At 44.6% G+C, this 144,179-nt stretch overlaps 3 protein-coding genes across 8 annotated transcripts in view; 1 reads left to right on the forward strand and 2 right to left on the reverse strand.

Moving 5' to 3' along the window:
- Nucleotides 1-10,869: 10,869 nt before the first annotated feature.
- SLC35D2 (solute carrier family 35 member D2) lies at nucleotides 10,870-73,063 on the reverse strand. Of its 5 annotated transcripts, XM_037998699.2 has the most exons (14): nucleotides 72,824-72,929; nucleotides 71,290-71,410; nucleotides 59,107-59,140; nucleotides 56,089-56,147; nucleotides 54,879-54,965; nucleotides 50,533-50,600; nucleotides 42,905-42,976; nucleotides 41,646-41,714; nucleotides 35,577-35,679; nucleotides 34,221-34,313; nucleotides 27,134-27,201; nucleotides 14,399-14,477; nucleotides 12,139-12,221; nucleotides 10,870-11,496 (listed from the first exon to the last, which is right to left on the reverse strand). In XM_037998699.2, the coding sequence occupies exons 5-14, from the start codon at nucleotides 54,963-54,965 to the stop codon at nucleotides 11,397-11,399; spliced, it is 822 nt and encodes a 273-aa protein (XP_037854627.2). In that variant the 5' UTR covers nucleotides 56,089-56,147; nucleotides 59,107-59,140; nucleotides 71,290-71,410; nucleotides 72,824-72,929; the 3' UTR covers nucleotides 10,870-11,396. The 5 variants fall into 5 exon arrangements, with proteins under 5 accessions (XP_037854627.2, XP_037854626.2, XP_037854629.2 ...); XM_037998698.2 differs by lacking the exon at nucleotides 56,089-56,147; XM_037998701.2 differs by lacking the exon at nucleotides 71,290-71,410 and having other exon boundaries at nucleotides 72,824-72,869.
- A 2,215-nt stretch (nucleotides 73,064-75,278) lies between these two features.
- On the reverse strand, nucleotides 75,279-105,190 carry ZNF367 (zinc finger protein 367). The gene is made up of 5 exons (XM_007969894.3): nucleotides 104,300-105,190; nucleotides 87,476-87,626; nucleotides 84,143-84,262; nucleotides 81,712-81,850; nucleotides 75,279-77,812 (listed from the first exon to the last, which is right to left on the reverse strand). The coding sequence occupies exons 1-5, from the start codon at nucleotides 104,714-104,716 to the stop codon at nucleotides 77,590-77,592; spliced, it is 1,050 nt and encodes a 349-aa protein (XP_007968085.1). The 5' UTR covers nucleotides 104,717-105,190; the 3' UTR covers nucleotides 75,279-77,589.
- Nucleotides 105,191-134,515: 29,325 nt separating this feature from the next.
- HABP4 (hyaluronan binding protein 4) overlaps nucleotides 134,516-144,179 on the forward strand; it is a 40,058-nt gene continuing 30,394 nt past the window's right edge. Inside the window, exons 1-2 of one of the 2 annotated variants that reach the window (XM_007969871.3) lie at nucleotides 134,516-134,994; nucleotides 141,002-141,164. In XM_007969871.3, the coding sequence (XP_007968062.1) occupies nucleotides 134,643-134,994; nucleotides 141,002-141,164 (515 nt within the window). In that variant the 5' untranslated portion in view covers nucleotides 134,516-134,642. The remainder of the gene's footprint in view (nucleotides 134,995-141,001; nucleotides 141,165-144,179) is intronic. The other variant, XM_007969870.3, reaches the window with a different exon arrangement.

A 144,179-nucleotide genomic window follows, 5' to 3' on the forward strand; every position in this document is an offset into this window, starting at 1 on the left:
GTTTACTCAAGAAAGATAACCAGAAGAAAAGAAAGAGGTTTTGGAGCTGCCAGAGCTGTGTTATCCAAATCACTAACCACTGGCCATATGTGGTTAAATTTTAATTTGATTTCATTTAATTTAAAATTCAGCTCTTCAGTTGCACTAGCCATTCCAGGTGGTCAGTGACCACATGTGTTGAACACACAGATTTAAACACATTCCTCATTGCAGAAAGTTTTACTGAACAGTGCCAATCAGAGCATTGTGAGCCATTTTGCTTCTAAATGCATACAGTTACCAGAGCTTATAAACCTCATTACTAAAACTAAAATATATAAGAGGAATATTTATGTTTAGAACATGGTTTCTAGGACTTTACTGATATCACTGAGTTAATGAACAGGGTTTTCTCAGATCCTGGGGTGGAGGGAGGAGTTGAATATGACTGTGTTTCTTATGTAACTCTTTGTCTGCTCTTCTATATGAGGGCATGACAGATACAGCAGTATTCCTAAGTGTAGTAGTCTGTTCTCATGCTGCTGATAAAGACATACCCGAGACTGGGTAACTTATAAAGGAAAGAGGCTTAATGGCTGGGGAGGCCTCGCAATCATGGCGGGAGGTGAAGGAGGAGCAAAGTCACGTCTTACATGGTGGCAGGCAAGAGAGCATGTATGGGGGAACTCCGCTTTATAAAACCATCACATCTTGTGAGACGTACTCACTATCATGAGAACAGCACGAGAAAGACCCACCCCCATGATCCAATTACTTCCCACCAGGTCCCGCCCATGACACATGGGAATTATGGGAGCTACAATTCAAGATGAGATTTAGGTGGGGACACAGCCACACCATGTCACTAAATGTGCATAATGAAGTCAGTTAGGCTTCATGTCATTCCTATAAAACACTCTATTCTTTTTCATGGGCTTTCTTTTCAGTACTTTGAATGTTATTCCACTGCCTTCTGGACTCCACTGCTTCTGATGAGAAGTCAGCTGTTAGGCAGGGCACTGTGGCTCATGCCTGTAATGCCAGCACTTTGGGAGGCCGAGGCGGGTGGATCACGAGGTCAGGAGATCAAGACCATCCTGGCTAACACGGTGAAACCTCGTCTCTACTAAAAATACAAAAAAATTAGCCAGGTGTGGTGGCGGGGGCCTGTAGTCCCAGCTACTCAGGAGGCTGAGGCAGGAGAATGGTGTGAACCCAGGAGGCGGAGCTTGCAGTGAGCCAAGATCTCGCCACTGCACTCCAGCCTGGGCGACAGAGCAAGACTCTGTCTCAAAAAAAAAAAAGTCAGCTGTTAATCTTATTGGGGTTCCTTTGTAAGGGATGAGTAGTTTTTCTCTTGCTATTCCCAAGATTTTCTCTGTGTATTTGATTTTCAGTATTTTCACATCAATGTCTGGATGTGGATCTCTTTGCATTTGTCTGTGGAGTTTGTTGAGTTTCTTGGATGTGTGGATTCATGTTTTTCATCAGATTTAGGAAGTTTTTACCCATTATTCAATTTTTTAAATTCTTTTCTCATTTTCTTCTCCTTCTGCCCCTCCAATTATGCAAATGTTGATGTGCTTTCTTTTCATTTTTCTTCATTCTATTTTCTCTGATCTTTAAATTGAATAATCTCTATTGATCTCTCTTCAAATTCACAGATTCTTTCTTCTGTAGGTCCAAATTTACTGTTAAGCCCCCAAAATGCTTGATTTTGGTTTTGTACTTTTCAACTCCAGAATATCTATTTCGTTCTTTTTTTATTACTTTCACTTTTTTATTTCCGTGTTTGATGAAACATTGTCTTCATACCTTCCTTCACGTATTTAATCATTTGTACTTTGGTTCTTTGAACTTATTTATAATGAAGTTTTGTCTGTTAAATACACCTGGTCCCTCTTATAAGCTGTTTCTGTTGCCTGCTTTTATGGGTCACACTTTCATGTTTCTCTGAATGTCTTCTACTTTTTTGTTGAACCTGGACATTTTAGGTAATATGTTGCAGGAACTCTGGATACTGTTTCCCCTCCCTTCTCCCTGGAGCTTGGTTTGGTTGTTTCATTTATTTTGTGACTTGGCTACACACTAGAATACTTTAGTAAAGTCCGTTTTCCCCTTTGGTGTCACTACTTAGAGGGTGAGGCTTGAGTTGCACACTGTCTCCCTGCAGTGACACTGGGTTTAAGGGGGTTCTCTTTGCCTCTTTCCCTGATTTCTATCTTCAGCTGTCTGCTTGATTTGGTATTACCAGGGTCCATCAGGCCCCAATTACTAGTTGATTGCTTTATTGTTTTTGATAGTGCCCTGGGGCATAAATTGCCCAGCAGTCTGATCCAATTAAATTCTGGCAGGGGTAGTTATTGAGGCCAGACTTTGAGGTTTGTTGACTCCATGAGAGCTCTTCTTTGCTGTCTCTTTCCCTGGTTCCCCCTGGAGAACCAATTGGACTATGATTTAGCTTGTTGTTCTTAATTAAGAGAGGCATCATTATCAAGAGTCTCTTAGGCACACAATTTCCCCACATTCTGCTTCAAGTAAAGTCAGTTTCTTTAAGGAGTGCCCTGGAGCTCTTTTTTCTTACAGACTTTGTGTTAATTTGGGCAACTGCAATGTTTAAGGGCACACAGCCCCCACGGGACCACCCTCACTTCTGATACTAGCTGCAAATTTGAGGAGTTCTCAAAACCAACCTCAGTTTTGATCATTTGGTAGGACTCATAGACCTCACAGAAAGCTGTTATACTTGTGGTTACAGTTTATTATGAGGTAAGAATACAGATTAAAATGGGCCAAGAAAAGCACTGGATTGGACAGTGCATGGGGAAGTGCCAAATGTAGAGCCTCCATTGTCTTCTCTCATAGAATCAACACACATCATTACCTTTCCAGCAACAGTGTGTGACAGCACGCATAGAGCATTGCCAATCTGGGAGCCTCAATCAAGCCTCAGTGTTCAGAGTTTTTACTGGGGCTTCATTACATCAACATCACTGATTGCCCACATGGCTGATCTCTGTCTCCAGACTCTGCAGGTATCACCCAAAGCCTTCACCCTAAACCACACTCTTGGTCTTTCTAGTGTGGACAGTCCCCATCTGAAATCACATTGTTAGACTATCTCATGTGACCCAAAGTCCCCAGGCAAACAAAGACACTCCTATTTGGCATGCTATTCCAAGAAGCTTAGGGCAAAAACCAGACATCTTTTTGGGCAAGATTAAATTCTTTACTGCACAGGCTGCGTCTTCCCTGGACAACTTCTCTGAGCCACTCCTCTGGGTGCTGGGCAGGGTGGTGGCCTCTGGTCTTGTCAGCTCATCTCTCCCCAGCATGGAACAGCCTTCCAAGTCAGCTAGGGCAAGAGTAATTGGGACCCCAGTATTTGTGACCTGCTGTACTTAAGGTAGAGCCTGCATCTTATGGATAGGGGCTTGGTAGAGAGGGCCCTAGCCCCTCAGCTGCACTCACCAGGAATTGAGCATCTCTGACTGGGCATGGTGGTTCACACCTGTAATCACAGCACTTTGGGAGGCCAAGGCGGGAGGATCACTTGAGGCCAGCCTAGGCAACATAGAAAGATCCCATCTCTACTAAAAAGACAAAAATTAGCCAGGCATAGTGATGTGTCCCTGTGGTCTCAGCTACTCAGGGGGCTGAGGAGTACAGATCACTTGAGCCTGGGAGGCAGTGGTTGCAGTGAGCTATCATGCCACTGCACTCCTACCTGGGCAACAGAGCCAGACCCTGTCTTTAAAAAAAGATTTTTGGCCAGGCGCGGTGGCTCAAGCCTGTAATCCCAGCACTTTGGGAGGCCGAGATGGGCGGATCACAAGGTCAGGAGATCGAGATCCTGGCTAACACGGTGAAACCCCATCTCTACTAAAAAAAATACAAAAAACTAGCCAGGCGAGGTGGCAGGCGCCTGTAGTCCCAGCTACTTGGGAGGCTGAGGCAGGAGAATCGCGTAAACCCGGGAGGCGGAGCTTGCAGTGAGCTGAGATCTGGCCACCGCACTCCAGCCTGGGTGACAGAGCGAGACTCCATCTCAAAAAAAAAAATTTTTTTTAAATAAAGATACAGGCATGTATATGTTCATTACACCACTTTTTGCAACAGCAAAGACATGGAATCAACCCAAATGCCCATCTATGATAGACTGGATAAAGAAAACATGGTACATACACACCACGGAATACTATGCAGCCATCAAAAGGAATGAGATCATGTCCATTGCAGGGACATGGATGGAGCTAGAAGCCGTTATCCTCAGCAAACTAACGCAGGAACAGAATACCAAACACTGCATGTTTTCACTTATAAGTGGGAGCTGAACAATGAGAATACATGGATACAGGGAGAGGAGCACCACAGTCTGGGGCCTGTTAGGGGGGTGGGGGAGGCAGAGCATCAGGATAAATAGCAAATACATGTGGGGTTTAATACCTAGGTGATAGGTTGATCTGTGCAGCAAACCACCACGGCACACATTTACCTGTGTAACAAACCTGCATGTCCTGCACGTGTGTCCTAGAACTTACAATTGCATTAAATTAAATTAAATTTTTAAGACATAGCATCTTCAACTTAGATGGGATGAGAAATTCTGGTGGTCTGCTCCTCCCAGTTGGATCCAGTAACCCTTGATTAGGAACCGAAAAAAGAATGATCCCTTTTTGGCTATGCCCACCTGAGGCAGAGCTTCCACCAAGCCATGCTGGGAGAAGGAAAACAGAGGGGTGGGGTCCAGTCTCAAATGCCACAGCCTCTTATTGTTCTTACCAAGTGTTAGTCCGTTTACCTGAATCAATGTTTCCTCATTTGCCCGTATAATGCCTGGAGACTTTAATGACTTGTCTGTTTATAGTTTTTGCCAGCTTTGCTTGTTTCACAGAAGAATGAGTCCACAGGACCCCTCACGCTGCCATCTGACCTTTGCATAGACTTTTTATTTAAGACAACGTCTTACTCTGTCACCCAGGCTGCAGTGCAGTGGTGCAGTCATGGCTCACTGCAATCATGGCTCGCTGCAACCTCAACCTCCCAAGGTCAAGCTGTCCTCCCATCTCAGCCTCCTAAATAGCTGGGACTACAGGCATGCGCCACCATGCCTGGCTAATGTTTGTACTTTATGGTAGAGATGGAGGTCTCACTGTGTTGCCCAGGCTGGTCTCAAACCCCCAGGCTCAAGCAATCCGCCTACCTTGGCCTCCCGAAATGCTAGGATTGTAGATATGAGCCATTGTGCCGGCCTTCACAGACTTTTTTTTTTTTTTTTTTGAGATAGTGTCTCACTCTGTTGCCCAGGCTGGAGTGCAGTGGCATGATCTCAGCTCACTGCAAGCTCCGCCTCCCGAGTTCACACCATTCTTCTGCCTCAGCCTCCCGAGTAGCTGGGACTACAGGTGCCCACCACCACGCCCGGCTAATTTTTTGTATTTTTAGTAGAGACGGGGTTTCACCGTGTTAGCCAGGATGGTCCTCATCTCCTGATCTTGTGATTCACTCACCTCAGCCTCCCAAAGTGCTGGGATTACAGGTGTGAGCCACTGCGCCCGGCTAGATCCTTATTTTTCTTTTATGCCATGGACCACAATGGCAGTATAGTCATGGCCTCCTTCTTTGAATAATATTTTTAAATGCACAAAATTAAATACATAGAATTATAAAGGAAACCAATTACCAAAAACCAGATATACACTATTTTTTTAATGTGATGTACTAAAAATATGCCTCTTTATGAACAATTGAATAACAAGAACTAATGGAGAGTCTAACAACTAGTAAATGACAAGTAGGGTATAAATGGGTTTTCTGTGAAACCCATAATGTAATATGAAAATATCTTTAATTCTATTGGTAACAAAGTCACAGGTACAGCTAATACTACTGTGGTTTCTCCTACATTCGAATGGAAAGAAATGCTAAATGTTGGTTAGAGGTTAGGGAGAATCCGGATGTATTCTTTCCCCAGCTGTGTGCACCAGCTCACTAAATCTTGTCCATGAACTCCAGGTTAAAATCCCCTACTACTTAAAGGATGGTCCAGGCCGGGCGCGGTGGCTCACACCTGTAATCTCAGCACTGTGGGAGGCTGAGGCGGGTGAATCATTTGAGGTCAGGAGTTCAAGACCAGCCTGGCCAACATGGTGAAACCCCATCTCTGCTAAAAATACAAAACTTAGCCAGGCATGGTGGCACATGCCTGTAATCCCAGCTACTCAGGAGGCTGAGGCAGGAGAATCCCTTGAACCCGGGAGGCAGAGGTTGCAGTGAGCCGAGATCGCACCACTGCACACCAGCCTGGGCGACAGAGCAAGACTCTATCTCAAAAAAAAAAAAAAAGGATGATCTGGACCAACAGCCTGGGGTGGTTAATGCTTCTCAAATCCTCTGGGATAAATGCAGGCTCTGATTCAGTGAATGTACCCTGAGAGTCTGCATTGCTAAGAGGCCCCAAGTTAGCAATGCTTTTTCTGGTGCAGGCACCCCAAATGGCAGACAGAAGCCTCAGGGCTTATCCTGGTGACGACTTTAACCTGGAGTGGAGGTCAGAGCTGGAATGCACACGGCACACGGATGGTGTTTCCTGATCCTTGACGTCTCTAGCAATGGCTTGGAGTTCTCCAGCTTCATCCTCAAGGGGCATGCGTTCCTTTTCCATAAGTATGTGATGACAGAGACGAACATGGGTGGAGATTCTGAGCAGCTAGGTGCCCTGCTTCCTGAAAGCTCCCACGGAGCAGCAGCAGCTGCTGGTCAGGTAAGCCGCAGACCCGTGGCAAGTCCCAATACACAAAATGCATGCACAACTACACACAACCATTCACAGAAAATAGAGACGACTCACAAGTGCAAGTCACCAAGCCCTAAAAGTGCAAAGAAAAAAGCAACTAAATTTTTTTTTTTTTTTTTTTTTTGAGATGGAGTGTTGCTCTGTCACCCAGGCTGAAGTACAGTGGCACAGTCTCAGCTCATTGCAACCTCTGCCTGCCAGGTTGAAGCCATTCTCCTGCCTCAGCCTCCAGAGTAGCTGGGATTACAGGCGCCCGCCACCACGCCCAGCAAATTTTTGTATTTTTAGTAGAGATGCGGTTTCACCATATTGGCCAGGTTGGTCTTGAACTCATGACCTCAGGTGTCTGCCTGCCTTGGCTTCCCAAAGTGCTGGGATTACAGGCATGAGCCACCGTGCCTGGCCTAAAGACTTTGAAATTAATAACAAATGTACCTTCCCTATTTTCCTGAGTGCACAAAAACATGTATTTAACTCTTCTCTAAACTAGGTCCTATTAATCAACCTCAGCTGTAAAAAAACTCCAATGCTTGAGATATACTTAATATAGAAAGTATTAAAACAGCAAGAAATAGTCCAAGTTAACAAATGGTGTAACTGCTATTTGTAGTACCATGGCAAAAAGTGTGCAAAATATCAAGGTAATTAAACTAACTTTTGTGTCCCATCCACTAGTGGTTTTTACAATGTTTTTCCCAGGAAAAATTAAATCTGGAGACCTGGGTCACTGGGCCTACATTTTTTCTTCAGCCTTGATGGGGTTTGCAGAGCCTTTCCATACCACTTCTCCACCTGCAGCACCCCCAACAGCCTGATTGGAGCTTCCTTCAACCTCCCTCCTTCCTTAAACCCAAGTTCTTTAGTTGTATAGCAAACATTTCAACTTTCAACCCAGTTACTAGGGCTGGTGGGCTGCTCTTAGGGTGCCCTCTGCTGGCCACACATGGAAGCAGGTGTAAAAGTCTTAAAACACATCTTTCTTTAGGAATTGTAAGAATAAAAATTAAAGATTAAAAAAAAAAATTGGAAGAAAGAAAGAATTAGTTTGTGTTTGTTTTGCTTAGCATCTTTGGTCTCTGGGATTCAAAAAGTATGTTGATGCAACAGGAGGTAGTTAAGAAAAGTTTGGATGGCTAGGTGCAGTGGCTCCAGCCTGTAATCCCAGCACTTTGGGAGGCCGAAGCAGGTAGATCACCTGAGGCCAGGAGTTCGAGACCAATCTGGCCAACTGGTGAAACCCAGTCGCTACTAAAAATCCAAAAAGAAAAAAAAAAGCCAGGCATGGTGGCATACACCTATGATCCCAGCTACTTGGGAGGCTGAGACATGAGAATCACTTGAACCTGGGAGTTCAAGATTGCAGTGAGCCGAGATCATGCCACTGCACTCCAGCCTGGGAGACAGAGCAAGACCTTGTCTCAAAAAAAAAGAAGTTTGGGAGCTCCTAGGTTACACTCCAGAAGTCTTTTAATTATTTTATCTTACCAATTTATCTGTGCTTGTAGACACAGAATTTTGCCATGTTGCCATGCCCAGCCCTCCAGAAGCCTCTTAAAAGCACATTGAAGGCTGCCCACAGTGGTTCACACCTGTAATCCCCACACTTTAGGAGGCCAAGGTGGGAGGATCACTTGAGCTTGGGAGTTCAAGACCAGCCTGGGCAACAGGGCACGACTCTGTCTCTACAAAAACTATTTAAAATTTGGCAGGCTAATTTTTTAGTAGTGGTCCCAGCTCCTCGGGAGGCTAAGGTGGGAGGATCGCTTGAGCCTGGAAGGTGGAGATTGCAGTGAGCTGAGATCATGCAACTGCACTACAGCCTGGGGGACAAAGTGAGACCCTGTCTCAAAAATAATAATAATAAAATAAATTTTAAAGCATATTGAAACAGTAAAGAACTCCTACAACTCAACAACAATAAAACAAACAACTTGATTAAGAAATGGGCAATGGATTTGAATAGACATTTATTTAAGAAGATAAACAAATGGCCAACGAGTACATGAAAAAATGCTCAACACCACTAATCGATTAATTAAGGAAATAAGAATCAAAACCAAAACACAGCCACAGTAGCCTATAGTCCCAGCTACTCCTAGAGGCTGAGGTAGGAGGATAACTTGTGCCCAAGAGCTGCAGACCACCCTAGGCAACATAGTGAGACCCCATCTCTAAAAACAAAATAAAATAAAAATAAATTTTTTAAAACATCCATTATGATGGCTACTAGTAAAAAATGAAACAGGAAATAACAAATGTTATTGAGGTTGTGGAGAAATTGGAACCCTTGATGGCAGGAATGTAAAATGGTGCAGCCACTATAGAAAACAGCATAGCAATTCCTCAAAAAATTAAAAATAGAATGACCACAGAATCCAGCTATTCCACTTCTAGGCATGTATCTAAAAAAACTGAAAGCAGAGTCTTGAAGACGTATTTGTACACCCATATTAATAGCAGCATTATGCATAATAGCCAAATGGTTGAAGCAAGCCAAGTGTCCATCAGCAGATGACTGGATACACAGATGCAGCAAACCCACAACACACATTCCCACGTAACGAAGGACACACTGCTACAACACGGACGAACGTTGGCGATACGATGCTAAGTGAATAAACCTGTCACAAAAACACCACTACTATGTGATTCTACTTATATAAGGGATCTCGAATAGTCAAACTCACAAAGAGAGCAGAATGGGGGTTGCCAGGGGACTGGGGGATGGGGAAATGGGGAGTTCTTGTTTCATGGGTACAGAGTTTCAGTTTTGCAAGACGAAAAAGCTCTGGAGGTAGGTTGTACAATCAGTATGCTTACTCCTGCTGGACCGTATACACTTAAAAATGGTTAGGATGGTCAATTCTGTCGTGTACTTTACCACAATTAAAAAAATTTTTTTTTTGAGACAAGGTCTCACCCTGTCACTCAGGCTGGAGTGCAGTGGCGTGATCACAGCTCACTGTAGCCTCAACCTCCCAGGCTCAAGCAATCCTCCCACCTCAGCCTCCCCCGTAGCTGGGATCAGAGGTGCGCGCCACCACGCCTGACTAATTTTTTTTTGAAGAGATGGTGTTTCACCATGTTGCCTGGGCTGGTCTCAAACTCCCGGGCCCAAGCGATTTTCCCACCTCAGCTTCCCAAAGTGCTGGGATTACAGGCGTGAGCCACCGCACCCAGCCACATAAAAATCCACACGATTCCTTCCTGTGCTGGCCTGCTCCAGGTCTGGCTCAGCTTCTCGAAACTCAGAAAGTTGCCGCTCGCAAGGATTTAGAGATCTAGTTGAATTTTACAGATCAAAATACTAGAGGCCACGACAGGCAAAGTGACTTGGGAAAGGTCTCCCGAGTTTAGTAGTAGAGACAAGATTAGTTAGTCTGGCTCCTGACTCCCAGACTGGGGCTCTACCCTGCACTCCCAATTCCAGCGGGGACACCCATTTCCACACAGGGCGGGAAAAGGCACCCTATCCATTCGGCTTCCTTCCTGTACACCAGGGGTTGGAGGTAGGTGAGCATGTGAGGAAATGCACCTTTGGTAAAAGCTCCTGACCAAACCTGGAGGGAGATGAGAAGAAACAAACAGGTCAGTGCTTAAATGCTAACAGGACTACCCGGGCGCAGTGGCTCACGCCTGTGATCCCAGCACTTTAGGAGGCCAAGGTGGGCAGATCACTTGAGGTCAGGAGTTCAAGACTAGCCTGGCCAACATGACGGCCAAACCTCGTCTCTACTAAAAGTACAAAAATCAGCAGGACGTGGTGGCAGATGCCTGTAATCCCAGCTACTCGGGAGGCTGAAGCAAGAGAATCACCTGAACCCAGGTGGCAGAGGCTGCAGCGAGTTGAGATTGTACCACTGCACTCCAGCCTGGGGGATAGACTGAGATTCTGTCTCAAAAAAAAAAAAAAAAAAAAAAAAACAGGATAAAGCCTGAGTATTTTTTTTCCCTATTGAGTTACTTTGTAGCTTTCCCCAACCTCCAGTCATAAAGGAGTTTGGAATTGTCCCTTCAAGGTGACACATTCTGCTACATTGTGAATGACGGACACTGTTTTCTGCCTTCAATAATACCACATGATGAGGCATACATAGAAATGATTTTTTATTTACTTTGATGATTAGGAAAAGATACCAACATAGCTTTCATCAAAGCTAACAAATTACTGGCAGTTAACTAATTTTATTAGAATAAAGACATGTCTGTTTAAACTGAAACCACCGGCCCTTTGCTTTGGCTGGGACCTTGCGAATCACGGCCAAGGTGCTGATCACAAAACAGTCACCATCACATCAACCTCCTGCCAGCACAAGGCACAGAGATGCCACGAAGGCCCCGCAGGTCCCTAGAAGAGCAGCTGGGGCTCCACCTACCGAGTCCCAGTGGCTTATTTTGAAAAGATTTGCTTTCCACCGGTAAGGCGTGGCCCAAGTACATTTCTCGGGACTGCCATTGGCTCATCGTGCATGCATATGAGGTAGTTCTCTTTGCATTTTGCAGATGCTCTTGCTTGCCCAGGGGGTGGATGTCACGAATCTGAAACCTCTGGCTTCACATTCCCACTGGGAATGCCCCCCGGCCCCCAGTCACAAGTCAGTCTCCAATCCTGCCGCAGACTCTAGCTCTTCAAATCCAAACGGATGTTTTCTTCATCCACAGGTTTCGGTTTTAACTGGCTGCTCAGTGTTAAAAAGGAGTATCTCAAGCCCCCCGCCATGCTGAAAGGAGAAAAAAAAAGTGAAAATAAATGACGGGGAATTTCCCAGGGGCTCCAACAGCCGTTGCTGGCGTTTTTATCAATACAGCCTGCTTCACGCGGAGGGAATTATTCCAGTATCTGTGTTTCTCCTCAAGTTTGTGGATTGCTTGATGAGAATGTCCCCTCTTATTTACGAGCCTTTGTCATCAAATCTAATGCAGAACCTCAGAGAGAAAATAAGCACTTGGTTTTTACTGAATAAACTACATACCCTTAGCCTTAAATAGTATCCCACTGCTGAGACCCCAAATGCCTTTCAAAGCTGGGTTAGTCCACACCCCCTGCTTGCCAAGCCTAGTGGTCACAAAGGTTAACACCCTCCACTTCACAGGAGGGCAGAGAACGCAGGGGCCTTCTGTGAGGAAGACAGGTGAGCTAAATTCCGATCCCAGCCCCACAAACTGTCATCACACATGTCCCCATGGATCTGCATGAGGATGAACCCAGGGATGAAGTAAAATTATCGTAGAAATTAGAATGTCAAAACGCCTCCCGGCTTAACATGAAAGACTTCTCTAGGCTCTTTTGCTTCTTACATATTAATCGAACTGTTTACGGTTCTTGTTTTCCCAAAGCGAGTCCATTAAAAATTCCCACTCACCAAATATTTAATCCTACAAAGTTTAACAAAGAGAAAATGTAGTCTCCACCGATTAACATCCCAATGTAGGCAACGGATACATTCTGCAGAAAAAGAGAGAGGATTCGTCATTTTAAAAGTAAAATGTTTAGGGGAAAATATAAATAGTAAAACCTGAAACTAGACATTTTAGTTACTTTGCAAAGAGACTTGTACATAGGGATATTCACAGGGGGCTGAAAAAAATAAAAAACCATTACAGGCCAGGAATGATGGCTCATGCCTGTAATCCCAATACTCCGGGAGGCCAAAGTCAAAGGATCACTTGAGCCCAGGAGTTTAAGACCAGTGGGGGCAACACAGTGAGATCCCATCTCTACAAAAAATTTTTTGAAAGTAGCCGGACATGGTGGCACATGCCTGTAATCCCACAGGGACTGAAGTGGGAGGACTGCCTGAGCCCAGGAGGTCAAGGCTGCAGTGAGCTACATGCCACTGTACTCCAGCCTGGGCAACAGAGCAAGACCCAGCCTCAGAAAAATAAATAAGCCATTACATATGGGGCTTACTAAATGAATGCAGTAAATTATGGTCTGATAACAACAGAAAATTGTGTTATTCTCTCCCCGTTCCAGTTGGCATGCAGGCGAAAGAGGAAGAGTGGGGCTATCATCAGCTTGCCAGATCCTAACTCTTTACTATCATTGGGTAGTGAGGTTTTCCGGGGTTTTTTTTTTTTTTCTTTTTTCTTTTTTTTTTTTTTCAGACAGAGTCTTGCTCTGTTGCCCAGGCTGGAGTGCAGTGGCACAATCTCGGCTCACTGCAACCTTTGCCTCCCAGGTTCAAGAGATTCTCCAGTCCAGCCTCCCAAGTAGCTGGGACTACAGCGCGCCCACCACCACACCTGGCTCATTTTTGTATTTTTAGTAGAGATGGGGTTTTGCCATATTGGCCAGGCTGGTCTTAATTCCTGACCTCAGGTGATCTGCCTGCCTCGGCCTCTTGAAGTCCTGGGATTACAGGCATGAGCCACTGTGCCTGGCCTGTTTTTCTTTTCTTTTTTTTTTTTTTTTTCCAACCCTGGGCACTGCAGATTGTGCACTGGACACTACACTGCAATCTGTGGGCACACCAGGGCCAAGTAGTGAGTTAATTGTCTTGATGGTAAACTTGAGCAGAGTGGAGACAGTCAATTCCAGGCCATGCTCTGCCCCGTGCATTCTAGGAGACTCTGGGCAGCCAAGGGACAGGTGAATTCTTGAAGCAGGCGGTGTTTTTAAACACTCTAGGACGTCATGTGAATAGAAAAATGAAGCAATTATGGAATAGAATCCAGAACACCTCTCCTGCTGTTCATTCACGTGCGTGTGTGTGTATTCAGATGCATCCACACACACAAACACCCACACACCAGCCCACAAGCTCACCGACCTCACCACACAGCAGCCCACAAGCTCACCGACCTCACCACACAGCAGCCCACAAGCTCACCGACCTCACCACACAGCAGCCCACAAGCTCACCGACCTCACCACACAGCGCGCACCTCCACAAGCTCACCGACCTCACCACACAGCACGCACCTCCACAAGGGCTCCACTTCTCAGTGGGCAGGTTCTCCCAGAAAACCAAATTATGGATCACAAGGTGTCTTACTCATCATTGATACCTGGGTTTTGTTTTGTTTTGTTTTAGCTTTTTACTTCATTTTCCCAGACCCACCCCTCCAAGCCACCCCCAACTTAAAAGTTGTAATTTGTCTCTCCTTCATAAATTAGCAATCTGTCCCTCTATTCTATGCAGTAGATTAGAAGAGTAAGATGGGGCCGGGCTCAGTGGCTCATGCCTGTAATCCCAGCACTTTGGGAGGCTGAGGTGGGTGGATCATGAGGTCAGGAGTTCAAGACCAGCCTGGCCAACAAGGTGAAACCCAGTCTCCACCAAAAATATAAAAAATTAGCCAGCTGTGGTAGTGGGCGCCTGTAATCCCAGCTACTCGGGAGGCTGAGGCAGGAGAACTGCTTGAACCAGGGAGGTGGGTGCAGTGAGCCAAGATTGCACCACTGCACTCCAGCCTGGATGACAGAACGAGACTCTGTCTCAAAAAAGAAAAAGAAGAAGTAAGATGGGATCACACAGGCCCAGCTGAAAAGGTCACAGCCCTCATTCTTACACCACCACCACCACAACCAACAAAATCAAATCCGGCCTTCAGCGGAAAATCTGGATTCACAGTCCAATCTTTGACTCAGTTGTTCCTTCCAAGGCTCCATCCACTCACCTTGATGGCTCCAACCACTGCTGTCGTCAAGGCTGAATTGTAATAGCTGCACAGAACCGTGGAGTACATCAGCAGAAACCTGCAACAAGGAAGCAGACACTGGAGTGTGCATCTCACTACGCTGGGGAATAATAAATAGGTTAAGGCCAGCGGTGACCCCCACACAAGCACTTTAAGCAAAGAAAAAAGAAACACATATCATAAAGGTTTTGTAACCCACACCTTAAGATATCTTGCTATTGGTCTTATGACAGGAAAATGGTCCAGCTGTGAATTAGCTAAACCTTCTACTTAAGGTATCCTTCTCATTTTCTCTGTACATTTCCCCTGAATGTTTCCACAACCTGGGGGTAAGGAGAACAAGGTTTAACGACCTGAAATCTCTCATTTATCAGCATGTTAAATGAAGTTAAGACTCTGAGTTTTTGTTTTGTTTTGTTTTGTTTTTTGAGACGGAGTCTTGCTCTGTCGCCCAGGCTGGAGTGCAGTGGCCGGATCTCAGCTCACTACAAGCTCCACCTCCCAGGTTCACGCCATTCTCTGCCTCAGCCTCCCGAGTAGCTGGGACTACAGGCGCCCGCCACCAGGCCCGGCTAATTTTTTTGTATTTTTAATAGAGACGGGGTTTCACTGTGTTAGCCAGGATGGTCTCGATCTCCTGACCTCAGGTGATCCACCCGCCTTGGCCTCCCAAAGTGCTGGGATTACAGGTGTGAGCCACCATGCCTGGCCGACTTTGAGTTTTTAATCCTCTGTGCATCAGAATCACCTGTTGCACCTTTTTTTGTTTGTTTGTTTTGGTAGGGACGCAGTCTCACTCTGTCGACCAGGCTGGAGTGCAGTGGTACAATCTCGGCTCATTGCAACCTCCACCCCTAGGTTCCAGCAATTCTCCTGCCTCAGCCTTCCGAGGAGCTGGGCCTACAGGCTCATGCTGCCATGCCCAGCTAATTTTTTTTGTATTTTAGTAGAGATGGGGTTTCACCGTGTTGCCCAGGCTGGTCTTGAACTCCTGAGCTCAGGCAATCCGCCCGCCTTGGCCTCCCAAAATGCTAGGATTACAGGCGTGAGCCACTATGCCCGTCTGCCTGCTGCATTTCCAACACACAATGAACGATGCCTGGCAGAGGTTCTGCTTCACATGGTTTGAGGTGGGGCCCTGACCACGCATGAGATGAAAGATCCTCAGGTGATTCTGACCTGCAGCCAGAGAGGAGGACCCCTGGTGTCGGAAGAGAAAATCAGCTGAGTGATTGCTGCCTTCAGACAGAGGAGATTGAAACAGATGCCACGTGTGGATAAGGCTACTGTACCTGTTACCAAAGTTAACTCAGGCACTTAACATGACCGTAGGTATTGATACTTACTTGCCAATAAAATGATACAGCCTTGTGAACAAGCACCCGACAAGAAAACACATACACAGGTAAAGAATGCCAAATCCAGTCAGGTAAAGAAGTGAGCTAATTCCAGTCAAGCCATGATGGAAATTAGCTGCAACCTCACCTAAGCTGCAACTCAGATCAGATGATGAAATGTTGAAAGGGAATACAAACCGGCTGAGAAAGAAACATGGAAGGTCCAGGGAGAGCATAACATGTGTGAGATGTGAAAAGCTAAATTCCAGGTCAGGTTGGACACGGTGACTCATGCCCATAATCCCAGCACTTTAGGAGGCAGAGGTGCGTGAATCGCCTGAGGTCAGGAGTTCCAGACCAGCCTGGCCAACATGGTGAAACCCTCTCTCTACTAAAAATACGAAAATTAACCGGGCATGGCGGCACATGCCTATAGTCCCAGCTACTCGGGAGGATGAGGCAGCAGAATTGCTTGAACCTGGGAGGCGGAGCTGAGATCATACCACTGCACTCCAGCCTGGGTGACAGGGCGAGACTCCGTCTCAATTAATTAATTAATCAGTCCCAGGTTGAAGGCAGGAACTTGGATTCCCCATTGACAGAAGCGAACTCAACTCTAGCAAAGGGCTCAGTGCACCTGTGCTTGGGTAAGCACAGAATTTATTGAATTCTAGAATCCTGCTAGAATTTAACATTCGGTCTTGGTCCTAGGCTAAATCTCTGGTGGAGATCACGGTCACAGACCTTCAACATAACAACCTCTGTTGGCCTGAGTGTGTTTATTACTAAAGGTGGCAGAGGGAAAAAATCAGAATATCAAGCTTTACAAGTTGAAGAATAAACTTAATTTCAAACTTAAATTTTGTAATCTTTGGAATACTGTGTGCATTATAATTAAAACAATTTGAAAAGTTAAAGAAACTCTTGGTTCTAATTTGAAATATATAATTGATGTTAGACTTGCAATTTTAATTTGAAAGAAGAGTGTTGAAGTCTCATCAGAATTTGAATTTTTTTTTTTTTTTTTTTTTTTTTGAGACGGAGTCTCACTCTGTGTCCAGCCTGGAGTGCAGTGGCGCAATCTCGGCTCACTGCAACCTCTGCCTCCCAGGTTCAAGCAATTCTCCTGCCTCAGCCTCTCAAGTAGCTGGGACTACAGGCAAGCGCCACCACACCCAGCTAATTTTTGTACTTTTAGTAGAGACGGGGTTTCACCATGTTGGCCAGGATGGTCTCGATCTCTTGACCTCGTGATCTGCCCACCTCAGCCCCCCAAAGTGCTGGGATTACAGGTATGAGCCACCGCGTCTGGCCTGAATGTTTTTTAAGAAGCTGATTTACCCCATTTCTAAATTTGGTTTATTAGATTTCAAACAGTTGCTTAAGTACAGAAAGCAATCTACTAGCTTTGTTAATTGGCCTCAGGGGTTGGAATTGCTGAAGAAAAAGTAGGCAGCTCCCATTTGTAAAAGCAGTTGAAAATGCTTAAATTATTTTAATTCACTAAGCTGTAAATGGAACTGATTTACAGTACATTGTTTAGGGGATTTTAATCAGTTAAACTTGAGTTAATAAACTATTTATCAAATAACGAAAGTAAATGTTCTTTTATAGAAAAATTGTTAGCCTTATAAATAAGGCAATAATATTTGTAAGTTGAACTTTAAGGCTTAAGAAAAAAAATCCAAATTTCGGACGGGCATGGTGGCTCATGCCTGTAATCCCAGCACTTTGGGAGGCCAAGGCAGGCAGAGAGTGAGATGATCCTGGCCAACATGGCCAACACAGTGAAACCCTGTCTCTACTAAAAATACAAAAAATTGGGTGTGGTGGCAGGCACCTGTAGTCTCAGTTACTTAGGGGGCTGAGGCAGGAGAATCGCTTGAGCCCAAGAGGCAGAGGTTACAGTGAGCCAGGATCGCACCACTGTACTTTAGCCTGGGGGACAAAGCAAGACTCCGTCTCAAAAAAAAAATCCAAGTTTCTCAAATTGTTATAATTTTAATAAATCTAACATTAATTTAGATTCCCAGGAGTTATAAATAATCCTATTTATGCATAAAATGAAAAAATTTGAAAACTCAAACTGATGCCACTGAGTGCCTGCTCTGCCAGGCCCTGGCCATCGGAGGGGACCATCCCATTCACAGCACCTGCCCCGGAGCCGCTCAGACCCAGCTGAGAGGAGAGAGCTGCGCAGCAGCAGTAGCACAGCACAGGGCCCTGGAGCCGCTCAGACCTAGCTCAGAGGAGAGAGCTGCGCAGCAGCGGGAGCACAGCACAGGGCCCCGGAGCCGCTCAGACCCAGCTCAGAGGAGAGAGCTGCGCAGCAGTGGGAGCACAGCGCAGGGCTCAGCCCAACGCAGGGGCAAGAGAGGAGCTTCCTGCAGGCCGCGTACGCACCAGTGCAGCCTTCAACCAAGGACAGCATGGATGTTCTTTATTTCCACTTTTGCTTTAAAATTCCAACTCCAGGGTTCCAGTCATGCAACATTTTCTCCACCCTACGTTTTTTTTTTTTCTTAAAAAAGGGTTGGGGGGAACCTTATCTCTTGACAAGGTCTGCCTGTATTACCCAGGCTGGACATGAATGCCTGGGTTCAAGGGATCCTCCCACCTGTCTTCCAAGTAGCTGGGCTTACAGATATGTGCCATCACACCCGGCTCCATCTTAGTGAAGCCACCTCAGCCTGCATTCAGAATCAGAAGACATCACGGATCTAAGATCCCAGCACCCGTCTATCATGAGTGTGGGTGACGAGGACATCACTCACCAGCTGGGCTGCGCCAGGGAGGAGAACCCCTCCCTAACATTCTGGAGTGAGCCTCAATGAGCAGCCATCCTCCTTAGCAACAGATAGGCGGCTAGACGAAGAGCTGCACTTCTGTTTTCTTTTCTGTTTTTTAAAGACAGGGTCTCACTCTTTTGCCCAGGCTGGAGTGCAGTGGTGTGATCATGGTTCACTGCAGCCTCCACCTCCCAGGCTCAAGCAATCCTCCTACCTCAGCCTCTCAAGTAGCTGGAACTACAGGTACACATCACTAAACCTGGCTAATTTTTAAATTTTTCTAGATACAGAGTCTTGCTGTCTTGCCCAGGCTGGTCTGGAACTCTGTAGCTCAAGCAATCCTCCCTCCCCAGCCTCCCAAAGTGCTGGGACTATAGGCATTACCCCACTCCCAGCTTGCACTTCTTAATATACCCACTAGATGTCCCCAGAGAGGGCAAATATAGAACCACTGGGCTCAAAGTCGTAGTATATTACATTTTTTAAAAGAATCTATTTCTATATGCAAAAAACCACTTGTATAGTTCTTTGGCCAAAACCAAGACTCTGAACTAAAAGAACCTTCGTTAACTCAGTACTCAGTACAAGAGAAACCACACCCCTTTTAATACTGAAAATATCAACCTCCACATGACTAGCTTTGGTTTTACTATCTGTAGATTAATAAAATACAACAATATTTAAAAGTATTGCTGAATTCTTAGTAACCTTTCTTTCCATTCTATATATTTTTCAGACAGGGTCTCACTCTGTCACTCAGGCTGGAGTCCAGTGGCACAAATCACAACTCACTGAGCTCAGGTGATCCCAGTCTCTGCCTTCTGGGCTCAGATGATCCCAGTCTCTGCCTTCTGGGCTCAGGTGATCCCAGTCTCTGCCTTCTGGGCTCAGGTGATCCCAGTCTCTGCCTTCTGGGCTCAGGTGATCCCAGTCTCTGCCTTCTGGGCTCAGGTGATCCCAGTCTCTGCCTTCTGGGCTCAGGTGATCCTCCCACCTCAGCCTCCCAAAGTGCTGGGATTACAGGTGTGAGCCACCACGCCCAGCCCGCTCTGTATTTTGAAGTCATGATATTATCAGTGTACATTTGAAACATAACAGCACATACATCTGATGCACATTTATTCAGACAACACAGGCCGGCTGAGTGTTCTGCTTCTAGGGCCCCCAGGGTGGAGGTGCCCAAGTAGAAACTCCTGGACCAGAACCTCGGCTCAAAGGTTTCTTCTTCCTGTTCTAAAAACAGCACAAAAATAACTGCCTTACCCAACATTGAGGCAGTCACAAACAAAACTCAAATGACCTAGTTTACACCTTGTTACTGATTACTGTTCCCTGCCCCAACAAATATAGAAACTCAACACAAACGTTCAAATATTCACAGGCCACTTTTGCATTCCTTCCACCATCCACAATGGTACCCAAGCACATCATTCTCTTATAATTCCAGATTTCAAAGAATTCCAAGGAACCTCATCCTCATCATCTCTGGGAAGAACTCACTCCTAAGAACTCATAGAGTGCCAGCCTGGGCAAACTCCATCTCTACTAAACATACAAAAATTAGCTGGGCATGGTGGCTGGAACCTATAATCTCAGCTAATCAGGAGGCTGAGGCAGGAGAATCGCTTGAACCCAGGAGGCAGAGGTTGCAGTGAGATGAAATCGCGTCACTGCATTCCAGCCTGGGCAGAGTGAGACTCCACCTCAAAAAAAAAAAAAAAAAAAAAAGACATTATTTATATCTTTTAAGGGACAGAAATTCTACAACATTGAATAATTTGGCAGGAGAGATTTACATATACACACACACACATACACATATACACTTATATATATATAAATACACACTTTTTTATATACATACTTTTTTTAGAGACAGGTTCTCCCTCTGTTGCCCAGGTTGGAGTGCAGTGGTGCCATCATAGCTCACTGCAGCCTCAAACTCCTGGGCTCAAGCAATCCTCCTGCCTCACCCTCCTGAGTAGCTGGAACTGTAAGAACATGCCACCATATTTGCCTAACTTTTTTCTGTAGAAATGAGTTCTCATATGTTGCCCAGGCTGGTCTCAAACTCCTGGCCTCAAGTGATCCTCCCACCTCAGCCTCCCAAACAAAGCGTTGGGGCTACAGGCATGAGCCACTGTGTCCAGTCTAGATTTCTTATATTTCTCCCCTGCATTTTCACATCTCTGATCTTCAGAACACTCCTGCACTGGTACCTGGAGAGTGGCTGTGGTCCGCGGATTGTGTAAGCATACGCTGTCCATTTGCAAGTTTGATAACTGCTCAGCCACTGCAGTTAAGCAATGTTCTGCTTTCGCGGCACCAATGATAACTAGCCTTTAAACTTCTATCTTTCACAGCCCGTTTGTGAGAGAATACTTTCACGGATCTCTTCTGTTGTGTTCTTAGGAATACAGTAGGAAGGAATGATATTTGGCTTCCTCAATAAAGGAATCTGTATTAGTCAGGGTTCCCCAGAGGAATGGAACCAACAGAATACACAGGTATAGATATATGAGAGGGGATTTATCAGGGGAATTGGCTCCCACAATTATGGAGGCTAAAAAGTCCCAAGACAGGCCATCTGCAAGCTGGAGACCCTGAGATGCCAGTAGCATGGCTTAGACCAAGTCCAAAGGCCTCAGAACGAGGGAAGCCTTTGGTGTAACTCTCAGTCCAAGGCCAAAGGCTTCCTGACCACAGACTGCTGGTGGAAGCCCTGGATTCCCAAGGCCAGTGAGCTGGGAGTTCTGATGTCCAAGGCAGCAGAAGAAAGTCTGTCCCAGATTTCAAAGAGGGATGGATTCGCCTTCTGTATTTGATCTCTCCGCGTCATGGCCAATTGGCTGGTGCCTGCCAACCATGAGGGCAAATCCTCCCCACCTGGTCCACTCAGACTTGCACGACAATCTCCTGTGGGTTTCCACACACACGTACACACATAGACACACAACTACAATAAAGCTTCACTGGGCTCCCAGGTACTCCTCAATCCAGTCGAGTTGATACCTGAAATTAACTCCACAATTCCCCCTGCTTGTCAACTTGGCACCCACAGCATCGTCTTAAACCATACTTAAGTTTCCAAATGAAGACAGTAACAAAGTAATTTTGTTATTTAGTTGCATCCACCTGACATGAGGCAACTATCCTGCATACAACCGAAATACACAATCCCTTCCCCAGAATTCAGCCTTCAGGATTTCAACATTTGAGACTCTACTCTTTCAGGATTATAATTTTTGGAAGTTAGATCTTTTGGGGGTTATGGCATTCAGGATAGTGTTGTGAAAGGAAAATTAAATCTCAGAACCCCAAACTCACGAGGCCAAAGGGAGAAGTTAAGTCTGGAAACTGAGTCACACAAAAGCCTTCCATTCTGTTCCTCTATAGATAGCTGCAAAGAGAGAGGGCCACATATCTCCCCACGTGGCCTCCCTCACAAATTGCTCACAAGGAACTTCCTTGCAGGTCCCAAAATCTTCACCCTAAAATAGAGTTCTGCTGAATTTCACCCTGAATTTTTTTTTTTTTTTTTTTTTTTAGACGGAGTCTTGCACTGTCACCCAGGCTAGAGTGTAATGGCACAGACTTGGCTCACTGTAACCTCCACCTCCCGGGTTCAAGAGATTCTCGTGCCTCAGCCTCCCAAGTAGCTTGGATTACAGGGGCACACGACCACGCCTGGCTGATTTTTGTATATTTAGTAGAGACACGGTTTCACCATGTTGGCCAGGCTGGTCTCGAATGCCTGACCTCAAGTGATCTGCCCACCTCGGCCTCCCAAAGTGCTGGGATTGCAGGCTTGAGCCACCATGCCCACATGATGATGTAAATTAATAGCTTATCTTAAACAGGTACTGGGCAAAGACAGAACTAGAAATCATCCCTCTGCCCACTCCAAGACAAATGCGTGATTGCCTCCTTCTTCTCCGTATGCTTGCTTTTATCTTATGTAAAATGCAGATTTGCTGAAAGTCAGACAAATGAGTAATTGTTCTTCGACCTCTCCTTTCACATGTAACATGTGGATTCAGTGAGCACTAATCCAAATCTTGCAAGAAGGTAGGACTCACTCACCTTACAAGAATGTAACCTCTCACCTCCTGACATACCCTCCCTCCCTTTTTTTTCTTTCCCTCTGCCCCTCCTGCCACCCTTTCCCCTTTAAATATTGAAGTCCTCAAAATTCTCCTTGGAAAAAGCACAGGCCACAGATCCTACTGTGACTTGTGTCTCTTTTTCCCCAAGTGCATCCTCAACCTTGGAAAAATGAACCTCTAAATAGATTGAGACCCATCTCAGACACTCTGGTTTATAGCCGGGGTCCCCAAGCCCTGGACCACGGACCGGTACCAGTCCACAGCCTGTTAGGAACCGAGGTGCACAGCAAAAGGTTAGCAAGCATGACCACCTGAGCCCCACCTCCTGTCAGATCAGGAGGCATTCGATTCTCATAGGAGCGCAAACCCTACTGTGAACTGCACATTTGAGGGATGTAGGTTGCGTGCTCCTTATGAGAATCCAATGCCTGATGATCTGAGGTAGAACAGTTTCATCCCAAAACCATCCTTACCCATCCTCCAGCCATGGAAAAATTGTCTTCCAAGAAACCAGTCCCTGGTGCCAAAAAGGTTGGGCACTGCTGGTTTACAGCGTCTTTCAGGACTATGGTTGGCACTGGCCCTTTCACCTTTCTATTGGCTTCTTAACAAAACATTTCAAAGTGTAATAATTTTTAAATTATATTTTCAACTCGGAATAGAGGTTTGGTGGCTGAAAAAAAGCAAGCCTGAAATGCAAACCTGAAAGCGATGAAAGCAAGTAAGAGGCTGAGTGGGCTCGCGTGGAGTCTGGAGTTGCGGTGTGTGTGTTACCCTAAGACATCCCTTAGCACCGGTCAGGAGAGAAGAGACAGCCCGAAACCAGCAGCGGTGCCCAAGGCCAAGGAGGTGCTGGGAAGCTCACTACGGAGATGCAGATGATCAGATCCTAGCGTACTTTGAAAAACTGCAAGAAAGCAGGATTCTGAAAAAGCCGCCACGCCAAAATGGAAGTCTCCTCACAGTGCAATTTCAGACTGAAAACTTCACCATTAAAGGTAAAGTTCATGTTGGCCGGGCGCGGTGGCTCAGCCTGTAACCCCAGCACTTTGGGAGGCCGAGGTGGGCGGATCACGAGGTCAGGAGATCGAGACCATCCTGGCTAACACGGTGAAACCCTGTCTCTACTAAAAATACAAAAAATTAGCCGGGCGCAATGGCGGCGCCTGTAGTTCCAGCTACTCGGTAGGCTGAGGCCGGAGAATGGCGTGAACCCGGGGGGCGGAGCTTGCAGTGAGCCGAGATCGCACCACTCACTCCAGCCTGGGCCACAGAGCGAGACTCCATCTCAAAAAAAAAAAAAAAAAAAAAGAGTATGGAATTGTAGACAGATGGGGTCAAGCCTCTCATGGATAAGCCCTGGAGAGTGACAGCTCACAGCAAGGCTGTCCGCCCTCACCCACTGAGGACAGCTGACCTCAGAGGGTCAAATTCTTGATTTCCTTCATGGAATGGTTAAACAGTAAAGTGCATGTTAAAAACAAAAAACAAACCAAAACAGCCAATATGTCATCAAGTTTACAATGACATGAGAAGACTTCGAATCTCTGCTCTACTGTTCACAGAGGAATACGGGCTTAGCCAGGGAAAGGAGCTAGCCTCAGTTTGTGTACTAAGGGCTGACTTCTTATTTTTCGATGAGAGAGAAAAATAAGAGATGGTTTGACAAAGGATGACTCACAAGCATGGCTTAGATTTTTTTTTTTTCCCAAGGTTAAATGTTCTCAGTCAACAACGGGGAAAACTACAGGTATTTTACTAAACTTACGCTTCCAACAATGGCTAAGTGCTCTAAGGCAGTGGTCCCCAACCTTCTGGCACCAGGGGCTGGTTTTGTGGAAGACAATTTTTCCATGAATGGGGGAGAAGTTTGGCTTGGGGCCAAACTCTAGGGGGACGGGGGGTACTGAGCCCAGACTCTCAAAAGGCCTGAAGGGACCAAAATCTGGGGCAACCCCTGGCTACCAGCAGAAGCAAACACAGCCTGTCCCTGTGGAAAAGTGTCTCAAATTCCCAATTTCAGCTCACGGGGCTGATCCAAACGGGCCAGGTGTGGTGGCTCATGCCTGTAATCCCAGCACTTTGGGAGGCCGAGGCAGGAGGATCACCTGAGGTCAGGAGTTTGAGACCAGCCTGGCCAACATGGTGAAACTCCGTCTCTACTAAAAATACAAAAATTAGCCAGGTGTGATGGTGGGCGCCTGTAATCCCAGCTATTCAGGAGGCTGAGGCAGGAGAATCACTTGAACACAAGAGGTGGAGGTTGCAGTGAGCCAAGATCATGCCACTGGACTCCAGCCTGGGGGACAAAGTGAGACTCTACCTCAAAAAAAAAAAAAAAAAATTAAGCAAAATGCTCACAATCACAGGTCACCAAACACAGAAAAAAGCAAACCACAATGAACATCACCTGAAACAAAAAACTACATACTTAAATTCTCAAGAGCTGCAGATGCTGGGACTGTCAGATACAGAATACAGAATAGCTGTGTATGACACTTAAAGAAGTAAAAGGCACAGTCACAAGATCACCAGTAAGAGTATTCTAAATGAACAGGCACGCTTGGGAAAAAACTGTGGAACTTTTACAAAGAAAATATAAAATTGGGCCGGGCGCGGTGGCTCAAGCCTGTAATCCCAGCACTTTGGGAGGCCGAGACGGGCAAAAAAAAAAGAAAATATAAAATTGTTCAAATCAAAAACTCCACCAACAGGTTAAACATTAAATCAGACACAGCTAAAGAGAGAACTAATGAATGGAAGAGACACATAAATGTTTTTACTACATGTGACTACATCACTGCAATTGAAATCGAGTTTGAGAATGGAAGAGCGTTGATCAAAGAGGTCATGAGTTGTCTTAGTTCACCTACACAGAATGAAAAGTGTGGCCGGTGGAGAGGGAATGCATCTTCCTTCACAGGAAAAGTCATTTGATGAGTAATTCCCTGCTATAGGAATTCAAGGCCCCTTCAGTATGGGAGAAGGTACCAGGGCCTGTATTGGAAAGAACCCTCCATCAGGAAGGATCCTCCCAAGATTTCCAACAGTGTTGCCTCTGAAGAAGAAAACGACAGTGTTGGAGGCAGGGAAGAATGGAAGGGAGCTGGTGTTTCCTATTTATTCTTTTTTTTTTTTTTTTTTTTTTGAGATGGGGTCTCCTCTGTCACCCAGGCTGGAGTGCAGTGGCATGATCGTGGCTCACTGCAACCTCCACCTCCTGGGTTCAAGCGATTCTTCTGCCTCAGACTCCTGAGTAGCTGGGACAACACGTGTGCATCACCACACCCAGCTAATTTTTGTATTTTTAGTAGAGATGGGGTTATGCCATGTTGGCCAGGCTGGTCTGAAACTCCTGACCTCAGGTGATCCACCCACCTCTGCCTCCCTATTTATTCTTTCATACCTTTTTAATGATTTCCTGGTTGCATGTATCACCTATTCATGCAAAGGGATTTTTAAGTCTTTAGAAGATTGAAATAGACACAAACTATATGGCCTCTTAAGAAGAAGATATACCTAAAGAAAATGTCAAGAACAGGGCTGGACGCAGTGGCTCACGCCTGTAATCCCAGCACTTTGGGAGGCCGAGGCGGGCGGATCACGAGGTCAGGAGATTGAGACCATCCTGGCTAACACGGTGAAACCCCTTCTCTACTAAAAATACAAAAAGTTAGCCGAGCATTGTGTTGCACGCCTGTTATTCCGGTTATTCGTGAGGCTGAGGCAGGAGAATTGCTTGAACCTGGGATGCAGAGGTTGCAGTGAGCCGAGATCGCACCATTGCACTCTAGCCTGGGCAACAAAGCGAGACTCCATCTCCAAAAAAAAAAAGAAAGAGAGAAAGAAAATTTCAAGAACAAAATAGCCTAACTGTTGGACCATACAACAGCCTGGACATCTCTCTTTGGAAATTTTCCTGAATATAGCAGGTGTAGCACTATAGGAAAAGGCTGTCATAGTCACATCATTATGTGAGGAAGGCATCTTGAAAAACTAACGACATGGTGACAAAGACGAAAACATATCACTGCCAGGCCTGGAGGCAGGAGCCCGGAGTCCCAGCTGATCAGGAGGCGAAGGCAAGAAGACTGCTTGAGCCCAGGAGTTTGAGTCCAGCCTGGACCACACAGTGAGACTCCATCTCTTAAGAAACAAAAACAAAAAAGTCCTCAGCATTGAGCTTGAAACGTCAGCTGACTTCATTTCAGACAAACTTTCAGAAATCAATAGGCAACATCGTATTTTGGAGGAGAAAGGACATTAGCATGACTTTCAAAAACAAGAGTTGTATGCTTGCTCCTGGTCTTTCAGGCTGGGTTTCCAGGTCTCCTGGGTCCCTGCCACTGCTGCAGGGGTACTCTCCAGAGAAAGTCAGAGAAACACAAAGGAATTCTGACAGAATAGACAGAAGGCATATCTTGATGTGACTTGTCAAGAGATATTGTCGACCAATGTCCCTACTTATCTATGGTTTCTTACCCCAAAAAACAGGAAAGAAGAAACTGTAGGATAAACAGAACATTCTTCCATTGGTTGAATTCAGTAGCCTATTATTAAAAAAGAAAAAAAGTAATGATTAGGTTAATGATACTGCAGTTTAAATTTACTGGTTTTACTAAACTGCGTTTTGATGCAGGAACCATCTTCCCAAACAGAAAATATAATGCTAAAAATCCTGGGTGATACTAGTTGGGTGACATTGGGCAAATCTCTTTTCTTCCCTGAACCTCAGATTCATTTTACAAAATGTAGATTATTTTAAAAAAGGAAAGCCTTCCTCAAAAGGTGGATGTAAGGACTGAATGAAATTGTTTAGGACTATGCTGACGGTCAGCACAAAATCACAACTGCTATTATCGCTGAGGCTATCATTGATTCACTGACTTTACACACCTTTACTAGTTTAATTTGTGGTCCCAAATTCAAGGTTGGGTTTATTTTTTGTAAATAATTTTAGAAGAAAGTTGATTATCTCTCTCTTTTTTTTCTTTCTTTTTTGAGACCAGGTCTTGCTCTGTCACCCAGGTGTGATCATGGCTCACTGCAGCCTCTACTTCCTGGGATTAATCAGTCCTCCCACCTCAGCCTCCTAAGTAGCTGGGACTATAGGCACAGGTCACCATGTCTGGCTATTTTTTTTTTTTTTTTTTTTTAAGTAGAGACAGAGTCTCGCCATGTTGCCCAGGCTGGTCTCAAACTCCTGGGCTCAAGTCATCTGCCTGCCTTGGCCTCCCAAAATACTGGGATTACAGGCGTGAGCCACCAAACCCAGCCAAAAAGTTTATTCTTAATTAATAATGTAGGCAAGAAAAGTTTAAGGTCATAAACTGTTTTCAGGAACTTGCACATGCTTAGGAAGTATTGTGAACAAATAAACTATTATTTGCTACTTACAAAGCAATCAAGTAATTGGGGTGGAGGAAATGGTAGACAAAGAAGTTTAAGTCTTCATTTCTGGCCGGGTGCGGTGGCTCACGCCTGTAATCCCAGCACTTTGGGAGGCCGAGGCGGGTGGATCACCTGAGGTCAGGAGTTTGAGACCAGCCTGGCCAACATGGTGAAACCCTATCTCTACGAAAAATACAAAAATTAGCCAGGCACAGTGGCAGGGGCCTGTAATCCCAGCTACTACAGAGGCTGAGCCAGGAGAATCGCTTGAACCTGGGAGACAGAGGTTGCAGTGAGCCAAGGTCATGCCATTGCACTCCAGCCTGGGGAACAAAAGCAAAACTCCACCTCAAAAAAACAAACAAAAAAGACTCAATTTCTGCTCTCTGGGGATTTCATCCTTAGCTGAGAAAATTAAATTAACCCTCCTGAGGAGACAAGAAGAAGGAGTATTTTCTTCATGGTTGGTTCCCTACTTGTATCCAAAAACAATTTGAACGTGTCTGAAGACTGCCCGTAAGTATGTGCTCTGTAACAGGATCAAATAGAATCAAATATAAGTTCCACTCACTTTCTAGTAAGCAATACTTTGTTAGCCAAGTTTTAGAAACTATGTATTTAAAATGAAATCTTTTAAGTTTATAGTTCAAATTTTTAAACTAGAATTTAAACTAGAATTCTCTTCTCCAATCGGGACCATCTTGTCACATTTCACTGTCATTGTTTCATTAGTAATGCTTTGCCCACTTCACTTATCAAAAAGATACACATTACAAAAATTAGCTGGGCATGGTGGTGTGCAGACTTGTGGTCCCAGCTACTGGGAAGGCTGAGGTGGGATGATCACCTGAGCCTAGGAGATGGAGGCTCACCATCAGTGAGCCGTGATGGTACCACTGCACACTCCAGCCTGGGCAACAGAGTGAGACCCTGTCTCAAAAAAATTTTAAAAAAAAGGTTCACATTAAGTGTTCCTAACTGTTGAAACTGGCTGATGGGCATAGATGTGGAGTTTGCCACATCCCTCTGTCTCCTTCTGTATATGTTTGACAATTTCCTTGCATCCTAACACTTTTTGTTAAATGCATACTTGTGAAAGAAAAATATAATAAATAAAAATCTGTCTTACCAGCAAGCCCCAAGCTAATCAAAGGAGCAGAAAACATCCAAGAGAATTAAAGCCGAAAAGTTTACGCTTAAGGCAGTCAAAGACCAAAACAAAACAAAACCACAAAAATCATGGGAAACACTTACTGTCTGAAATTAAAATAAAATTGGGAATAAGACAAATACGTAAGTTTTAAATTTCAAACCAAGGGTAGAAAAACATCTCTTTTCTCAAAGAGCTAAAAGTATTTATGCAAACAGTAAAAAATCAATCCATCCATTAATAAGAAATAAATAAAAACTATATATGTGTTCCTGAGACAACAAAATCCATTGAGAGCTATTTTGTGACTCTCATAAAAATATTTAGATTCTTCACCAACCTAACTTTTTTTTTTTTTTTTTTTTTTTTGAGACAGAGTCTCCCTCTGTCACCAGGCTAGAGTGCAGCAGCACCATCTCGGCTCACTGCAACCTCCACCTCTCAGGTTCAAGCAATTCTCCTGCCTCAGCCTCCCGAGTAGCTGGGACTACAGGTGCTCACGACCACACCCAGCTAATTTTTGTATTTCTAGTAGAGACGGGTTTTCACCATGTTGGCCAGGATGGTCTCGATCTCTCGACCTCGAGATCCACCTGCCTCAACCTCCCAAAGTACAGGGGTTACTGGCATGAGCCACCATGACCAGACCCAACCTAAATTTTTATAGATTTTAGTTTTATTTCCTTAATAATGATAAGACTGTATTAGTGGCATTTTAAAAATAATGTAGCATGACATTTATTTTTAAAAAGAAATAATTAAAGGTAAATAACAATAAAGCCCTTCTTCCTTTAGACTTATTGTGGGAATATGAGTCTTTTTCACTTTGCACTCAGGGTTTTTCAATCAGGGGAAAAAAAAAGTCCCATTCTTTATCCCTGTTCGTCAACTGTAATATACTAGATGTACTTTGAACCTACTGCAGTGATTCAAATAGTGAAGAAAGTTCACCCGCTGAGTATTTTCCAAGGGCCTAATTTGTTAACAAGAGAAGCTGTCATCTCTGACTTTGTTCATCAGAGATAGAATCGAGGCACTATTAATAGATCTATTGACTGTGTAAGTCCAAAGTCTGGGCTTGAATTCCCAGAGGAGTGAGTCACACATACACGTTTACCACAATCTCTGATCCTCTCCATCGCTCCTAGTCCCAGTTAACCAGGAAAAATAACTCATCGAATTTCTTTCCATTAACAAGAGAAGTTCACATTTTGCTCTAATTCATTAATCAGCTTTCACAGTCAAACCAAACTCAGTAAACAAAAAGCAATTTTATATTACAGGCTAACACACCTAATTACATACATTCATTTCTTTCTCTTATTTGGTTTGCAATCTAAAATGAATTCCGCCATGGTCAAAAGGGACCAATGGGAAGAAATTTGCCCTGATTCAATGTTAGTAGTGGAAACCTCACTGTTGTTTTTTTTTTTTTTTTTCCCTATGGAGTTGATGGCTTTTTCTTACAGATTACAGTGAGTGTCTCATATATTTGGCATCTCTTATCATACAATACTTTTTAAACTAGTTAAACTTGGCTGGGCGCAGTGGCTCACATCTGTAATTCTAGCACTTTGGAAGGTGGGCAGATCACGAGGTCAGGAGTTTGAGACCAGCCTGGCCAACATGGTGAAACCCCGTCTCCACTAAAAATACAAAATTAGCCGGACATGGTGGTGGGCGCCTATAATCCCAGCTACTCGGGAGGCTAAGGCAGGAGAATCGCTTGAACCTGGGTGGCAGAGGTTGCAATGAGCCAAGCGATCTTGCACTCCAGCCTGGGCAACAACAGCAAAACTCTATCTCAAAAAAAAAAAAAAAAAAAGTCAAACTTTTGGGGTTGGGTGCAGTGGCTCACACCTGTAATCCTGGCACTTTGGGAGGCCAAGGCAGGCGGATTACCTGAGGTCAGGAGTTCAAGACTGGCCTGGCCAACATGGTGAAACCCCATCTCTACTAAAAATACAAAAAATTAGCCAGGCACGGTGGTGGGCACCTGTAATCCCAGCTACTTCGGAGGCTGAGGCAGAAGAATTGCTTGAATCTGGCAGACGGAAGTTGCAGTGAGCCACGATCATACCACTGCACTCCAGCTTGGGTGACAGAGCAAGACTCTGTCTCAAAAAAATAAAATAAAATAAATAAACATAAAGTATATGTTAGGTCTCTTGTACTTTATATAAGTGAGGGATATGTTTTTCACACATGAAGGAGAAAGCAAACATTTTTCATATACAAATAAAGTAAATGAGATGACAGTGGAGGATGTGTTTCTAGAGCCCAGAGTGCCTGGACTGGCCACCTGCTATTCTTGGGAAGATACTTAAGCAGGATGCCCTGGATGCTTTTCCTATACGACAGGAATAGTAACAGGACCTTCTCTTCCGTCGTGGAAATGCAGTCAGATAATTCATGAACAATGCTTTGAAAAATGTCTGACATCATAAGCCCTCGACAAATATTAGCTATTATTATTATTACATGAGAAAGTAGAATTCTGCATGATAATCATTACAGGCACGTAGCAGCTTCTGAAAACACCATGCTACAAGTTTATAAGCCAATGACTTTGATATGAGAACACATATTTCTTCTGAAACAATGTTATAAATTATTAACATAATACACCTAATCTATTTTACTCATCAACTACCTAAAATTCAGTTTCTGGTCACTATGCCTTTCATAGCGTTGTTCCCATGGGGAAATATGCTTTTAGTCCCAATGAGGTGTTTTAACAATTTTTAGGAGTTTCTAAATTTCTATTTCTGGAAAAAAAATTATCTAAAATACCAGAATTTCAGAACAGATAAAACTCCAGTGATAAAAAAAAAAAAAAAAAAAAAAAAAACCTCACTTCTATAATAATGAAAGGAGACAAGCCACTAGAATCACTCATGAAGACTTTGTAATTTTTTTTTATTTTTATTTTTGGAGACGGAGGCTTCTCTGTCAGCCAGGCTGGATTACAGTGGCACAGTCTCAGCTCACTGCAACCTCTGCCTCCTGGGTTTAAGTGATTCTCCTGCCTCAGCCTCCCAAGTAGCTGGGATTACAGGCACCTGCCACCATGCCTGGCTAATTTTTGTATTTTTACTGCTAAAAATACTCTCTACAAATTGGGTTTCATCATGTTGGCCAGGCTGGTCTCGAACTCCTGACTTCAGGAGATCTGCCTGCCTCAGACTCCCAAAGTGCTGGGATTATTGCCGTGAGCCACCACGCCTGGCCAAGAGTTCATAATTTTGTTTTGTGTAACGTTGCTGGCACTGACTCAGTTTCAAATTGATTGATGGTAGCTGAAACACAAATACTGTGTTTTCAGATATCCTGCCCTGCTCATTCTTCCTAGAGAGGGGCAGGTGCCCGCTTTATCTTCCAACACGGAATTAACAGGGAGGCCCAGGTTCACAACGTTCTGATTAACCCGAAACAGAGAGCTCTTTATCCAGATTGGTGCCACGTGGTGGTTTTCCATATAAACCCACGGAAATGGCAGTTTGTGCCCGGGGACGAGGCTGCTCAGCCCCTCTGCTGATCCCTCCTTCTGGGAAGAGAACTGGTCAAGTGAGAAAGTCCAGCTAACGAAAGAACAATGAGCTGCCCAGGAGTCCACAGCAACCTGCAGCCTTCAGAGTCACTCAGACCCTAAAAGAGCTGCCAATGGGATTGACTTTCAGCTGGTGGGCAACACGCACCCACGCTGACTGCTCGACATGGAAACACCGCCCTGGCCGTGGGTCAATGGGTGCGGCCCCAGCCCCAGCCCCAGACCAGCAATGAGGGGGTTACCGCCTGGCCAGTCAGGGCTGTGTCTGGAGTCGAGTCTGTGGGTGCAGGTCCCGCCGAGGAGGGTTTTGCCCATCGCATCTCGTTTCTCACACTCACTTGCACATCAGCAAAATTCTCAGAGGCTGTGTGGCCTGCGACTGCCTGAAGAAGTCTGGTGCCGCTGGGGCACCAGATGGAGGTGTCGCTGCCTCATGAAACCCCTCTTACCCACTCTCTGCCCAGCTGCCCCTCACTGGCTGCACCCTGGAGGTGGCCCTGTTCACTACAATAAGCAAAGTTGCTGGGTGGGACAGGGTGAAGCACTCCCCTTAGGAAAGTCAGGGCTCACCAATTATTATGCGGATTCCTCAGCTAGCGAAAGAAAGGGGTTGCAGTTGAAGGAAGATGGTTCATGTCCCTCAGGTTTTAAGCCATTCACTGTTGACTTGAAGCCACCGGATGGGCTATTCCTATTATATAGGAAAAGTATCTAGGGCATCGTCTTGCACCCTTCAGGGTGGCCACTGGAGCTGTCACTATAGTGAATGTTCACATTTCCTAAGAGACTTTGCCTCCACCGCTCCACTGGGCCTCAGATCTTACCACTAATTCACCATTTCATTTGTCTCTCACCAGCAGCAGATCGGGTTTCAGGGAAAATGCTGAAAGAACACCACCTTCCCAAAATTCAAATGTGGATCCTGGGATATTTAGAGGTAAAATGGCGTGACGGCTGGGATAGGTTTTAAAACACTCCAGGGAACAAAAAAGTGGGGGTGGATGAGGACAGATAAAATAATATGGCAAAATGCCAAAGTGTTGAAGCTAGGTGGTGGGTCCGTGACTACTCATTGAATTATTCTATTTTGTGCACGTTTCAAAATGTCCGTAATAGAAAGTAACAAATAAATAAACCTATTTTTTGAAATGATCAAAATCCCCTTCTAGGGTAAGTAGCTCTCCCAGGGTCCCACATTAGCAAAGGGGGATATGGAACTCAAACTCAGATTTGTATTGTTGTGTTCCAAAAAGTTCCAAGTCCACAGTTCTTGGCACTCCTTGATATGTGGCTAAGGCTAAATGCCAATGCAAGGGTAGTGCCAAAAGATTACTAGGGATATCAAACATCTTGTTATCATGTACCCTCCTGGTAGTCCCAGCTACCTTTACGCGTTTTATTTCTGTGCATACCAAATGTTAAATATTAAACATGTTAAAGCCTGCTAAGGAAGACTGTAACGATTGCCATCAGCTCACCTGCTGCAGGTCTCCAGTGGAGACACTAATAATAAGAGTTGGAATAATCATGAAGCAGGCATTGTAGAAGAGCACTCCGTATTTCCCTAGCTCCTGCAAAAACAAAAACATAAAAACCACTCAATTTTAGAAACATGACGCATAGATTTCCTGGAGCCATTTATTCAACTGCATATTCATGCAAAGTTAGAATATGCATTCTGGGCAACTCTACTGGAATATTTTCAGCAAATTTCTGACATAAAATGCTTCATTTTGAGGGTACTGAGATTTTGGAATAAACATTTGTTTTACACCAAAACTACAGAGAAAACACGCATGGCAGTGGAAAGCCTCTAGGGTTCCATTCATCTCCAGCATTCTAATTGTGTGGGGTTTTTTTTAAGCACATTATTCAAAATGGGAAATCTGGAACAAAATAAAGAACATTAAAAACGTGAATATAAACAAAACTCTTTAAAAACATCTGCTGTTTCCGTTAAAGGACAGCAGCATTATACATTTACTTTCATTAAAGTGGCCACACCACTTCACCACTTTCAAAAAAGGATGACATATTGTGATTTTGCAAAGACAACAAACCTGTTTTTGTACAACTGCTACCGTTAAAAAAAAAAAAATGGCCATGCAGGGGGAAAAAAAAAAAAAACAGTGCAGATAAAAAAAAAAAAAAAAAGCTCATAGAAATAAGCCTGTTGGTCAGAGTGAACTCCCTCATCCAGCACAAAGAGCTTGGAACAAAGAAACATATGCCTGACTCATCCTCTGGGGCTTCCTGTAACAGCTGGGGGTGGGGGAGGGATGGGGCCTCCACGTGACAGGCAGCCACACAAAAGCAAAGCTCCTCTGCCCCAGCCCCTCATCATCAGAAGCAGCAGCTATTGCTGGACAGGACCTTACAAATTATCCATTGCAGTCATTTCACTCCACAGATGAGGAAATTGACGTTTGGAGAAGTTAAGGTTCAAAGTCACAACAGCCAGTAAGTAGCAAAACTTGTGTCTCTAACCCACATCTCCAGACTCCAAACTAGTGCTCTCAGAACATCCTGACCCCTGACCTTGCCTTGGTCGTTGATGATGCCAGTAAAAAAGTTAGTTTGCCTTTCAAATTAATCCCTTTTTATATATTCTGAGTGTGCATCTAAACTAGTAGCTTTTCCCATCCTATCTCATTTTCACCCAAAATTTTGCAAATAATAACTTACACAGACAAGATAATTGAAAATAAATTAGTAATCTACACGTCATATTATATAAATTACATGACATGCCACTGTACACATTCATTTTCGTTTTTCATATAATTCTAGGGCCCAGATGACAAAGCCAAAAAGCCATAGGCAAGGTCTGGTACCTTTGGGTCCATTTTCTGTTTGGTATAAACTCCATTTGCTGCTGTGAAGACATCATTCAGGAATACAAAAATATAGCCTTCTAAGTTAAAAGCAAGGTCAGACCTGGGAGGGAGACCATAAAAGGAGAAGGATTATTCGAAAACTCCTAACTTGGCCTCCAAGCCCGCCTGTTTTACCTTTCCCTAATCAAATCCACTTTTCTGTGGCACGCTTTGTGGTAGTGAATGCTTAATTCCTCTGCTTTGCCTCCAGACAAAAACCAAACCAGCCCATCAGGTGGCTTCAACTCAGCAGTGAACGGCTTAAAACCTGAGGGACATGAACCATCCTCCTTCAACTGCAACCCCTTTCTTTCGCTAGCTGAGGAATCCGCATAATAATTGGTGAGCCCTGACTTTCCTAAGGGGAGTGCTTCACCCTGACCCACTCAGCGACTTTGCTTACTGCAGTGAACAGGGCCACCTCCAGGGTGCAGCCAGTGAGGGGCAGCTGGGAAGAGACTGGGTAAGAGGGGTTGCATGAGGCAGTGACACCTCCTTCTGGTGCCCCAGCCACACCCTGTCCATCCTTCTGTGTGACCCCTTATTGGCTCCTTTCTTCCCGTTCTTTTCAAACATCTTCTCTTCCATTTCCATTATAAATAGCACCAGCGTAAAAACATTTGGGGAGCTAAGACAGGAACAAGAGGAAGAGCAACAGCTGAGTCATGATGTGGCCCACCCACCTGCCCTTGATGGCTGCAGACAGTGCTAGACCATGCCATAATTCAGAAATACACACTGCCAGGGAGGAAAACCTTTTCCTGTACCCTCTTAGGTTCAGTGTCTGGGGGCCTGCTAATTTAACTGATAAAAGACAGATTAACAGGAGAAAGAGAATACAAATCTTATTAATACGTTCCCTAAAGTTCACAGAAAATAAATGAAACTCAAAGAAACAGTGAGGCTTGGGGACTTACATTGTGACAAAGGAAAGAGGATTTGGGCTTCAAGGAACAAATAAATTGTGTAACTGTTAGAAAGTAACTAGGAAATCTATAGTGGAAATGATGAAGGAGAAGGGTTATTTGAGGGTTTGTTTATGCAGATGCATCTCAGGGCCGATCCTGCATCCAGTGACAGGAATTGCTCTCCTCTTCCTGGGATGGGAGAAGGGGCCCCCTTCACAATGGGAAACTGATTCCCTGTTTTTTAGGCAGAAAGGAGAAGGCAGCAAACTTCCTGATGTGTTCATTCTCAATTGTCCTCGGCTCAAAATAATCCTGATCCCACAGTAGCATAGTTTGGAGGGGCATATCCTAAATCTTCTTCAACGTCAAAATAAGATTATTTCTAACCAAAGAGAATGAAATAGAGAGCAAAAACTGTACCAAAATCTGAATGCAAATTAGATTAGATTTTTGCTTGAGACCTCCGCACATTATTATTATCTACAAACATATTTGTGAGAAGGGAAGTTAATTTTAGTCATCGTAAGTCAGAATTCTCTCTCAGTCACAATTTAAAAAAAAAAAGTCCAGGTGCAGTGGCTCACACCTGTAATCCCAGCACTTTAGGAGGCCGAGGCGGGTGGATCACGAGGTCAGGAGATCGAGACCATCCTGGCTAACACGGTGAAACCCCGTCTCTACTAAAAATACAAAAAATTAGCCGGGTTTGGTGGCGGGGGCACCTGTAATCCCAGCTACTTGGGAGGCTGAGGCAGGAGAATGGCGTGAACCCAGGAGGCAGAGCTTGCAGTGAGCCAAGATCACGCCACCACACTCCAGCCTGGGCAACACAGCGAGACTCTGTCTCAAAAAAAAAAAAAAAGCAAAAAGGATTTTCAGCCGGGCGCAGTAGCTCATGCCTATAATCCCAGCACTTTAGGAGGCCAAGGTGAGTGGATCACCTGAGGTTGGGAGTTCGAGACCAGCCTGACCAACATGGAGAAACCCCATCTCTACTAAAAGTACAAAATTAGCTGGGCATGGTGTCACATGCCTATAATCCCAGCTACTCGGGAGGCTGAGGCAGGAGAATCGCTTGAACCGGGGAGGCAGAGGTTGCGGTGAGCCAAGATTGTGACTCCAGCCTGAGCAACAACAGCGAAACTCCGTCTCAAAACAAAAGGATTTTCTTCAAAATAAGGGTCTTCCAAATTTCTTACCTATCCACATGTAATTCAGCGTGAAGAAGAGCAGAGTCTGCTGCCCCCTTAGACGGCAGAGCTAAGTGAGTGGAAAGAGGATGGGAGGAGACACAGCCCACCTCCTGGGAGAGCTGCAGGGGATCTCCTACTCGGGGGAGTTCCCAGCAGCGCTGTTCCCACTCCCAGAAGCCTGGGCCACTGTCAGGCGGCTTACCCACCATTTGTTTAGGCCGGTGGTGACAGCACAGACATTTCTGAAGAATTTACTTGTTTAATCAATTAGAGCAGATTCATGTAACTCTTGCAGTTGTTCAAGTGATCCTCCCATCTCGGTCTCCTGAGTCCCTGGGACTACAGGCATGTGCCACCATGCCCGGCTAATTTTTTTATCTCTATTTTTGTAGAGACAGGGTCTCATTATGTTGCCAGGGCTGGTCTCAAACTCCTGGGCTCAGGCAATCCTGTCACCTGGGCCTCCCAAAGCGCTGGGATTGTCAGAGGCGTGTGAACCAGAGCAACTCCATCTTAAACAGGAGCTGGGTAAAATGAGGCTGAAACCTACTGGGCAGCATTTCCAGGCGGTTAAGGCATTCTAAGTCACAGCATTAGATAGGAGGTCAGCACAAAATACAAGTCATAAACACCTTGCTGATAAAACAGGTTGCAGTAAAGGAGCCGGCCAAAACTCACCAAAACCAAAATGGCCACGAGAGTGACCTGTGGTCATCCTCACTGCTACACTCCCACCAGCACCGTGACAGTTTACAAATGCCATGGCAATGTCAGAAAGTTACCCTATATGGTCTAAAAGGGGAAGCATGAATAATCCACCCCTTGTTTAGCAATCATCAAGAAATAATCATAAAATGGGCAACCAGCAGCCCTCGGGGCTGCTCTTTCTATGGAGTGGCCATTCTTTTATTCCTTTACTTTCTTAATAAACTTGCTTTCACTCTGCACTGTGGACTTGCCCTGAATTCTTTCTTGCACAAGATCCAAGAACTCTCTCTTGGGGTCTGGATCAGGACCCCTTTCCTGTAACAGGATTACAGGCATGAGCTACCACACCCAGCCCAGATGTTGTATTTTAACTTTTTCTGGCCATGTGACTTGCTTTTTGAATAAAATGTAAGAGGAGGTGACACATGTCACTTCTGGGTGAAACCTTTAAGAACCAGCACACAATTCCCCACATTCCCTTTTCCTGCTTGTCTGGCAAAGGAAGTGCCCTCTGAGGCAGGGACTCCATCAGCCTGGATGCCTGAGTAAGCACATGGAGCAGAGCCCTCTCACTAGCACTGCCTGGTGTTGGGTGGCGTGTGTGGCATGGATGGGGTGCATCTGGTGAGTGAAGTTACTGCCGTGTAGAGGTGGTTTGTTACAGCGGCATCACCTGCTCACCGGACAGTCTGATCTGCCACTGCTTGCATCTGGATGCGCTAATGTAAGAGGAGAGCAGGATGGGGTCACTGCTGGTCTCTAGCTGAGCACTCACGGCTGATCTGTGGCTAAGCGCTGTGAATGCCAGCAGCCAGGAGGGGATCCATTCTGTGAGTGCCAGAGGAAGAGCCAGCCTGAGCATGGATACTCCAGGCTGGCTCTTGGTTGAAAGTCAGATGCTTTTGGAACCCCGATTTACCCTTTCAGATCATCTGTAGACTGTCCTTACATATGCGAAGCACAGACGGGATTTCTGCTCCCTGGTTCTGGAAACGTGCCTGTATACACATGGTAACTGAAGGGCCATTCCTCACCAAAGACTTACCAACAGTTTTATAAACCATTTTTTGCAAAAGTCTTTAACTGGCTGTAAGTCAGTGGTTTTCAAGATGAGCCCTAAGGAAGCTGGAAGAGAGGGGCTGTGCTGGGGAGACCTCAGAGTGCCGTGGGAGGAGCCCAGGGAATTTTACCCCAAAATATGGTACCCTGGCATGCAGATTATTTTACATGGAAAGCCCTTGAAGGGCAGCAGATGCTGAAGAGGTTTTTCTTGGATACTCCCTTTTCGACCTTAAAAGACTGCCACTCATGAGAACACACTTGCTTTCCATCCCCCTCTCTGACATCTACTGCAGAGAACAAGACTGAGGAATGCAGCCACATCTGGGCAGACTTTAAAAATATAATGTCTGCCTCTCGGGTGCAAATTCCAAAGAGAATCAATCCTTTACAATTTCTGTCTCCCAGGTCCATTCATTCTCTCCAGTCATCATTCTTGACCTCTCCAAAGCATTGTCTCCACTCCCTGCCCTCCCGTGAAGAAGGATATAGAAGCACCTGCACCCCACTGGGTCACTGGGTGGCCACTCTCCCGTGATCTCTACCCCAGGCATGGGAAGGTAAATCTGTGTGTCTTTTTTTCTTCTCAATCTGCTCTTTTGTCAGTTCCTTTTTTTTTTTTTTTTTTTTTTTTTTGAGATGGAGTCTCACTCTGTCACCCAGGCTGGAGTGCAATGGCACAATCTCAGCTCACTACAACCTCCACTTCCCAGATTCAAGCAATTCTCCTACCTCAGCCTCCTGAGTAGCTGGGATTACAGGCGCCCGCCACCACACCGTGCTAATTTTTGTATTTTTAGTAGAGACGGGTTTCGCCATGTTGGCCAGGCTGGTCTTTAACTCCTGACCTCAGGTGATCCACCCACCTCGGCCTCCTAAAGTACTGGGATTGCAGGCGTGAGCCACCACAGTTCCTTTTTTAATGAACCTTCAGAGAGTAGAGGGGGAAGCTGTCCCCTTTAGCCCCAAAGCATCTTCCACAGAACTTCTCCCTTTTTAAACTACTTTACTCCTAAAATTTCATTCCAAAAAAAGCCTGTCATGACTAAACCAGGCTCTGAGCGCTGCTGTCTAATGGTTGCTGGCACTATACCCACGGTGTGAACTGGAGCACTGAGACCACAGAGCCGGCTTTCAAGGAGTGAAACTCAGCCCATGGCTAGGACTAGGGGAGAGAAAGGTTCAGATGAAACATTAAGTAATAAACTTTAGTCTGCACAATGGACTAAATACATTTATAATAATAATAAGCGTGATTTGTTTTTCTTAAGAGACAGGATCTTACTCTGTTGCCCAGGCTGGAGTGCAGTGGTGCAATCATTGCTCACTGTAACCTCAAACTCCTGGGCCCAAGAGATCCTCTTTCTCCAGCTTCCTGAGTAGCTGAGACTCCAGGCACACACCACCATGCCAGGCTAATTTTCTCTCTCTCTCCTTTTTTTTTTTTTTTTGTAGAGATAGGGTCTCACTGTTGCCCAGGCTGATCTCAAACTCATGGGCTCAGGTGATCTTCCCACCAGGCCTCCTATAGTGCTGGGATTATAGGGGTGAGCCACCACACCCAGGGAATGTAACTATTAACATGCACTATCCACCATGCATGCTATAACAGAGAAATCTGAGCACCTGCCTGCCCATGAAGACTTACAGTCCTTGTTATTCCTTTTGCAAAATAATTATTAAAGTAGTAGTCGTGCACCAGTGTTGGCTCATATCCCAAACATACAAATACATTTAGCATTCTACCATCGGAAATAGCAACTGCTAAGGTATCATGGAATAATAAAATAAATCAGCACACAAAGGCTTTGTAAGTCTGTTATTGTTAATCAAATGCCTAAGAACTTCTCAAGTAAAGCTGTTATATTGAAGACAAACATTCAGTAAGAAACGTAAACAGTTCACTGCTTTTTGTGAAGAAAAGCTGTATTAATATCTTGCAATGCTCTCTTCACATATTCTCAGAAATTTTCTGGCCAAGGTGGGACCCGCTTTGACTTTCACAGGAACACACAGGGATTCCACTAACTTCAACAGATTTGTCTCCTGGCTGGTCAGTTCAATGGCAGCCAGATGGAAAATGAAAAACAGAGGACGGGGCTGGGCCTATTGTGAAAGACACAAAGAAGTTATTGAGCAGGAACAGTCCAAAGTCTTACCCAGCTGCTATGAAAGCCCCGAGAATGATGGCAAAGACACTGACGATGATGTTGAGCGAATACTGCTTCCTGTAATAAATACATAAATAAAGGAAAGGGAGCGGACAGGAAAACACTGAAATATGATTCTATTTTTTAAACAAATTGAAAATAGACATCAACAGTTTTACAGCTAAAATCTAGCAAACAATGCTTGATGTAGAGAAAGCACTAAAAGTGTTTCTAAGTCAGACTAAATTTACGTTATTTCTTAAGCAGTTTTCTTAATCTAATTACAAACTGATTTCTCTGTTCTCACTAGAGAGATACTGGGACAAAATACAGAAGCACTCCTGCTGGTGGATCTAGTTTGTACGAACTGATAGTGATTATTCAAAGATTAAGATAATATTCAAAACAAGGGCTTAAAACACTGAACCACCAACCGAAATTCATTTCTAAATAATCCTCCCGGCAAAATCAAGAATCAACTTTTTGGATATCAAACTAAATATCCTCATGAGAAATTTTATACCAACAATATAAAAATTAATTTCTTCTGATATTATAATCACTGCATCAGAATTGACATCCCTCATACACTGCACACCTATCCTGTATACATGGACAGTTTCTCTTCTGTATTCCGAAATTGGTATATATTCCATCTGGCTCAGGAAACAGGTTTACACCTGTTTTGGAGTTTCTTTTTCCTTCTTTCTTATGATTTTCTTTTCTTTCTTTTTTTTTTTTTTTTTTGTTGAGACAGAGTCTCGCTCTGTCGCCCAGGCTGGAGTGCAGTGGCTTGATCTGGGCTCACTGCAAGCTCTACCTCCTGGGTTCACACCATTCTCCTGCCTCAGCCTCCCAAGTAGCTGGGACTACAGGCGCCGCCACGAGCCCGGCTAATTTTTTTGGATTTTTAGTAGAGACGGGGTTTCACCGTGTTAGCCAGGATGGTCTTGATCTCCTGACCTCGTGATCCGCCCGTCTCGGCCTCCCACAGTGCTGGGATTACAGGCGGGAGCCACCGCGCCCGGCCCTTTCTTATGATTTTCTACCACAAACATGCATTATTTGTCTATGGTAAAATTACAACTTTTTAAAAAATCCCTCATTAAGTTCTTAGGGAATCACAGAAGCACGCAACTACTTTTAAATGAATAAACCATTTGTCTTTAAATTATTGCCCAACTAGCAATGGCTACTAGAATTTGCTGGGGAAAAGAAATGCAGTGGGTGGGAGACACACTGGAAGAATGGAGGAAAAACAAAATCACCCGAGTATGATGGTCTCCAGAAGTAAGGTGAGTGGAATGGTGAATTTCCTGAGCACAGTGAACATCGGCAGGCTGCCAGGAAAAGAGTGAAGCATGTCAGACACCAAGGGTTGGTTGATTGGTTTTTTCTTTTACATATTTTACATTTTTAATTAAGCTTACTAATTTTCCAAATTAATTTTCACATTTACCATTAACAAATCACATTAAATAATAACAATAAATGGAGATTAAAAGATTTCATGCCACTTTCACTTAGCAATTTATTTACTTATTTTTTTATTTATTTTTGGAGACAGAGTCTCACTGTGTTGCCCAGGCTGTAGTGCAGTGGCGCTGTCTCGGCTCACTGCAACCTCTGCCTCCCAGGTCCAAGCGATTCTCCTGCCTCAGCCTCCCAAATAGCTGGGATTACAGGCACACGCCATGACACCTGGCTAATTTTTGTATTTTTAGAAGAGACAGGGTTTCGCCATATTGGCCAGGCTGGTCTCTAACTCCTGACCTAAGGTAACCCTCCCACCTCAGCCTCCCAAAGTGCTGGGATTATAGGCGTTAGCCACCGCACCCAGCCTTCACTTGGCAATTTAAGACACCATTCTGTCCAACCATTCTAAAGGTTATGATGAAACTACTTCATGATGTGAACCGATACATCCTTTGACAAATCAAGTCAGGCCTATGCATCGTCATTAAACAGTCCTGACCGGCTGGGCACGGTGGCTCTCGCCTGTAATCCCAGCACTTTAGGAGGCTGAGGCAGGCGGATCATTTGAAGTCAGGAGTTTGAGACCACCCTGGCCAACATGGTGCAACCCCTTCTCTACTAAAAATACAAAAACTAGCCAGGCATGGTGGTGTGCACCTGCAGTCCTAGCTACTCAGGAGGCTGAAACAGGAGAACTGCTTGAACCCAGGAGGCAGAGGTTGCAGTGAGCCAAGATTGCACCACTGCAACCTCTGTCTCAAAATAATAAAAAAAGGTTCTGACCTTGGACCTAATTACTTCTTCTTGGGAAACTTATTCTAAGGTAATAATCGAAAGACAGGAAAAAAACTACATGTGTAAATGTGTTCACTGCAGTGTCCGTGGGAAAAACATCAGAAACAACCTAAATGTCAGACATCACAATGGTTAAATAAATTATGATACATTCAGTTGAGGGAACATGCTATTATAACTGTAATACAAATACTATTGGAAAATTAATATTAAATAAAATAAATGGATACAAAGCTATGTAGGGTCTACAATGTAACAAGATACATTTTATATACAGAAAAGGGCTGCAAATGATTATTTATTTATTTATTTATTTATTTATTTATTTATTTATTTATTTTGAGATAGCGTTTCACTCTGTCACCCAGGCTGGAGTGCAGTGGTGCAATCTCAGCTCACTGCAGTCCCCACCTCCCGGGTTCAAGTGATTCTCCTGCCTCAGCCTCTTGGGTAGCTGGGATTACACCACCACACCCGGTGAATTTTTGCATTTTTAGTAGAAACGAGGTTTCACTATGTTGGCCAGGCTGGTCCTGAACTCCTGATCTCAGGTGATCCACCCGCCTCAGCCTCCCAAAGTGCTGGGATTATAGGCGTGAGCCACCATGCTGGGCTGAAAATGAATATTTAAAATTGTCTGTTAAAAGGTAGATTTATGGGTGATTTTCTTCCCCAAATTTTATGTAATAAGGCTATATTTCCTTAAAATATATACTTAAGAACCTTTTACCCACTCCTAACACCCAGAGATTCCAGGATGCAGCTCAATGCATAGTCAACAGACTGCCAGGGCTGCCAAATGCCAGCCCATCTCCACCTGCTTCTAGATGAGACCCTGAGTGGCCGATGAGCTAGGGAAAGAAAGTCAGAGCCGGAACAGCAGCACAGGAGGAGAGTGGCAGCTCAGCCAACCAGACCCCAGCACAGGCTTCACATTCTCAACCATGCTGCATCCAGAGAACAGCTGCAGAAAGAATGTTCAGGAACTTTATATTCACACCTAAATATGTCTTATGAGACTGGCTGGACCTACATTTTTCAAAGCTGCAACAACAACACCACGTTTTATATTTTCAATTACATTCGGAAAGTATTCTAGATTATGCCTTTTAAAAGCAAATAAGGTATACATAATGGTTAAAAGGTGAATGTTTTCCCCCTAATGATCAGGAACAAGACCAGGATATTCACTCTCACCATTGTATCTATTCAACACTGTACTTGAGGTTCTAGACAGTGCAATTAGAAAAAAACAAACATCTCATTTGGAAAGGAAGAACTAAAGCAAATCTCTATTTGTTGTACAGAACATCTTCTATACAGAAAATCCTAAGGGATCCACTTAAAAATTATTAGAACCACAATAAGTGAATCAAGCAAATGTGCAGGAAACAAAATGAATATACAAAAGTCAACTCTGAATATTGCTCACTAGCAATGAGCAATCCAAAAATGAAATTAGGCCGGGCACAGTGGCTCACGCCCGTAATCCCAACACTTTGGGAGTCCGAGGTGGGTGGATGACTTGAGGTCAGGAGTTCAAGACCAGCCTGGTCAACATGGTGAAACCCCATCTCTACTAAAAATACAAAAAATTAGCCGGGCACGGTGGTGCGTGACTGTAATCCCAGGTACTCAGGAGGCTAAGGCAGGAGAATTGCTTGAACCTAGGAAGCAGAGGTTACAGTAAGCCAAGATCGCACCACTGCACTTCAGCCTGGGCAACAGAACGAGACTCCGTCTCAAAAGAAAAAAAAATTAAGTTAGCAAAGCAATTTCATCTAAAATAGCATCAAAAAGAATAAAATTCTTAGACACAATTTTAACAAAAAAAGTGTAAAACTTGTGTGCAGAAAACTACAAAACACTGTTTAAAAAAAAAATTAAAGAAGCCAGCAGGTGCGGTGGTTAATGCCTATCATCCTAGCACTTTGGGAGGCTGAAGTGGAAGAATTGCTTGAGGCCAGGAGGTTGAGACCAGCCTGGGCAGGGTCCTGCTCTGTTGCCAGGCTGGAATGCAGTGGCATGATCTTCGCTCACTGCAACCTCCGCCTCCTGGGCTCAAGCGATTCTTGTGCCTCAGCCACCCGAGTAGCTGGGATTATAGGCGTGCACTACCACACCTGGCTAATTTTTGTATTTTTAGTATAGATGGGGTTTCACCATGTTGATCAGGACGGGTCTCGAACTCCGGACCTCAAGTGATCCACCTGCTTTGGCCTCCCAAAGTGCTGGGACTACAGACGTAAGCCACCACGCCAAGTCAAAAAAATATATGTTTTTTAAATTAACTGGGCACAGTAGTGAATGCCTATAGTCTCAGTCACTCGGGAAGCTGAGACAGGAGGATGGCTTGAGCATAGGAGGTCGAGGCTACTGCAGTGAGCTATGATCATGCCACTTGTACTCCAACCTGGGCAACAGAGTGAGATACCGTCTCTAAGGAAAAAAAAAAAATTTTTTTTTGAGACAGAGTTTCGCTCTTGTCACCCAGGCTGGAGTGCAATGGCGTGATCTTGGCTCACTGCAACTTCCGCTCCTGGGTTCAAGCCATTCTCCTGCCTCACCCTCCCAGGTAGCTGGGATTACAGGTGTCCACCACCACACCCAGCTAATTTTTGTATTTTTAGTAGAGACGGGGTTTCACATGTTGGCCAGGCTGGTCTCGAACTCCTGACCTCAGGTGATCCACCTGCCTTGGCCTCCCAAAGTGAGCCACTGTACGTGGCCTTCTAAGAAAATTTTTAAATTAAAAAAAGAAAGTAATGAAGACCTAAATAAATGGAAAGACACTCCATGTTCATGGATCAAAAGACCTTATGTTATTAAAACCTTATGTTATTAAAAATACTCTTCAAATAGATACACAGATTGCTAGTTTGGATATCTGACCCTTTATGCCTCATGTTAAAATTAGATCCCCATGTTGGAGGTGGAGCCTAGTGGGGAATGTTTCAGCTGTGGGGGCTGATTCCTCACGGATAGATTAATCAGCTAGGGCGGGGCGGGGGGTGAGTTCTCACTCTGTTAGTTCCCAAGGAAGGTTGATTGTTAAAGGACGCTGATAGCACCCCCCCATCTTGCCACAGGATCTCTGCACACACTGGCTCCCCTTCCCCTTCTGCCAGGAGCGGAAGTAGCCTGAGGCCCTCACCAGATGCAGATACTGGCGCCATGCTTCTTGCGCAGCCTGCAGAACTGTGAAGCACACGAACCTCTTTTCTTCATAAATTACCCAGCCTCGGGTAGTCCTGTACAGCAACACTAACAAACTAAGTCACAGATTCAACATAATCCCTATCAAATCTTAGCTGGCTTTATTTATTCTTTTTTTTTTTCTTGCAGAAATTGACAAGCTGATTTTAAAATTAATAAGGAAATGCAAGAGAATTAAAAAATCAAAACTATCTTGAAAAAGAACAACAAAGTTGGTGTACTTACACTTTCCAATTTCAAAATTTAATACAAAGTTACAATAATCAAGACTAGCTAGTACTGGTTTAAAGATAGATAGATAGATAGATAGATAGATAGATAGATAGATAGATAGGCATAGTGGCTCACTCCAATCATCCCAGCAATTTAGGAGGCTGAGGCAGGTGGATCCCTTGGGTCCAGGAGTTTCAGACCAGCCTGGGCAACATGGTGAAATGCTATCTCTACAAAAAATTAAAATAATCATTAGCCAGGTGTTGTGGTGCACACCTGTGGTCCCAGCTACTTGGGAGGCTGAGGTGGGAGGATCGCTTGAGCCTAGGAGGTCAAGGCTACAATGAGTAGTGACTGTGCCACCACACTCCTGCCTGGGTGACAGAGCAAGACCCTGTCTCAAAAAAATAATAATAAAGATAGATATACAATCAAGAGAATAGAATTAAGAGTCAAGAAATACATTCTTAAAATTATGATCAATTGATTTTCAACCAGGGTGCCAAGACAATACAATGGAAAAAGAACAGTCTTTTCAACAAATGCTGCTGGGACAACTGAACATCCAAGTGCAAAAAAATGAATTTGAACTTCTATCTCACACCATATACAAAAAATTAACGCAAGAGCTGGGTACTGTCACATGTGCCTGCAGTCCCAGGTACTCGAGAGGCTGAGGTGGGGAATCGTTTGAGGCCACAGTGAGCCATGACTGCACCGGTGAATAGCTACTGCATTTGAGTCTGGGTAACACAGCAACATAGAAAGACCCCATTACTTAAAAGAAAAAAATTTTTAATTCTCTGAGATGTATTAAAGACCTGGATATAGGATCTAAAACTATAAAATTCTTAGAAGAAAGTATAAAAGTAAATCTTTATGACCCTTCGGTTAGGCAAAGCCTTAGATAAAACATCAAAAGCACAAGCAACAAAAGGAAAAAATAGAAAAACTGGAATTCATCAAAATTAAAAACTTTTACAGGCTGGGCACAGTGGCTCATTCCTGTAATCCCAACACTTTGGGAGTCCGGAGCAGGCAGATTGCTTGAGTTCAGGAGTTCAAGATCAGCCTGGGCAACATGGTAAGACCTAGTCTCTGCAAAAAATATAAAAATAAGCCAGGTGTGGTGGTGCACACCTGTAGCCCCAGCAACTCAGGAGACCGAGACAGGAGAATCGCTTGAGCCCAGCAGGGTGAGGCTGCAGTGAGTTGTGATTGCACCACTGCAATCCAGCCTGGGTAATAAAGCGAGACCCTGTCTCAAAAAAATAAATAAATAAATAATATTTTTATAAATGGACAAACAAAATGTTATATATATACACATATATATACACATATATATGCATATATATACACATATATATACACATATATATGCATATATATACGCATATATATGCATATATATATACACACATATATAATATATATATATTATATATATACCTGCAATGGAATATTAATCAGCTTGAAAAAGGAATTAAAATCTGACACCTAATATAACATGGATAAACCCTGAAAATATGATGTAAGTGAATAAGCCAGTCAAAAAAGGCAAAAATATTGTATGATTCTACTTGTGTGAGATGTCTAGAGTAGGCAAATTTGTAGAGACCTAAATGTAAAATGTAAACTACAAAAATTCTGGAAGATAGCATAGAAAATTTGGATGATCTTGGTTTGATGATGGGTTTCAAATTCAAAACCAGAAGTATAATCCATGAAAAAAAAATGATTGTGAACTTCATTAAAATTAAAAACTCCTGCTCTGTGAAAGACAGTGTTAAGAAAATAAAAAGATAAGCCACAAACTAGGAAAAAATATTTGCAAAACACATATTTGATAAAGGACTTGTATCAAGTAAATGAAAAAGCATGAATCCATGATAGGAAAAAACAACAACAAACAAACAGAAAACAACCCTCGCTGGTCACCATTGAAGGTGTCAGGACACTAATGTATTAGTCTGAGCACTAGTAAAGGAAGGAAGCTTTTATCCTGCTTTTCCTATATGAAGTGGTGAAAATCCGTCTTTATTGAAAAAGTTTAGGCCGGGCGTGGTGGCTCATGCCTGTAATTCAAGCACTTTGGGAGGCCGAGATGGGCGGATTACTTGAGGTCAGGAGTTCAAGACTAGCCTGGCCAACACAGTGAAACTCTGTCTTTACTAAAAATACAAAAAGTAGCTGGGCATGGTGGCAGGCGTGGAATCCCAGCTACTTGGGAGGCTGAGGCAGGAGAATCGCTTGAACCCAAGAGGTAGAGGTTGCAGTGAGCCAAGATCGCACCACTACACTCCAACCTGGGTGACTGAGCAAGACTCCGTCACAAAAAAAGATAAGATATCAAACCCTTAAAATCATTAACAGTGAAATTGATCCATTTAATAGCATTCCAAGAAGGATAAGGTATTAGGTGCCCCATAATCAAAAGACTCTGAAATAGGCCGGGCACAGTGGCTCAGACCTGTAATCCCAGCACTTTGGGAGGCCGAGGCGGATGGATCACGTGAGGTCAGGAGTTCAAGACCAGCCTGGCCAACATGATGAAAGCCCATCTCTACTAAAAGTACAAAACTTAGCCAGGCGTGTTGGCGCATGCCTGTAATCCCAGCTACTTGGGAGGCTGAGGCTAGAGAATCACTTGAACTCGGAAGGTGGAGGCTGCCGTGAGTCAAGATAACGCCACTGCACTCCAACCTGGGTGACAGAGTGAGACTCCATCTCAAAAAAAAAAAAAATACCCTGAAATAAATGCAGATGCAAATGTCAAATGTATACAGCACACACTTGAAAATGTCTGTCATTTATTCTTCCCTGCACCAAACCTGGTCTACACCAAGCCTGAGGAGATGTTCCTGCTCTTATAAAATGGAGATGAAACCAAAAGTCACACAAAATCATATTCATACTAACAGTCGTACCTGGATAAATCAGACCTTCTCTACCTTAATGTCTACAGCTCTCATATTCTATGTTCAGGCTTGAATATAATTTAAAAAAAATAAGCTTTTTAACATTCCTAAAATCATTGGCCAATTAAACTCAAAACTCCACCTTACTTTCTTAAATTACTGAATATTATTGTCTTCTATATATAGTAGAAGCAATATCAATGGCAAAATCAAACTTAGTCTTTGTAACATTGGCAGCACAGAGGTGAGGAACTAGCCATTATCCCGCACTCTACCTTAATTTACTCGTGCTTGATAATCCACTTATGTGGTTTCCAACGTAGAGGAGAGGCAGAGGAAACAGCTTCGATAAAAAAAAAAGAATGAATATTTGGTTAGAACTCCAATAAGCATTTTCCTTCACATATAAAAATGGTGACAGATACTTCACCAGACAGGATATTCAAACAGACATTAAAAAAATGATTTTGGTGCGGCATAGTGGCTCACGCCTGTAATCCCAGCATTTTGGGAGGCCAAGGCAGGTGGATCACAAGGTCAGGAGTTTGAGACCAGCCTGACCAACATAGCAAAACCCCATCTCTACTAAAAATACAAAAATTAGCTGGGGGTGGTGGCACACGTCTGTAGTCCCAGCTACTCAGGAGGCTGAAGCAGGAGAATTGCTTGAACCCGGGAGGCAGAGGTTGCAGTGAGCCAAAATCACGCCACTGCACTCCAGCTTGGGCAATAGAGCAAGACTTCATCTCAAAAAAAAAAAAAGAAAAGGGGCTCCTCCTCACTAGTCATCAGGGAAATGCAAATTAAAGCCCATAAGATGTCACAACACACCCACCAGATTAGTAAAATTTATTTATTGATGTATTTATTTATTTTTGAGACAGAGTTTTGCTCTTATTGTCCAGGCTGGAGTGCAATGGTGTGATCTTGGCTCACTGCAACCTCCGCCTCCCAGGTTCAAGCAATTCTCCTGCCTCAGTCTCCTGAGTCTCCTGTAATCCCAAGCTGGGGTTACAGGCACCCGCCACCATGCCCAGCTAATTTTTTGTATTTTTAGTAGAGATGGGGTTTTGCCATGGTGGCCAGGCTGGTCTTGAACTCCTGGTCTCAGGTGATCTGCCTGCCTCAGCCTCCCGAAGTGCTGGGATTACAGGTGTGAGCCACCTCACCCAACCCAGATTAGCAAAATGTAATATGACTCACATACCAAGAATATGAAGCAACAGGGACTTCCATGCACACTTGTCAGAAGGTGAACGGGTACAGCCACCAAGAAGAACTGTTCAGCTTTACAGATTGAAGCTGAAGATACGCACGCCCCAGGGCCAGCAGTTCCACTCCCTGATAGACACATTCCTCACTCATAGGCACTGTTATGAACTGAATCTTGTTTTTCCCCACATTCACATGTTGAAGCCTTAATCCCCAATGTGACTATATTTGGAGATGAGGTCTTAACCAAGGGAAGTCAGGTTACATGAGGGCATAGTGGTAGAGCCCTAGCCCAACAAGACTGGTGTCCCTATATGAAGAGAAGAGGCCAGGCACGGTGGCTCACACCTGTAATTGTAACACTTTGGGAGGCCGACAGAGGAAGACAGCTTAAGCCCAGGAGTTCAAGACCAGCCCTGGCAACATAGTGAGACCTTGTCTCTACAAAAAAAAAAAATTTAAATTAGCAAGGCATGGTAACAAATGCTTGTAGTCCCAGCTAATTGGGAGGCTGAGGCAGGAGGATCACTTGGGCCCACGAGTTTGAGGTTGCAGTGAGCTGTGGATGTACCACCGCACTCCAGCCTGGGTGAAAGAGCTAGACCCTGTCTCAAAATAATAATAAAAATGAAAATAAAAACAGAAAGAAAAAGAAGTGGAAGAGATACCAGGAGTGCACACACGGAGGAAAGACCATTGAGGACACAGTGAGAAGGTGGCTATCTGTAAGCCAGGAAGCAAAGCCTCACCGGAAGTCAACCCTGCCAGCACCTAGGTCCTGGACTTCCAGCCTCCAGAACTGTGAGGAGATCCATTTCTGTTGTTGAAGCCACCTGGCCAGGCGTATTTTGTTATGGCAGCCCCAGCTAACACATGTACGCCAGGGTCCAACTTTTAAGTATGTTCAGGGTGGTACTTTTTATTTTTCTAGCCCCCAAACTGGAAATATCCAAATTACCATGAATAATAGAACAGATAAGTAAATTGTGATATATTCATACGATGAAAATAAAAGAATACAGCCACACACAACACGGATGAATTTCACTATCATAATATTAAGTGAAAGAAGCCAGATACAAAAGAACATAGAGTTAGATCCCCTTTATCTCAAGTTCAAAAGCAGGTAAAACGAGACTATAGAATTTAGGGATGTGGCTGGGTGCGGTGACTCAAGCCTGTAATCCCAGCGCTTTGGGAGGCTAACGTGGGCGGATCACCTGAGGTTGGGAGTTCGTGACCAGCCTGACCAACATGGAGAAACCCCGTCTCTACTAAAAATACAAAATTAGTGGGGCGTGGTGGTGCATGCTTATAATCCCAGCTACTCAGGAGGCTGAGGCAGGAGAATCGCTTGAACCTGGGAGTTGGAGGTTGCAGTGAGCTGAGATTGCACTCCAACCTGGGCAAGAGCAAAACTCTATCTCAAAAAAAAAGAATTTAGGGATGCATCCAGATTTAGAAAAACTACAAAGAAAGCAAGAAAATTATTGTTAGAAAAGTTAGGATAGTGGGTAAGGAAGACTTTGTGATCCCATTTCATGACCTAAGTAATGGTTTACAAGGGTAATTAGTCATTCAATTACACATTCAAATAGGATGCCTTTTTCTCTATGTATAGATTTCACCATTTTAAAATGTTTTAAAATTATACTATAAGATAAAATAAGAGTAAGTAAGCCCATGGTTTTTCTCATGATGATTAGGTTGACAGCTTTCATATACTTCAACCTTTTACTTTTCTCTTTTTCTGGATGTCCCTGAATTTTTTTTTTTTTTTTTTTTGAGATGGGGCCTTACTCTGTTGCCCAGGCTGGAGTGCAGTGGCACAACCTTGGCTTACTGCAACCTCTGCCTCCCAGGTTCAAGTGATTCTCCTGCCTCAGCCTCCTGAGTAGCTGGGACTACAGGTGTGCGCCACCATGCCCAGTTAATTTTTTTTTTATTTTTATTAGAGACAGGGTTTCACCACGTTGGCCAAGTTGGTCTCAATCTCTTGACCTCGTGATCCGCCTGCCTCAGTCTCCCAAGTGCTGGGGTTACAGGCATGAGCCACCGCACCTGTTTTTTTTTTTTTTTTTTTGAGACAACGTCTTACTATGTTCCCCACACTGACCTCCAACTCCTGGCCTCAGGCGATCCTCCTGCCTTTACTATGTTCCCCACACTGACCTCCAACTCCTGGCCTCAGGCGATCCTCCTGCCTTGATCTCCCAAGTTGCTGGGATTATAGGCGTGAGCCACCACACTGGGCTCCCCTGATTACTGATGCTGTAAGCAGGTGCTTCTTTAGTCTGTCTGATAAATAATCCAGTGCTAGATGCTGGCATTTTTCTAAGCATTAGAGAAAGGCAGCAAACCAGCCACATGAGGTCCTCACCCTCAGGGAACTGACAGTCTGATTTAAACCTAAATGCTGTCATAATCCATTTAATACCACCTGTTGTATAGGACTGGTCTAAGAATTAAATGCCTGACCTAATGTCTGGAACCCAGCAACTGTTCAACAAACGTTAGTTCCATTCCACAGTCCAGGAAGGAATGGCAGATTTTCTGTTTCTAGTTCCAGGATGGAAAACACTGCGTATTTCTATGTATATCAAATTGCATTCTTCATTCCACTCACAGCTTTTGTCAGGCCAGGATAAAATGAAAACTGAAAATAGAAATCAGTAAACGAGGGCCCAAATCCAGCCCAGCTCTTATTTATGTAAATAAAGTTTTACTGGAACACATGAACATCAACCCATTTAAATGTCATTAAGGGCTACTTTCATGGTACAGTGGCAGAAGTGAATAATTGCAAGAGATGGTCTGATCCTTTACCAAAAAGTTTGCCAATCCCTAATTTAGAGTTCTCTCACTTCAGAAGACACACAATATTCATTGATTTGATGTCAGTTGTTAAGCACATACTTTTACTACTGTATGCATTACATTAATGGACAACTAAGCGATATACGATCTTTACTAAAAAGTTTCTTGACCAAGCACGGTGGCTCACACCTGTAATCCGAGCACTTTGAGAGGCCAAGGTGGGTGGATCACTTGAGGTCAGGAGTTTGAGACCAGCCTGACCAACATGGTGAAACCCCATCTCTACTAAAAATACAAAAAAAAAAAAAAAAAAATTAGCTGGGCATGGTGGCAGGCACCTGTAATCCCACGTACTCAGGAGGCTGAGGCACAAGAATCACTTGAACCCAGGAGGCGGAGATTCCAGTGAGCCAAGATCGCACCATTGCACTCCAGCCTGGGCGACAGAGCGAGAGTCCATCTCAAACAAAAAAAGAAGTTTATATCCAGTGCAGGCAGGAAGTACAGTGTGTATAGAAATAGACCTGTACTCTAAAATCAATGTGTATTTTCACATCTTCTATCACAGTCACATATACTTTTCATTACATACCTTTACAGGAATTTTCTTATCAAAATCAGGGAAGTGAATTATTTTGTTTAGCTTGGACACATATAGTATCATTATGGTGGCTGCCATCTGAAGAAAAGAGAAAAGGGGAGAGAAAAACTTCAGCAAAATATCTGCAAAGATTGATTGAGGTGCAATGACATCATCAGAAAAAAACACAGTCATCAAAAAGAAATATAGCAAAAAACTCATTTTCTAGGTTCCAGGAAAAAATAACTATTTCTTAGAATATTAAAATTGTTTTTCTTGCCACAGTACAGATTCCATCAGAACTCTATGCAAAAAACGTAATGTTGGGCAGGGCGCAGTGGCTCACAGCTATAATCCCAGCACTTTGGGAGGTCAAGATGGGTGGATTACTTGAAGTCAGGAGTTCAAGACCAGCCTGGCCAACATGATGAAACCCTGTCTTTACTAAAAAACAAAAATTAGCTGGGCATGCTGGCAGACGCAGAATGGTTACTCAGCTACTCAGGAGGCTGAAGCAGGAGAATCGCTTGAACCTGAGAGGCCGAGGTTGCAGTGAGCCAAGATCACACCACTGTCTCAAAAAAAAAAAAAAAAAAAAAAAAAAAAGGTAGTATCGGTTGGGTGCCATGGCTCATGCCTGTAATCCCAGCACTTTGGGAAGCCGAGGCAGGAAGATCACTTGAGCCTAGGAGTTCAAGACCAGCCTAAGCAACATGGTGAAAATCCATCTCTATAAAAAAATACAAAAAATTAGCCAGTCGTGGTGATCTGTGGTCCCAGCTATTCAGGATACTGAGGTGGGAGGATCACCTGAGCCTGGAAAGTCAAGGCTGCAGTGAGCCATGATCACGCCACTGCACTCCAGCCTGGGAGACACAGCAAGACTCTCTCTCAAAAAAAAAAAGTATAATCTCCAATACACTTACACATACACACACACATTATCTCAAAGGGCTCTAGGAATGGAACTGTGGGAGAGGGAGAAAGGGAATGGTCTCTCTGACAGTGACAAATGTGCAAAAGTGATCACAGTCAGTGAGGTGACACATTGATCCTGGACCATATTTCCCACATACTAAACATACGGTTACCTTCCCCCATAAAGGCACGGGAACATCCTTTTAAAAGAAACTCTACTCCTGGGCATATTTTTTAAAAAGTCCATTATTTCCATAAGACAGAAGACCAACAAAGAGGGAAAAAAGTTTAAAGACAGATTTACTTTTCAATCCAGCTGGCATAGCAAAAATGTCTCATCAAATCCTCTTAATCTGGAGTGCCCTAGGTATATTGGAAATACTCCATATCATTATTATGAAATAAAAATGTAACATCATCTTTCATGCAAGTTGTAGAACTTACTCAATTCTCTCCATATTAGGATGCAAAAATGTAAGACTCCTTCAACATGATTATAATCCTATACCTTGCTCCTGAGTTTACAAACTTAATACTTATCATATATTTATGTAATTAAGCCCACCCTGAATTATAACTGTACTTTGTACTTATGCCTCGCTTTATAATTTTTAAAGAAATACAATAACATTGGCCAGGCGCAGTGGCTCACGCCCATAATCCCAACACTTTGGAGGCCAAGGTGGGCAGATCGCTTGAGCCCAGAAGTTCAAGACCAGCCTGGGCATCATGGTGAAACCCTATCTCTACAAAAAATACACAAATTAGTCAGTGTGGTGGTGCATGCCTGGAGTCCTAGCTACTTGAAAGGCTGAGGCAGGAGGATCACTTGAGCCCAGGAAGTGAAGGGTACAGTGAACCAAGATCACACCACTGCACTCCAGCCTGGGCAACAGAGCCAGACACTGTCAAAAAAAAAAAAAAGAAAGAAAGAAAAAATAAAATAAAATAAAATAAATATACCAACACTTACTTAAAATAAATGTAATTCGGACTTTTAAAATTAGGTCTAACTGGCCTCTTACCTCAACAAATTGCAAATCAGAAAGGCTTTACCTTTGGGTATAAGCCACTGGGTTAAAGAGTAATTTATTTCACTTAGAGACTACAAAGGGCACCTTATCACTGATTTTTTTTTTTTTTTTTTTGAGACAGAGTCTTGCCTGTCACCCAGGCTGGAGTGAAGTGGTGCAATCTCGGCTCACTGCAACCTCTGCCTCCCGGTGAATGTTCAAGCAATTTCTGGCTATTTTTTTTATTTTTAGTAGAGACTGAGTTTCACCATGTTGTCCAGGCTGGTCTCAAACTATTGACTTCAAGTGATCCACCCACCTCGGCCTCCCAAGGTGCTAGGATTATAGGCATGAGCCACCGTGCCTGGCCTGATCTTTTTTTTTTTTTTTTTAACATGCTTTTTTCTAATATTTTTACACTGAAATATAAAGATAATTTTTTTACTCTAAGAAAATTCTTGTTATAATTGCTTCTCCCTAAAATGATGTTGCAAAGAGGTATTTATTAGCAAGACATTTAATCAGAATAATGTTTATTTGGCCAGGCGCAGTGGCTCATGCCTGTAATCCTAGCACTTTGGGAGGCCAAGGTGTGTGGATCACGAGGTCAGGAGTTCGAGATCAACGTGGACAACATAGTAAAACTCCGTCTCTATTAAAGATACAAAAAATTAGCTGGGCATGGTGGTGTGCACCTGTAATCCCAGCTACTTGGGAGGCTGGGGCAGGAGAATCACTTGAACCTGGGAGGCAGAGGTTATAGTGAGTCGAGATCGCGCCATTGCACTCCAGCCTGGGTGACAGGGTGAGATTCAGTCTCAAAAAAAAAAAAAAAGAAGAATGTTTACCCAGATTCACAATTAAAAATTTAGTTAACAGATACTATTTTCATAATGTTAAGCTTTTCCCTCTATGAATTAAATCAAAATCAAAACAAAAAACATTGTGGTCTGTTACTATTTATTTATCTGGAAATCACCAGTATATAACCACAAGAATAAACAGTCACAAATTAACATAAATGGGAAATTTCAGAAACTGCCAAATGGGCATAGTTTGAACAGGCTTACCCAAGCTCATCCGTGTACTTCAGAGCAAAAATCACAAACTCCAGGAAGCAAACTGCAAACATGTTTTGTTTAGCACATAGGGAGTTTTGTAAAAATTTGAATCTGTTGCCAGCATGTACAAGTTTGAAGACTTTATGTAAAAACTCAAACTCTCAGCCAAGCGCGGCGGCTCACACCTGTAATCCCAGCATTTTGGGAGGCGAAGGCGGGCGGATCGCCTGAGTCAGGAGTTCGAGACCAGCCTGACCAACATGGCAAAAACCCATCTCTACTGAAAATACAAAAATAGCTGGCCGTGGTGGCAGTTGCCTGTAATCCCAGCTACTTGGGAGGCTGAGCTGGAAGAATTTCTTGAACCTGGGAGGCAGAGGTCACGGTGAGTCGACATAGTGCCATTGCACTCCAACCTGGGCGACAAGAGCAAAACTCCGTCTCAAAAAAAAAAAAATTCAAACTCTCTTTCTCTTGAAAACCTTCTGATGCTAATAATAAGGGCAGCATGGTGGGTCCCATCTCCCAACCCTTTTCCTATCAGGCACAATGGCTTAAACTGAGTATCAAGCTGACACTTTAAGTGGGACAAGTATTCTCTCTCCCACCCAGTCCTCAATCAACTCATGTGTTACCTACCAGGCCTTGGAGGCTCTGAGTCTCGTAGCCCCCTGCTTTACAGTAATTAAATTCAGTTAAGGAACTTAAAATAAGAAGCTGTTTTTCCCGGCCGGGCGCGGTGGCTCAAGCCTGTAATCCCAGCACTTTGGGAGGCCGAGACGGGCGGATCATGAGGTCAGGAGATCGAGACCATCCCAACATGGGCTAGCATGGTGAAACCCCGTCTCCACTAAAAAATACAAAAAACTAGCCAGGCGAGGTGGCGGGCGCCCGTAGTCCCAGCTACTCGGGAGGCTGAGGCAGGAGAATGGCATAAACCCGGGAGGCGGAGCTTGCAGTGAGCTGAGATCCGGCCACTGCACTCCAGCCTGGGCGACAGAGCGAGACTCCGTCTCAAAAAAAAAAAAAAAAAAAAGAAGCTGTTTTTCCCATAAACACAATTGTTCCTAAATTGTAGACTGAAATAAAGTGTCAATATATCCTGTTGTCTCACCAGGAGTACCATGACCCTCTGGTCCTCTCCCAGCTGAATAAATTTGCAACCACAGCTTTAAACAAAAGGACTTAAAATGTCATTATGAACACTGATGACAAAATAAGAGGTTAATTCTATTTTTTTTCACTCACCTGTCCAATTCCAAGGAAAATTGGTGATGGGAAACTACAAAGAAGAACAATGAATCAGTTGAGCAAATATAAAAATCTGAAGATAGTACATAATAAATAACGACAAGTTATTAAAAACTCTGAGAAAATGAAAATGTATCAAATGGTTCACTTTTCATTTAATTCTTTTTTTTTTTTTTCTTTTTAAGACAGTGTCTTGCTCTGTTGCCCAGGCTGGAATGCAGTGGTGTAAACATGGCTCACTGGAGTCTCAACCTTCTGGGCTCAGAAGATGCTCCCACCTCAGCTTCCTGCCACCCAGGCTGGAGTGCAGTGGTGTGGTGGCTCAAGCCATCCTTCCACCTCTACCTCCCTAGTAGCTGGGACCACAGAGGCATGCCACCACACCCAGCTAAACATTACATACATACACATATATATTATATATATATATTATGCTCCATATCTCTCTCTCTATATATATATATGTATATCAGTGTGTGTGTATGTGTGTGTGTGTGTGTATATATATATAGAGAGAGAGAGAGAGAGAGATGGAGTCTCACTCTGTCACCCAGGCCGGAGTGCAGTGGCACGATCTCAGCTCACTGCAACCTCCGCCTCCCGGGTTCAAGCGATTCTCCTGCCTCAGCCTCCCGAGTAGCTGGGACTATAGGCGTGCACCACCACGCCTGGTTAATTTTTGTAATTTTTAGTAGAAACAGAGTTTCACCATGTTGGCCAGGCTGGTCTCAAACTCTTGACCTCAAATGATCTGCCCGCCTCGGCCTCCCAACAGGCTGGGATTATAGGCAGGAGCCACTGTGCCCAGCTAAACATGATATATTTTTAATTTGCTTCCAAAGACTCTGGGGGGCGATGGTGGAGTGAGTGGGAGAGGGACACTAATGCAGCAAGGTTGTGCACACTGGGTAAGGGCTACATAGTGATTCATTATATTAGTTTTAAAGGATAATATGCCCAGGAACAAATCTAACCAAAGATTTGCAAGAAAGGCATCTGTATAAAAAAGTATACATCAATATTCTCAAAATTAAAGATCTAAATAAAGGTCATGGGTTGGAAACTCAATATTGTAGTGAGGTCCATTATCCCCGAACTTATTTATAGAATCAGTGCAATCTCAGCAGAAATATCAGCAGATATTTTGTGGAAACTGACAATCTGATCCTAAAGCTGAATGAAAAGAAAGGCAAAGAGCACAAACATATCACCCAAGACAATCCTGAAGATAAAGAAAGTCAGAGGAATGACTCTAATGGATGTCAGGATTCATTTTCAAATTACAATAAATGAGACTGTGTGGTATTTACACAAAGATAATCCAATGGGACAATGGAAAAGAACACAGGTCAAGACAGGGACACACATGTACAGACACCTGATTTATGACAATTTATGACATAGATGACACTGCAGAGCAGTGGGGAAAAGACGATCTTTCAGCAAACGGCACTGGGTGATTTGCATGCAGACTCCTGACCCCTACCTCACATCATATTTAACAAGGCAGGACCACACCTGCACTGGCTCAACCCTTCACTGCCTCCCAGTCATTTCTCAGGCTACTCACAAAGCTGGAATATCCCACAAAACTCAGCCCTCCATCTGTATGTCGGAAGGGAAACTCACCTATCTCAGACAGGCTAAGAAGAGAATAAAGAACAAACCTACCTTATCAGAGAAAACAGAATGAATGGCTGAACAGTACCACCATGCAAATAAAATTAATTCTAGTCAGTGGTGGGTCATGCCACCCATATACTCCCTTCCACACAGAAGCACCCATTCCACAGCTGGGTCCTCTGCTGCAGAAAGCTGCCTGATAGTAGCATGTTCACTCCCTGAGCGCGGCCTGCATTTTAACTGTTGGTCTCTGCAGGAGTATAACAGCTACACCCCTGCCCCAATTCAGGACAGCTCTGCAGAGCCAGTACACTCAAGAGCCCCTGGGATGAGGCCTTTGCTGTGACTGCCTCAAAGCCCAACTTCTCCCTCTGCCTGATTCTGCTTCCTAGCATCACTTGCCAACATACTTCCTACGCCTCTGAGAATACAACCTGTAACATGAAGCAAAATCACAAGGCAACAATATACACAAACAGTAAAACAACAACAAAAGGGTCACCTGGCTGGGAGCGGTGGCTCATGCCTATAATCTCAACACTTTGGGAGGCCGAGGCAAGATCACCTGAGGTGAGGAGTTCGAGACCAGCCTGGTCAACATGGTGAAACCCTATCTCTACTAAAAAACAAAAAATTAGCCGGGCATGGTGACGGGCACCTGTAGTCCCAGCTACTCGGAAGGCTGAGGCATGAGAATCACTTGAACCCAGGAGGCAGAGGTTGCAGTGAGCCGAGATTGTGTTACTGCCCTCCAGCCTGGGCAATAGAGCGAGACTCTGTTTCCAAAAAATAAATAAATTGAAAAAAATAAACAGTAAAACAACAACAAAAAGGCTCACCGAAGATAAGTCAAAGAGCCCAGCCTAGAAGAACATTTAAGGCATGGAAGAGAAGGAAGTCTTGCTAATTGCTTCAGGCCATAGAACATCTCAGAAAAAATAAAACCAATAAAACAAAAGCTCAACGTTGAATTGATATGACAGTCAAAGGAGATTAAAAGAAAGCGTTGCAGACCTAAGCAAACCAACTAAGACCAAACAACCTAACTGCCACATAAGGAAATACGTTTAAAACAACCAGGAGCTACAAGGCGACTGCTGCAAATGCAGTTACCAACGCCTGAGGCGATCATAGTGCATGCAGACGAAAACAACCCTAAAAGATAAATCCATCTGGAAGACAGAAAACCACCACCATACAGGGCTAGTTACTAGGCCTGGAATTTAGAAGACTATATTCCATAACTTTATATTGAATTCTATTATATAATTTAAGTTGAACCACCTTACTGAGTTATTAAACTACTCAATAGGCCAGATGCGGTGGCTCACGCCTATAATCCCAGCACTTTGGGAGGCCAAGGCTGGTGGATCACCTGAGGTCAGGAGTTTGAGACCAGCCTGGATAACATGGTGAAACCCCATCTCTACTAAAAAATACAAAACTTAGCCAGATGTGGTGGCACACACCTGTAATCCCAGTTACTTGGGAGGCTGAGGCAGGAGAATCGCTTGAACCTGGGAGGCAGAGGTTGCAATGAGCTGAGATCATGCCATGGCACTCTAGCCTGGGTGACAGAGCAAGACTCTGTCTAAAAAAAAAAAAAAAAAAAAAAATTTGAAAACACTGGGTCTAAAAGAAACTCAGTGACTTTAGCTTTTTAATATTTTTTATTGATCCTGGACCTCTTACATTTAGAGGGATCTTTTAAGACATATTAATCCTTGTAGTGAAGAAACATATTTGAAAGTCAATAATTCTTTCAGTTGAACTTCTACTTCCCTTTTCTCCATTCAGTTCAGTTAAAACTAAATTTCATACACACATGCTACGGCAATCCCCATCTAAATAAAACTGTGCAAGTGCAGCCAGCACGACCCACGCTGCGGCCACTCCTGATAACGGTGCAAGATGAAGTCCCAGGGTAGCTATATCAAGTATTCTTGCCAAAAATGTTTAAACCAAATGACATAAAGTCTTTAGATCTGACTTCCAGTTAGAAAATAGAGGAAGATAAGTTCATTGAGACTTCAAAGGTAAACTGGACAATCCAAAATGTGGGACATTTTACAAAACAACTGGTCCAGGATTTTCAAAAAGTCAAATCACGAGGAGGGAGTGGGATAGGGAAATTTTCCACATTAAAAGAAACTAAAAAAACAAACCGTATGTATTGCATGAGACTTGGTCGTATCATAAAACCACAAAAAACGTCTTTGAGACAATTGGGATTGTGGGGGAAAAGAAACGTTTTATCTAAGGAATTATCAGGCCCACAGAGGCCCTGGAATGTAACAGCAGCCATGTCACTACTCTTTGAGCTAAATAATTACTTTTTTTTTTTTTTTTTTTTTTTGAGAAGGAGTCTCACTCTGTCACTTAGGCTGGAGTACAGCGGCATGATCTCAGCTCACTGCAACTTCCACCTCCCGGGTTCAAGCAATTCTCCTGCCTCAGCCTCCTGAGTAGCTGGGATTACAGGCGCCTGCCACTATGCCCAGCTAATTTTTTGTATTTTTAGTAGAAATGGGGTTTCACCATATTAGCCAGGCTGGTCTAGAACTCTTGACCTCGTGATCTGCCCACCTCGGCCTCCCAAAGTGCTGGGATTACAGGCGTGAGCCACTGCGCCCGGGCTGTTTTCTCTTTTTTTTTTTTAGATGGAGTTTCGCTCTTGCCCAGCCTGGAGTGCAATAGCACGATCTCGATTTACTGCAACTTCTGCCTCCTGGGTTCAAGTGATTCCCCTGCCTCAGCCTTCTGAATAGCTGGGATGACAGGCACCCACAATCACGCCCGGCTAATTTTTGTATATTTAGTAGAGATGGGGTTTCACCATGTTGACCAAGCTGGTCTTGAACTTCTGACCTCAGGTGATCCACCCGCCTTGGCCTCCCAAGTGCTGAAATTATAGGCAAGAGCCACCACCCCCGGCTCAATAATTACCTCTTAAAGCCACTTACTATGTGGGCACTAGACCGATACCAAATAGCCATAAAATGCTACACACCCTAGAGTTCAACAAGGTGTAGCCAATCACTAACCAATGATATTTCTGCGAACCAATGAGAATTCCTGACAAATCACTTTTGTAATCACCCCACCCTTGATATGTCCTTTTTTTCTTTAAAAACTTGAGCCTCCAGTCCGGGCGCGGCAGCTCACACCTGTAATCCCAGCACTTTGGGAGGCCAAGGTGGACGGATCACGAGGTCAAGAGATCAAGACCATCTCGGCCAACATGGTGAAACCATCTCTACTAAAAATACAAAAATTAGCCGGGCATGGTGGCAGGCACCTGCAGTCCCAGCTACTCGGGAGGCTGAGGCAGGAGAATCGCTTGAACCCAGGAGGTGGAGCTTGCAGTGAGCCAAGATCGCGCTACTGCACTCCAGCCTGGGTGACAGAGCCAGACTTCACCTCAAAAACAAGTGATTCATTTATGTTTCTGTGTCTCCACCTATTTATCTATATCCATCCATCCAAAAAGATGTCTGAAATTGTTGCCTCACGTTCATTATAGTAAATTTTTTTTAAATTTCACTCTCATATTTCTATCTTGTTTGAATTCTTTTTTTTTGAGATGGAATCTCACTCTGTTACCCAGGCTGGAGTGCAGTGGCTCAATCTCAGCTCACTGCAACCTCTGCTTCCCAGGTTCAAGCAATTCTCCTGCCTCAGCCTCCCAAGTAGCTGGGATTACAGGCGCCCACCACCATGCCCGGCTAATTTTCGTATTTTTAGTAGCAATGTGTGTTCGCCATGTTGGCCAGGCTGGTCTCAAACTCCTGACCTCAGGTGATCTGCCCACCCGAATTCTTTATAATAATCACAACAGAATAACTTTTCTTTAAAAAGGTGCTGTCAGCCGGGCACAGTGGCTCACGCCTATAATCCTAGCACTTTGGGAGGCCAAGGTAGGTGGATCACCTGAGATCAAGAGTTTGAGACCAGACTGGCCAACATGATGAAACCCCATCTCTACTAAAAATACAAAAAATTAGCTGGCCGTGGTGGCGCATGCCTGTGATCCCAGCTACTCAGGAGGCTGAGGCAAGAGAATCGCTTGAACCCAGAAGGCGGAGGTTGCTGTGAGCCAAGATCATGCCATTGTACTCCAGCCTGGGAAACAAAAGCAAAGCTCCATCTCAAAAAAAAAAGGTATTGATTCCAGGTAGTGGGAATTATTATTGTCTTCTTTGCTCATTTCTGTGTCCCCAATGTTTTAACTGTGTTCTTGTAGATGTGAACATGAGGAAGTGAAGATCATGAGAAGAGAACTCCTTCAAGAGTCTTCTGATTCTGGCTGGGTGTGGTGGTTCACACTTGTAATCGCAGCACTCTGACAGGCCGAGGCAGGTGGATCACTTGAGGTCAGGAGTTCAAGACCAGCCTGGCCAATAGGGCAAAACCCCGTCTCTACTAAAAATACAAAAATTAGCTGGGGAGTCAGGCGCGGTGGCTCACTCCTGTAATCTCAGCACTTTGGAAGGCCGAGGCGGGTGGATCACTTGAGGTCAGGAGTTCAAAACCAGCCTGGCCAACATGGTGAAACCCCGTCTCTACTAAAAATACAAAAATTGGCCAGGCGCAGTGGCTCATGCCTGTAATCCCAGCACTTTGGGAGGCTGAGGCAGGCGAATCACGAGGTCAGGAGTTCGAGACCAGCCTGACCAACATGGTGAAACCCTGTCTCTACTAAAAATACAATAAATAAGCTGGCGTAGTGGCAGGCCCTATAATCCCAGCTACTTGGGAGGCTTGGGCAGGAGAATTGCTTGAACCCAGGAAGGAGGTGGAGGTTGCAGTGAGCAGAGATCGAGCCACTGCATTCCAGCCAAGTTGAGAGTGAGACTCCGTCTCAAAAAAAAAAAAAAATACAAAAATTGGCCGGGCACAGTGGCCTGTAATCTCAGCACTTTGGGAGGCCAAGGCAGGTGGATCACGAGGTCAGGAGTTCAACACATGCCTGGCCAAGAGACCAGCCTGGCCAATATGGTGAAACCCCATCTCTACTTAAAAAAAATATAAAAATTAGCCAGGCACAGTGGTGGGTGCCTGTAATCCCAGCTACTTGGGAGGCTGAGGCAGGAGAATTGCTTGAACACGGGAGGTGGAGCTTGCGGTGGGCCAAGATCGCGCCATTGCACTCCAGTCTGAACAATAGAGAGAGACTCTGACTCAAAATAAATAAATGAATAAATAAATAAGTCAGGAGTGGTGGTAGGTGCCCGTAATCCCAGCTACTTGGGAGGCTGGGGCAGGAGAATTGCTTGGACCTGGAAGGCAGAGGTTGCAGTGAGCCAAGATCACACCACTGCACTCCTGAGTAACTGGGATTACCAGGCACAGCTAATTTTTGTATTTTCAGTAGCGACGGGGTTTCACCATGTTGGCTGACCAGGTTGGTCTTGAACTCCTGACCTCAAGGGATCCACCCACCTCAGCCTTCCAAAGCGCTGGGATTATAGGTGTGAGCCACTGCACCCGGCCATGGGGTCGACAATTGAAAAGTAAACCAGCCAGCCAGATGTGGTTTTTGGCTCACAACACTCAGAGCTGCTCAAGTGCTGAAAGCAGCAAGCAGAAGACAAGTGCACGCGGAGGTGAGAAGGAAAGAGTCTCACGTGCCCCTCCTAGAGTGGCTCGCAGCGGACCAAGCAGGGAAACGATGCCAGGGGGCACAGTCACAGCAGTGAGAAGGGAGTGAGGAGGAGGCCTGGGGAGGCCAAGCTGGACAGCCTGGAGATCTTGGAGAGGTGCGGTTACTCGCGTTACCGCTGATCATCCGAAATGGGCCACTGTTGTCCTACCAAACTAAAACAGTAGCCAGGTAGGAAAAGCACTCAGGGTATAAAACGTTGCTCAAGAATGTAACTGTCTGCAAGCCCAACTGCTGGAACTGCTTGTTGTAACCTGAAACCAGTTTTATCTCCAGCTTCTGAGACCACTTGCTGCAACTCCAAGACTAATTTTGCCACCACCTTCGCTCACCAGTCATTGCTTGCCAGCTCCCCAAACTCTGACAGTACCAAGAAACCTTCTCCCAGCAGAGTATGTAACATTTCTTCTTTTTCAGCAAAACCTCGAACCTTCTCTTCGTTCTTCAGACATACCAAAGACCACCCAGCTTGTATGGATGACTGACACTGCAATTCTTTCTTCCCAAATAAAACATTAAATTTAGAGCCTTGTCTGCACATTGTTATTTTGACTTTGACCCTTGTAAGGAGAGGGTCCTGGCAGCAGTCGTGGAAAGCAAGGTTCAGGAGAGTTTGCTGGAGACCAGAGGAGACTGTGACACTGCAGCGTGTGGGCCCTGAAGCCACAGGAAGGGTGACCTGAGCTAGGTGGAGAGGAAGGCTAAGACTTACAGAATCAGTCACCAGAAGCTCAGGCACCGTTCCACAGGGGACAGAAAGGATGGCACATCCAGAGTCTCAACAGAGCATGAGCAGCTGGGAGCTAGGAGGACCCAATCCTATCTCCTGGCCCAGGCCTGGTGGGTAAGGCAAAGATCCAGCCCATTGAGGGGGGTGAAGGGAGCAACATCTTCAGGACAGAGTCAGGTTTTCATTAAAGTAAGAGCACATTAGGAGTTGCATTTGGTTTGGGATACAGAATTCCAGTTCCCACCACTGAGGATTCCAATTCAGTACCTTCTACGAAAAAAACCTCTCCAAGTGATTGAGACTACTGGGCAGGTTTGGAAATTACTGTGTCTAGACCAGGCACAGTGGCTCACGCCTGTAATCCCAGCACTTTAGGAGGCCAAGCCAGGTGGATCACTTGAGCCCAGGAGTTCAAGACCAGCCTGAGCAACATATTGAGACTCCATTTCTAAAAAAAAAAAAAAAAAAAAATTAGCTGGGCATGGTGGCGTGCAACTCAGGAGGCTGACTTCGGAGGATTGTCTGAGCCAGCAGAGGTTCCAGTGAGCTGAGATTGCACCACTGCACTCCAGCCTGGGTGACAGAGTAAGACCCTGTCTCAAAAAACAAAACCTCAAAGCCTTGGGATGCGTACTAAACATATATAGCAAATGCTGAGCAAATATTTGTTGAAATGAATACAGTAAAGTTAGATATTTTTATTAAGCATCATTAGTAAATTCTTCCATGTCATAGACTAGGAGTACAATATTACATAATATTAAAACAGAAAAGACCAGCTTGGTGTGGTGGCTTACGCTAGTAATCTCAGTACTTTGGGAGGCTAAGGCAGGAGGATCACTTGAGCCCAGGCATTTGAGACCAACCTGGGCAATAGAGCAAAACCCCATCTCTACAAAAATTAAAAATTCAAACAATTTTTTTAATTCAAAAATGATCCCGGAGTGGTGGTGCACACCTGTAGTCTCAGCTTCTCAGGAGGCTGAGGTGACAGGATCACCTGAGCCCAGGAGGTAAGGCTGCTGTCCTTGATCATGCCACTGCACTCCAGCCTGGGTGACAGAACAAGACCCAGTCTCAAAAGAAAGAAGAGAAAAAACTCCACAACTCCAGAACAACTGTACAACCCTTATGAACCTGATCCAAAGGACCAAGAGTATAACCAAGCCAGGCGTGGGGGCTCACGCCCATAATCCCAGCCCTTCAAGAGGCCAAGGCGGACGGATTGCTTGAGCCCAGGAGTTCGAGACCAGCCAGGGCAACATGGCAAGAACCCCTCTCTACGAAAAAAAAAAAAGCAAAAATTAGCCGGGTGTAGTGGTACACTCCTGTAGTCTTGGCTACTCAGGAGGCTGAGGTGGTAAGATCACTTGAGCCCAGGAGGTAGAGGCTGAAGTGAGCTATGATGGTCCCCCACTGCACTCCAGCCTGGGCGACAGAGTGAGACCCTGTCTCAAAAAAAAAAAAAAAAAAAAGAGCATAACTAACTGGCCACAAACTCTTAAATGCCCTTATTTTCCCCTCTCACCTTAAAAGGTTCTCACAGCCTTCAAAGGTCTCTCTGTCCAACTAGGTAAATCTGGCATTACAATGAATTATAAAACTAACAAATCACTAAGATCACCCATTCATTTTGTACCCTGACCAGAAACAATCTGCCCAAAATGAAAGAGGAAAAAGTATCCCCTGAGTTACATTCCCATGACCCTGCGAATTAGGTAACTACCAAAAGGTCCTTTCTTCTATCCTACAACATAACACTCTATCCTCAGACAGCTCACGCTTGGATCCGATTTCTATAGTTTATTGCTGTAACCACATCACCCCAGTCCTCCTCCCCTCAATAATGTGTGCTTAAAGCATTTTGAGAGGAAAGAATGAACAATGTTATGTGAACAGGGTTCTCCAACTGTATATTACATTACAGAAATGTGGAATGTTTATTTAAAAGGATTATGAGGGTTTTGGCCTTCCTAAGGCAAGAACTCCATTTTCTCCTTCAATCATGAAACTCAATAATTTAAAGATAGAAAGGCTAGAGCCTCTTTTTTTTTTTTTTTTTTTTTTTGAGACAGAGTCTCACTCTGTTACCCAGGCTGCAGTGCAATGGCATGATCTCAGCTTACCACAACCTCTGCCTCCCAGGTTCAAGCGATTCTCCTGCCTCAGCCTCCCAAGTAGCTGGGATTGCAGGCACCTGCCACCACGCCTGGCTAATATTTGTATTTTTAGTAGAGATGGGGTTTCACCATGTTGGCCAGGCTGGTCTCAAACTCCTGACCTCAGGTGATCCACCCACCTCGGCTTCCCAAAGTGCTGGGATTATAGGCATGAGCCACTGCGCCCGGCCCTTAGAGCCTTTCTTAGGTGGTGTCTTATATCGTAATTCTTCCTGGTTGAACACTGCCCTTCATCTTCAAAGCACTAACCATGGTTTGCCGGCGCCTGCTTCCAACAAGAGGACTTGGGTTTTGGAGGCGTTGACTGCCATGGCCAGTCAGCACCCTGCTCACCCAAGTGCACAAAATGAAGACTTATCTTCAACTGTCATTAACATAATGACTGGCCACTCCCAAACAAGCCCATTAATAGCATTCTCTTTTTCTGGTATTTTTTCCTTTTTTTTTTTTTTTTTTGAGACTGAGTCTTGCTCTATTGCTCAGGCTGGAGTGCAGTGGTACAATTTCAGCTCACTGCAACTGCCACCTCCTGGGTTCAAATGATTCTCCTGACTCAGCCTCCCAAGTAGCTGGGATTATAGGCGTGCACCACCATGCCCAGCTAATTTTTTTTTTTTTTTTTGTATTTTTAGTAGAGACAGGGTTTCACCATGCTGGCCAGGCTGGTCTCAAACTCCTGACCTCATGATCTGCCCACCTCAGGCTCCCAAAGTGCTGGGATTACAGGCGTGAACCACCGCACCCGGTCTTTTTTCTTTTTTTTTTTATCGTGTTTAAGTTTTCTTTTTCCTTCATTCGCTTCCGTGTCAAATGCTCCAGGTTTAGGAACAGTATGTCCATGTTCATTTCCTTGAGGCAGGGCTGTGTTTCCCATGGACGTCAGGCAGCAGGCTGTAATACACTGGAGAGACCTTGCCAAGAATACTGACGGCCACAGGATCACCAAAAAAAAATCCCAAATCCATCCCTTCCTTTTACCACTGCTGCTATGCCCTGCCCAGTCCATGCTGTCTTTACCTGCAGCCCTGCAGTGGTTTCCAACCCCTCTCCCTGCTGCCAGTACTGTCAGTTCTCCACCTGCCTGCCAGCCGGAGAAATCTTCTTAATCACACACATTGTGTCAGGTCACTCCCATGTCAAAACCTTCCAACGGACTTCCAATTGCATTTAGCATGAAACTACAACTATTTATCCCGTCTCATCCTTCCACCCTGGTCCCCAGATATGTGCTCTCAACACAGCAGCCAGAGTGATTTAGATCATGTAATTCCCCTGCCCAACACCTTGTGTGGCTCCCATCTCACTCAGAGCTGACGCCAGAGCCCTCGCGGTGGCCTCCAAAGGCCCCACACAGGCCAGCAATCCATTACTCTCAAACTCCATCTGGTACCATTCCCATTCAAACTCTTCCCTCCTCCAGGCCTGGAATGCTCTTCCCCCCGTCCCCCAGTGTGGCTTACGTCCCCACCTCACTCCGGGTCATGGCTCCAGTGCCACCTCCTCCTGAGGCTCCACTGATCACGCTCACACTGCATATTCTCCCCTCCCTGTCTCCCTCACTCCCTTTCCTGTCTTATTTTTTCCCCAGCACCTTGGTCACATCTGACATAATGTAAATGTTACTGGCTCATTTATTGGTTCACGAGGATGCAGCTCCATGAAGTTAAGGATTCTGATCTGCTCTCTTCACTTCTCTTTCCCAAGAACAGTGGGAAAACACTGTTCTCCTCGAACAGTGCTGGTACATCACAAGTGCTTAGTGAAAGCCACCGAATGAGAGAAAGAGCTGACTCCCGCCTTCCCGGCCTACCTCCCTGGCCAGGCACAGTGACCTTCTCTCTGTTCCTCCAGCAGCCAAACTCGTGCCCACGTCAGCACGTTGCACACGTGCTGCTCACTTCTACCTGGAATGCTCTGTGACAGCTACTCCAGCCCAGGCACTCTCATGTCAGATCCGAAAGTGTCTCGTTTATTCATAAACCTACTTGTTTGTTTTCTGTCTCCACCGCTGAAGCAGAATCTCCACAGCAGGGACTTTGTGCTGTTCACAGAGGCTTCCCTGGTGCTTGCGATGGGCTCAGTATTTAGTAGGTGCTTAATAAATATCTGTTGGAGGTACAACCAATCAAGCTTATGTGGGTATCAGTTTTCTCGAATATAAAATAAGAAAGGTGAGGCTGGATGATCGTTTGCACCTGTAATCACAGCACTTTGGGAGGCCAAAGCAGCCCTCGAGTCCAGGAGTTTAAGACCAGCCTGGGAAACACACTGAGACCCCATCTCTACAAAAAAATCAAAAACTGCCGGTGTAGTGGTGCACACCCATGGTCCCAGCTTCTCCGGAGGCTGCAGCAGGACTGCTAGAACCCAGGTGGTCGAGGCTGCAGCAAGCCATGATTGTGTCACTACACTTCAGCCTGGGCAACAGAGTGAAACCCTGTCTCAAAACAATTTTATACATATACACACACACACTATATGTATATATTTACATATTTTATAATATATATTATATATATTATTTATCATATATTATATATACATATGCCTGCCTTGGCCTCCCAAATGCTGTCATTACAGGTGCAAACCACCTCATCCAGCCTCCGCTTTCTTATTTTATATTCGAGAAAACTGAGACCCACATAAGCTCAATCGGTATTTATACATAAAATAAGAAAGCTAATAATAAGAAATACTCTAAGGTACTCTCTAGCTAAGACACTCTCTAGGTCTCTTTGGGCTCTGAAATGTTGATGTCACATTCTTGTAACACAGTAGAGTTTACAAACAGCCTTCACGTATAACAGCTCGCGCAGAGCCCTGGAAGGTAATTAACCCGATTGTAATCATTAATTTTTTTTGCATCTTAAAAAAATTGTTGACGATGAGACGGGTCCAAAGAGACAGCTGTTAACTGGTGGAGCTGGGTCTAAATCCACAATTTTGTCAGTGCCGCTACAATGGTAGCAGAATTAAGCAGGATTTTCTAGTCCTTACAAATAGGTTCCAGACAGCACAGATTTGCTGGTTTACTTCACACTAATCCAAAAAAGTACTTCGTATGAACTTCCAGTTGTTTTCCCGAGTTTTCCACGAACACGCTGGTCATCTGAGAATGGAGAGTCCATCAATACAGACTTATTGGCTCAGGAGTACCTGACCGTTGAACATGGAGATCTGTGTAGGGAACTGCGTCTTTTGAAGCAGGCATTGGAATCCGTTTTCAGCTCGCTGGGTGTGTGGAAGCATCTGTCCGAGCTCCGCCAGCCCGCCGAGGACGGGGCGCCCCGCAGCAGGGCAGGCGCGCTCAGGACGAGGAGAACGACTTTCTCAGGTTGTGGCCTGAGTGTGGAAAGCTGCGCGAGTTCCGGAGGGCGCCTGGGAAACTCGGCCACTGTGCCCGGCTGAGACTCCGGGGTCCCCGTCCCCACCCGCCCTGTCCCGGGCGCGGCTGAAGCGCACGGAGGACAGGGGCAGCCCCGCACTCCCGCAGACCCCCGGCCCCGGGCCCCGCCTCACCCGTAGGTGGTCAGCAGCGCCTTGTTGACCAGCACGATGAGGAAGGAGCAGGTCCCGTAGAAGAGCGCCGACAGCAGCCGGGCCACCCGCGAGGGCAGCCGCGCCGCGCCGGGCTCCCCGCCAGCGCCCTCGGCCTCGGCCTGGCAGGCGGCCGTCATCTCCCGCGGCCGCGCGGACCCCGCCGTCCGCCAGCCCCGGCCGCGCACTGGTCCCGCCCGGCCGGGCCGGGGAAGAGGGCGCGGCAGGAACAGGAAGAGCCCGGCGCAACCCCAGGTCCCGGCCCGCCCCCTGCCGGCGCCCCGAGGCCGGCGCGGGTAGACCCTGCGCGGTGCACTTCACCCGGTCTCCAGGCACCTCCTCCGGTCTCCAGGGTCAGAAGCGCGTGGGGGAGTTGAAAAGCGCTGCCTTCCTCCAGACTTTCCTGGAGAGAAACGCTGCAGTACGTCTCAGGACTTGTTCTGCTTTTTTTTTTTTTCTACAACTTTTTTGTCTAGTGTGTAATTTACGTGCAATGAAGTGTACACATCTTGCCAGTCCATAGTTTCAGATGAGCTTCGACAAAGGCATCCACCCGAGTAACCACTCAAAACAGAACATTTCCATCGTCCCAAAAAGTTCCCCTTGCTGCCCCTTTGAAGTTAACGCCCGCATCTCATGGATGACTATTGCTGCAGGTTAGGTTTGCCGTTTCCGGAATTTCAAATAAACAGGATGCTTTCTAGAATTTATGAATGAGCGTGTGGTCTCAGGGTTTTTCACTCCATGTTGTAGACTCGACCATGTGGTTTGTTTAATCGTTGAGTAGCATCACAAATTGTGTATCCATTGGTTGTTTCCAGTTTAGGACCCTTAGGAAAAATGCTTCCATGAAAATTCGTGAGCGTTTGTGGGACCTGTGTTTTCATTTTTCTTAAATAAATATCTAGGGGTGGAGGGGCTAGGAGTAAGGTGGGTGAAGCCTTGGGACTTGGGTGTCCTCTGGGTGCTTTGTAGCAGGTCCACTCCTTGCGGAGGGCCCTTTGCGTTCGGGTCAGGTCAGTTGAAGGAGAGCTTCCCAGAACCGCCTGGTCTTGTCAGTCTTTAAAAAAATACGAACTTTTGGCCGGGCGCAGTGGTTCACGCCTGTAATCCCAGCACTTTGGGAGGCCGAGGCGGGCGGATCACGAGGTCAGGAGATCAAAACCATCCTGGCTAACACGGTGAAACCCCGTCTCTACTAAAAATACAAAAAACTAGCCGGGCGAGGTGGCGGGCGCCTGTAGTCCCAGCTACTCGGGAGGCTGAGGCAGGAGAATGGCGTGAACCCGGGAGGCGGAGCTTGCAGTGAGCTGAGATCCGGCCACTGCACTCCAGCCCAGGCGACAGAGCAAGGCTCCGTCTCAAAAAAAAAAAAAAAAAAAATTAATTTAAAAACAACAACTATATATATATATACACACATGAACTTTTAGGTTCTTAGAAAAACTGAAGATTTCAAGTTCAATAAAAGTTGGGGCCCAACTATATAGATGCCCAGAGAATTGTTTTTCTACTCTTAGGCACTAAACCACCAGGAGAATGAAAATTGGGAAATGTTTTCAGCCCTGATAAAAACTAAAGCAGAACTCGTGAAAATTAGCTAGCATTAAAAAGAACAGAAGAGCCCAAGTTACCCAAAACAAGAAAGAAAAGACATGTTAAGTCCGTTTTAAAAGAGAAAATGAATCCATATTCAAGTTGAACAAGAAATCATTTTGGTTACTTTCCTCAGAACATTCAGTTTTCTTGTGAGTCTCCAAATGTTTTGACTGCAAAAAGAATACTTTGAAGTCACTTAATGACAGCCTTCATCATAATTGCATTTAGTTTGCTTGTATATACATACTTCCAGGACCTTAACTCGCTGTCAAAATCCCATCCTTACCCTGTTTAAATAGCAACTCACGCTAAGGAGTTGCTTGTGATATTCTTCTGCACAAGTGTAGGACAGGCTGACCCTTGCCATTGCAAACACACAACTAAAGATCTACCAAAAATAACTGATGAAAAAAGAAAACCAATTTGCTATACTCTTAGATAAGTACACAGGCTTTAAGTGGATTCTTGAGGAGGTGAGCCCAGAGTCAACCCATCCTAAGTGTAAGTGAAATGAAATCCCAGTTCCTTATTACCCTAATTTAAGGCCTGGGAATGGGGTGGCAATAGTTCAATACCTATCCACAGCAGTATATTTCTAACACTGTAGTAATGAACCAGATGAGGAAGTTAAATATCCATAACCTTAAAGGTCATAATTTAAGTAAGAAAAAGCAATCCACACTGTACTTACAACTACGCAAACATGTACCGAAATACGATGGCTGAATATAAGGCTGTAGGTAATGTTTCTCTCTTTTAAAATTTTTTATATCATGGTTATATTTTTGATAGGAAAACAAATTATAAAGGCTTTAAGAATGACTGCGTACTTTAAATGTTAAATTAAAATAAATTTTTATTCAAAGCATCTTTTAAAATTACAGCATGTTTATTCTTATGCTGTTAACTCTGCCAAACTACAACTCAGCCATATGAAGCATAAAACACTTCAAAAATTTGAATGTAAACCACATTTTTTAAAACAAAAAGCAGTCTTAACACACCTCAAATTTTAGATACCAATGTATTTTCCCAAGTATATAGCTTATATCAAAAAAGAACATTTTAAATGTTTCTGTAGTAAATAGTTGTAATAATTTCTTAAACTGTTGCAATTATACAAATAAAAAATGTTTATGAAAAAACTATTAGAGTTGACAAAAGCTGACTGGAGAAACAAGGAAAAACCCTTTCTTTTGAAGGCTTTAAATGTTATCATCTGTGAATTGGCAAATATTTGTATTTGAAAAATTCTTACTACCCTTCCTTCTTTAGTTAAGTTGATCAAAGTTCAAATTTCCCAAGACTGATGAGTGTTGTTTTCAGTTCATTAAATCACATATTTGAGAGCAAAAATTCTAGAGGAAATGCTGAAACATAAACCAAGATAATTCAGATGCTATAGTCTCTTACCAGCTTATAAGTGCTCCAAATTAAAATTCTATATACCACATTACAAACAAAATTCTTAGACCATTACAAATATAAATTCTCTTATTACAAAAAATCCCTAAAGATTTGCAATTTACTGTACAGAGGAATTACATTTTTAAAGTATGTCCTCGTCATACACATTATTTGTAACTATCGTATCTTCTTTCATACTTTTTCTCCTCTTCAAGACATTTACATGCCTCCCCTTCCCCGTGGCTACATATTTTAAACTATCTGTGTACTATGACACATTGGGATTTTTGGATAAAGAAGCCTACTTTCTAATGTTTAAACTACATCTGTAGGAACCCCTTCAATTCAAAAAAGCTAAAAAGGCACTGAAGAGCCTGTATTTCCCTCTATTACTCTGAGTTTTACTCCAATTAAGCAATCTGTAAATTACCATGCTATGCATGTCATTTAGTTCTGTTTAGAACAAAAGCCAAAATGATGGAAGTTTTGCCTACATAAAGGAGGTGTTCTGCTCAGCTCTTGATTTTTCTGTTCATGCTTCAGTACATAAAGTGGTGTTTAATAACTTTATTTGGAAAAATGGCTTAAAACCACCACACAAGTTAACACACTTGCAGTTAAAACTATTTCAGAAGCCTACTTATTTGAGTAGCTAATATTTTCTGCAGTGTTTAACTGATAGCTAAATTTAGTGAACACAAAATAGCTTGGCATGTTACTCTGAAGTAAAGCAAGAAGGTGGCTTTATGCACTGAAAATATAAATATGGAGGCTTCCATTTGCTAATAATTCTAAACAAGCAGTAAAATTAAAATGTAGTGTTTGCTAATAAAAGATCTAAAACATTTCACTACAAAACAACCCTGTAGGTGTCCCTTTAGTAAAAATCCAAGTGCCAAATCTCATTACAGGGCCCTTAATATGTATTTTTAAAATTACCAATTACTATGTTACCTAGACTTTGCAAGATTAATCACTCAATTTCAGCAAATGAGAAATATGAAATGTGCAAAAGTTCCCAAGTTAATATGCTAGGGATGACAAGTGCTTTTCAGACTTAAACATTATACTGAGTTGTAAAGCCCCAGAAAGATAGAATAAGACTGATTTTACTCCAATTTCAAAAACTCTGAACTATTGTGCATCTTACCAAGATCCTCAAATATCTATTTTCTTCTAAGTCCATTACTTAGAACATCTTCCAAAATAGTCAGCCTCCCATTTCTCTAGCCTTAGTGGGCACAGTATTTTGCAATTAAAATTATCTATCTTACATATTTTATACTTTCTTGCTTGCTTCAGTGTTTACAGTATTGTTAAACATACTAATATATATTGTTAAAAATGATCTTATAAATAATCTGTTTCGACCTTCTTTGGCTATTTGTACCATTCCGTTTTTCAAACAAGTGTCTTATTCAGAAAGTGCTTCCTGTGAGAACTGCTTCCAATGAATGCATTAAACTTGCAAAATCTAGCTTCCCACAATATGTAGGAATTTTCTACCCTGTACTGTGCAGTCCATATTTACAAAATATTTTAAACTTTACAACAAATTCATTTCCATATAAAAAAAGTGCATTTCTCTCTCACCCCATATTCTGGGGCAATAACATTCTTCATACATTTCTACAGAATAGCAGCCTATGATAAGCAAATAAGGTGCTTAGCTTATGCCCAAGGATCTACTTTTTAAGTACGCTGGGCAGTACTTTTGTACAGTGGAAGAGTCAGTGTCCAGGCTACTGTCGGAGTGGTGCCCCAGTCAGGTTGGCAAGCTCTATGAGCGCGAGGGCTCCGTGCAGGCGCTCCCGCTGCTCCTGCAGCCGGCGCTGGGCCCCTCTCTTCTCGTCATCCTCCTCATCAGACTGAAGGTATTCCAGAGGGTCCTGCTGCTCCTGATCAGCCTTCTGAACCAGCTTGCCTTTCAAGGTGGGGGTGCGCTGTTCTCTCATTTCCCAATACCTGTGTGAAATGCAGCCACATTAGTTACGTGGCAGACATGAAATTTCCGAATGTTTACTTTTCTTTTAAAAAGTTCCGAACCACAGTATTACTTTTATGTGGTTCAGTTTATAAAGTGATTTAACATACATTTCTTATTTATAGAGGAAAGAAACTGAAGTTCAACGAGGTTAAGAGACATGCGGGTTTCCATAATAAAACTGGCAGTTCTAGATCTTTTACTCACTCTCAAATCACATAGTTTTTGCCATTAAACTATCGCTGCCTTAAAAAGCCTGTGTGAAACGGACTAGAGTAAAATACAGAAATAGTAGAAAAAAAGTCTTTAGAAACTTATTTATCCTATCTACAGAGGGATGGCAACTTCTGACAGCATTAACGCTGTAAAATATTCAACCCACAAACTATGACAAAGTCACATCTGTGACACAGTGTTTATTCGAAAACTTAAAAACACTGCCCTTATTCTATTACACGGCCAGCTGATGATTTACAAGAGAAAATGCAAATGCTCAACTCTTTGGTAACTAAAGAAATGCATATTTAGGCCTGGTGCAGTGGCTCACGCCTGTCATCTTAGCACATTGGGAGGCTGAGGCGGACAGATCACTTGAGGTCAAGAGTTCAAAACCAGCCTGGCTAACATGGCGAAACCCCCTTTCTACTAAAAATACAAAAAAATTAGCCGGGCGTGGTGGCAGGCACCTGTAATCCTAGATACTCCAGAGGCTGAGGCAGGAGAATCACTTGAACCCGGGAGGCGGAGGTTGCAGCGAGCCGAAGTTGGGCTGCTGCACTCCATCCAGGGTGACAGAGTGAGACTCCGTCTCAAAAAAAAAAAAAAGAAAAAGAAATGCATATTTAAATGATAGTAACAGATCATACAAAACTGTCCATACAAAGCCTTGTATATTAATGTTTGTAGTAGCTTTATATGTAATAGCTAAAAATAACCCAAATGCCCATCAATGAGTGAATAAACAAACTACATTTGTATAAAACTACTATTTTATAGTGACAGCAGATCAGTGTTGTATGGGGGGAAGGGGGACAGGGAGGAATGTGTGGTTCAGTTCACAGAGGGGCACGAGGAAACTTGGAAATGATGGATATGTTCACCATCTTGATTGTGGAGATGGTTTCACAGTATATACATGTCAAAATGTATCCAATTGTACACTTTAAATGTATCATAATTTCTTATATGTTACTTATATACCAACAAAGCTGTTTTTATTTATTTACTTTTATTTTATTTTTTGAGACAGAGTCTGACTTTTGTCACCCAGGCTGGAGGGCAGTGGAACAATCTCGGCTCACTGCAACCTCTGCCTCCTGGGTTTAAGCTATTCTTGTGCCTTAGCCTCCTGAGTAGCTGGAATTACAGGCGCCCACCACGATGCCTGGCTAATTTTTTTTTTTTTTTTTTTTTTTTTTTTGAGACAGCGTTTCACTCTTCTTGCCCAGGCTAGAGTGCAATGACGGGGTTTTACCATGTTGGCCAGGCTGGTCTCGAACTCCCGACCTCAGGTGATCTGCCCGCCTCAGCCTCCCAAAGGGCTGGGATTACAGGCGTGAGCCACCATGCCTGGCCTGTATTTTTAGTAGAGATGGGGTCTTGCCATTTAGCCAGGCTGATCTTGAACTCCTGACCTCAGGTGATCCACCCACCTCGGCCAAAGTGCTGGGAATACAGGCATGAGCCACTACACCCAGCCCCAACAAAGCTGTTTTTAAAATGACATACAAAAAATAATAATACAACTACCAAATTTCAGGAAATCCAGACTACTCAAAGTGGAAAAGTTTTGGCAATGCCCACAGAGGTCTAAAAAAAGAAGTGCAAATTGTTTAGTATGACTTGAAGGATGACTAGAAAAGGAGAATGCAAAAGATAAGTTCAGCAAGTCAGGAGGAACCAGGTAATGAAGGACTTTGAATTCCATAATAAAGGGTTTAGGCTTTAGACTGAGGATCATACTGACATTTTAGAAAGATTCCTCTGGCAGCAGCATGGAAAATGGATTGAGAGCATTCAAGTGGCTGAATTTGAGTTCGTAAGGAGGTAGATGTCATAACTTGATCACTGGAGAGACAGGAGAAAGACAAGGAGGCGAGGTGCAGTGGCTCATGCCTGTAATCCCAACACTTTGGGAGGCCAAGGCAGCTGAATCACCTGAGGCCAGGAGTTTGAGACCAGCGTGGGCAACATGGCAAGACCCCATCTCTACAAAAAACTTAAAAATTAGCTGGGTGTGGTGGCACACACCTGTGGTCCCAGCTACTCAGGGGGCTGAAGTGGGATCACTTGAGCCTAGGAGGTCGAGGCTCAATCCTGCTACTACAGTTCAGCCTTGACAACAGAGTAAGACTCTGTCTCAGAAAAAAAAAAAAAAAAAAAAAAAGACAAGGATGATCAGTAAGCTTCTGGCTGGAGCACAATTAGAAATAATGAGGCAGTAGGAGCCAACCAGGAGAAAGAGGAGGGGAGGAAGTCATGGAGATATTTAGTTTAAGATGCCCCTAGAATAGCCCATCTAAACAGACAATTTCTATGACAGTGTTAACAAATTTCCCTGGACTTGAATAATCAAGTAGTATTTCCAGATTCCATTATCTAATTCTCATGTATTTTTATCCAAACAAAACAGAGTTTATTCCTTCAAATATTTATCAAGGCCCGGAAGCTATGCTAGGCCCTAGGCTTACCGTAATAAACAAGACAAATATAAATATCCCTGCCCCGGGAAGCTTTCCGTCTGGCAGGGAAGGTATATAACAAACATATAAATGTGTGATAGATGTTTTGAAAAGGAAAATGAAAGCATCTGTTAAGTGGGTCTCAGCCCGTTTGTTGCTGAGCGGGTCAGGGAGGCCTTCCTGAGTAAGAGATGAAGGTGAGCAAGAGGCTAAGCCAAGTGGTGAGCGAGTGCTGCAGGCAGAGGAAGCAGGGTGCACACAGGCCCTGACACAAAGGCACCTGTGTTGAGAAACCCGCAGCCCAGCATGGCACGGGACAGTTGCCTTATCAGAGGGAGGCAGGGCTGCAGCAGCATAGCTAGGAATCCTGGACTTTACCCTAAGCAGCCAGTGAAGGCTTGGAGGAGGCCTGAGCAGCTGCTGCTGGCTTGTGTACAGCAGACAGGTCCTTCAACCAAAATATCCTTAGAGAAATTCTTTTTTACTGGCCCCCTTGTTGCCACTGGAAAAAATTAAATTGGTGTTTTTGGAACTTCACCTAAGAAGAACCACTAACATCTATTCCTGGTTTTTTGTTTCTGTTTTTGTTTCTTGAGACAGGGTCTCACTCTGTCACCCAGGCTGGAGTACAGGAGTGCAGTGCCATTTTGGCTCACTGCAATCTCCGCCTCTCAGGCTCAAGCGATTCTCCTGCCTCAGTCTCCTGAGTAGCTGGGATTACAGGCACGCACCACTACTGCCCAGGTAATTTTTGTATTTTTAGTAAAGATGGGGTTTCACTAAGTTAGCCAGACTGTTCTCAAACTCCTGACCTCAGGTGATCCACCCGCCTTGGCAGTCTATCCCTATTTTAATTGGCACATAGCTAACGCTAACATAAAGAAAATGAAGAGGGGTTGCATTCATGACAAATGAAATACGATACATATAAAACATTCTTTCAAAATGGGAAAACTCTTCCTTTTAAAATAAACTGTGGTCTGGGCACTCCAATTATATTGTAATTTTCTATCACACACAGATCCTAAGATCCTAATACCACTCATAACAATGTTATAGAAAATCAGCGGTCATTTCTAATTATGTTATAAAGTGTGTATAAATGCAGCTTATTTAAAATGAGAGGAGTGTCCAAGTCCCTAACATAGCCCAAGCCCGCGCTGCGCTTCTTCACGGTGGACTAAAGGCGCATTCCTGACCTCGCCAGCCACTCGGCCGCGGCCTTGTTGTCGGCAGCCTGATGTTTGCTGAGTGTGTCCGTGGGCTCCTCCCTCTTCAGCCTGGCGTAGGGGTGCTTCGGACAGTGGCGGTTTGCATGGGTGAATCTGCTCAGGCAGCCTTCAAAACACAAGGTTAACACCTGTCAGGATCTGGACATCCAGCACACAAACATGTGGAAAACATTCAGTTTCACTGGTATCCAGAAAAGTAAATTAACACAGTGAAATTTAGGATTTACAATTTAGAGGAGAAAACAATCAAACCAGCGCAGTCTCATGCTAGAGCGGGGACGGGAAGACAGTCACATTTTGGTCATGGCCATGTGTGTCCAACACCATTGGAAAGTGATTTATCAGCATGAGTTCAAAATGTCGAAAATGGGGGGGGGCGCGTAGCAGCTCAAGCCTGTAATCCCAGCACTTTAGCAGACTGAGGCAGGTGGATCACGAGGTCAGGAGTTAAGAGACCAGCCTGGCCAATGTGGCAAAACGCCATCTCTACTAAAAATACAAAAATTAGCCGGGCGTGGTGGCCTCTGCCTGTAATCCCAGCTACTCAGGAGGCTGAGGCAGGAGAATGGCTTGAACCTGGGAGGTGGAGGTTGCAGTGAGCCGAGATCAACCACTGCACTCCAGTCTGGGTGACAGAGCAAGACTCCGTCGCAGGGGTGGGGTGGAGTTCAAAACCTCAGACCTGGGAATTCTATTTGTGGAATCTATCATAACAAAGCATCCCAAAAGATGAACAAAGCTACAAGTGTGAAAACATTCCTGTCAGCTTTGTTGGTAACAAGAACATTTAAAAAACAAATATTCAGGTCAGGTGCAATGGCTCATGCCTGTAATCCCAGCACTTTGGGAGGCCGAGGCGGGTGGATCACCTGAGGTCAGCAGTTCAAAACCAGCCTGGCCAACATGGTACCCCATCTCTACTAAAAATACAAAAATTAGCCGGACGTGGTGGCACACACCTGTAATCCCAGGTACTCCAGAGGCTGAGGCAGGAGAATTGTTTGAACTTGGGAAGCAGAGGTTGCAGTGAGCTGAGATCGTGCCACTGCACTCTAGCCTGGGCGAAAAGTGAGAGTCCGTCTCAAAACAATAAAAATAAATAAATAAATAAATAAATAAATAAATAAATAAATGCCGGGCGCAGTGGCTCACGCCTGTAATCCCAGCACTTTGGGAGGCCAAGGCAGGCAGATCACCTGCGGTCGGGAGTTCAAGACCAGCCTGACCAACATGGAGAAACCCTATCTCTACTAAAAATACAAAATTAACTGGGCATGGTGGCGCATGCCTGTAATCTCAGCTACTCGGGAGGCTGAGGCAGGAGAATCGCTTGAACCCGGGAGGCGGAGGTTGCAGTGAGCTGAGATGGCGCCATTGCACTCCAGCCTGGGCAACAAGAGCAAAACTCCATCTCAAAAAATAAATAAATATTCATTATTCAACATAGAGGAAACCATTGTGTATAGGCTTAAGCAAACTTGCTAGATGAAAAGTTTGCAGACCTTTGCAACACGTGTAATAATCAAGAAAATTACAGAGCAACAGGACAGACTGCACTGAACTTCAAATATACTGTAACTGCAAACAAATGTGCATCTTTAGAAACTGATAAAAGATTAAGAAAATCACTTAGGATAATATGCTTACTTCAGTTTAATAATTAAAAAGTTTAAAATGTTGCTCCAAAGGCTGTATTTACTTTTACAGATTTTTCTACTGCCTACAACTGGATATAGTATGTTTAATTGCCCTTTAAGGTTTCATCAAAAAGGATTACTGTATTTTAAAATCAATCATTTCTTAAGCCAGGCACAGAAAGACAAACATCACTTGTTCTTGCTTATTTGTAGGATCTAAATATCAAAACAATTGAACTCATGGAGATAGAGAGCAGAACAATGGTTACCAGAGGCTGGGAAGGGGAACTGCGGGATGAAGGGAAGGTAGAGATGGTTAATAGGTACCAAAAATAGAAAGAATGGATAAGACCTAGTATTTTATAGCACGAGGTGACTATAGTCAATAATTTAACTGTACATTCTAAAATAACTTAAGAGTATAACGGGATGATTTGTAACACAAAGGACCCACGCTTGAGGGGGTGGATAGCCCATTTACCATGTCAGTATTCAGCACTGAGTGTCTGTATCAAGTATCTCATACACCCCATAAATATGTATACCTACTATGTACCCACAAAAATCAAAACCAACACATTTTTAAAATCAGTCATTTCTGAGAAATTCAGCATGTATCGCAATTATCAAAGAAGAAAGCTTATAAAGTTTTATAAAATTTATATTAAAAAATCTTTCCCCTCAAAAAAATTCAAGGAAAAGATATTTTGACTGTTAAGTCACAACTAGTTACTCCATAAGCTTAACTTCTAACACCATACCATTTTCTGAACAGACGAAAGGCTTCTCTCCGGTGTGAAGGCGTTGATGTGTTTTGAGCTGTCCACTTTGAACAAAGGCTTTTCCACAGTCTGGATAGTCGCACAGATAGGGCCTCTCACCTAAGGAGACAGATGTTAGATATGGTATCTGAGATAATGAGGCCAGAAGAGCAGGGGGATGGGAGAGAATCTGCCTTTATACAGGTCATGACTCCCAATCACAATAAAACGTGTCACGGTCCCTGCGGAGCTGCAGGTGGAAATGCTCACGGCAGCACTTGGGTGGCATCAAGCGCCTTATCTGCTGGGGAACACAATCTCTTCTTTAGGCCTTGAGGTTATCATCTTGAGTTTATCCCAGACTTTTTCTCCCTCATACTCCAAATCACTAGATCTTGCTGGTTCTTCACTATGTCTTCCACCCACTTCTGCCTTCCCATTCAGCTTCCCCTGGTCAGACGGGCAGCCCTCCCGCTAGGATGAACCCTCCGACAGCCTCCTGGCCGGCCTCTCGTTTCTCCCCCTGCACAGCACTCCCAGAGTAGCTGGCATAGAAGTCTGCTTTTGTCATACCAAGTAGCCCCTGAACCACCCCCAAATCCTATTACACACCTTGAACAATAAAAATTATCTGCTGACTTTTAAATGGTCCTCTAAGATTGGTGCTCTAGGCAATCTCAGCAATGTCATTAGCTACTGGGGTTAAGGGGCAGAGTTGATCCTTACTTCCCTCCTGGAGAATCATTCCAGCCAGGAGGCAGTTCCTCATCTTGTTCTCATCCTTGAAAATCCAATTTTCTCTGCCCATTCAAATCTTCCCAATCCTGTAGGCTCTCAATGAGATTCTTCCTATCTCCCCAAATAACTGAATTCTTCCTGTCTACCTCCAAATAATTGAACTTTGTATACCTTCATTAACTTGGGGTCTTGTGTTGTTTATGTGTCATGGCAGTCTCCTGCAAAGATTCTTAGCACCTTATACTTCACTTAAATTCCTATATACAACACAGTGCTAGGCTCAAGTGCTGAAAAATTTGTTCAATGATAATTAAACATTATTTATTGAAAAAAACATTATTTAATCAACAATTATACATTGGTTTGCATTTTCCAATATAACTCAAAGAACAATAACAAGTTCTCCCTAAATTTCTCATTACTTAAAGACATACTAAGTGGTTGTGATAGTTGAATACAAGTTAAAATAAAACACAGATATAGGGAGATTGTTTAAAATAGTAACAGAAAAGCTTTTCACAAAATATACTAATAGGGCTCAACTACCCCTTAGGGATCCTCCTTTCAGTTCCCTGATGTACAGATGTCTAGGCTGATGCCTGGGGTATCAGGTGACACAGTGAGGTAGTGGTGATCAGGACGGCAGTCAGCCCTTTCTTTATTCTGCCACATAGTGTTGAATCTTACCCCCACTGGCAACTCTACGGCCTGCAAACCAGTTATCCGGGGGATATTTTAGAATATTTAGATTGAAAAAAATACATAAAAATTCTCAAAATTAGAATGTTTCCTTAAGTAATCATTTTACTAATGGTATCTAAAGTCAAAACTTCTAGACACCTTAGTTTACAATTATTCAAAATTCAAACATTACCCCTTTCCAGGGATTTAACTTAAAAGAACCTCTTTTCTATCGTATCATTTAAATATATATTTTCAAAAACCGCAAAAGTGAGAAACAGGCAAGCACCGTAAACATGGTGGAAAAAAATAGGGGACTGAGGGTTACGAGCTTAAGTTCTAAACCCACTGCCCAATGAAAGACAGTATGAACCACTTCTAGAAGGTACATTAGAAAAAGTAAAGAGAAAGAGGTGAAATTAATTTTTTTTTTTTTTTTTTTTTTTTTTTTTTGAGATTGAGTTTCGTTCTTGTTACCCAGGCTGGAGTGCAATGGCACGATCTCGGCTCACCGCAACCTCCGCCTTCCGGGTTCAAGCAATTCTCCTGCCTCAGCTTCCTGAGTAGCTGGGATTACAGGAATGTGCCACCACGCCCGGCTAATTTTGTATTTTTAGTAGAGTAATTTTGTATTTCTTCATTTTGGCAAGGCTGGTCTTGAACTCCTGACCTCAGGTGATCTGCCTGCCTCGGCCTCCCAAAGTGCTGGGATTACAGGCATAAGCCACCCACCCGGCCATGAAATTAATTTTAATAATATATTTTATTTAATCCAATTTATTTAAAAGTGTCATTTCAATATATAATCAACAGTAAAAATTATTCACTCTTTTTTCATATTAAGTGTATGTTATATTTACTGCCCATCTCAATTTAGACTACCCACATTTCAAGTGCTCAGGAGTCACAGTAGCTGCTGTACGGGGTGGTGTCACTCTAGCCTTAAAGGTATGAGAGACTGATTGTAAGCCAGCAGTAGTTGGATTTTTGGCACCTCAGTTTCCTCACCTGCAAACTATTAGATGAACTATAAGGTTCCTTCCTTTGGGGACAACTTTATATCGAGAGCAAGGGCCCTCTATACTTTTTTTCTTTGGCTCTCTAAATGATATTTAAAATGCAAATATAATTTCCATATGCAAATACAGATATACCATAATCTTGGGATAGCTGCCTACCATAGTTCACCACAGATTTAATGCTTAGGTCGGATGTACTGATAGCACACTGAGGACTCTAAAAATTATATTAAAAACTTGACAATTACTGTTTTTGGCGTACAGATGAATTTTAACAATTATATAGATAAAAGTATATCAAGTAAAATTCAGGCAGGTAGAGGGTAAAACTAAATTTGCCAATAACATGACTATGACATCTAAGTTAATTACCATGATAACTTTAGAAATCACAGGTAACCAGTATTCATAAAACCACTATTCTCCACCAAAAAGAAACTGACTATACTGCCTTTTTAAAAAACTTCACAACTAATAGTGTTAATGTAAGAAAATATAAGGCAACTAAAAAGGTAATTTATTACTCAGTATCAAATGAGCTTTCAGTTAAGTGTTACTTCTGGCCAGGCGTGGTGGCTCACACCCAGCACTTTGGGAGGCTGAGGCAGGCAGATCACAAGGTCAGGAGTTCGAGACCAGCTTGACCAACATGGTGAAATCCTGTCTCTAGTAAAAATACAAAAATTAGCCAGGCATGGTGGTGCGTACCTGTAATCCCAGCTACTCACTCAGGAGGCTGAGGCGAGAGAATCACTTGAACCCAGGAGGCAGAGCTTGCAGTAAGCCAAGATGGCGCCACTGCACTCCAGCTTGGGAGACAGAGCGAGACTGTCTCAAAAAAAAAAAAAAAAAAAGTGTTACTTCTGACAGTCTCTATAAAATTTGCTCAACTTACCTGTATGAGTCCTTTTGTGAGCCTGGAGCGATTTCTCCCGTGGAAACACCCTATTACAGATATTACAACGGATTCTGCTGGATGAATGCTCTCCTTCATTTATTAAATCACGGACAGTATCTGCTCTGGGCCTACCACGTCGGATTCCATCCTGTTGATAATTTTTATAAACATTAATACAATTTCTTTAACTCTACTTATTAAAGCAACATATCATAATATAACTTTTAAAAATCTTTCTTGGGAGCTGGGCGCAGAAGCACACACTTAATAGTCCCAGCTATTTAGGAGGCTGAGGTAGGAGGATCACTTGAGGCCAGGGTTCAAAGCAACATAGCACAAAACATTTTCGTTTTGTCTCTAAAAACAAAGCAAAAGTCTTTCTTAAGGGACATCAGTAAAAATGGTGAAGCAGGTAACTCCAACGGCCCATCCCTTCACAGATGACTGAAAAATCAAGCAAAAACTGTCAGAATCGGCTTTGTCACAAACCAGAAAATACATTTATAGCAACTCAGCAAATTGAACCAATAAGAAAGCAAGTTGAAACAGTGGAAAAGCTTTGCAGCATGTTGACCTGCCCTCTCTCTTTCCCTTCCCCAGTGGCAGTCTTGAAGACAGCAGACTGCATTCTCAGTCTGGGAACCTACTCCCTCAGTCCCTGCTTCGAGGGAGAAATTCTGAAAGAATTGCGCTTGCCTGTTTTGAGCTTGCGGGTTACCTGAAGGACTGACACAAGGTGTTGGTCTTTGTTTTCCCTAACGTGGAACAGGGCAGAGAGGTGTCTCCCCAGAGGGTATTGCTCAAAAACCTTGTAAGGCAAATAACAATCTGCAGCCACCTTGGGCAAAAGATTTCAGCTGAGGCAAACAGACACACCAACAGCCTGAGAGGAAAAGCTGGGGGGAAGTTTCTTTTAGAAATTAGGGCATTCAACAATGTCCACTTACACTAAGGTTAGGAATTTAGAAAGTCACGCATATATGCCCCAGGCAGGACGCAGGCTCAGAAAAGATCTGAAAAGACCCTCTAGCTGAACTGTAGGCTCAGCACAAGCAGGAAATGAGGCTAGAGTAGTTGTAAACAGCAGCGCTAAGCAATGACGGTGTCCCCAACACAGCCATTCTGCAGAGACTGGAAGCAGGTGGTTGTCCTCCTTTCTTTCTACTCTTTTTTGGGGGATGGTGGAGGGAGGCTCTAGGTATTCGAAAAAGTCTGGCAAAATACTAGTGGTGGCTCAGCCTGTAATCCCAGTGACTCAGGTGGGAGGATCACTTGAGCAAAGGAGTTCAAGGCTAGAGTGAGTTTTGATAGCCCTGCACTATAGCCTGAGCAACAGAGTGAGACCCCGTCTCTAAAAAACAAAAAACAAAGCACCAGGCGTGGTGGCTTACACCTGCAATCCCAGCACTTTGGGAGGCTGAGGCCGGTGGATCACCTGAGGTCAAGAGTTCAAGAGCAGCCTGGCTAACATGGCGAAACCCCGCCTCTACTAAAAATACAAAAATTAGCCGGGTGTGGTGGCGCACGCCTGTAGTCCCAGCTACTGGGGAGAATGAGGCAGGAGAATTGCTTGAACCCGAGAGGCAGAGGTTGCAGTGAGCTGAGATCACGCCACTGCACCCCGGCCTAGATGACAGAGCGAGACTCCATCTCAAAAAAACAAAAAGCAAACAAACAAAAAAGCATCAGCTGAACACAGGCTCACAAAGAGACTTTAGAGAACAAACACAACAAAGAACACAGAATTTAGAAAGAGTTTAGAATAGTCACTAAACAACTACAACTCATAGCAGACAATAAAAAGTCAGAAGGAAGAGTCTGATTTCCGGAGTCACCACATTACAATATTCAAAATATCCGGTTTTCAACAAAATGTTACAAAACATGCAAAGAAATAAAAGCAGTATGGTACGTACACAGGAGAAATTAACAAACAGACTGAGAAGAAGAATAGACATTGGATTTACTAGACAAAGATTTTAAATCAACTGTCTTAAATATGTTCAATGAGCTAATGGAAACGATGGACAAAGAATAACAAGAAGCCTGGGTAACATAGCAAGACCCCCTCTCTACAAGAAATAAAAATAAATTCGTCAGGCATGGTGGCACTTCTCCCAGGCTACTTGGGAAGCTGAGGTGGGAGAATTACTTGAGACTGCAAGGTCAAGGCTGCAGTGACCATGATTACAATACTGCTCTCCAGCCTGGGCAATAGAGCGAGACCCTGTCTCAAAAAAAAAAAAAAAAAGAAAAAGGAAAAAGAATGACAAGAAACCAGGAGAACAATGTCTCAACAAACAGAAAACCAACAAAGAGACAGAAAGTATAAAAAAGAATCAAATAGATATTCTGGAGCTGAAAAGTACAATAACTAAAACAAAACAAAAAAAAAAACTTCACTAGAGAATTTCAATGGCAGATTTGAACTGACAGAACAATCAGCCAACTTGAAGATAGGTCAGTTGAATTTATCCAGTCTGAAGAATAGAAAGAAAAAAGAATGAAGGGAAATCTAAGATGCCTATGGAACACCATCAAGCACACCAACATACATATAACTGGAGTTGTAGAGGCAAGAGAGAAAAGGGAAGAATATTTGAAGAAATAATGATGGAAAACTTCCCAAATTTGATAAGACACAAATCTAAACACCCAAGAAGCTCAATAAGCTTCAAGAAAAATAAAGAGATCCACACCAAGACATGTTGTAATCAAACTGTCAAATGACAAAAAGAATCTTAAAGCAGCAAGAAAGCAGTGGCTTGGATAAGCACTGTGGCTCAAGCCTGCAACCCCAACACTTTGGGAGGCCAAGGCAGGAGGGTCACTTGAATCCAGGAGTTTGAGACCAGCCTGGGAAACGCAAGGAGACCTCATCTCTACAAATAATTTAAAAATTATCCGAGTGTGGTGGGGTACACACCTGTGGTCCCAGCTACTCAGGAGGCTGAGGAAGGAGGATCAGCTGAGCCTGGGAGGTCAAGGCTGCAGTGAGCCATGATCACACCACTGGACTTCAGTCTGGGGACAAAACAAGACCGGGTCTCAAAAGGAAAAGAAAGTGGTTCATCATGTAAAAGGAGTACTTGATAAGATTAACAGCTGACTGGGAGGCCAAGGTGGGCAGATAACGATGTCAGGAGCTCGAGACCAGCCTGACCAACATGGCGAAACTCTACCTCTACTAAAAATACAAAAATTAGCCAGGTGTGGTGGCGCATGCCTGTAATCCCAGCTACTCAGGAGGCTGAGGCAGGAGAATCGTTTGAACCTGGGACGTGGAGGTTGCAGTGAGCCAAGATTGCGCCCCTGCACTCCAGCCTGGGAAACAGTGTGAAACACAGTCTCAAAAAAACACAAAACAAAAAAAAAATTTAAGTTAGCAAGGTGCAGTGGTGTGTGCCTATAGTCCCAGCTACTCAGGAGGCTGAGGCAGGAGGATCACTTGAGCCCAGGAGGTCAAGAATATAGTGAGCTATGATCACACCACTGCACTCCAGCCTGGGCAACAGAGCAAGACCCTATCTCTTTAAAAAAAAAAAAAAAAAAAAAAAAGGACGGGCGCGGTGGCTCACGCTGTAATTCCAGCACTTTGGGAGGCTGAGGTGTGCAGGTCACGCGGTCAAGAGATCAAGACCATCCTGGCCAACATGGTGAAACCCCGACTCTACTAAAAATACAAAAATTAGCTGGGGGTGGTGGCGCGCAGCTATAGTCTCAGCTGCTCAGAAGGCTGAGGCAGGAGAATCGCTTGAACTCAGGAGGTGGAGGTTGCAGTGAGCCGAGATCACACCACTGCACTCCAGCCTGGTGAGAGAGCTAGACTCCACCTCCAAAAAAAAAAAAAAAAAGAAAGGAAGAAAGAACAGTGAACGGCCAGAAAAACATATAACATTTAGAAATACATATGCACCTAAGAACAGAGCCCCCTGCAAAAGGTGACAGAATTAAAAGAAGAAATAGTTCAAAAACAGCTAGAGTCTTAGATACTCTACTTCCTTTATTTATTTCTTTTATTTATTTACTTATTTTTTTTGAGACAGGATCTCACTCTTGTTGCCCAGGCTAGAGTACAGAGGTGCAGTATCAGCTCACTGCAACCTCCACCTCCCGGGTTCAAGCGATTCTCCTGCCTCAGCCTCCCGAGTAGCTGGGATTACAAGTGCCTGCCACCACGCATGGCAAATTTTTTGTTTGTTTGTTTTCGGTTTTGTATTTTTAGTAGAGACAGGGTTTCACCATGTTGGCCAGACTGGTCTTGAACTCCTGGCCTCAAGTGATCCGCCCACCTCGGCCTCCCAGATTGCTAGGGTTACAGGCGTGAGCCCCTGTGCCCAGTTAATACCCTACTTTCAATAATAAATACGACAACTAGGCAGAAGATCCACAAAGATATTCTCCAACATAGACCATATGTTAGACCACAAAAAAGTCTCAATAAATTTTAAAAGATTGAAAGCATTCCAAGTATCTTCTCTGACCACATGGAATGAAACTTTACAGAAGGAAAACAGGAACAAATATATAGAAATTAAATAACACACTTTTTTTTTTTTTTTTTTTTGAGACGGAGTCTTGCTCTGTTGCCCAGGCTGGAGTGCAGTGGCACAAGCTCGGCTCATTGCAACCTCCACCTCCCGAGTTCCAGCGATTCTCCTGCCTCAGCCTCCTGAACAGCTGGGACTACAGGTGCCCGCCACCACACCCAGATAATTTTTGTATTTTTAGTAGAGACAGGGTTTCACCATGTTGGCCAGGCTGGTCTCAAACTCCTGACCTCATGATCTACCCACCTTGGCCTCCCAGAGTGCTAGGATTACAGGCGTGAGCCCCCACGCCCAGCCCAACACACTCTTAAATAGCCAATGGGTCAAAGAAGAAATTACGAGGGAAAAAAGAAAATACCTTGACACAAATAATATCAAAACACAACATACCAAACTTACTAGGATACAATTCAGGAATTAGATGACTTAAAATTGGTAAGACAGCAATGCTATCCAAAGCAATCTTACAGCCACAATGCAATCTCTCTTAAAATTCCAGGGCTTTTTTTTTTTTTTTTTTTTTTTTTTTTTTTTTTTTTTTTGCAGAAATGGAAAAGTTCATACGGAATTTTTTTTTTTTTTTTTTTGGAGATAGAGTCTCGCTCTGTCGCCCAGGCTGGAGTGCAGTGGCCCGATCTCCACTCACTGCAAGCTCCGCCTCCCGGGTTCAGGGCATTCTCCTGCCTCAGCCTCCCAAGTAGCTGGGACTACAGGCACCCGCCACCGCGCCCGGCTAGTTTTTTGTATTTTTTAGTAGAGACGGGGTTTCACCGTGTTAACCAGGATGGTCTCGATCTCCTGACCTCAATCCGCCCGTCTCGGCCTCCCAAAGTGCTGGGATTACAGGCGTGAGCCACCATGCCCGGCCTCATATGGAAATTTAATAAGAGGCTCCAAATAGCTAAAACAATCTTGAAAAAGAGAACAAAACAGGAGGACTCATACTTCCCAATTTCAAAATGTACTAAGCACTGGCAATTAAGACAGTGTGGTAATGGCATAAGGAAAGACATGTAGACCAATGAAATAAAATTTAGAGTACAGAAACCAGCCTATACATGAAAGGCCAATTGATCTTCAACAAAGGACCCAAGAACATTCACAGAGAAAGAACAGCCTCTTTACCAAATGGCTCTGGGGTGACTGGATTTCCATATACAAAAGGATAAAGTTAGACCCTGACCTTACACTATATACAAAAACTAACCCAAAATGTACCACAGAGCTAAACGGAAGAACTGGAACTCGAGAACTCTTAGCTGGACATGGGAGCCCACACCTGTAATCCCAGCACTTCGGGAGGCCGAGGCGGGTGGATTGTTTCAGCACCAAAGTTCGAGACCAGCCTGGGCAACATGGTGAAATCTCATCTCTACCAAAAACACAAAAAGTCAGCCGAGCAGGGTGGCGCGTGCCTGGAGTCCCAGCTACTCAGGAGGCAGAGGTTGCAGTGAGCCAAGATCACGCCACTGCATTCCAGCCTGGGCAACAGAGTGAGACCCTGTCTCAAAAAAAAAAAAAACAAAAACAAAACCAAAAAAGATTGTAATGTTCTTAAAAGAAAACATAGGGATGAATCTTCATGACTTTATATTTTTTAATGGATTCTTAGATATGGCACCAAGAGCTAAGCAACAAAATAAATTGGACTGAATCAAAATGTAAAACTATTGTACATCAAAGGACATTATGAAGAAAATGAAAGGCCAACATACAGAATGGGAGATATTTATTTGCAAACCATACATCTGATAAGGGCCTAGTATCAAGGATATAAAAAGACCTTTTAGAACTCAACAACAAAAAAAACTCAATTAAAAAATAGGCAAATGACTTGAAGAGACATTTCTCCAAAGCAGTTATATGGCCAACAAATGCAGTTATATGGCCAGCAAATACATAAAAAGATGCTCAAAATCAGCCAGGCGCAGTGGTTCACACCTGTAATCCCGGCACGTTGGGAGGCCAAGGTGGGTGGATCACCTGATGTCAGGAGTTCAAGACCAGCCTGCCAACATGGTGAAACCCCGTCTCTATTAAAAATACAAAAATTAGTTGGGCATGATGGTGAGTGCCTGTAATCCCAGCTACTCGGGAAGCTGAGGAGGGAGAATCACTTGAACCCTGGAGGCTGCAGTGAGCCAAGATCACGCCACTGCACTCCAGCCTGGACAACTGAGCAAAAACTGTCTCAAAAAAAGAAAAAAACTCAAAATTATTCATCATTTAGGAAAATGCTAATTGAAATCACAATGAGATACTATTTCGTACCAACTAGGTTATACTATACTGAGAGAAAAAAGGAAAATAAGTAGGAAATAGTTTTTTCTAAAACACGTAGAGAAATTGGAACCATCACATACTACTGATGAGAATGTAAAATGTTTCAGCCATTGTGGAAAAGTTTGACAGTTTTGTATTGATATCATATATATATATATACACACACATACACAATGGAATATGTATATATATATAATGAAATTATTCAGCCATGAAAATAATGTGTGCTACAAAGTGGATGAACCTAAAAAACAGTATGCTAAAAAAAGAAGCCAAACACAAAAGACAACGTATTATATGATTTCATTTAATGAAATAGCCAGAATAGGTAAATCCACAGAGACAGAAAGTAGGTTGTTGGTTTCCAAGGTCTGCGTGTAGTAGGGAACAGGGAATCATGGCCTAATAGATCAAGTTTTCTTTAGAGGTGATAAAAATGTTTTGGAACTTGTACAACACTGTGAATGTACTAAATGTCACTAGATTGTACACTTTAAAATGATTAATGTTATGTAATTTCACATTGATTAAAAACCTAAGCAAATCTGAATATGCTATGGGCTTCAGTTAATACTAGTGCATCAATATTGGTTCATTAATTTTTAACAAATGTACCACACTAGTGTAAGATGTTAACGGGAAAGCTGGGTGTGCAGTTTATGGGAACTCTCCGTGCTATCTTCACAGCTTTTCTATGCAGCTAAAACTAATATAAAATAAACATTTACTTGAAAGAAACTTTGTTTCCCAGTTAAGTGAACTTTCACACATACAAGTTACATGAAAAAAAATAATAAAAAGATCATATACAACTACATCTAAAATGAAGATGCTTTTAGGGCTTTCAATATCAAAACTCAAAGCCTTCCAAAAGCTTAAACATCAGCCTGAAACCTTGAAGGATAGTAATAAGCTACAGCAAAATTCCCTTCAATCAAATTTTCACATTGAAAGAAAAGTTCAATCCTTACATGGATGAGTTATCTTCTAGGATAAATCATGTTTTAAGAAAATGTAGATATTAAAATCTACATTCAGCACAACTTAATGACCTGATTTCAGTCTTATCCATGAATATCCAGATTAGTTGTACACTTACTACTTTTTATTCTAAAAGTCTACAGAAAGTTTCCAAAAGATTTAATGAAGTCTCTACCTATTTTTCCTTCAGTCATACAGGCAGTATACTAAACAGGAACACCTAAAAATTATTAATAACTGAAGAAACATGTTTTATGTTGGTAGTATAAATTCTCATTAGCCATTACAGTTAACTTTTTTAATGATTAAGGATGTGGGGGTCAGGCACAGTGGCTCACATCTGTAATCCCAGCACTCTGGGAGTCTGAGGTGACAGGGTAGCATGAGGCCGGAAGTTAGAGACCAACCTGGGCAACACAGCAAGACCCCATCTCTATTATTAAATAAATAAATAGATAAATTATTTTTTAAAACAGAATTTTTTTAAATTAATTAATTATTTATTTATTGGGATATGGGGATTTTTTCATTAATTAATTAATTATTGGGATATGGGAAGGCTACATCTCCAAAAGAAAACAGGATCTCAAAGAGATATTTGGACATCTGTGTTCATTGAAGCATTATTCACAATCAACAGTAACCCAAATGTCCACCTACTGATGCATGGATAAATAATGCTTTAGCCTAAGCTAACTGACTCAGTGTGTTAGTAACAATGGAGTATTACTCAGCCTTGAGAAAGATGGAAATCCTGCCATATGCCATAACATGGATGAACTTTTAGGAAACTATGCTAAGTAAAACAAGCCAGTGACAAAAAGGCAAATACTGCATAATTTCACCTACATGAGGTATCTGAGGTCATCAAACTCATAGAACAGTGGTGGTTGCCAGGGACTAGGGAGGGGGGAAAGGCAAGTTCAGTGAGTATGGAGTTTGTTTAAGATGAGTAAATTCTAGGGACTTGTTGCACAACCGTTTACATATCGTTAACACTACTGTACTGTACTGTATACTTAAAAATGGTTAAGGTAGTAAATATTACGAGGTTTTTGCCACAATTTTTAAAATGTGAGAAGGCACTGTGGCAGATATTATTGCAAAAACATTCCCTGCCCCTTTCACTGTGGGTCCAGAGTCCAACTTAGCCATGACTTGCTTTGGCCAATAAAAGGCGAAAATAGCGTGTGTAGTTTGGATGTTTGTTCCCTCCAAATCTCATATTGAAATTTGATCCCCGGTATTGGAGGCGGAGCCTAGTGGGAAGCGTGTGGGTCATAAGGACAGATCCCTCATGAACATCCAGATGCTGTCCTCGCTCATATTCTTACCATGAGATCTGACTGTTAAAAAGAGCCTGGCACTTCTTCCCCTCCCTCTTGTTCCCCCTCTCACCATGTGAAACCTGCTCCCCTTCACCTTCTGCCATGATTTGAAGCTCCCTGAGGTCCCCTCACCAGAAGCAGATTCTGGTGCCAAGCTTCTGGTACAGCCTGCAGAACTATAAGCCAAATAAACCTATTTTTCTCATAAATCACCCAGCTTCAGGTATTCTTCTACAGCAATGTAAAATGGACTAATACGACATGTGGTTCTACCATCTCTGTTTTCTCTCTGCTTTGAGACCCATCTGTCCCAGCTTGGAGAGATTCCTTCAGGATCCTAGAATGAACAGAATGTGGAGCACACCAGTGGTCAACCCTCCCAGGACATATAACATGAGCCATGCTGAGGCTGAGATTGCCATCTTGAAGTTGCATTCTGCAGCCTGCTGTTTAGCCTAAGCTAACTGACTTAGTGTGTTAGTAACAAATATCTTGTTGATGAAACAAAAAGCTCATCAACCTTACTTAATTCCTCAAGAAATTCCCATGTATAATGAAGCAGGAATTAGCAAGATCCTAAATGGACCATGACTTATCATTAAAGTACAAATTAACAAACCAACTCGTGGCCATTATTGGTGATCAACAAATTCTTTCATCTTCACTCCTGGGCTGTGATCCTCAGTAGCCACATTTAGCTCAAGTCTTGCTTGCTAAAATTATTAACCCGGAGTCAGACAGAAGGAGCTACACAGGAGTGAAATGTTTATTGCCATCATTTATTAAGCCACAATAATTTCATGGATTATTGCTGGCTATGGTCATATCATGAATAATTGTTTTAATAAGTACAAAATAAATATAAAAGAATATAGCATCTGTGATCAATAAAAATAGCAGCTGATTCTGTTAAGAAAGAAATAGAACATGAAATCAGGTCAATTAAAAACCATAGGCCTGGCCGGGTGCAGTGGCTCACGCCTGTAATCCCAGCACTTTGGGAGGCTGAGTTGGGCAGATCACGAGGTCAGAAGATCGAGACCATCCTGGCTAACACGGTGAAACCCAGTCTCTACTAAAAAATACAAAAAATTAGCCAGGCGTGGCGGCAGGCACCTGTAGTCCCAGCTACTCCGGAGGCTGAGGCAGGAGAATGGCGTGAACCCAAGAGGTGGAGCTTGCAGTGAACTAAGATCACCACTGCACTCTAGCCTGGGCGACAGAGCGAGACTCCGTCTCAAAAACAAAGTAAAATAAAACAAAAAAACACCCACAGGCCAGGCACGGTGGTTTGTGCCTGTAATCCCAACACTTGGGGAGGCCAAGGCGGGCGGATCACAAGGTCAAGAGATCGAGACCACCCTGGCCAACATGGTGAAACCCCGTATCTACTAAGAATACAAAAAAATTTAGCTGGGCGTGGTGGCACACGCCTGTAGTCCCAGCTACTCGGGAGGCTGAGGCAGAAGAATTGCTTGAACCCGGGAGACAGAGGTTGCAGTGAGCTGAGATTGTGCCACTGTACTTCAGCCAGGCGACAGTGCAAGTCTCCGTCTTAAAACAAAACAAAAAACCGTAGTGGCTGGCCACAGAGGCTCACGCCTGTAATCCCAACACTTTTAAGAGGCCAAGGCAAGAGGATCACTTGAACTCAGAATTCAAGACCAGCCTGGACAACATAGTGTGACTCCATCTCTACAAAAAAAACTTGCCAGGTGTGGTCGCATACACCTGTGGTCCCATACTCAGGAGGATGACTTGAACCTGGCAGGCCAAGGCTGCAGTGAGCCATGATTGTGCCACTGTACTCCAGCCTGGGCGACAGAATGAGACCTTCTCTCAAAAAAAAAAACAAACCTTAGTGATACAAGTCTTCTGCCATAAAAGATCCCTTTCCTAGTATTTTAAATATGTAAGAAAGGCTGGGCACAGTGGCTCATGCCTGTAATCCCAACGCTTGGTAATTTGAGGTAGGAGGATTGCTTGAGTCCAAGAGTTTGAGATCAGCCTGGACAACATAGCAAGACCTCAGTCTACAAAAAAAAAAAAAAAGGCCAGGTGTGTTACACACCTGAAGTCCCAGCTACTCAGGAGGCTGAGGTAGGAGGATTGCTTGAGGCTGAGGTGGGAGGATCACTTGAAAGTGGGAGGTTCAAGGCTGCCGTGAGCCCTAACAGCTACTGTACTCAGCCTGGGTGACAGAGACTTTGTCTCCAAAACATAAAAAATAAGTAAACAAATAAATATGCAAGAACATACTGCTGACTCTTGCAATTTGAAATAACTGGTTAGTTAACATCAAAAATTTAAGACTAACCATTACTATTAATAAGCATGTCTAACAGTGGGGAAACATTAAAAGTTAACTATGTGGGCCAGGCGTGGTAGCTCACACCTGTATCCCAGCACTTTGGGAAGCCGAGGCAGGCAGATCACTTGAGGCCAGGAGTTCGAGACTATCCTGGCCAATGTGGTGAAACCCTGTCTCTACTAAAAATCCAAAAACTGGCCGGGCGCAGTGGCTCATGCCTGTAATCCCAGCACTTTGGGAGGCCGAAGCGGGCAGATCACCTGAGGTCAGGAGTTCAAAACCAGTCTGGCCAACATGGTGAAACCCCATCTCTACTAAAAATATAAAAAGTATCCAGGCATAGTGATGCACACCTGTAGTCCTAGTTACTCAAAAGGCTGAGACTTGAGAATCATTTGAACCCAGGAGGCGGAGGTTGCAGTGAGCGGAGATTTACACCACTACACTCCAGCCTGGGTGACACATCAAGACCCCATCAAAAAAAAAAAAAAAAAAATGTGAACCATATGGCTGCCTCCCAGCAACTCTAAGAGACTGTTTCTGCCACCAGCAACACATTTATATTTTCCAAATGAGAAAAATGGAGTGAGTGCTGAAATATACAGCATAATACAACATACTGGCCATATACAGAGAAGGGTTCACTAAGTGCATTCTTTGAGGTTTTTTGTTTTCGTTTTGTTTTTTGAGACAGAATCTTGCTCTGTCGCCCAGGCTAGAGTGTAGTGGCGTGATCTCAGCTCACTGCAACCTCTGCCTCCCGGGTTCATGCGATTCTCCTGCCTCAGCCTCCTGAGTAGCTGGGACTACAGGCATGCGCCACCACCCCCAGCTAATTAAGTGCATTCTTTTAGCTCAAAAAATAAGATGAAACAAATAATCATATAATGCCTTAAATAAATGAATAAAGACCATCTTTTAACAATGTATACTAAAATAAGCAATGTTACTTAAAAAGGACCCTCTTCCTTTTGGCCTTATCAATGAGAAAACCTTGTTTCTAGGCACCTTCGGACAATTAAGAGTATTACACTCAGCAGCTAAGTGCACCTCTAGGCTAAGAACAGATCTTGTCAAGTCTGTTGACGATTCGCAACACAAAATTATTAAATTGCCAAAAGCTTTTGCACACCTTAGTAAATACAATTTTAAAAACAATCTCCATACCTCTAGAAGGTAGATTAGTGATTTTGAAAGTGCTTAGTCATGCGATAACTAAAAAACCTAAAAGTCCTTGACACATTTTTGTAAGTAGAATTCAAATAAAGGGCACAAGCACAACATAGAAGGAAAATAAAAATAGGTCTCAGAGGGAGGTGTGTGAACCTTTTCACATTCAGATTTAGATACAAACTTCCCATGACTTGCATACATGCTTCCTAACCCTACTTCCCATCCTGACTCATCTTCACAACTTCTCAAGTTTTAATTCCAGTTTATTGAATTGAGTGCACTCTTATAAAGCATCTCGATTGAGATATAGATAAGCTACACATAGTATGTATTTCTTTTCTCTCTTTTTTTTTTTTTTTTTTGGAGACAGTATCTCGCTTAGTCGCCCAGGCTGGAGTGCAGTGGCACAATCTCAGCTCATTGCAACTTCCACCTCCTGGGTTCATGTGATTCTCATGCCTCAGCCTCCTGAGTAGCCGGGACTATAGGCGTGCACCACCATGCCCGGCTAATTTTTTTGTATTTGTAGTAGAGACAGGGTTTCACCATGTTGGCCAGGCTGGTCTCTCAAACTCCTGGCCTCAAGTGATCCATCCACCTTGGCCTCTCAAAGTGCTGAGATTACAGGCATGAGCCAGCATGCCCGGCCAATAGTATGCATTTCTTATGTCTACTTATATCAGCTTAATATTTAAAAAACAAAAATAAACCCCTGAAGTCCATTTACATGTGATAGTCCCAGGAGCAGTGTAGTATAGGGACTAAGAACAGGGACTCTGAAAGGTTCCAATCAGTTCTGCCACCTTACCATATGATCTTAACTAGACTTTTTCTTGGGGACTCTTATTTCTCATTCCTTATCAGGTAAACAGGATAAAATGAATTAAAGAATTCAAAATGCTCAACACAGAGCCCAGCAGTTTGCTGCTAACATTATGAAATGCTTACTCTGTGCCAGGCAATAAACAGTGCCTACTATGTTAACATGATGTTAGGTTCAACACAGTGCTCAAACATTACTATTCATAAATAGTATGAATTTATATATTATGTATAAAGTATTTAAAAATCAGCTATTCGAAACAGTATGTACAGTCTAGGTTTTGAAGTGTTCAGGTGACAGAAAGGGAAAGCAGCACAGGCAGCCGGTAGCTCCTGCAGGGTGTATAGTATCTGAGAAGCCAGACCCCACCAGCCCCAGTGAAGAAGTAACTTCAAATGCAGTCTGAGTAGAGGGCACAGTGACAAGGTGGGGAGCCTTGGAACAACCTGTGGCCGAAGGCAGTTAGACCTGCTTTCTTCCCTCTCAGAATTCTACAATCCAGAAGAAGACAATATATAATTATATGCCAACAGTGCTAAGCAATTGTGTGATGAGCCGCCAAAATAAGCTGGTAGGTGTTCCCACAGGCGAGGAAGACAGTGTTGGGCAGGAACAAACAAAAGAGCAAGAGAACGCTGACACAGGCTGTGCAGGACTCAGATGCCAACACCTCCCCTGGGAGCAGTGGCAACGAATAGACAGTAAATGAACGCAAATGTTGTTCTCAAACCCACAGCTGTTAGTGCCTCTGTGTGGCATATTGGGAGCATGTTACTGGCACTGGCTACATTACAAACTTGTCTCCTGTCTTCCCCAAAAATGAGCAGACTCAGCACAATTCATCGATGATGCACATGGAGATAAAGAACTACAAGTACTTTAAAGAAGCAAAACAGTAAAATGGGCTGGGACTCCCTATCTTTGTAGTTCAGTGTATTGACCACAAATCAAACTAGGCAACTTCCTTATTTTTTTCTTTTTCTTTCTTGCCCCCACAAAGCTTACTCTAGCAACTTTCTTAAATGAAGTATATTCCAGACCCTTCTCTCTTATGGTGGGAATGCTAAATAAATGAATTTTTGGAGCTGCATGTGGATTGTTTCATCAATAGAAAGACATATTCAAATCAATTTACCAAATAATTTATGAAAGTTACAACAGGTAAAACTACATGAGAAAGGTAAAAAGCAGAAATATAAAACAGCCTTTTCACTTTTACATGTTTTTTACAACTGTTGGTATACTTTACCTCGGAAAAGAGGTGTATAGCATGGAAATACAATTCAAACCAATGCATCTTGTTAGCAATTTTTTTTTTTTTTTTTGAGACGGAGTCTCACTGTGGCCAGGCTGGAGCACAGTGGCACGATAGCTCACTGCAACCTCCGCCTCCGGGGTTCAAGCGATTTTCCTGCCTCAGTCTCCCGAGTAGCTGGGACTACAGGTGTGTGCCACCACACCCAGCTAATTTTCGTATTTTTAGCAGAGACAGGGTTTCACCATGTTGGCCAGGATGGTCTCGATCTCTTGACCTCGTGACCCGTACAGCCTTGGCCTCCCAAAGTGCTGGGATTACAGGCATGAGCCTCCGTGCCCGGCTACTGTTAGCAACTTTTATAAAACGTCTGGGTAAGGATAAGTCTGTTTTAGGCCAAAAACAACATACCTATAGATTTCATCTATATAACATTAATCTTCTTGGGTGATCCAGAACTAGATTAATCTGTAAGAATAAAACCATCAAGGCAAAATCTTACACAAGAATTTATTAATGTATGCCTTTATATTGTTCAACTACATAATCTAATATAGCGTTTCTTTAAAAAGACTAAAACTTATAAATCGTTAACACAAAAATATCTAGGATATCCATCTTTTTTTTTTTTTTAATGAGACAGAGTCTCGCTCTGCCGCCCAGGCTGGAGTACAGTGGCACGATCTCGGCTCACTGCAAGCTCCGCCTCCCGGGTTCACGCCATTCTCCGGCCTCAGCCTCCCAAGTAGCTGGGACTACGGGCGCCGCCACCACGCCCAGCTAATTTTTTTGTAGAAACAGGGTTTCACCATGTTAGCCAGGATGGTCTCGATCTCCTGACCTCGTGATCCGCCCGCCTCGGCCTCCCAAAGTGCTGGGATTAGAGGCGTGAGCCACCGCGCCCTGCCTAGGTTCTGTTCCTTCAAATGTTTACTGAGGTGTAGTTTCAAGAGTTTAAGTGTATAAAAACCTATAGTTTTATAACTTTATAGTTACTTCATAATAATGCCATATAAAATGTATCAATTTCCTCAAAACCCAAACAATGTAGTTTCAACATCCTTGTGACTGCATGTAAAATGATCAAACTCATTTCAACTTACACATTATGTGCTGGTACAGATGCTTATCCACTATGTGATTTACTCGTTGTATCTCTTGCAAATTGCTTTATCTTATACAGCCACGTAACAAATGGAACCTGGATATTACCCTTCTGTTAGCACCATTTATTCATTACACGAATATATTTTGAGCACCTTTATTGAGCATTTACAGAATGTAAGGTATTAAACTCATATAGTCTTCCAGATACTCTTGGCTCTCCTGGAGCTTACAGTCTACAGAGTTCAGTATAAGTCAGCAGAAACACCCCAAACACATGCAGGACTAAGAGCCACAAAACCTCGACCTAGTCCCCGCTCTCCCATTACTGAGCTGTGCGATCATTGGGAGGTCGCCTCACTAATCACTCTAAGTCTCAGCTGCCTGATCTGTAAAATGTAGGTTTGAACCCGTGGTCACAACCTTCCCAGCTTTAAGCAGTCGCAGACTGCAAATTTTAGCGTCTCATTCCACTATGTGCTCTCAACACCTAGCAAGTAGTATGCTGGATAAATGAAAGGTAGTGAAGGCACAACTTCAGCCGCAGAACACGCCCAGAAGTCATTTCTTGCTCTTCGGCTGTCTCTGCAGGGCATCTTTTAACAGGGCCAGGGCGATCTGCAGTAATGGAGCAGACACTGTGCGCTCCCTTCCCTCTCGCACTCGGTGGAACTCAAGGCCCTCGTCCCCCTCCTTTCCTCTCGGAACCAGGGACTCGGCAGCCCGCCAGGAGGATGGCAGTGGCCGTTGACCCGGCCTCCCCAGCGACCCGGGCCGCGCTCCCGCCCACACTGCACCTGCCGCAAGGACCGTCTCCCGCGCCGCTCCCGCCTGTCACGTGACAGCCCCCCCCCAGCCGGGGCCGGTTTTTGGCGCGCGGCAGTGACGTCAGCATCCTGTCAGCCGCAGCCCCCGCCGCGGTCAGATCGACCTCGCGTTTTCAACTCCGCCCCGCCCGCCGCGCCGTTAACGGGCCCCGGCTGTCCCGCGTCCCGCCCGCCCGCGCCGCTCACCTTGAGGTGGCCGCTGTCTGGGCTGCTCGCTTCCTCCTCGTCCTCACCTCCCGAGGCGGCGGCGGAGGCCGAGGCGGCGGGCGGGGGCGCGCCCCGGCCACGAAGCCCCGAGTGCTCGGCGGCTGCGGCGGCAGGCAGGGCGGCAGAGGCGGCGGCCCCCGCGGCCCCGGGGCTGAGCGTCACGTTGTGTGCGTTCTCGCCCCAGCGCCACGGGTACACCATGAAGTCGCTGAAGCCGGGGCTGGTGGGGATGAGCGGCGGCGGCGGCTCCGGCTCCCCTCCACCGCCGCACGTAGGCTTGATCGGGGTCGTCCTGATGACCGACACCAGCACCCGCTTCGGGGAGTCGTGGCAGAAGATGACGGGCGGCGGCGGCGGCGGGTTCTCCGCCATGGGCGCCTCCACGCCCCGGATCATCGCCCGGCCCGACCCGCAGCTCCGGCGGCCCCGGGCCGCACCCCTGAGCACCGCTCTGCCCCCGCTCGCTCTGCTCCGAGTCGCCGGCTCAGTCCTGCCGGCTCATGGCAGACGGACGTTTCCCGGAATCCTGCGCAGCAGCCACCTACCGAGGGGAGCGGCCGGCACCGGCGGGCAGGGCTGGACCCCAGCCCCAGGCGAGCGCGCCCTCCGCTCTTTGTACTCCGCAGCGCAGGCTGCAGCGCCGGGAAGCGGCGGGCGGCCCGGCCCTCGCGGTGACAGGAAAGCAGGACGCGCAGCGCTGAGCCCCCAAAAATAACAACCTGCCGCCGCGGTGCCTGCCCCGGCTTTTCCCGCGTTACATTTCGCGCCTGGGCGGAACCAGTCGCCGCGAGGCCGCTGCCCGCTGGCCGCACCGGCGAGTGACAGGCGGCGGGAGCCAATGGCCGGGCCGGGCCTTCTTTCCAGCCGGCCGGGGCGGGGCCGGGTCTGCGCGCGGGTCCTTCCCACTTCGCCATTGGCCGCCGCTCTTGTATTTTTTTCTGTCTCGAGGGCCAACAGCGTTCGAAACTCCAGCGGAGCGCGCGGCGCCGGCCCTCGCCCGGACACACCCGCCTGCCGCCCCGCCCCGCCGTCCCTCCGTGTGGTTCGTCCGGGCCACGGAGAAGGGCGGCAAGAGGGCGGCTGATTGGACAGCGGCGGGGCGGGGCCGGGGGCGATCGTTGGGCGGTGGAGGCGCGCGCCCCGCTCGGCCCCGCCCGCCGTTGGTTGTTGGGCCGCGGTTCCCGCGCGCAGGGCGTTTAAAGGGCTGGGGCCCCGCCGCGCGTCCCGCCCCGCCCTGGGTCCCACCACCCGCCGGGCGGCTGGAGTCTGCTGCCGGAGGTGCTGGTGGGCACCCGGCGTGCCTGGTTTCTTAATCGAGTTCCGTCCGCTCAGCTGTTGCACGCGCTGTGAACCAGCTCTGTCAGCACTGCCCCGACTTCCCCCGGTCGATAGTGGCCTCCGCTTCCCCGTCTGTGCAAAGGGGAGAGTTCCAGGAAGTGGCCTCCGAAGTCCCCGCGGGCCGCTGGCGGCGCGGAGGCCACAAGAGCCGGGCGAGTGTCCGCTCTCACTCTGGACTGATGCCGCCAAGTCGCCTCGGGGATCCCCCCCCAGGCCGGCGACCCCGCCCTGCCGAGCGGCTGCTCCGGGGGTCGGGGCGGCGCCCCACTCTGCTCTGCCCCCACCTGCTCCGGCCGCGTCCTCGTACTCGCGCCGGGAAGCGCGGAGCCCCGGCGTCCTCTCCCAGCCCCGCCTGGCGGGCGCCGACCGCGGCCCGGGTGGGGCTCGCAGGCCGCAGAGGAAGGACCGGCCGGAGGGAGTGCCCAGCTTCCTACCCGCTAGATGTGGACTGGGGAGCTGCGGTTTGTTCTTGTGAATGCAGATTCCCAGGCACCGCCTGACTCGCGGTAGGGGCTCGATAAATATTTGTTAAATGGATGAATGAATATGCAGTGGTTAAGGGTTAGAATTGGTAATTAAGTTAGAACACGACTGCATAATAACAGATAACTAAGCTGAATAGCTTTTCTCTGTGAAAGACACACAGAAATGCACAGCTATGCCTAAATTAAGGCACAATTGTTTAAAAACAAAGGAAACTCTTTGTGTACTGATACGAACACTTTCAAAAATGTATTTTTATTTTAAAAAGCAAAACAAGCAATAGTGTGATTTTATGTAAAATTGTTAAACTGGGGAAAATACACGTGTTTACTTTTAGACTTACATAAAATATCTGGCAAGATGCAAAAGAAACTAATGGATCAGGGAGGGAAATTATGTGGCTGGGAACAGAAGTGAAAAGATTTCAAGAAATACAACATAAACTCTTTGTATTTTTTGAACTTTGAACCAAGTGAAAGTATCCTTTTAAGAAATGAAACAGTATATAGCCTCCATTTTCTGGAGGCTTACTACAAAAATAGCATATATGTACTGATACACAATAATACATACGGATGTTTCACAGTTCACTCAACAATTGGGTAAGGAAGATATTTTTCCCATTTTATAAATGAGAAACGTTGAGGCTTCTACAAGATTACATAATAAATCCTTTGGAAGAATGAGTCTGTACTGCCTGTGGATTATATCTCAGTGTCTGCTGAGCAGAAGAAGGAAAAGGCTGAAAAATGGGACTCACAGATTTATGAGTCCCGTTTCTCATATTCTGAAAGTTTCTCAAAACTTTCTGAGTTTAGCGGCAAATTTCATACTGTAATGGTTGATCTAGAAAGCTGAAAGTTCAGCTCTACTTTCACCTAATTCAGTAAACGTTCATTTTGTTTTTAGTTTAATACCAAATAATTGTAACATATTTTTCTGAATCAGTTGGAAGGGAAATGTTATCCATCTCTTTTATACTTGACAGGTAGTGTAAAGAAAAAAGTGATCTATCCATCATGGACACTCGAATTAGGGGTTGAGCCAAATCCAACAGATTAATCACCAACAAATAGTTACTGTTTAACATCCAGAGCATGCCCCAGAGGGCAAGATGAATCATCCAGCACAGGATGCTGACTTTCTGCTTCTAAAAATTGCCCTTCATCAACAGTAACCTGGCAACTCCACTTGCTCTCTTCCCCAAGAGAATGAAAGACATGCCAGGAATGTGTGAACTGGGCAGAGGGCGATTCCAGGAGCAAAGCTGAGGTCATACCAGATCTTTGCTTGTTTGGCTCCATTTTCATGCAATGAGGAGGCTGGCTGAAGTGTGTGGATCACATTCCCGATGTCTTTGTTCTGTCTCAGATATAATTAACAGCCCCTAATGTCAGAGGCCTGTGAACCAGAACAACTCCATCTTAAACAGGAGCTGGGTAAAATGAGGCTGAAACCTACTGGGCTGCATTTCCAGGCAGCTAAGGCATTCTAAGTCACAGCATTAGATAGGAGGTCAGCACAAAATACAGGTCATAAACACTTTGCTGATAAAACAGGTTGCAGTAAAGGAGCCGGCCAAAACTCACCAAAACCAAAATGGCCACGAGAGTGACCTGTGGTCGTCCTCACTGCTACACTCCCACCAGCACCGTGACAGTTTACAAATGCCATGGCAACGTCAGAAAGTTACCCTATATGGTCTAAAAAGGGGGAGCATGAATAATCCACACCTTGTTTAGCATATCATCAAAAAATAACCATAAAAATGGGCAACCAGCAACCCTCATGGCTACTCTGCCTATAGAGTAGCCATTGTTTTATTCCTTTACTTTCTCAAACTTGCTTTCACTCTGCACTGCAGACTTGCCCTGAATTCTTTTTTGTTTGAGATCCGAGAACCCTCTTTTGGGGTCTGGATCTGGACCCCTTTCCAGTAACAACAATACATACTAACTCAAAACGACTGAAACCTATCTCAGGATACTTACTATGTTACTAAAGTAGTCTTTTCAACTGTTAAAAATATAGGCCCCTTTGGGCCAGGCGCTGTGCTCACGCCTGTAATCCCAGCACTTTGGGAGGTTGAGGCAGGCGGGTCAAAAGGTCAGGAGATCTAGACCATCCTGGCTAACAGGGTGAAACCTCGTCTCTACTAAAAATACAAAAAATTAGCCGGGTGTAGTGGCGGGCGTCTGTAGTCCCAGCTACTCGGGAGGCTGAGGCAGAAGAATGGTGTGAACCCGGAAGGTAGAGGTTGCAGCGAGCGGAGATCGCGCCACTGCACTCCAGCCTGGGCAACAGAGCGAGACTCTGTCTCAAAAGAAAAAAAAAAAAAAAAAAAAAATATATATATATATATATATAGACCCCTTCTGATAAAGATATAAACCTCAAACCTCCTTTTTAAAAAATATATATTAAACTTTCAAGATAAAATTGAAGTAAGATAAAGCAGCAGTTATTGAAGTCTATGTAAAACATAACAGGCCAGGGGTGGTGGCTCACACCTGTAATCCCAGCACTTTGGGAGGCCAAGGCAGATGGATCAACTGAGATCAGGAGATCAAGACCATCCTGGCCAACATGGTGAAACCCCATCTCTACTGAAAATCCAAAAACAATTAGTGGGGCATGGTGGCACACACCTGTAGTCCCAGCTACTGGGGTGGCTGCAGCAGGAGAATCATTTGAAACCCGGAGGCTGAGGTTGCAGTGAGCCGAGATCATGCCACTGAATTCCAGCCAGGGCAACAGACTGAGACTCCATCTCAAAACAACAACAACAAAAAATAGCAAGGTTTTTTGTTTCACTTTGTTTTATTTTTAATTTTTTATTTTATTATCTATCTATCTATCTATCTATCTATCTATCTATCTACACATTTATTTTTTTGAGATGGAGTCTCACCCTGTCGCCCAGGATGGAGTGCAGTGACGCGATCTCGGCTCACTGCAAGCTCCACCTCCCGGGTTTACACTATTCTCCTGCCTCAGCCTCCCGAGTAGCTGGGATTACAGGCACCCACCACCACGCCTGGCTAGTTTTTTTTGTATTTTTAGTAGAGATGGGGTTTCACCGTGTTACCCAGGATGGTCTCGATCTCCTGACTTTGTGATCCGCCCACCTTGGCCTCCCAGAGTGCTGGGATTACAGGCGTGAGCCTCCGTGCCTGGCCCATTTCTCTCTTTTATTTTTTTGAGAGGGAGTCTAGCTCTGTCGCCCAGGCTGGAGTACCGTGACTAGATGTCAGCTCACTGCTGCCTCTGCCTCCTGAGGTGAAACTACTCTCCAGCCTTAGCATCCCGAGTAGCTGGGACTACAGGCATGTGCCAGCACACCCAGCTGTTTGTATTTTTAGTACAGATGAGGTTTCACCATGTTGGCCAGGATGGTTTCCAACTCCTGGGCTCAAGTGATCCTTCCGCCTTAGGCCTCCCAAAGTGCTGGCATTACAGACATGAGCCACGGTGCCTGGCCCCAGCATTTGGTTTTATTGATGAGAGATACAACGCAATCTCAAGTGAGGATCAAGTGATCTTCCCACCTCAACCTCCTGAGTAGCTAGAACTATAGCCATGCACGACCACACCTGGCTCATTTTTTGTAGAGACGGGTCCCACTACATTACCCAGGCTGGTCTCCACCTCTTGGCCTCAAGCAATCCTCCTCCCTCAGCCTCCCAAAGCACTGGAGTATAGGCAGTCCTCAACCTAATTCTCATCTCTCCCCCACTTAACTAGGACTAACGATGCCTTCCTAGCAGCTTGCTTTACATCAGCTAACATCCCATTGGCCAAACAAGCCACGTGGCTCAGCCCAAGACTGGAGAATTATGCCCTGATGTTATGTGGAAGGACACTGCAAAGTTACTTGGCTGAGGCTGTGCATACAAGGGAGGGTGAAGAATTGGGCCACGAACACCCTCACAGTCTGGGTGTGTGGATGCCCTCCTGTGGTGTCAGGCTGTTAACTCCAGTACCACGTGTTGAAGAGATGCTGAAAGACATGTTCTCCAGGGCACAGGTTTGCAACCCCTGTTGGGAACCGGCCACACAGCAGGTGAGCAGCGGTAAAGAAGCATAACTGCCTGAGCTCTGCCTCCTGTGAGACCAGCGGTGGCTTTAGATTCTCATCGGAGCACAAACCCTGCTGTGAACTGCGCAGGTGAGGGATCTGGGATCTGGGTTACATGCTGCTTTTGAGAATCTAAGCCTGGGATTTGAAATGGGACAGTTTCACCCCGAAACCATTCCCTTTGCCCTCTCCATCTGTGGAAAAATTGTCTTCCACAAAACGAGTCCCTGGTGCCAGAAAGGTTGGGGACCGCTGCTCCAAGGCACAGTTGCAAGTTTGCACAGTCCCTGCTATGTGACTGAGTCCCACAAAAGTCATATTGTAACCAGAGGACTACAACATCACACCAGCTTTAAACATGGGGCCCACATGAACCTCACGGGAAAGATAGTCTCCCCTCATGGGAGCACGGAAAAATGCTTCTTGGCTGACAGATGACTGACTATAGACAAATCATTCTTAGCTGCTTAACCGCATCAGGGAGAACCTGCCAAACCTCCTTCAATCTGAGATCACCACATTCCTAGTAATATAGGGACTGTGGGCCTCCAGAATTGTCAGTGAGACAGCTTGGGAATGACAGTCCGATTCAGAAGACCATCCCAAGGACTTGCCTTGAAACCATCTTTCCATAGCAAGTATATATATATATAAATTTTTTAATTTAAGAGATGAGGACTCACTGTGTTACCCAGACTTGAGTGCAGTGGCTATTCACAGGCACATCATAGCTCACTGCAGCTTCAAACTCCTGGCCTTAAGCGATACTCCTGCCTCGATCCTCCTGCCTCAGCCTCCTAAGTTGCTGGGACTCCATGGAGCCTAACCACAAGCACGATGTTTTTACTTAAAGCGTAAGTTACGTATCAATACAAAACAGTAAATAGTAAATAGTTTTGCAGAACTTATACAAGATTGAGAAAGTTTCTATCACTCCTACAAATGAATTCTACTGTTACTGCTCACTTCTAGAATTGCTTCTGGTGACACAGGTGGTGATTTGGAGGACTGATCCATCTTCTAAACTTTCCTTGACACCCCCACTGTCATCAAGGATCTGGAGGTTTGACAGTTGGACGATTCTGTAGTCTTGAAAGTGACTGAGTGGGCCAGGCACGGTGGCTCTTGCCTATAATACCAGCACTTTGGGACACCAAGGCAGGCTGATCACTTGAGGTCAGGAGTTCAAGACCAGCCTGACCAAGATGGTGAAACCCCATCTCTACTAAAAATACAAAAATTAGCCAGGCGTGGTGGCGCACACCTGTAGTTTCAGCTATGCAGGAGGCTGAAGGAGAAAATCTCTTGAACCCAGGAGGCAGAGGTTGCAGTGAGCGGAGATTGCACCACTGCACTCCAGCCTGGGCAATAGAGTGAGACTCTGTTTCAAAAAGAAAGAAAAGAAAAGAAAAAAAAGTAACTGAGTGACTGTGAAGTACTAATGTTGGTTCTCTTATGCTTCACAAAAACATCAGTTTCATTATCTTAGACCCACAATGATCCCTTGTCAGCCGAATATGGAATCAACTTTAAAATGATCTGTGGCTCTACCCGGTAAATTACACTAATTTGACTTGTTAGAATAAAATCCAAAGTAGATTTAAATGAAGCAGTTTAATCAGGGCAGCTGATTCCTAATACTTCCAAGAAGCACCTAAATCTCATAAGAGGTCATTGAACTGACTCTTGGGACAGTTTCCCGTTTTATCGCACTTAGGGATGTGTGGGTATCTCGAGCGGCCTAGTTGTAAGCTTGTACCAAAGGTAGACAGTACATTTTGCATCCAGGGAGACTTTCCGTTGTGGTATTTCATCATGTTTATTGCCATTTAATTAAGGTAAGTAAGGACATATATATATTTAGTTTAAATTCTATTCCTCCTCACTTCTATGTGTCAGAGTTCAGCTTTGGAGAGTGGGCTGTCAGTACAATTGTTGTTGTTTTTCTGATATTCTGTCTTTCACTTTTTACTCTGAATTATTTGGGGCTTACAGAAAAGTAGCAAAAATAGTAAAATTGTCGCGTACACCTCACTCAACTTCCCCTAAGGCTAGCATCTTATATTACCACAACCAGGTATCAAAACCAGGAAATTAGCATGTGTACAATACTATTTATTAAACTATACTCCTTGTTCTATTTTGATCTTTTTTTTTCTTTCCACTAATGTCTTTTTTTCTGTTCCAAGATCCTGTCTGGATCTTACATAGCATTTCGGGATTATTTGTTCTTAGTTCCCTGCAGTGAGTAACAGTTCTTCAGTGGCTCATTGGCTCCTTGTTTTTCCTTTTTTTTGAGTCAAAGTCTCGCTCTGTTGCCAGGCTGGAGTGCAATGGCATGATCTCGGCTCACTGCAACCTCTGCCTCCCAGGTTCAAGCGATTCTCCTGCCTCAGCCTCCCGAGTAGCTGGGATTACAGGCGCCCGTCACCACGCTCAGCTAATTTTTTGTATTTTTAGTAGAGACGGGGTTTCACTATATTGGCCAGGCTGGTCTCGAACTGCGGACCTTGTGACCCGCCTCGGCCTCCCAAAGTGCTGGGATTACAGGCGTGAGCCACCGCACCCAGCCCCTCATTTTTCATAATTCTGAATTGCTCAGAATTATGAAATTGGCCGGGCGTGGTGGCCCGGCGTGGTGGCGGCGCCTGTAGTCCCAGCTACTCGGGAGGCTGAGGCAGGAGAATGGTGTGAACCCGGGAGGCGGAGCTTGCAGTGAGCCGAGATCGCACCACTGCATTCCAGCCTGGGCCACTGAGCGAGACTCCGTCTCAAAAAAAAAAAAAAAAAAAAAAAAAGAAATTGATGAGAACTGATCTGAATTGATTAGAATTGATCAACTGAGGAGAATTGATCAGCTATTTTGTTGAACATTCCTCAGATTTGTGATAGGCTTCTTTTACTTAGCATGTTTTCAAAGTTTTTCCATGTTGTATTGTAAATCATTCTTCATTCCATTCTATGGAGAAATAATATTTCATTGTATCGCTATACTATATTTTGCTTATCTATTCATCAGTTGATGGATGTTTAAGTTGCTCCCACTTTTTGGCTATTATGAAGAGTGGTGCTGTGAATGTTCGTGTATCTGTTTTTATGTCGATTTTTTTTTTTTTAATTTTTGGTTATACCTAGGTGTGGAATTGCTGGGTCATAGGGCAGCTGTGGGTTTAACATTTTGGGGATCCAACTAACTTTTCCAAAGCAGCTGCACCATGTTACATTCCTGCCAGCAGTGTATGAGGCTTCCAGTTTCTTCCCATCCTTGCCAATACTTGCTGTGTGTCTGTTTGATGATAGCCATCGTAATGGGTGTGATGCCCCTTTTTTGAGACAGGGTCTCACGCTGTTGCCCAGGCTGGAGTGCAGTGGTGCAATCATGGCTCACTGCAGCCTCAACCTCCCGGGCACAAGCGATCCTATCACCTTCGCCTTCCAAATAGCTGGGACAACAAGTGCACAACACTACGCCCAGCTCAGTTTTGCATCTTTTTTGATAGACATGGTCTCGCCTTGTGGCTCAGGCTGGTCTCAAACTCCTCGGCTCAAGCAATCCACCCACCTCAGCCTCCCAAACTGCTGGGATTATAGGCATGATCCACCGTACCAAGCTGTCTCTTAAATTTATTTTTAAGAATTCTATATATTTGAGAATATTACCCTTTTGTCTGTAGTGTATGTTGTGAATATTTTCTCCCAAGCTGTCGTCAGTTGTCTTTTAACTTCATTCATAACACTTTAATCACACGACTTTATTTAAAAATTTATCAGACCAGGCGCGGTGGCTCACGCCTGTAATCCCAGCACTTTGGGAGGCCGAGACAGGCCAATCACGAGGTCAGGAGATGGAAACCATCCTGGCTAACATGGTGAAACCCCGTCTCTACTAAAAATACACACACAGAAAAAAAATTAGCTGGGCGTAGTGGTGGCGCCTGTAGTCCCAGCTACTCAGGAGGCTGAGGCAGGAGAATGGCGTGAACCCGGGAGGCGGAGCTTGCAGTGAGCGGAGATCGCGCCACTCACTCCAGCCTGGAAGACAGAGTGAGACTCCGTCTCAAAAAAATAAAAAATAAAAAATAAATCTGCAATAAGCCTGCTGAATATTCACAGTTCCCTTCCATTTCCAGTTCATTGTGATATATCTTTGTTTATCTCATGATAAGCAGGCCATTAAGTGGCATATGCTCACTGCAATGCTAATGGATCCACTCCTTCAATACATGATCAAGATCTTCATTTTCAGCTTTGCAGTGTTTTTCTATTTTTCATTAACTTCTGTTCATCACTTTTACCACAGAAGTTCAACAGTTTATCCATCCGTTTCTTCAGGTCGCATATGGTGGTCATTCCCACACCACACTGTTCTGTAAGGCATTTCACACTTCCACCGCCATCCAATTTTTCCAACAGCATGACTTTCTGTGCTACAGATAAACATAAGTGCTTCTTTTTTTCTTATCACTGTTACCCATAGGGGTATCTTTTTGGCATTTCCAACAATGTCTTTAAACACAGAGCACAGAATAAGAAAAACAAAAACAAAAAAACCACAGTGAGTAATGCACATAGGTCTTGGCCCCATATGGGACATTGTGGGGAACCTACCATTGGTGCATCCAGCCTGCATATGTGCCATTTTATTACCCTTTACAGGCACGCTTGTTGGGGGGTAATCTGGGCATGCACAGAAAAGATATACCACAGTTGAAAGGGGCTGGGAGGGTCTTTTTTCTGTTGGGGATGCTGAATAAACCAGGTTGTGCACCTGCATTTTGACTACAACCCATCACACGAGGTCAGGTGTGGAATGTTTCATTTACTACGTCACGTCAGCACTCGAAAAGTTTCAGATTTTGGAGCATTTTCAAGTTGGATTTTCAGGTTAGGGATGCTCAACCTGTAATTGATTTCTGTCATCTAATCATATTAGTTAATACCTCCAATACAATGTTGAAAAGTAGTGGATAGTGAACATCCTTGCCTTATTTCCAATGCTAGAATTGCCTATAGTGTATTCCCATTAAATAAGAAACTAATTTTAGGAATAAGGCATATACATTCAATTATGTTAAGAACGTATTTTTTAATTCCTATCTTCCTGAGTGCTTTGTGATGAATATATGTGGATTTTTGGTGGAGTCTTGCCCTGTTGCTGAGGCTGGAGTGCAGTGGCGCAATCTCGGCTCACTGAAAGCTCCACCTCCTGGATTCATGCCATTCTCCTGCCTCAGCCTCCTGGGTAGATGGGACTACAGGCAGGCCACCACGCTCGACTAAATTTTTGTATTTTTAGTAGAAATGGGGTTTTGTATTTTTAGTAGAGATGGGGTTTCACCTTGTTAGCCAGGATGGTCTCGATCTCCTGACCTCGTGATGTGCCCCCCTCGGCCTGCCAAAGTGCTGAGATTACAGGTGTGAGCCACCGTGCCCAGCCTATATAATTTTTAAAAAGCAATATGGACAAAAGAATAAGGCCCAGAGGGGACACACACACTTACTCACACAAAAGGGTAGTCTCTAACTGGTAGGTGTCTACTACATAGGGTCTATGGTTCAATCGTCCCCTTTGATATAAATTAGCATGCCAAGATACAGTTCGAGTCAGCCAATTCTCAAGAATTACATTTTTATCTGAGGTACATTTTAGAAATGATGCATCATTAAATACAAATGCAAATTTTTTTTTTTTTTTTTTGATGGACTCCTGCTCTGTCACCCAAGCTGAAATGCAAGGTATGACCTCAGCTCACTGCCTCCTCAATTGAAGCCATTCTTCTGCCTCAGCCTCCCGAGTAGCCGGGATTACAGGTGTGCACCACCACATCCAGCTAATATTTTGTGTTTTTAGTAAAGATAGGGCTTCACCATGTTGGCCAGGCTGGTCTTGAACTCCTGACCTCAAGAGATCTGCACCCCCTTGGCCTCCAAAAGTGCTGGGATTACAGGCGTGAGCCACTGTGCCAGGCCAAGATGAGCACGTATTTTATGTGCATACTATTCACCATCCCCCCAACTCCATGGAAAGCTTGTCTGGGAGTTTAGATAAAGATGGCTCCAGAGCTCTTGCTGAATTCCTGGCTATACCAGGTGCTCAAAAGTTGATGACTGACTATTATTTTAATATAATCATAACCCTTCATGATGGTTTTCAGGTGTTCAAAGCACTTCTCTGTATTTTCTTATTCGACCCTCACAACATCTCTTATCAGGCTGACTTAGCAGAGTATCTGCATTTTATAGCTAAAGAGAAAAATACCAAAGAGATTAACTGGCTTTGCTAAGGCCATATGGCTCACATGGGGTAGGGCTAAGACTGGCACAAGTCCACTCTTCTTTGCTTTATGCCATAGTGCTTATCAGAGCCTGAATTTTCCTTAAGATGTGTTTTAATGATATGTCCCGTCACAGTGTTTGATAAATGATAACATCAATAGCAGAGATATTATGTAGGCAAAAACAATTTTGGAATTGCATTTTTAAGTGCTCACTCAGCCTTAAGAGGGTAATTATATAATGAATTTAGAAAAGCCAGCCACTTTTGAAGACTTCCTATAATGGCAGCAATGATCTTGGATGCTAAGCAAAATAGTCAAGTATACTGTATTGCTCAGCATTTCTGTTTAGTTGGAAGCAAGAGTTTTCACATATTTCACCCCCTATTCATTCAACAAATATTTATTAAGTGCCAGTTGCATGCCAGTCTCTGTTCTCTGCACTGGAAATACAGCAGTGAGCAAAACAGTCCCTGCTCCCAGGAAGCTCAAACTCTTGTAGAGGGGACCAGAAAACAAACAAATGAACACACACAGTGGACAATGTTATGGAGTAAGAAAAGGTGGAAAATGGGACAGAGAGGCTGGTCCGAAGCTAGGTGTGGTGGGGTGCGCCTATGGTCCCAGCTACTAGGGAGGCTGAGGCAGGAAGATTCTTTGAGCCCTGGAGTTTGGGACTGTAGATTGTGCCACTGCACTCCAGGCTGGGCAACAGAGCAAGAACCGATCTTTTTTTTCTTTTTTTTTTTTTGAGATGGAGTCTCGCTCTGTTGCCCAGGCTGGAATGTAGTGGCGTGATCTTGGCTCACTGCAACCTCCGTCTTCTGGGTTTAAGCAGATCTCTGCCTCAGCCTCCCAAGTAGCTGGGATTATAGGCAAGTGCCACCACACCCGGCTAATTTTTATATTTTTAGTAGAGACGGCGTTTCAACCACCTTGACCAGGCTGGTCTTGAACTCCTGACTTCATGATCCACCAGCCTCAGCCTCCCTAAGTTCTGGGATGACAGGAGTGAGCCACTATGCCCAACCAAACCCATGAATGAATGAAAGAAAGAAAGAAAGAAAGAAAGAGAGAGAGAGAGAGAGAGAGAGAGAGAGAGAGAGAGAAAGAAAGAAAGAAAGAAAGAAAGAAAGAAAGAAAGAAAGAAAGAAAGAAAGAAAGAAAGAAAGAAAGAGAAAGAAAGAAAGAAAGAAGAAAGAAAGAGAAAAGAAAAGAAAAGCTAAGCTAAGCTGGTCAGGGAAGTTCTCTTTGATTAGGAGACATCTGAGCAGGGACTTAAAAGAATTTAGGGAGTGAGCCATATTAGGGAAACTTGGCTCCAAGCAGAGCAGACAGCAAGTAGAAACATCCTTTAACAGTAGAAAGGCCCTGGGACAAGAGAAAAAACTCTCTCATTCTCTCTCTCTCTCTCTCTCTTTTTTTAAAGAGGCAAGGTTTTGCTCTGTCGCCCAGGCTGGAGAGGAGGGGCATAATCACAGCTCACTGTAAACTTGAATTAGGCTCAGGCAATCCTCCCACCTCAGCCTCCCAAGTACCTAGAACTACAGGCATGCCTCACCACACCTGGCTAATTTTTAAATTTTTTGTAGAGATAGGGTCTCACTGTGTTGCCCAGGCTGGTCTCGAACTCCTGGCCTCAAGCAATCCACCCACCTCAGCCTTCCAAAGTACTGGGATTATAGGTGTGAGTTTCATTCTTAGAAGTGTAGAAAATAGCCGGGCATGGTGGCAGGTGCCTGTAACCCCAGCTACTCGGAAGGCTGAGACAGGAGAACAACCTGAACCGGGAGGCGGACGTTGCAGTGAGCGGAGAACGCGCCATTGCACTCCAGCCTGGGCATCAACAGCGAAACTCAGCCTCAAAAAAAAAAAAAAAAAAATGTAGAAGACAAATTCTCTCATTCCCCAGTGATCCAGAGGAGGGCCACTCTCAACTTTCCCCCCAATATTAGAGTTAGTGAGAAGAATGTCTTGTATTTACATGATTACTTTTATTTAAAATAATATCTCTAGGCCGGGCGCGGTGGCTCACCCCTGTAATCCCAGCACTTTGGGAGGCCGAGGCGGGCGGATCACGAGGTCAGGAGATCGAGACCATCCTGACTAACACGGTGAAACCCCGTCTCTACTAAAAATACAAAAAATTATCCGGGCGAGGTGGCGGGCGCCTGTGGTCCCAGCTACTCGGGAGGCTGAGGCAGGAGAACGGCGTGAACCCAGGAGGTGGAGCTTGCAGTGAGCCGAGATCTCACCACTGCACTCCAGCCTGGGCGACAGAGTGAGACTCCGTCTCAAAAAATAATAATAATAAAATAAAATAATATTTCTAATAGATAGTAAAAGCTAATATGCCTCTGTTACCTAAAGAATGTCAAATATTTTTGAGAATGAAACATTGATCATTTTATTTATTTATTTATTTATTCTACTTACCATTATGTCTTCACCATGCAGACAATTTTGTCTTTCTTCAATAAATTGAATTTTTACCTAAAGGGCTTGCTTAAGCTACACATCATGAAGCGCTTGAAAAATTTAGTTGGCCAGGGAAGAACAACCAGAAGAGATGCCTTTCTAGCTGGACATGTGTTGAACTGAACTTCCTTCTGTGTCACAGAAAGCACACTTCTTGCTCAGGATGTTCATCTCCCATCCTCTTGGATTTTTGCCTATACTACGGAAATGTCCAGGATATTGGGTATCTTCGCGTTACTGACTTCCCAGCTTAAGGATCTCTAAGGCTGAAACTCAGTGACTTAAAACAACCACCATCTCATTTTCTTATGACTCTGTGAGTTGACTGAACTCAACTAGGCAATTCTGCTGGTCTTGTTTTGTATGTCTCTGGCAGTTGCAGTCAGATGGCCAACGGGGCTAAAGTGATCTGGGAGTGTGCCAGTACTAAAGGAATGGCTACGTCTTTCTCCTTCCCCATGTAGTTTTAGGGCTTCTCCTCTCCAAGTGGCCTTTCCATGTGGCTGCTTGGACTTCCTTACAGAATGGCAGCTGGGTCCAAGGAGAATCCCAAGAAAAAGAAAGCAGAGGCTGCCATTTCTTTTAAATGCTAGGTCCGGAACTGGCACAGCGTCATTCCCACTACATTCCATTAGGTAGCACAGGTCACAGCCAGTCCAGATTCCATGAAGGAAGTGACTGCACAAACACACGAGAACTGGGAGGTGTACCTCATTATGAGCCACCTCTGCAGAACAGTCCTAACACCTCATTTGCATTATCTTTATGTATATTTACTTTTGTTGGAAAATCACACAGAAAGGCCACAGGACATGCTGATACGAAGTATTAGGCAGAGTAAAAGGAAGGACTAACACTTTCTGGTGGCGGAATGAACAACCTTGAAGTAAAAGTGGCTTCCAAGCTTCCTCTTGAATGGTGAATAGTCTCCCTGAGGAGCTCAGGGAGGGTAAATCAAGCAGAGGAAACGGCATACGTGAGGTCACTGAGGCATGAAAGAGCCAGGGATGTTTGCAGAACACAGTCCTTTAAGGATCATATGAGAGGGTGGAGAAGGTGGTGGAAAAAACTGGAGAGGAAAGCTGTCATATGATTACGAAAGTATAGCTAGGCATGGTGATACATGCCCGTGGTCCCAGCTACTCGAGAAGCTGAGATTGCTTGAGCCTAGGAGTTTAAGACCAGCCTGGGCAACATAGCAAGACTCTGTATGGAAAAAAAAAAAAAAGAGAAAAGAGAGAAAAAGAGAGAGAGAGAGAGAATGCATGAATGAATGAAAACACGGAAAAAAAAAAAAAAGAGAAAAAAGATAAAGGTTCTATATCGGAAAATGAGTTAGCCAAGCTCAAGGTGAAGGGCACAGTCCTTCAGACTGCCAAGTCTGCCTAAGACTGCAGTCAGCAGCCACGATGAGTCAGAGCAGATAGATGCTACAAGGCTGTCCTCAAGTCAGACACCAGCTGCAAGTTCGGGGGCTCCCTGGGCCACCCTCGTTCAGACCAGCTAGCTGCAAATTAGGGTTCCCATGACCACCCTCAGGTTTGATAATTCACTAAAATGACTCACAGAACTCTGGAAAGTGTTATACTTACGGTTATAGCTTTGTTATAGTGGAAGGCTACAACTCAGAACCAGCCGAAGGAAGAGACACCACAAGTGAAAACCGTAGTGGATCCCCATGTGCAGTGCTCCTGTCCTCAGGAATGGTCACCGGCCCGGTGTCCACGTGTGGCAATGCACCGAGGACTGCCAGCCCAGGAAGCTGAGCCTCTGGTGTCCTCGTGCTTACTGGGACTTGATCACACTGTTTGCGTGGCTGACCTTTTTAGTCTCCATCCCCCTGGAGGTCTCGACTGATACGGCATGTCCCAAAGCCCCCACCAGAAATCACACGATTAGGGTTGTCTGATTGCAAAAGCTCTCCACACAAGTAAATAAATAGAAGGCGGGATATTCCAGGGACCCCAAAGTCACCTCCCAGTAGCCACACACACAAAGACCAGGCCTCTCTTCGGGGGAAGTGAACTGTGCGCCGCACGGCACCCTGCTGCATTGTGAATACAGGTTAGGAGTGCGGGCTTTGGATTGTGTCTGGGTTTGCCTGCCCTGTGTGGTCGCCAGTCGCTGTGAGGCCTGGTTCTCCTCTTCTTTGGGACACTTGGTGGGACTGTGTTTTGCACACCCTTTGAAAACAGGTGTGGTCTCGTGACATGCCTCCGCTGAGCAGCAGAGCTTCAGGACTCAATGCTAGATTCACCACAGGCCCTTTCCTCTACCTCAGGGAGCCGAGAGGGTGTTGAGATGAAGGCTCCACCAGCCTGGACCCCTGAGTCACCGCAGGGAACATGTGCCCACCCCAACCCTTGCCAGACTTGCTGCCTGCGTGAGAAATAAACTTTGCTGTGTGAAACTGCTGAGATGTCGGATGTTCTTTGCCACAGAATATCTCCTTTTTTTTTTTTTCCAGACGGAGTCTTGCTCTCTTGCCAGGCTGGAGTGCAGTGGCGTGATCTTGGCTCACTGCAACCTCCATCTCCTGGGTTCAAACCATTCTCCTGCCTCAGCCTCCTGAGTAGCTGGGACTACAGGTGCATGCCACCACGCCCGGCTAAGTTTTGTATTTTTAGTAGAGATAGGGTTTCACCATGTTGGCCGGGATGGTCTTGATCTCTTGACTTTGTGATTCGCCTGCCTTGGCCTCCCCTTGGCTGGGATAACAGGCGTGAGCCACCGCGCCCTCCTGGTCCATCGAATATCTTAGTCTAGCCTGATGTTACATCACAGGTGACCCGGGGCAAGTTCTTCAGCTCCCCTGCGCCTCCGTTTTCTCACCTGTAAAATGGGGACAATAGTGCCGACCTCTCAAGACTCTGGTGAGAAGAACTGAGTGACGCACTGTGTCAGTTTGCTTGGGCTGCCATAACAAAGGCCCATAGGCTGGGGGGCTTAACCATGGGAAATTTACTTCCTCACAGTTCTGGAGGCTGGAAGTCCCAGACCAAGGTGTTGGCAGGGCTGGATTCTCCTGAGGCCTGTCTCCTGGGCTTGCTGCTGGCTGTCTTCTCCCTCTGTCTTCACAGAACCTTCGCTTTATGCATGTCTGGGCCCTACTCTCTGTTTATAAGGACAACAGCCATATAGGATTAGGGTTCACCCTGATGACCGCATTTTAACTTAATTTCCTCGAAAGACCCCATCTCCACATATAGTCACATTTCAAGGTACTGGGGGTCAGTATTTCAACATATGAATTTTAGGGGGGTCGAATTCAGCCCATAACACACATAGAAAACATTTACAGTGGAACAGCACGTGGTGCATCATGAATATTCAATCAGATTAGTTATTATTATTACTATCATTATACTTTATATACACTGACAAGAAAATATAGCCAAGATAGTGTTACCTAAAGAAGGGTGCTGAACAATATATTTGCCATTATCTCTTTTTAATTATTAATAAGCAAAGAATCATGTATACTTTTTTTTTTTTTTTTTGAGACGGAGTCTCGCTCTGTCGCCCAGGCTGTAGTGCAGTGGCCGGATCTCAGCCCACTGCAAGCTCCGCCTCCCAGGTCTACGCCATTCTCCTGCCTCAGCCTCCCGAGTAGTTGGGACTACAGGCGCCGCCACCTCGCCCGGCTAGTTTTTTGTATTTTTTAGTAGAGACGGGGTTTCACCGTGTTAGCCAGGCTGGTCTCGATCTCCTGACCTCGTGATCCGCCCGTCTTGGCCTCCCAAAGTGCTGGGATTACAGGCTTGAGCCACCACGCCCGGCAAGAATCATGTATACTTAAGGACAAAAAAATTATTTAAAATATGCCAATCTGGGCTGGGCGTGATGGCTCATGCCTGTAATCCCAGCACTTTGGGAGGCCAAGGCTGGTGGATCACTTGCGGTCAGGAGTTCAAGACCAGCCTGGCCAACATGGTGAAACCCCGTCTCTACTAAAAATTAGCTGGCTCCTGTGTAGCTGGGATTACAGGTGCATGCCACCATGCCCAGCCAATTTTTGTATTTTTAGTAGAGCCCGATGTTGTCTAGCCTGATGTCACATCATGGGTGACCTTGGTTAAGTTCTTCTGCTCCCCAGTCTGAAAAGGCTACATACTGTACCAGCCAACTCCATGACATTCTGGAAGGATATGTCCAGACGTAAAACTATGGAGACAGTAAAAAGATCAGTGGTTGCCAGGGGCTGATGGGGAGGGTGGGATGAAGAGGCGGAGCCCAGAGGATACTTAGGGCAGCGGCCCTGCTCTGTGTGATAGTGTAATGGTGGATACATGTCATTATACATTTGTCCAAGCACACAGAATGTGCATCCCCACGAGTGAGCCCTAATGCCAACTACGGACTCTGGGTGAGAACAATGCATGGATGTGGGCTCAGTGATGGTAACACGTGCACCATTCTGGTGGGGGATGTTGGCAGTGGGGAGGCTGTGAGTGGAAGCAGGGGGCCTGTGGGGCTCTGTACTTTCTGTTCAATGTTGCTGTGCATATGAAATCACTCTAAAAGTAGTCTATTACAGGTTTTTAAAATGCAGAACAAGTAATATGCTAAACTGTTAATAATGATGGGGGTGGGTATATTACAAGGATATTTGGTTACCTATTTTGATAACATTTGAATTTCTTTTTACGTGTGTGTGTGCGCCTATGTAAATTTGTAGTCAGAAAAAAAAATGTGTAAGAAAACAAAAGGGTGGTCAGCTCCTGGGGATCAATAATCAAAGACAAGCGCAGTTGCTCCGCATCCTGTACTTCTGCCCATGAAAGGTCTAACTCTCAGCTGATGCTCCATAAAGGTTGGCAACATCCTCACTGCTTGCTAATCTCTCAGCTGGGTCATGGCTCCGAAAGATGCTGGGAGGGAAGGGCTCATCCCCTCAGAAGCAACCTCTGCCCGCTCACTAGCAAGACCTGGCTAGGACTGAGAACTCCAAAGGACAGAGGGGCAAAGACTTAGGAGGGGCTCTGTATGTGTGAAGAAGTGTTCAGATGTTTGTGGGAAGGGACCCTGAAGGAAGGACCACCAGGACCAGAACAGACAGGGAGGGGCCTTCACAGGGGACTTCAGGGACCACAGCGCATGGTGAGGCCTTTTAAGCCAATGTAGAAGATAGCAAGTCTACCGGGTCTTTCCCCCTAGACTATATATGGTGGGTTTGTTTGTTTGTTTGTTTGTTTTGTTTTGAGACAAGAGTCTCACTCTGTTGCTCAGGCTGGAGTGCAGTGGTGCAATTTCAGCTCACTGCAACCTCCACCTCCCGGGTTCAAGTGATTCTTGTGCCTCAGCCTCCCAAGTAGCTGGGATTACAGGCACATGCCACCACGCCCAGCTAATTTTTTGTATTTTTAGTAGAGACGGGGGTTTCACCATGTTGGCCAAGATGGTCTTGAACTCCTGACCTCAGGCAATCCACCCACCTCGGCCTCCCAAAGTGCTGGGATTATAGGCGCGAGCCACCGTGCCTGGCCTATATATGTTTTAAAACATGGCAGTGGCTTTGACTGGGACTTGGAAAATCTGAGGTCAATTTCCAGCTTTACTAATTGCTACTTCTGTGACCTCTGACAAATCATGTAGGTGTCTGACCATACGTTTCCTTGTGTATAAAATGGTGATCATGACGCCAGTCTTCCAGGATCTTTGTAAGGATTTCCTGGCATAATGTGGGTGCTCACTTGATTAATGGATTGAGATATGTCTTCAAGAAGTGAACACCAATAGGCTGAACTGAGGAATTTGTAGGTAGGAACTGGGGTGGGGTGAGCAGGAAAAAGAAGCCTTTTATACAGAGAAGGGGGCCTTCTACACATTTTGTGTGTGTGTGTGTGAAATGGCATTGTTGCCCAGCTTGGAGTGCAATGGCGTGATCTCAGCTCACTGCAACCTCTGCCTCCTGGGTTCAAGCAACTGTCCTGCCTCTGCCTCCCGAGTAGCTGAGATTACAGGTGCCTGGACCACGCCTGAGTAATTTTTGTATTTTTAGTAGAGACGGGGTTTCACCATGTTGCCCAGGCTGGTCTTGAACTCCTGATCTCAGGTGATCCGCCCACCTCAGCCTCCCAAAGTGCTGAGTTTATAGGCATGAGCCACTGCACCTGGCCAACAGCTTTTAGTTCCGTTTACAAACATCTATAAATATTATGTCTAATATGATAATACAATTTTTAAAATATTCCTGAGGGGAATAAACTAATCTAAGAGTAAAAATTCAGCTCCTCAGGTATTAAATAAACCTGAAGGAGTTGAAAGAGCTCTGATGGTCCTGGGTGTGGCTGGGTAGGGGTGTGTTACACTGGGAGAGGCTCAATTGGTTAAGAGCCTGGGCTTTGATGACCATTCAGAGATAGGAAGTGAATCCTTGAGCCTATAATGACTTCTTTTTATTTTGTTTTGAGACAGAGTCTCACTCTGTCACCCAGGCTGGAGTGTAGTGGTGCAATCATGGCTCACTGCAGCCTCAATCTCCTGGACTCAAGCAATCCTCCCACCTCAGCCTCCTGAGTAGCTGGGACTACAGGTATGTCCCACAATGCCCTGCTAATTTTTTTTTTTTTTTTGAGACAGAGTTTTGCTCTTGTTGCCCAGGCTGCAGTGCAATGGCACAATCTCAGCTCACCACAACCTCCACCTCCTGGGTTCAAGTGATTCTTCTGCCTCGGCCTCCCAAGTAGCTGTGGTTACAGGCATGCGCCACCACACCCAGATAATTTTGTATTTTTAGTAGAGACGGAGTTTCTCCATGTTGGTCAGGCTGGTCTCGAACTGCTGACCTCAGGTGATCTGCCCACCTCGGCCTCCCACAGTGTTGACATTACAGGCGTGAGCCACCGCGGCCGGCCTCCCTGCTAATTTTTTTTTTTTTTTTTTTTTTTGTAGACACAAAGTCTCTCAATGTTGCCCAGGCGGGTCTCAAACTCGTAGGCTCAAGTGATCCTCCTGCCTTAGTCTCCCAAAGTGTTGGGATTACAGGCATGAGCCACTGTGCCTGGCCTAAAGACTTCTTAAACAGACATTTTTTTCCTAGTAGCTACAGTGATTCTTAAGAAAGCAACTGTGGTCAACTCTAAACAAAGCCCTTGGATATCTCTAACTGATCCAGGCCACTGCTGATTTCCACATTTTCTCCAGTCAAATTTATCCCAGGACTTACTTTGATTGATTAACCCAAGAATGGGATGCAAATCTCTTCATGTCCCTCTCCTCAATTTAAAATTTTCGTATAATAATCATTCAAGTGTGAGAATACATATGCCTACGGTCACTCATAGCAACATTGTTGAGAATGGTGAAAAATGGGAAACACCAAAATGTCCAGTACTAGGAAACTGGTTAAGTACATTAGAGTATGCAAGTTATTAAGGTATTGCCTGGCAGCTCCAAACTCCCCCTTTATTGCCTGCACTGTGAAAAATGTATCTGGCTGGGCCTTTCGAATTGTTTTCCTTTGCCAGAAGGTGGATGTTAAGCCCCGTCAGTAGAGGGAGCTAGAGGGACAGTGGAAGAGAAAGAATACTTCTTTTCTGAGATCTGGGGTAGCTTGCTTGCCAGGCTCCTGCAGAGCACAGTTTTTTTTCTCACTACCTGGCCCCAGGTGGTTTTTTCTCTACGGTCTTCTAGGCTTCTACTTTTCCCAGTTTTCAATTTAAGCAGTCGTGGCAGGATAACCAGGAGCCCCAGAACACATGGGGCCTGTGCACCAGCCAAGGGACCTCCGTCCCCATGTGGTAGTCAGGCTATCTTTTTCAATTATGTGCCTAGGTCCTGGGCTGAACACATTAAATGGACCAGCTGCTGGAGAAGGCCAAATGGCCTCAGTCACAAAGGACAATTGTGTATCTATCCAGATGATACTGACAGAACTGATTTCTGACCGTGTATCTTTACTTTAGCTCCATGTTTCTAAAATTTTACCGTATACAGGAATCTCCTACACATGTTGTAAAGTGTAGATTCTAATTCAGTAGCTTTGGGATAGGCCTGAAATTCTGCATTTCTAAAAAATTCTCAGATGTGGAAGCCGCTGGTCCACAGACCATCCTTAAAGAAGTGAGACGCTAGCTTATTTTTGAACACACTTCTGAAGTGTAGTCTAAATAGGAGAACAGCCCTGTTTCAACATCTTAACCCAATGTTAGCATAGACACAGTATAACTTTCACTCTGCAAAATGACGTTTTGTGTCTGTGTATACCAGTTGCCCCCACTAGGGCCTCAGTAAGCATATCCCCGAATCATTTCTTTTTCTTTCTCTTTTTTTTTTTTGAATTAAGACAGGGTCTCACTCTGTCACCCAGGCTGGAATGCAGTGGTGTGAACATGGTTCACTGCAGCCTCTACCTCCTGAGTCCAGGTGATCCTCTGATCTCTCAGTCTCCCAAGTAGCTGGGACCACAGGAGCATGCCACCATGCCTGGCTAACTCTTAAATTTTTTGTAGAGACAGGGTCCCACTGTGTTGCTCAGGCTGGTCTTGAAATCATTTCTATTAGTGATCTAGCTGTGGATTTACACACAATTCCCCTTTAGAGTGATTTTTTTTTTTTTTTTTTTTTAGATGGAGTTTCACTCTTGTCACCCAGGCTGTAGTCCAATGGTGAAATCTTGGCTCACTGCAACTTCTGCCTCCTGGGTTCAAGCACTTCTCCTGTCTCAGCCTCTCAAGTAGCTGGGATTACAGGAGTGCACCACCACACCTGGCTAATTTTTGTATTTTTAGTAGAGATGGGGTTTCACCATGTTGGCCAGGCTGGTCTTGAACTTCTGACCTCAAATGACCCACCTGCCTTGGCCTCCCAAAGTGCTGAGATTACAGGCGTGAGCCACTGTGCCTGGTTCCCTTTAGAGTGATTCTAAGAACTAGTGCTTTATATACACAGTGATGTCTGCCTCCTGCTTGCATAGGTCTTTTTATTTTTTTTTGAGACAGAGTCTTGCTCTATTGCTCAGTCTAGAGTGCAGTGGCGTGATCTTGGCTCACTGCAAGCTCCGCCTCCCGGGTTCACACCATTCTCCTGCCTCAGCCTCCCGAGTAGCTGGGACTACAGGCGCTGCCACCTCGCCTGGCTAATTTTTTGTGTTTTTAGTAGAAACGGGGTTTCACCGGTTAGCCAGGATGGTCTCGATCTCCCGATATCGCGATCCTCCCGGCTTGGCCTCCCAAAGTGCTGGGATGACGGTCGCTTGCATAGGTCTTTAAGGAGAGAGACTAGTCCTACTAACACCCCATGTTTTAGCTCGATGCTTAGCAGTAGAGCATGATAGTTAGACGTGTTCATGAGCTCAACTCTTCCACTTGCTGAGGCATTCATCTCAGTGTACCGTGGGACTGCAAAAGCATCTACCTCATCAGGTTGTTGTAAGAATTAAATGAGGCCGGGCACGGTGGCTCACGCCTGTAATCCCTGCACTTTGGGAGCCCGAGGCGGGCGAATCATGAGGTCAGGAAATCGAGACCATCCTGGCCAACACGGTGAAACCCCGTCTCTACTAAAAATACAAAAAAAATCTAGCCGGACGTGGTGGCGGCGCCTGTAGTCCCAGCTACTTGGGAGGCTGAGGCAGGAGAATGGCGGGAACCCGAGGGGCGGAGCTTGCAGTGAGCCGAGATCATGCCACTGCACTCCAGCCTGGGGGGCAGAGGGAGACTCTGCCTCAAAAAAAAAAAAAAAAGAATTAAATGAACAGATACAAAATGCTTAGAAATGATTACTGGTACCCAGTAAGCGCTATATAAGATTCAGCTTATGACTATCCACGAATGTGTCATATAATGAATCTTTCAGAAAAAAACAGTATCACATCTATTTGTCTTGTAATATGCATTTATCAGCTTCTCTTCTATTAATTAATTTGCTGCATTTTTACTTTTTTTTTTTTGAGACAGAGTCTCACTGTGTTGCCCAGGCTAGAGTATAGTGGTATGATCATGGCTCACTGCAGTCTCAACCTCCCTGACTCGAGCGATCCTCTGATCTCAGCCTCCCGAGTAGCTGGGACCGCAGGTGTACACCACCACAGCTGGCTAATTTTTAAATTTTTTGTGGAGATGGGCTCTCATGGTGTTGCCCTGGCTGGTCTTAAACTCCTGGGCTCACGTGATCCTCACGCCTTGGCTTCCAAGAGTGCTGAGATTAAAATAAAAATGTGGCCACCACACCCAGTCACATTTTTACTTTATTTTTAACACATGTAAAATTACTTGTCTTAAGTACCTGTGTATAAACAAGAAATTCATTCACCAAACAACAAATATTTCCTGCATAAAAGGTGTCTTTCTAGGCACTGAAGATGAAACCAGAGAGAAGGGAAGGAAGGGATTCAGAAATGAATTAGACACTATTTCTAACCTTAGGGAGGAGAAATAAGGACAAAGAACTATAACACAGGCCAATGATCCAGTATGACAAGAGGCACAGCAATACCACGTTCACGCTCATCATCACATGCGAGGAATTCTGTTTGCTACCTGCCAAGCATGTACTCTTATCTGCTGGTTTGGAAACCTTATTTTCCTCAGGGAACCACCCCCTCAACTCTCAGTTCCAGTGGTTCAGGGGGTGCTGACTTCAATCAGAATCCAGCTTGGGCTGGTAATCAAGCCTGGATGATCAGAGAATTAAATGCCCTTCAGTACAACAACTGGATTCAATGGTGTATGCGTGACCCAAGACATGGGCCTATGATTCAATTCTGGGACTTCTGTGCATGCACTAAAGTCAAGTCAGCTGGGCACAGTGGCTCACACCTGTAATCTCAGCAATTTGGGAGGCTGAGGCAGGTGGATCATCTAAGGTCAGGAGTTTGAGACCAGCCTGACCAACATGGTGAAACCCTGTCTCTAGTGAAAATACAAAAATTAGCTGGGTGTGGTGGTGCACACCTGTGATCCCAGCTACTGGGGAGAATGAGGCAGGATAATCACTTGAACCTGGGAGGTGGAGGTTAAAGTGAGCCAAGATTGCGCCACTGCACTCCAGCCATGGCAATAGAGCAAGACTCCATCTCAATAAATGAATAAAGTCAAGTTGGCTGGGCACGGTGGATCATGGCTATAATTCCAAGTCTTTGAGAAGCCGAGGCAGGCAAATTGCCTTAGCTCAGGAGTTCCAGGCTAGTCGGGAATTTCTGGAGTGAGCCACCGTTCCTGGTGGATTTTTCTTTTTTTTAATTGAGCCAACAAAGTCCTTGGTTTTACTTATTCCAGATGGGTTTTCTGTTGCTCACACCTTGAATGATCTAGAATAAATGAGAAAATAAAAAGTTCTAAATCCCCAATTATTTATTTGGCCTTGCTTAAAGTTATAACTAGAGCTCAAACTTTTAATAGTAGGAACTTGAGAGAATAACATTTTCTATTGGCACAATTGCTTTGAGGATACAAAGCACTAAGCTATCCAGTAACATTTTGTCATAAGAAAGCAAGTTGGAAAGACATTCAATGACACCGAGAATACAAATATTATTAGCAGATTGGGGAAATTATTTCCTGATTTAAACATTGTGTATCTGATCATTGTGAATGGATTTCCGCTTGCTAGAAGTTCTCCTGGTGCATCCTGATTGTAAACTAATGGTTTATGGTTCTACAACTCCTGACTTGGAGCCTATGTACTTGCTACTTGCTTTATTCATTTGTTGCGGGAAACTGAATTTGAACTCACTTATCACTCTTGGAATAGTGAAACCAGAAACTATTATGTAACTTCATTGATCCTGTCATAATTGACTCAACTGGCATAAAAGATCAGATCCTCTTAGAGTTAGGAAAACCACTTTTGTTCTTGCATACATTATGCAAGTAGAAACAATTATAAAATAGTGAGATTTATTTTTACCTTTTTCAATTGACTTCTTTGGTCTTGTCTTCCATTTAACTATATGACGAATGCAAGACGGATTATAATCATCGTAACTTGAGAGACAAGAAAAAGGTAAGGAGAGAGAGAGAGCAGGAATCCAGTGGCAAAACAGAGCAGATTGAATGCAGTGCTTTGGTAATCAACAAGAACTCACATCCTCGCCAGCCTGACCTGACCTCTCCGCCTTGGCTCTCACCCAGGTGTTGCTCTCTGCATGTAATTGAAAGTAATGAAGCTACATGTGTCTAAACTCTCAATTAATTGTTCTGTGAATTCCAAGTCAATCTGGAAGATGTTAGTGTATTTTATTATTCCTAATGGGACTCCTCTATTAAGTAATTCAAGGTAATTTACATCTTGTATACAGTTAAGTGTCACTGCATTTCCATTGGTGGCAATAAATAACCACTGGAATATATGTAATAACTATGAAGGGCTGGTAGTATTATTCAGCATCCACACTTCACTGCTTTTTTGATGTGCTTTGTTTTTCTATGCTATACGGATGTGTGTTTTTGTTTGGTATTATGATTACTAAAGGCTGTTTTCGTATATCAGATTATGAGAAAGATCAGTCTATTAAACTGACCACATTAAACACAATGTGTGAATAACTTATGCTACTGTGGTAGAGTTGTATTTTAGGAATGCATTTAAGGATGCAATTTCCCAGAAGAAAAAAAATGGTCAGTAAAAAATATGAGGCTGCTTAATGTTACCCTCAGTAAATTGTGCAGTAGTCAATAGCCCCATAAGAAACTCATGGCCATGGCCGGGGCACGGTGGCTCATATCTGTAATCCCAGCACTCTGAGAGGCCAAGGTGGATGGATCACGTGAGTTTGAGACCAGCCTGACCAACATGGTGAAACCCTGTCTCTACTAACACACACACACACACACAAAGAAAAAAAAAAGAAAGAAACTTATGGCCAGCTAATACCAGGTAGAGATTACTTATCTTTATTTCAGTGGTTCTGAAGATGTTCTGAATCCTGAAGCAATGAGAGTTGGTTCTCTTACAACTGTTTGGGGCATTTGTGACTTGGAAATGAGGCGGCAGTGCTCACAGGGCATGCTTTAAGAACTTACAGTGGCTGGTTATGCTGGAAGAAAACAGGGGAGCAGGCTAACTCCAGATGCCCAGTGGGAAGACGACAGGCCCTTCTCTCACATGGTCATGATTCCTTGGTTTTGTGGTTTGGTGAGCAGTTTAAAGATACCAAAGATAACTTCAGCTTGAAGCAGGGCTTCTCAAAGTATGGTCTCTGGTGCATGGAGTGATTCTGGTTCATTGAGATAAATTTACTATTTTTACAAAAAAAAAATTTACTATTTTTACTAAATTTTACATGAAATGTACTATTTTTACAATTTTAGAGTGTATAACTCAGTGACATTTACTAAATTTACAATTTTGTGCAACCACCTCCACTATCTTGTTCCAGAACACTTCATCGCCCCACAGGAAACTCCCAGGCCCATTAAGCAGTTACTTTCCAACACTCCCGACCCCCAGGCCTGGCAACCACCAATCTGCTTTCTGTCTCTATAGATTCTGGACATTTCATATAAATGGAATCATACAACGTGTGGCCCTTATTGTCTGTCTTTCACTTGGCACTACGTTTTCAAGGTTCATCCATGTTGTAACAAGTAATGACCAAATAACACTTTTTTGTACCACATTTTATTTATCCATTCATCGGGTGACACATATTTTAGTTGTTTCTGCCTTTTGGCTATTGTGAGTAGTGCTGCTGTGAATATGCATATACAAGTTTTGGTTTGAACACTTGCTTTTAATTCTTTTGGGTAGAAAGTATAGGCATTAATCTTTGCTCACTCAAAAGGAGGTGACCAAATATCTTAAATTCTTCAATCATTCAACAAATATTTACTGAAAACCTACTCTATAGCTGTCTAGAACTCCAAGCACTGGGAATACATACTGCAATGAATAAGACAGGCATCATCCCTGTCCTCCTTGGGAATAAAACAGAATTCAGTAAGTGAGTCAAACACAGACTTTGCCGCGTTTAGGATTAGGAATTCCTTTTCTATTTGCTATTAAAGGAAAGTAAAAGCTGGTCACAGAGCACCTGGCAAGATGCTCTAACTGGATGCTTTCAGATGAAACAAGCAAACACAACTAAGCGCAATCAATCTGTTATCTTACATCATAAGCCTCAAGCGGGGAGGTTCCCAAGTGGGTCCAGTCGGCAGCTTAACATCATCAAGGATCTAGGCTTTCTCCATCCTGCTCTGCCATCCTCATGGCCACACTAAGGAACAGCCAACCTCAGGCATCATATCTTCTTATGGAACAAGGACCAGGGAACGGAGGTGGGGCAGATCCCTTCTCAATCCCTTCTTAGGTGCAAGAAAAACTTCCCCAGAATACTTCTCTTCAGATCTGTTCTGCCTGATTTGCCCCACAGCCTATTCCTAAGCCAATTATTGGCAAGGAATTGGAATCAGGTGCAGTGAATTATAATCAAGTTGGAGGCTGGAAGGGGCCTGCTTCCCCTGGGGAATATGATGCCTGACCATAATACAGGCCCTGGAAAAATGTAAGAGGGAAAGAATGGCTGTAGGATAGGCAGCCAAGCGTAGCTCCACTGGTGCCTATGCAAGATTTCCTGGAGGAAGTCCAGTCCAGCGTTCTCTAAGCTCCAGGCCTCAACTGAACATCTCAAAAGAAAACAAATATCCAAACCTCAACGTGTCCAAAACTGAATTCATGATTCTCGTTAAAGCAGTGTCTTCCAATGGTGACTAATACTACCATTCAGATGCTGGAGCCAGGAAAATAAGAGTCACCATATCTTCTTCCTCATCACCACATCTAGCACATCACCAAGTCTTTGAACCCATCTACTCTCTTCACCTCCACCGCCACCATCCTAATCCCAGTCATTATCAACTCTTCCCTGGAGCTTTGCAACAGTCACGTTTGGCTTCCCAGCATCCATTTGTATTTCCCTCCAAACTATTAGTTCACAGTGCAGGTAGGGTGGCCTTTTCAAACCCAAATCCGCTCATGCTCAAAACTTGCTTCCCACGGCTCTTAGAGACCACTTTGAGCTTGAACAGACTGTGCACATCCCACCTCAAGACTGCTGCACTTGCTGTTCCTCCTCCGACCCCTTGTCACCCCTCTCCCTCGGCTTAACTGTCACTTCCCAATTAGGTCAGGTCCCTTTGCTGCAGCCCGTAGAGAGCTCTGCGCCTGTCCTTCAGGGCACTTTTTCTCCATCTACAGACTCAGATCTGTGACAACACGGAGCTAGTATTTCCTACAACATCACGCCTGACACACGGTAAGTGCGCAATATGCAGCTGTTGCACGGCTAAATGTATACATAAGCTTCAAAGCAGAGTGGCCGATAGCAAATACAGACGCAGTCACGGGAGAAGGCACACACCGCCGAGACACCACCGCCACTCCGCGCCGCCTGGACCAGCCAGTAGCTCCGCCCCTGGGCCCCGCCCCTCCCTGCTGAGCGGAGGGGGCGGGGCTCAGAGGTCGCGTGACGTGACAGCAGCCGGTCGGTGATTGGGTCTCCAGGCGCGCCGTCTCGGGAAGGGGGCGTGCCCGCGCGCGCTGATTGGCTGTCTGGCGCGGTGGGGAGGCAGCGGCGGCGCCGCGGGGGCGGGCGGCGGGAGGGGCCGGACCGGGTAGGGCCCGGAGGGCGGCGGCGGCGGCGGAGCGGGCGGCATGGGTCCTCGCCGCCGGCTTCGCTGAGACGCGCTCGCGTGGGCTGCCCTCCCGGGCCCGCAGTGGTCGCGGCGGCATGAAGGGCGCCCTGGGGAGCCCCGTGGCCGCCGCCGGCGCCGCGATGCAGGAGAGTTTCGGCTGCGTGGTGGCCAACCGCTTCCATCAGCTGCTGGACGACGAGTCGGACCCGTTCGACATCCTGCGCGAGGCCGAGCGCCGGCGCCAGCAGCAGCTGCAGCGCAAGAGGCGCGACGAGGCGGCGGCGGCGGCGGCCGGGGCCGGTCCCCGCGGCGGCAGGAGCCCGGCCGGGGCCTCGGGCCACAGAGCCGGCGCGGGCGGCCGGAGGGAGTCGCAGAAGGAGCGCAAGAGCCTCCCGGCGCCCGTCGCTCAGCGTCCCGACAGCCCCGGGGGCGGCCTGCAGGCGCCGGGTACGCGGGGACGGCGGGGGGTAGCGGGCCACGGCTCGCCCTGCGGTGGGACTGGGGTCCCGGGGGCCGGCTCCAGGAGTGGGGAGCCGGGAGAGTTGAGGGTCCCGGTGGCCGCCGAAGGTAGGAGGAGAGGGGCAGGGGTCACACCCCTTCCAACCCTCGCCGGCCGCGTGCGGGGCTCCGGGGGAAACGCTGGCTTGGTGGGGGTGGGGCCCCCGAACCCTGGCTCGGAGCCGCTACGGCAAGTTGGACGAAGTTGAGGGAGGTTGCCTGGGTGGCGTGTGGGGGCGAACGCTGCGGTCGCTACTCCGGGACTCCCGCATCCAGACCTGGCGGGGACCTTCTCCAGCCTCCAGCCCCGCCTCTGCGGGATTGAGGTCGGAGCCACCCGAGAGCGCGGTGAGGAGGAGGAGGGCGCCTGGTCCCGGGGCTGGGGGCCTCTGTGATGCGGGCGGCCTGGGCGACCGCGGGGCGGCCTGTGACGTCGGGGCCCGGGCGCGGGTCCTCGGCGCTGTCCGGCCTGGCGCCTTCGCCCCTTCCCAGTCCAGTAGCTTCCAGCAGGCAGCGGGCATCGTATTTCAGTACTTCTTGTGGTGCTGATGGGATGTGCAACTTATAAATAGCTCCAGGCTGCTTTAAGAAAAGCGTTTTTAACCTTCCCAGCCAGAATATTCGGAGTTCCCCACTCCCTGTTTAGCAAGAAAAGCCAGTGCGCAGCGTGGTGTCCTGCTGCCTGCGGACGGGGAGGGTGCTTCAGAGGTGATTCTCTCACCTGAACTGCGTCAGTGGCAGAGCCAGCAACGCTCCACCTGTGTTTCCTCTGTTTTCTTGAAATGAGGCAGCGGTCCCAAGGTTTGCAGAGCGTTAGGAGTGAGATGTGTAGATTGACCATTCCTGCCACGCTTGGTGGAGTGTGCAGCGCGGCTTGCTGGTTTGTTCCTTGCTTGATAAAAATTGTGCAGCGCAGCCCTGAGGAAACGTCTCAGGTTTCAGTATTGGGGCTTTGATGCGCAGCTGGGTAATGTTTACCTTTGTTTGTGAAAAGTTAAATCCAGAGTCATCACTTGTGAGAATCAAGTCACTACAATAAAGATGTTGAAAATGATTAAAAAAAAAAAAAAAGTTATTGACTGTCTCACGAGCCTTCGATAGGCCAGTAAATTTCTGAGCCTATCTAAACAGACTGGAGATACGTTGTGCATTTTATATCCTGTTTTTTATGTTTTTCTCTTAAATTTATTTACATGAATATAATAAAAGAATTGAGGAAGGCTAAGCTTTTCTTCACCCTTTATTTTTTCACAAATGAAAATGCTGGGCGCGGTGGCTCACGCCTGTAATCCCAGCACTTTGGGAGGCCAAGATGGGCGGACCGCGAGGTCAGGAGATCGAGACTATCCTGGCTAACACGGTGAAACCCCGTTTCTATTAAAAATACAAAAAATTAGCCGGGCGCAGTGGCGGGCACCTGTAGTACCAGCTACTCGGGAGGCTGAGGCAGGAGAATGGCTTGAACCCGGGAGGCAGAGCTTGCAGTGAGTCGAGATCGCGCCACTGCACTCCAGCCTGGCGATAGAGGGAGACTCCGTCTCAAAAAAAAAAAAAAGTATTCTGTTCTTCAGAAAAACGTGAGACGAGTTAGTGCTGTTAATACATTTATTTTTAGCTTTTTAAAAATTGTCATGCATTTTTGTGTTAAAAATTTTAAGCAATTCCAAAATATATGAGGTTAAGTGAAAATCCTCTTATTTTTCCTACTATTAACACTTTTCATTTATATACATAAATGCACAGAACTGTTTCTTTTCTTTCTAAACTTAAGTGATATAAACTGGGTTGCAACCTGTTTCCTGCATTTAATGTCATGTAGTACACTCATAACTTTTTTTTTCTGTCAATTGTTCAGTCTAAGTGATCTGGCTTTTGAAATCAACTAAAGGTATTTAGTTGATTTTGTAGTTAGAATGGAAATTTTATCATTCAAGTTCTTTTTCAAGTATGTGTTATTTCAGGAGCAAACAGCTCATTAATTTCCATTTATGTAGTTACTGTACTAAATTTATCTATAATGGGTGTCAAAGAGCTATTCTCTCAAGGTTTTATAGCCCTAGTTGATATGAAGCACTGTACTTTTCTAACATATAAAATTTTTGATTTAGTTAGAATGTTGTAAGTGAATGCTTAGCATAGACAAAAATAAAACATGTTTGACATATCATAGAAATGTTAATCCTGAAAGAATGTGGAAGTCACAAGCTTTTCCTATGGAAAAGGGTTGGGTTTTTTTGTTTGTTTTTTTGAGACAGAGTCTTGCTCTGTCGCCCAGGCTGGAGTGCAGTGGCATGATCTTGGCTCACTACAACTACCTTCTGGGTTCAAGCGATTCTCCTGCCTCAGCCTCCTGAGCAGCTGGGGCTGCAGGCGCGCGCCACCATGCCCAGCTAATTTTTGTATATTTTTTACTAGAGGCAGGGGTTCACCATGTTGGCCAGGATAGTCTCGATCTCTTGACCTCATGATCTGCCTGCCTTGGCCTCCCAAAGTGCTGGGATTACAGATGTGAGCCACCGTGCCTGGCCTAGTTTTTTATATTTTTAGTAGAGATGGGGTTTCACCATGTTGTCCAGGCTGGTCTTAAACTCCTGACTTCAGGTGATCCGCCTGTCTCAGCCTCCCAAAGTGCAGGTGTGAGCCACGATGCCCGACCAAAAATGTAGATTTTTTAATGTCTAACTATCTGTCTAGCAATATATATAAACCCTTGGGTGAGCCTTGCTCAATAAGTTCATTTTTTTTTTTTTTTTTTTTTAAGACGGAGTCTGGCTCTGTCGCCCAGGCTGGAGTGCAGTGGCCGGATCTCAGCTCACTGCAAGCTCCGCCTCCCGGGTTTACGCCATTCTCCTGCCTCAGCCTCCCGAGTAGCTGGGATTACAGACGCCCGCCACCTCGCCCGGCTAGTTTTTTGTATTTTTTAGTAGACACGGGGTTTCACCGTGTTAGCCAGGATGGTCTCGATCTCCTGACCTCGTGATCCGCCCGTCTCGGCCTCCCAAAGTGCTGGGATTACAGGCTTGAGCCACCGCGCCCGGCCTAATAAGTTCATTCTTAAAGTCATGAGAGGCTGTTTCAGTTTTGGTTTTTCTAGCCTTTCAGAATTATGTTCTTTGAAACAGCTCAACTTTATTTTGTGGGAAATCTGACTGTAAATTTTATTGTATTCTGTTTCTTTACCTGGGCTTGGTTTAGATGGTGATGAATGCAAGTGCCAGCCTTTTCTTGGCGAGGCTAGTGAAATGCAGTGCTTGCATTCTCCACTTGGAGCTGCTGATCCAGCACCGAAAAGCCCGATTCGTGGCAGTGTTGATCTTTTAGTACTAAATTGTGGGGAAAAAATTGGATGCTGATTATCTTTGTTTTGGGAGGGTTGGGAGGGAAAATGAGATGTTTGCCCAAAACTGATAATTATTCTAATTATCTTTGTTTTGGGGGGCTTGAGAGGGAAAATGAAATGTTTGCTTGATATTGATAATTATTCTAATAAGTAGCCCATTGTACTTAACAGTTTTCAGTTTATACTGTTCGAAAAGGCTTTAATATGGTGTACAGTAAATGTCCTCTTTTAAGTTTGATGAATTGCAAATTTAATTGACACAATTAAAAAGTAACTTGGAGGAAGCAGAAAGGTGGGATAAGCACCTATAAGTAGTTCTGTAGTCGAGTGGAGATAGTAAAAGATGTTTTTAAAACTATGGGTTGGAAATAGGAAATCCGAAACTATGTTAACTCTTTTTACACTGATGTAAAAGTATGGAAAAGTTTTGTTACTGCTGACAAATTTTCTGATGACTGTTATGTCATGATCTATTATAATTTTCAGCTTGTTGGATAATTAACTTTCATAGTGGCTTTTTCTACCTTACGTTTTGAACACCTTTTCCAGTTCTGAACTCTTTTTTATTTTTGTTTTTTATTTTGTTTTTGGGGGACAGGTCTCCCTCTGTCCCCCAGGCTGGAGTGCAGTGGCATGATCTGGGCTCACTGTGAGCTCCACCTCCTGAGTTCAGCTATTCTCCTGTCTCAGCCTGCTGAGTAGCTGGAACTACAGGCATCTGCCTCCGCACCCAGCTAGTTTTTTGTATTTTTAGTAGAGATGGGATTTCACCACATTAGCCAGGATGGTCTCAATCTCCTGACCTGTAATCCCAGCACTTTGGGAGGCTGAGGTAGGCGGATCACAAGGTCAGGAGATCAAGACCATCCTGGCTAACCCAGTGAAACCCCATCTCTACTAAAAATACAAAAAATTAACTGGGAGTGGTGGCGGGCACCTGTAGTCCTAGCTACTTGGGAGGTCGCGCCACTGCACTCTAGACTGGGCGACAGAGCGAGACTCAGTCTCAAAAAAAAAAAAAAATTATATATATCCATTAACTTGAATAAATGTCATATTTTATAGCTATACAACTAATGTGGAGAGTAATTTGTTCCAAGAAAAATTGAAGCTACTTTAGTAAAAGTTGCACATAGTGAGAGGAGATCTTTTAAATGTATACAAAAAAAGATAGACTTTTTTTGAAGAGTAAAGACGTGACAAAGATCCACAATGTATTTACCAAGTATTAGATGGCTTCAAACATAGACTTTGCCTAAGATGTTTAAAACATTAAAACTAAAGAGGAGTAAAGCAAGGTGACAGTATAGAGGAAAAGACCAGAGTCTCGGCCGGGCGCGGTGGCTCTTGCCTGTAATCCTGGCACTTTGGGAAGCCGAAGAGGACGGATCACCTGAGGTCGGGAGTTAGAGACCAGCCTGACTAATATGGAGAAACCTCGTTTCTACTAAAAATACATTAGCTGGGTGTGGTGGTGCATGCCTGTGATCCCAGCTAATCTCTACCCGGGAGGTGGAGGTTGCGGTGGGCCGAGATTGGGCCATTGCACTCCAACCTGGGCAACAAGAGTGAAACTCAGTCTCAAAAAAAAAAAAAAAAACCCAAGAATAAAACCAGAGTCTCTGGTCCCAGCCCAGTGTCCAAGTGCTGGACTCTGAGTGGACAAAGAGATGCCCTCAGGTACTGACTGACTCTTGGGCAAGTTGCCAACTAGCAGTGTTTGGTTCATATTCAGTAAGTTATCACTGCAGGTCTATATATCATAGAATAGCAGGAAAATCTGTTTTCAAAGTAAAAATATAAGCACTATAAACTTTAAAAGCAAAAACCTTGGCCGGGTGTGGTGGCTCACGCCTGTAATCCCAGAGCTTCAGGAGGCTGAGGTGGGTGAACTGCTTGAAGCTAGGAGTTCGAGACCAGCCTGGCCAACATGGTGAAACCCTGTCCCTACTAAAAATGCAAAAATTAGCTGGGCATGGTGGCGCATGCCTGTAATCCCAGCATCTTGGGAGGCTGATGCACGAGAATTGCTTGAGCCCAGGAGGCGGAGGTTGCAGTGAGCCGAGATTGCACACTGCACTGCACTCCGGGCTGGGTGACAGAGCGAGACTTAAGTATGTAAATAAATAAATAAATAAAATAAAAAATTAAAAACAAAAACCTTAGTAGCCGGTGATAAGCCATAGTTGCCATGTAATGTGCAGTTGGGATTCTGAAAGCATAGTCTGAAATACAGGGTGTTCTTTCATTTTCTCGATAGGGCTTACACACTGTGTTTTTGTAAGACTGCTTTTGTCAACTGTAGCTTTTTTAGTAAAATATACCCATGGCTGTCACGGTTATTGGGAGGGGCCTGTAATTATAGGTGAGCTTAGTTTGTCGTATACTTTCTAGGATATAGGGAAAGCATGCTTTAATAGTAACATTCGATTAAAAAGTCGTAGACTGTGGGCAGTTGTAGCATCAGCAACTTTTTTCTTTGAGGTTTTCTAAACTTCCTGAATTTTCCTATGACGTTGATTTCTAGAAAAATGAAATTTACAAGTACCTGTAAAGTTGAATACTGTGTTGTTGCAGATGCTGTGTTCCAACTCTGCTTTGATTTTCTGTTGGTAGGTCAGAAGCGGACTCCTAGAAGAGGGGAGCAGCAAGGATGGAATGATAGCCGTGGGCCAGAGGGGATGCTTGAAAGAGCTGAGCGGAGACCCTACAGGGAGTACCGACCCTATGAGACTGAGAGGCAGGCGGACTTCACAGCTGAGAAGTTTCCAGATGAAAAGTACGTGCTGCAGTCCTCGGCAGGGCGGGTGGGGAACCAGAAAGGTTTTTAGAAAATGCTACTTTCTTTTTTTTTTTTTTTTTTTTTCCTGAGACAGAGTTTCACCCTTGTCGCCTAGGCTGAAGTGCAATGGCGCAATCTCTGCTCACTGCAACGTCCGCTCCCAGGTTCAAGCAATTCTCCTGCCTCAGCCTCCTGAGTAGCTGAGATTACAGGCGCCCACCACCACACCTGGCTAATTTGGTATTTTTAGTAGAGATGGGGTTTCTCCGTATTGGTCAGGCTGGTCTTGAACTCCTAACCTCAGGTGATCCGCCCGCCTTGGCCTTCCAAAGTGCTGGGATTACAGGAGTGGGCCACCATGCCTGGTCCAGAAAATGCTACTTTCTACTGGCTACTGCTTTTTGTGGTATCAGTCCTGGGAATGTTTTACTAATTTATGTGCAATTCATATTACCTTAGATGATGAGAAGGATCTTCCTTTTTCCTTTACGCCTTGGTTCAGGAAATGATTATACAATTAAAAATGAATTGCTTATTGGTAACTGAAGAGCACTCTTAAAAAGAAATTACACAGGAGGGTGTTGAACTGGTAAAGTTTTGTTTTGAAGTTGTAGATTAGAGATACAATTTTGGACTAGGGATATAATTATGGTTTTTGATTTTGCATTACCGATTTCGACTGCTCAATGGATTGAAGTCAGTTCCTAGCTCCATGGTCAGGTCAGTAGGCTGCCACGGTGAAATTTGAAGAAATTTGTTGTGATGTGTAATACCAGTTTCTGGTGGGCATGGCTGCTCTCAGAAGTCCCCTAACACAGACGGAAGTCGTGGGCTGGTGTAGTGTTGCGTGGCTGCTGAGTGATGCAGCAGTGTGGTGGCCGCCGCACTCCACCTGAACACAGGGAGGGGTTGTGTCTTATGCTTGGCACTAGCAGGGTGGGTACTTGCTGTTTAAAGCCTTTGTTTAATCATTTAACCTGTTTATGTTAAACAGAAACAACTAGTGAATCACATTTCAAGGAAAATTAAACAGGCTAAGGAAGGCTAGAATAGTGAACAGTGAAATGTCAAGGGAGCCATTTTTCCAAACTCTTTCTGCTTCTTGACTGCTAATTCCATTCTATTTAGGATTCTGGCTACAAGTTTTAACCAAAACATGTGGCTTTGTAAAACTATACTACAGGGCCTATTACAAACAAAACAAAACAATAGTCCAGCAGAGAGTAACTTAGCCTGGGTGGGCTGAGCAGGTGATGACTCACGCAGAACTGTTCACCTAGAAGTTACACATTCAAGACACTGAGATGGTCTATCTGCAACCATGTTGGAGGGAGAAAACTTACAGAAAGGCTTAATTTTGCCCCTTTTTTGGTGATTACTTCAGATCTGCTGTGTAGTAAGCACAGTCTACTTGCTTCTGCAAAGCTTCCTGGAGCAGAGCTGCTTATTTTCGGAAGCATTTGGGTATTTATTTTCCCCTCACTTTAGGGATTCTGTGGAAACAAAGAAATTATAGTTGACTTGCACAAACCCATGTTTCCCCCCTTTTTTCGTAGCAAGACTGTGTAGTCTTTAAAAAGGATAAAATAGATCTTTATATGTGACATGAAAAGATAGCTATTAAGTGAAATAATACGTATATGGAAGAGTAAGGTGGGATATGGAATTATGGAGGATTTTTTTTTATTTAAATAAATTCAGAATTACAGAAGTTTTAAGAATTATACAAAGAATTTCCATCTGCCCTTCAAGACTCCCCACACACTAACTTTTTACCACATTTGCTTTATCATCCATGCCCTACCGCACCACAAAGCCTTTTGTTGTTATTTGGGAATACGGTGTAGGAATGTCCCCTTACTCCTAAATACTTTAAACACATTTTCTAACAACATGATACAATTTTCAAACTCATTAAAATTAATACAATACTGTTATCTAATTGTCTAAATTACTAGTCTACAGACTTTACTCAGATTTCACCAATTGTCCCAGTGATGTCTTTTAACAAAAGAGAAAACATTTCTGGTTCAGGATCCACTCCAGGCAAACGCATTGTATTTAGTCATCTTTAATTAGGAACAGCTCCTTAGCCTTCCTTGGTCTTTATGAATTTGGCATTTTGAAGAGCACGGGCCAGTTATTTTATAACATGTCTCAGATTTTGAGTTTTTCTGATGTCTCCTCATGGAACGAGATTGCGCACTTTGGGCAGGAATGCCACAGAAGGAATGTGTTCTCAGTGCGTCGCAGTACAGATACATAGGGAATTTTCACTTTCGAGGAAATTTGAATCTTGATATCAGAAAACATTTTCTTAGTTTCTTAAATAATACTCTTAATAAATAAAACATAGAAAGCTTTATGTCTGACAAACTCACAAGCAAAAGAAGGAAAATACCATTCGAGCCAAGCATCCTGCTTTTTACCCCTGTGATTCGCTGTCTTACAACAATCCTAGCAAGTAGACATGACCCTTGTTTCACACGTGGGAAGCCTGGAGCCTGTGGAGTTAGGAATGAGGAGTTCAGTTTGGATACCAAGTTTCATTGTGAAAACATAGAAAGTTCTGGAGAAGGATGGCGACGATAGTTACACAACAATGTGAATGTACTTAATGCCACAGAACTGAGCACTTAAAAATGCTTAAAATGGCAAATGTTATGGTATGTATATTTTACCACAATTTGTTTAAAGCTTGTTAATAATGGGGGGAGGGTCAACATCTGAGGGATTTTTTTTTTTTCAGAACAGGAATTGATTTTAAATGACCAGTAAACTACAGAAAGGAAGAGCCAAAATTCATCTAGACAGAGGCAGACTAATCTCCTAATAGTCTGTGTTCTAAGAGTTCAGTTAAGTTCATTTGGAGCCTAAGGAAAAATTCCTACTGCATTAAAAACAGTAGTTTACTGCTGGAATATGTGCTCCACATGATATAGCAGATCTCGGGGGTGGAGACATGCCCGCTAATCCCAGCACCGCTTATGACGTTGCTTCCTTGGGAAGAAA

This window comes from Chlorocebus sabaeus, chromosome 12 (genome assembly GCF_047675955.1).
Source record: "Chlorocebus sabaeus isolate Y175 chromosome 12, mChlSab1.0.hap1, whole genome shotgun sequence".
NCBI lineage: Eukaryota > Metazoa > Chordata > Mammalia > Primates > Cercopithecidae > Chlorocebus > Chlorocebus sabaeus.

What these genes read in the sequence shown, in the direction of transcription:
- SLC35D2 (XM_007969897.3), bottom strand. Translation starts at nt 72,981, where the DNA reads ATGACGGCCGCCTGCCAGGCCGAGGCCGAGGGCGCTGGCGGGGAGCCC. An exon ending in TTTTCCTTGGAATTGGACAG is followed by an intron (nt 54,966 to 59,106) that starts GTGAGTGAAAAA and finishes TCTTTTCTTCAG; the next exon opens with ATGGCAGCCACCATAATGAT. An exon ending in AACAGAAAATGGACCCAAAG is followed by an intron (nt 34,314 to 35,576) that starts GTACCAGACCTT and finishes TTGTTTTTGCAG; the next exon opens with GAGCTAGGGAAATACGGAGT.
- ZNF367 (XM_007969894.3), bottom strand. Translation starts at nt 104,716, where the DNA reads ATGATCCGGGGCGTGGAGGCGCCCATGGCGGAGAACCCGCCGCCGCCG. An exon ending in CAGACAGCGGCCACCTCAAG is followed by an intron (nt 87,627 to 104,299) that starts GTGAGCGGCGCG and finishes AATTATCAACAG; the next exon opens with GATGGAATCCGACGTGGTAG. An exon ending in TCACAAAAGGACTCATACAG is followed by an intron (nt 84,263 to 87,475) that starts GTAAGTTGAGCA and finishes CTGTCTCCTTAG; the next exon opens with GTGAGAGGCCCTATCTGTGC.